The 123,635-nt window shown below is 44.3% G+C and overlaps 3 protein-coding genes across 6 annotated transcripts; 2 read left to right on the top strand and 1 right to left on the bottom strand.

Moving 5' to 3' along the window:
- Positions 1–24,605: 24,605 nt before the first annotated feature.
- LOC105924243 (high mobility group protein B3) lies at positions 24,606–37,274 on the bottom strand. The gene is made up of 5 exons (XM_036131146.1): positions 37,135–37,274; positions 31,245–31,401; positions 30,321–30,472; positions 25,044–25,218; positions 24,606–24,937 (listed from the first exon to the last, which is right to left on the bottom strand). Exons 2-5 carry the CDS (start codon positions 31,392–31,394, stop codon positions 24,812–24,814), a joined length of 603 nt encoding a protein of 200 aa, XP_035987039.1. The 5' UTR covers positions 31,395–31,401; positions 37,135–37,274; the 3' UTR covers positions 24,606–24,811.
- Positions 36,650–111,791, top strand: LOC105923631 (CST complex subunit CTC1). 4 transcript variants are annotated; one of them, XM_036131071.1, is made up of 26 exons: positions 50,556–50,812; positions 57,570–57,669; positions 57,814–57,872; positions 58,488–58,528; positions 59,323–59,545; positions 67,143–67,372; positions 88,049–88,178; positions 88,728–89,147; positions 92,146–92,268; positions 92,413–92,642; positions 92,917–93,091; positions 93,291–93,493; positions 93,729–93,892; positions 96,059–96,173; positions 96,917–97,478; positions 97,573–97,662; positions 103,711–103,851; positions 103,933–103,979; positions 104,051–104,129; positions 104,804–104,946; positions 106,833–106,904; positions 106,977–107,127; positions 109,528–109,580; positions 111,179–111,335; positions 111,407–111,527; positions 111,604–111,791. In XM_036131071.1, the coding sequence occupies exons 1-26, from the start codon at positions 50,762–50,764 to the stop codon at positions 111,693–111,695; spliced, it is 3,972 nt and encodes a 1,323-aa protein (XP_035986964.1). In that variant the 5' UTR covers positions 50,556–50,761; the 3' UTR covers positions 111,696–111,791. The 4 variants fall into 4 exon arrangements, with proteins under 4 accessions (XP_035986965.1, XP_035986964.1, XP_035986962.1 ...); XM_036131069.1 differs by having other exon boundaries at positions 50,557–50,812; positions 104,051–104,136; positions 104,811–104,946; positions 111,604–111,790; XM_036131070.1 differs by lacking the exon at positions 58,488–58,528 and having other exon boundaries at positions 50,557–50,812; positions 57,814–57,913; positions 104,051–104,136; positions 104,811–104,946; positions 111,604–111,790.
- On the top strand, positions 67,733–70,806 carry LOC118560224. Its single transcript, XM_036131111.1, has 4 exons — positions 67,733–68,443; positions 68,784–68,934; positions 69,237–69,393; positions 69,491–70,806. The coding sequence occupies exons 2-4, from the start codon at positions 68,835–68,837 to the stop codon at positions 70,281–70,283; spliced, it is 1,050 nt and encodes a 349-aa protein (XP_035987004.1). The 5' UTR covers positions 67,733–68,443; positions 68,784–68,834; the 3' UTR covers positions 70,284–70,806.
- Positions 111,792–123,635: the final 11,844 nt, after the last annotated feature.

Below are 123,635 nucleotides of genomic sequence, written 5' to 3'. Positions count from 1 at the left end.
GTTGTTCGCCTGGTGTTTTGAACAAAAGGCTAACGATATAGCATTGCTAGCATTTGGTACCATATCACTGTCAAGTGTGTTTTAAGGTTTTAACAGAAAGGTTACCTCCACAAGGGTTTCATACGTTGATGGAACATTAATGTTTACGTTATCCAGCCACTCATGACTAAAAATAAAGCAAAAGCTTTCATTTGCTAATGTCGAACGTCCGCTAGCCAACATGCTATTAGCCTTGCTAACATCCGGTTCCAGACATTTCAAAAGGCAAGGCAAGGCAAGGCAAATTTATTTATATAGCACAATTCAGTACAGAGACAATGCAAAGTGCTTTACATTATTATTATTATTCCTTTATTTAACCAGGAAAAGTCCCATTGAGATTAACAATCTCTTTTTCAAGGGAGTCCTGGCCAAGATAGCGGCAAAAGATTACATTACAATTTACATTACAGTTTACAATAACATCTATCTAAATTAGAATTTCATAAAACAGTTACAAACCATAGATCTCATTTCCAAACCTTTGAGCAATCGTTTAAAATGTCCAATCGGAATCAAATCCTTCAACTTCCAGTCTTTCTGAAGATTGTTCCATGCTGTGGGGGCAGAGTACTGAAAAGCTGTCTTTCCAGCTTCAGTGCGGATACTAGGCACAGACAGAAGCAGAGACTCTTGAGAACGTAGAGAATACAGTCCAGCCGCTCTTGGTTGAATGAACTCACAGAGGTATGAGGGGAGCAGACGCAGAATACCCTTATAAATGATCATGTACCAGTGAGTGAGTCTACGAGTCTCTAATGCTGGCCAGTCCACACGTATATAAAGTTCACAGTGGTGTGTGCGAGGCTTACAATTAGTGATAAATCGTAGAGAGGCATGGTAAATTGAGTCTAACATTTTTAAAACTTGATCTGGGGCATTAATATAGATTAGGTCACCATAGTCCAGAATGGGTAAAAACGTTGCAGCTACCAGTCTCTTCTTCGACTTAAAAGAGAAACAAAGCCTATTCCTGAAGAAGAAGCCAATTTTCAGTCTGAGTTTTTTAAGCAATTGTTCAACATGAGGTTTAAAATTTAGATTTTCATCAATTAAAATTCCTAAATATTTAAAAGATTGAACCCTTTCTATTTCTGATCCATGCAAAGTGATAAGAGGATAGCTATTTTGCAATTTTGTCTTTTTTCTTGAAAATAGCATCATTTTACTTTTATTTGAATTTAAAAGAAGATCTAATTTTAAAAGCCTGTACTGAACCAAATTAAAAGCAATCTGTAACGTAAAGACACACGCACTAGGGTTTTTTCCAAAACTGTAAAAAATCATGTCATCAGCATAAAAATGGTACTTAGTGTCTATAAGATCCTGACCAACATTGTTCACATAGATAGTAAATAGTGGAGGCCCCAAAACGGAGCCTTGGGGCACTCCTTTAGTTAGTGACAATGAATTAGAACAAATTTTATCTGATTTGACACATTGGGATTGATCAGTCAGATAATTACTGAACCATCCAACGGCTTGTTTAGAGAGTCCAATTTTGGTCAATCTCTCTTCAAGTAAATTGTGGTTGACAGTGTCAAACGCTTTTGATAAATCAATGAAAAGTGCAGCATAATGTTGTTTATTGTCAAGAGCTGCCAAGATATCATTCATCACTTTCAAAGTCGCTGTGATAGTACTATGACCTTTTCTAAAACCTGACTGAAATTTACACAACAGATTATTGGAGTACAGATATTCTTTCAACTGTTCATTGATTAAAGATTCTAAAACCTTTGATAGGATGCAGAGCTTTGATATAAGCCGATAGCTATTTAAAATTGCTGGATCGCCATCTTTGAATAATGGGGTAACAAAAGCAGACTTCCAAATTTTGGGAATTTGCGTAGTGCTCAGACTTAAGTTAAAAAAGTAAGTCAAGGGTTGAGTTATGTAGTCTGCTGATATTTTTAAAAAGTAGGGATCAATTAGGTCAGGTCCTTGAGATTTTCGAGCATCTAATGATTTCAATGCATTATAGACCTGACACAACGTAAAAGGCTGAAAACTGAATTTTGACACATCAGAGTCTGGTTCAGGTGTTGTTACAGGCGTAGTTGACACGTTAGAGGGTTTGGAGGATATAAAGTGTTGATTAAAACAATTTAACATTTCGACTTTATCATAAATATTTGTTGAGTTATGAACAATAAAATTTGGCAAAGTCTGTGAGTTATTTTCAACAGTCAAAGTTTTAATTGTTTTCCAAAACTTTTTAGGGTCATTAAGACTTTCAGTTGTGGCTGATAAGTAGAATTTGGACTTTGAATTTTTTATTTGAGATGTACTTTTATTTCTCAGTTTTCTGAAAATATCCCAGTCGCGTTTAAGATGGGTTTTCCTTGCCTTTGTCCATGCTAAATTTCTCTCATGTAAAGCATTAGCCAGTTCTGATGTGAACCAAGGGTTATCTCTTCCTTTAATTCAAATTTTTTTAAAGGGGGCATGCTTATTAACAACAGCCATAAAACACTCATAGAAAAATGACCAAGCTGTTTCAACATCAGGAATTAGGTCAATTCTCTCCCATTGGCACTTGCATAGGTCATGGTAGAAGGCTTGTTCATTGAGATGTTTTAAATCTCTTTTTATCATAATACGTGGTTTCTTCTTGTCCATTTTGGTGTTTCTAACAGTGGCTACAAGACAGTGGTCACTGAGATCATTGCAAAAAACCCCAGTGGAGGAATATTTTCGTGGGGCATTTGTTAATATCAAATCTATCAGTGTGGACTTTGAGGGATACTTGTTGTTTGGGCGGGTGGGGGACTCAATTAATTGTGTTAGGTTGAAATGATCACACAGGGATTTAAAATCTTCTGAAGTTGGACTAAGCCAATCCCAGTTCAGATCTCCAATTAGTATAGTCTCAATTGAGTCAAGCTTAAGCAGGAGATCCTTTAGTGATTGAAGTGCATTTTGGGTGGCTGAAGGTGGCCTATAGCATCCTACAACATTTACATGCAAGCCTTTAGAAATTTCAATGTTAAGTGCTAACAGTTCAAATTGTTTATAGAAAGATTCAGCCTGAAGTAATTTTACATTGAAGGATGAGTTTATATAGATGGCAACCCCACCACGTTTTAGATGGTGGTAGTAGCCAAGCAGTGCAGGCCCAGGATGGAGGAGTAGTCACCAGCCAGGCAGAGCAGGGCCAGACCCAGGCTGGTGAGGCGGCTAGAAGGCTAGCAATAGTATTGTCCCGTGCCAAGAGTCAAAGAAAGAGTCTACAAAGGTTTAGTCTAAACAGCTAAAATTAAACTTTGTCTAAGATCCATCATTAAACTTATTTAAAACAACACATGCTTCTCAGAGCAACACAGCACATGGGTGACCTGCCGCCATCTTGGTTTGGGAGGTTCTTACATGATTAAAATATAGGAATAAAAGCAAGTAGGGATAGAATGTAGAAACAAAAAAAGAACATTAAAAACAGTAAAACAGTTTAACTAGAACATTCAAAGGCAATTTTAAACAAATGTGTTTTTAATCTCGATTTAAAGGAACTCAGGCTTTCCGCACTTTTACAATTTTCTGGAAGTTTGTTCCAGATCAGTGGAGCATAGGAACTAAATGCTGCTTCTCCGTGTTTGGTTCGTGTTCTAGGTATGCAGAGTAGGCTGGAGCCAGAAGACCTGAGTGGTCTGGAGGGTTGATGCCCTGATAACAAGTCTGTGATGTATTTAGGTGCTAAGCCATTTAGAGATTTATAGACTAACAGAAGTATTTTAAAGTCTATTCTCTGAGATACAGGGAGCCATGGAAGGACTTTAGAACTGGGGTGATGTGCTCTACTTTCTTAGTCTTAGGGAGGACTTCAGAACCGGGTCCATATTCTCTACGTTCTTAGTCTTAGTGGAAGGACTTCAGAACCGGGTCCATGTTCTCTACTTTCTTAGTCTTAGTGAGGACGCGGGCAGCAGCGTTCTGGATCAGCTGCAGCTGTCTGACCCACTTTTTAGGCAGACCTGTGAAAACACCGTTGCAGTAATCAATTCGACTAAAAATAAACGCATGGATTAGTTTTTCCAGATCCTTCTGAGACATCAGTCCTTTAATCATGGAAATGTTCCTCAGGTGATAGAAAGCCGACCATGTAATTGTCTTTAGATGAAGGTTCAGGTGTGAGTCCATCACTACACCCAGGTTTCAGGCCTGATTGGTGGTTTTTAGCTGAAGTGACTGAAGCTGTGAGCTAACTTTTGATCTCCCCTCTATTGGTCCAAATATTATTACTTCAGTTTTGTTTTTATTCAACTGAAGAAAATTTTGGTACATCCACGTATTGATTTCTTCTAGGCATTTACTCAGTGCCTGAACTGGTTCATAGTCACCTGGTGACATGGTGATGTAGAGCTGTGTGTCGTCTGCATAGTTATGGTAGCTGATGTTGTTATTTTTTATTATCTGGGCTAGAGGGAGCATGTAGATCTAGAACAGGAGGAACCCAGGATGGACCCTTGGGGAACCCCACATGTTTCTGTCATCTTTGATGTAAAGTTACCTACTGATACAAAAAAATTCCCTGTCCTTTAAGTAGGATTTAAACCAGTGGAGAGCTGTACCAGAGAGGCCGACCCAGTTCTCCAGGCGCTCTAACAGAATGGAGTGATCAACAGTATCAAATGCTGCACTGAGATCCAATAGAACCATCACGGTGGTTCTTCCACAGTCTGTATTTATATGGATGTCATTAAACACCTTGATAAGGGCGGTCTCTGTACTGTGGTGAGCACGAAAGCCAGACTGGAAAACGTCAAAGCGGCTGGTCGTTGTTAAGAAGGTGTTTAATTGTTGAAACTCAGCTTTTTCAATAATCTTACTGATAAAGGGGAGGTTTAAGATGGGCCTGTAGTTCTGGAGTAGAAGTTTGTCTAAATTGCTCTTATTTAACAGTGGTTTGATAATTGCTGTTTTAAGGGACTGGGGGAAAACACCTGACAGAAGGGACGTGTTTATTATCTGAGTCAAATCAGACGCTATGACAGGCAGAATGTTCTTAAAGAAAGCTGTGGGTAGAACATCAAGGCAGCAGGAGGAGGAACTTAGCTGCTGAATGATCTGCGCTAAGCTTTTGGAGTTTATTTGGCTGAATTGGGACATTTTGTCAGGATAAGTCCCAGCTGAATACGGCTTTGGTTCTGGAGCTGGTGTGGATGTACAAACTGATCCTCTAATTTTTAGGATTTTCTCAGTAAAGAAGTTAGCAAATTCATTGCAGGCCCTGGTGGAGTGGAGTTCTGAAGCCACGGACACAGGAGGATTTGTTAACCTGTCGACTGTGGAAAATAAGACACAAGCATTATTAATGTTTTTCTTAATGATCTCAGAGAAGAAAGATTCTCTTGCATTTTTCAATTGTAAGTTATAACTGTAAAGTCTCTCTTTATAGATGTCATAGTGAACCTCCAGTCTGTTCTTTCTCCACCTGCATTCAGCTTTTCCACACTCCATTTTTTCACCTCCAACTGCTGGAGCATTTCTCCAAAGAGATTTATTCTTCCCAGAAACAACTTTCACTTTGACTGGAGCAATGCAGTCAATAATGTCTGAGACTTTAGAATGAAAGTTATCTACTAGCTCATCTACTGAGTGGCAGCCCAAGGTGCAAGTAGCAGAGTAAGCTTGAATAAAAGTTTCTGTGGCATTGTCCTTAAAGGTGCGTTTTCTTACGATGTCCCTTTGGTTAAATGAGTCACTGGAAATTATGCTTTCAAAGGTAACAGAAAAGTGATCAGATAGGGCAACATCAGTTACATTGACCTTAGAGATCTTTAGACCTTTAGTGATGATTAAGTCTAATGTCCCTGTTTGTCTGTTGGTTGTTTAACATGTTGAGTTAAACCAAAGTTTCTAAGTGTGTCACACAGTTCTTTTGCACTTCTGTCTTCAGGGTTGGCAACGTGAAAGTTGAAGTCTCCAACAATAATTAAAAAGTCATAATCAACACATATCACAGACAAGAGGTCACTAAAATCATTAAAAAAGTTTGATGTGGACTTAGGAGGCCTGTAAACATTCAGAAACATAGTTCGTACTGGGCCCTTTACCTGGAGAGCCAAATGTTCAAAAGAGTCGAATTTTCCCAAAAACACCTTTTTACACTTTAGTGAATCAATAAACAATGTTGCTACTCCTCCACCTTTCCTTTGCTGTCTGCTCTCACAAAGAAAATTGTAGTTTGGAGGTGTTGACTCCATCAGTATAGCTGCTTCACTAAATTCATGCAGCCATGTTTCTGTTAAAAACATTACATCAAGATTATTGTCAATAATGAAGTCATTAATTAAAAGGGATTTTCCTGACAGAGATCTAATATTTAATAAACCCAGTTTATATGACTTAGTGGTTGATGATGTCTCTGTGACAGGTTGCATCTGACAGTTTATGATTTTTAAGTATTTGTTCCTGTTTATCCTTTTGTTTTTCTTATTTCTGCCACGTATTATCACAGATATTCCATAATCTCCGGCGAAAGGCCCCGGCTGATGCTGGGAACTCTCATGTCTGATAAACGTGTGGCCAGGGCCCAATCTGTATCACAGCGAAGTAATTTGGAGTTCCTCAGTACCAGAGTGTGTGATACGTGGAGGAGGAGGATCTGAGGCTCTGAGGCCTTTGGAGAATCCTGGTTTATTCACAGCAGAATGGCTATGTGGAGAGGATGTCATCTGTAGGCCAATCTTAAATACTTTGTTCATGTTATGAGAAAATTCCAGAAAAGGAACTTCTGGGCTTTGTGGAGAAGAAGGGGAGGCGGGTCCAGTCTGGACCGGTGTTTGTGAAGATGGAGGTTCTTGGTCCTCTCTTTGTCCTGCTGAGATCTGGGATGAATCCTCCTGTAGCTCTGACGTAGCCTCTTTCTGTGTCATCTTTCTGGCTGTCTTTATCTTGGCTTGTTCGGGCTGCACTGGGCTTATCATTTGTTTTGGCACTGGATGTACTTTGTTTTGGAACAAAGCTGATGGTGCATGGTTCACAGAATAGAAGATGTTTGAAATCAGCCGTTTTGCACCTGACCTATTTAGATGGAAACCATTGTCGCTGAACAGATGTCTCCTCTCCCAAAAGATGTTAAAGTTGTCTATGAAGGTTACAGTTGTTTGTTTGCATGTTTTTTCCAGCCATTTGTTTAGCATCAGAATTCTGGAAAAAATCTCGTCTCCACAAGTAACGGGCGCATGAGGGCCACTGAGAAACACCTTGACATTCAGGCCATCAACAAAGTTCAACAGATGAATGTAATCCTCTTTCAATACTTCTGATTTTCTTATCCGGGTGACGTCGCCCAAGGCTTCAGCTTGTATTATGAGTTTTTCCAGGGTCGGGCGTTCTTTCAAGATCCTTGGAAGGATGTCTGATATATCAGACACCAGGCCATAGTTCGAATCGTTAAAAATCAACACCTCTGTGTTTTTCTTGTTACAGAAATGTTTAATCCCACATACAGATCCACTGCATAAAATCAGGGTCCTTGGCCCCGTGGCATGTCTTTTCTCTGATGTATTAGAGCGAAAGTCGTTGACGTACCTCTGAATGTTGTTTTGATTCTCCTGGGTCACATTTTGGAGCGGAGCGAATCTGTTTAGTAATGGAATTCCAGCATTTCCAGCAGGTTTACTCCTATCCTTTGTTGTGAGAACAGCCCGCTGTTGTTTCCCTTGTCCTGGGACATCTCTCTGTAGTCTCGGCCAGTTTTCTTTGTCTTGGCGTGGGGCTCGTTGATCCTTTGGTCTTGCACCCAGAGTGGTCCAGGGATTCTCATTTTCCTCAGGGAACTTTTGTTCGCTGAGTCGCTGGGCTGGTGGTCACCGCTCGGAATCACAGGCAGGGTTGTTTCATTTCCATGCGCGGCGTTTACATCATAATTCACTTCAAGTCGACAGATTTTCAGTTCCATAAAAGCTATCTTCTGTAAAAGCTTGTCAAAGTCCATTGTGGTGAAGGAAGGCATCTTTTCAAAATCAAAATCAAAAAATAAGTAAAAGAAAATAAATAAAATAACTAAATCCAACTTTCTGTGGCTTTGGTTAAGAGATAAAAAGGAGATAAAAAGTAAAAGGCAGGAAAATGCAAGCAAGCAGGGAGCAGAGAGCAGAGAAAAAAGCGTCCAAACAGGCAGAGAGGCGGAGAATGTAGAAGAGAAGTTTGTTTAAAGCACAAAGCTTAACTGTTCTGCTCTGCCATCCTTCGATGGTGCTATGAGCCTTATCCCCGCATTACTATCGAATATTAATGTTGGTAAAGGCAATTTTAATAACTTTATGTTGTAACCTCTTAGCCACCGACTTGCCACAGCGATCCCATGCGCCTGGAGGGAGAATCGCATTGACAAACTCGGTCGTAAGGGTTTAAATGATTTTACAGGACAAACCGGTCTTCAGAATATTATTTAATCAAATAATGTTTTGTTTAACTTGGGCTTTGCATGGTCAATAGATTGAAATACATGGCAAATGTTTTTAACTCCATTCCATGTTTTTGGGAATCACATCTGCAGTGAACAAGGATTCACCGAATTATTCTGATTATGATCAACCACTTTTGTTTGTCTTTTGTTTGTTTTTGCATGTGAATAGTTCCTTAGCTTAGCTTCTTTTTATTTTCATTTTGCTTAGTAGTTTAGTTAAGTTTCACTTGAGACTGTAGACTGAAACAGGAAACAGGAAGTGACGTCAGCCACTTCCTGTTTGCAGTAAGGCGTATTGCATAGATATCCATAATAAAGGCTAGATGTCTCGTCCGCGCTGCTGGCCAATGGGGGTCGACGTCCGCACGTGGCGGCCATCTTGCCACAGGCAGCTCGCTCATTCGTAACTATTGTGTTTCAATGGCGCATGTACTTAAACAACCATAACTTCCTCAATTGTCTAACGATTCTCAAACTGTTTGGTTTGTTAAACAAAAGTCAGACATGTAGTTATGACACTGCACACTTATGAATAATTATAACCATGGAATTTTATATGAAAAGAACATTGAATAGAACCACTGAGCTATATAATACACTGGAGTGCTAATCACCGTCTGTTTGAACGAGTCGCTTTGAAGCCACCAGCCGCCATATTGGTACTCCCTATTTCCCCTCAGTAACTAGGGAATATGTGCGCTACAGCATCGAATAACGAGGATTTTCTCATGTTCAGGGGGGGCTTAAGACTTTTAAAATGTCAAATGCCATATAGTTTTATGTTATGTTCTAAAAATATCAAGTACCGAGAAAGTCATGTGCTGAAATATTTTGTATTTTATTCATTTAAATATATATGTTTAACATTTATAAATATATAAATGCCAATATACAAAAACTTATATTTACATATGTGTATACATATATATACATATATACATATACACATACTTATATATACATATATATATATTTAATATGAATAACATGTAAAATATTTCAGCACCTAATTTCCTAGTAGTAGATAGTGTTAGTACATCCACTGACTGTAGAATTACCTGTGAAACGTTTTCACACAGCCAGAAAACTGCTTGTTGTTGCAACCAAATCCTATGGGATTCTGTGAGAGTAGGGAGTAGCAAGATGGCGGCTAGTGACTTCAGTTTTTCGGCAAAATCAGCACTCCAGTGTATTATATAGCTCAGTGAATAGAACATACAGGTGCAATAAATATACACATGCACAAGGTATTTATGTTAAATCAATATATGCTATTAAAACTCAGTGTACAGAATGGCAACATGATATATATATATACACACATATATATATATATATATACATATATATATACATATACACATATATATATATATATATATATATATATATATATATATATATACATACACATATATATACATATATATATATATATATACATATATATATATATATACATATATATATACACATATATATATATATATATATATATATATATATATATATACACACATGTATATATACATATATATATATATATATACACATACATATATATATATATATATATATACACACATACATATATATATATATATACACACATACATACATACATACATATATATATATACATATATATATATATATATATATATATACACACATACATATATATATATATATACACACATACATACATACATACATATATATATATATACATACATATATATATATATATATATATATATATATATATATATATATATATATATATATATATATATATACTTTTATTTGGGTGTGATTAATTATTTCACAGTCCTAATTTATTTATATTTACATACATACTTTTATAATTGAATATTACTGTTATAATAAAATATGAAATACTGACAAAAAAGGCTTATTGTGTGGCAACCTCTTGGTGTAGAAGCATAATCCAGGTTTCAAATTAAAGGTAACACTTTGAAGTTTCATGTAGACTATTCGGATTATATATCAGGAGTAATTACACAAAAGTTCCTATTTTTAAACCATTATAAAAGTGACATTATTTGCTATAAAAATTGGTACAATAGTCCCCTTCACAAGTATATATAGATGTAGCATGTTGAAATCCCCACCTACACTACTGTGATGGTATACACATGGAAGACAGAGATTTAAAAAATTACCCAAAAAACATAGCTTGGCTAATGCCCTTTGAAAAGGATGGTTTTATTGAGCTTCTGTTGCATGTTGTTCCTCTGTAAGCTAAGGTTAGTTATTTTGGCAATGTGGTGCAGCCTTAACTTAAAAAAACAAGGACACAACCAACGTTAACAGCGTATGGTGGTGGCTGTCTTTGCCATAGACAGGTCTGACGAATGACCCACTCTGCTGCCCTGACTACCATCACTGTGCCTTCTGATGGAATCACCAGACCTCCAGTGTTTTTTTAACTTCAGCAGGTGGTAGCTCTGGTCCTTGATGGCAGATGCAGCATCTGTTACCAAGCTGGCACGGCAGACATCACAGGACAGCTTCTTCAGAGCCTGTCGCTCAACAAATCCTGAAATAAGAGTTGGTATATTAAAATAATTTATAATAACCATGGGGAAATTAGGGGAACATTTATTTTTTTGGACCATTGTGAGATTGATTTCCCTCAAATTTACACCAAAGATTAATTGTCATACAATCGTTATTGGTGTCAGTAAAACCTATATAATTGACCAGTGGTCTCAGCCTTGATAACTTGCGCAAGTAGCCGTGATGCACAACTATGCTGCATGATTAAGTCATTTTTCAACAAGAAAATCTGCAATTTTGACAAGTTCAAGCGTCAAGAATTATAGCCACGTTCATAACGTTTGTAAGAAACCAAACTGTTTGTAAATCCGTCAAGAATTCAATGAGATAAGAGTATTTGTGTTCGTGCTGATCACTCACCTTACATTAGGTACCACAGAGCACGCCAGAAAGCTTGCCTGAGGCAAGATGGCCGCCGGTGATGACGTTTGAGACTCCGCCGTAAGACATCTAGCCTTTATTATGGATATCTATGGGCGTATTGTATCACTTCCTGCTTTCACTGCGTGAGAAACGGTTTGTTGCTCCAGATTCTCTCGCTTTTATCTTTAATCTCTTTGCTGTAACATCTGTTTCTAACACATAAGCACTTTTAAAAAATTTTCTGTTGCTGCACATCACGCTTGGGAACTCCTCGTGTTTCATGGTTTGCTCTCTTGGCGTGGTAGAAGGGCGCTAGCCTAGCTTTAGCCTAGCCTAGCTTTAGCTCCACAATGGCTTCCTCTCCTACTATTACTTCAGCTTCTCCATCTCTGACTAAGTCTCCCCTTATCTCCTGCTCTCTGTGTCAGATGTTTAGCTATTCCTCTGCCTCCTTTAGTGATAATGGTACTTGTAATAAATGTAGTGTTTTTGTAGCTTTGGAGGCGAGGGTGTCAGAATTAGAGTCCCGGCTCCGTGCTATGGAAAGACCAGCTGATAGCCGCCCCTCTGCTAGCGCGGAGCCACGTAGACCTAGCGTTAGTTCACTTAGTGGTCCTCCAGAAGCACCCGAGCAGCCGGGTAAGCAGGCCGGCTGGGTGACAGTTCGTAGGAAGCATAGCTCTAGATTTCAGCCCCCAGTTCACCACCAACCCGTCTGCGTTTCTAACAAATTTTCCCCACTCAGCGACACACCCGCTGAGAAGCCGACCCTGGTGATTGGTAGCTCAATAGTCAGAAACGTGGCACTAGAGACACCAGGGACCATAGTTAAATGCCTGCCAGGGGCCAGAACGGGCGACATAGAATTTTATCTAAAACTGCTGGCTAAGGATAAGCGTAAATACAGTAAGATTGTTATTCACGCTGGCGGTAATGACACCCAGTCACGCCGATCGGAGGTCACTAAAGTTGGTGTTGCTTCGGTGTGTGAGTTTGCTAAAGCAATGTCGGACCCCGTAATTTTCTCTGGTCCCCTGCCTGATCTGACCAGTGATGACATGTTTAGCCGCATGTCATCATTCAACCGCTGGTTGTCTAGGTGGTGTCCTGAAAACGACGTGGGCTACATTGATAACTGGAGAACTTTCTGGGGAAAACCTGGTCTGATCCGGAGAGACGGCATTCATCCTACTTTGGATGGTGCAGCTCTTCTTTCTAGGAATCTGGCCGGATTTATTAGTCCTCCTAAATGCTGACAACCCAGGGTCCAGACCAGGAAGCAGAGCCGTAGTTTAACACACCTCTCTGCAGCTTCTGTACTGTTACCCATCCATTATCCTATTGAGACGGTGTCTTTCCCACGGCCAAAACTTAACAGATCAAAAACTGATCTAAAAGGAACAAATCATAAAAATCTAATAAAAATCAATATGGTTCACCTTGAACCTAAAAATAAAACAATTAAATGTGGTCTATTAAATATAAGGTCTCTCCCTCCGAAGACTTTGTTAGTTAACGAATTGATTTCTGATAATCAGATTGATTTGTTTTGTCTCACAGAAACCTGGCTACAAGAGGACTAGGTTAGTATAAATGAGTCAACTCCCTCCAATTATTCAAATTTCCACATTCCCAGATCTGTGGGAAGAGGAGGAGGAGTGGCAACCATCTTTCAGTCTGATTTATTAATTAGTCCCAGGCCAACTAATAATTACAATTCTTTTGAACATTTAACCCTCAGTTTCCCTCATCCAAACTGCAAAGCAATAAAACCTCTTCTGTTTGTTGCTTCTGTAATGCATAGGCGGTTTGTTCCCACCTATGCATTACCGGGGACTGTCCCCGTTTTGGACCACCTGTCCCCGGCTAAAGCTGTCCCCGGAAATGTCCCCGATTTTACCGAGGGGGAAATGTTGCGCGTAGACTGTTATTACGGTAGAGCTGTTGCCCTGCTGATAATATAAAGATGAGGAATAGAGCGCACCACTAGATGCCGGTAATGATCCTTTTGGATGTGGTCAGCACCAATTAAAACACGAAGAGGAAGAAGAGGAAGAAGAAGAAGAAGAAGAGCGCACCACTTTTAAAACAGAAGAAGAAGAAGTGGAAGTTTGTTGTCACAACTGTGGTGTTATTGTTACACATGGGTAGAAACTACAAATGGCCACCTGTGATGTCATCATAAGAGCGTCAGGCTCAGGTATTCCAGGTGACACTGATTGCTATCAGGAGGCCATGCTGGAAGTTTGTTGATCTGGGAATAAACCAAGAACGATGACACAGTTTGACTCAGCGCACTCTTTTTAATAATACGACATGGAGTCAGGAGTGCTGTAAGTCATTGTGAGGCTGCAACTCTTTTCGGCTACCGGAGACATGGCTGATGACAACGCACAGAGAGTCGCTTCTGCTGGTCCATGTGCAACGTTCAGCATCCAGCCACCAGAGTCTTTCCACTTCACAAAGCTGCAGGAGTGGGCCAAGTGGATACGAAGATTTAAACGGTTTCGTTTGGTAAGTAAGTTGAACTCTCTGAGGAGAACCAAGTTAACACGCAGCTCATTTATTGCATGGGAGACGAGGCAGATGATGTTCTGCAGGGACTAGTGTTACCAGATGAGCAAAGAAACACTTATCCAGGAGTTCCTGATGGTTTCCAAGCTTTCTTTGTTGTCAAGAAAAATGTTATTTATGAGCGAGCCAGGTTCAACATGCGTAAACAAGAGGAGCATGAAACCGTAGACTCCTTTGTTACTTCACTGCATGCGCTAGCAGAGCATTGCAGTGATGGAGCGCTACAGGATGAACTGATTCGTGACAGACTGGTGGTGGGACTGCAGGATAAAAGATTATCTGAACGCATGCAGCTAGACCCAGATTTGACACTAAAGGACATTAATTCAGCAAGACAAAGTGAAGAGGTGAAACATCTGCGTAGTGATACCAGATCAGAGACAGCAAATGGAAAATCTGTCCACAGGGTGTACAAAAGCTGTGTTTAGCATGCCACAGCTAAATATCGACCTAAGTTGTACACTACGACAACTAATAAAAGGGAGATTTCTCAGTGTTATAAGTGAGGCAGCTCTCCATTCCAAACGTGACTGCCCAGCCAATGGGGGAAAATGTCATCTATGTAGGAAAAAGGGACACTATCAGAGGGTGTGTAGAACGCTAACGAGTGTAGATGCTGTGGAAGAAGATGATTCTTTGTTTTTAGGCAGCATTACGAATGGAGATGAACCTTGGAGGGTGGATGTTGAAATAAATAACAGAAACATCTTATTCAAGATTGACTCTGGTGCTGATGTTACGGTTCTGCCATATGCCGTGTACAAAGACATCTACAGAGACAAGAGTCCCCCCCCCCCCTTCTGGAAAAAGCCACCAGGCAGCTGCTGCTGGTAGCTAGATTAAATGAGATAACTGCTGAAACATTAAAAACTACCTAACTGAAGCTATGCAGTGGTCTGGGAGAGGTGAGACAGCCTTATGCCATCAAACTGAAACCAGGAGCTCAACCGTCTTCATTAAAGACACCCAGAAGGATTCCACTTCCTCTGATGGACAAAGTCAAGCAAGAACTGTCCCGTATGGAAAGTTTGGGTGAGATCAGCAGAATTCATGTCTGTGGTCACACCCACAGACATGAATACGTAGACGCCGCGTCCTCGGTTGTGCTGTTGTCTGTAGATCAGTGTCTGTGTATATATATATATATATATATATATATATATATATATATATATATATATATATATATATATATACACAGTTTGGCATTGACCAGTCAAATTTGATGTCATTAGTTGTGGCAGCATTCCTGAAAATCAGGCATGTATAGATAGAGAGAGAGATGTGTGTATGATTTGTGTTTATTATATTAATATGTAACTGAAAATATATAACTACGTGTATATATCTCATCCCGTTTGACTTCAGCTTAAATAGTTTTGGTTCTGAATAAATGTGTAATCTGACTGAAAGGTCACCAGTATTGTGAACATATGATTAAAATTAAATCTGAGCTGCCTCCTATTCATTCTGACAGCAGATGTCTGATCTGTGGTCTGACCCAAGATGGCCGCCCTGTAGGCACTTCAGCCTAGCGGCCGGCAGCGTCCAATGGGGCGTCTACATGTATATGATGTCTATGGTCACAACCTGAGACATAATAGGCCCGTTTACACTACACTTTTTTAACCGAGCTGAGACCAGTCCCAGCTCGGTAACCAAGATAACTCTTGTGTGTAAACGGTCAGCAGACTGAACCGGACCGCGCTAAATGCAGACCAGTTCCTCAGTAGGTCTCAGCCTGTTTTTTTATCCCGGTTATCTGATAAAGAGCGCATGAGCAGACCGCATCATGCCCTTACAGTCAGCTGACTGTCCGCGGTTTTTCCGGCATCATTCAGACAAATTTCAGACATTCATAAAAATACTAGCTTCCTTACCGTGCTACACGGTTTCCAGAGATGATTCTGTTTAGCAGTGTGATGAACCTCAGTGTCTGTCGTTGTTTCCTGCGTCTGTAAATCCTCATTAGACGTTCGTTTGTTTCATCCACGTCCCAAAAGCCGAGTCTGTCTAACCAGTCTGACGCACAATTTACGCCGCAAAATACAAGAAGCAGTTTGATTTTTGTCCGATGACGAGCGAGCGAGCGAGAACTGGTGAAGCAGCACAGAGTAACAATAACTCTAGCGCTCCATAAAGATGTTATTAATCAGAAAAATCTTTCTGATTGTTTCACAGCGGTTACCTTCAGCAGGTAAACACGCCCACAGCAACACACCTGGGCTCCCCGCGGCCCGTTTCTGTCTGAATATGAGCTAAAACTGCCTCTTTAAAATGAACTGCACGGTGCAGTCTGCGCCTGTCTGAATCGCAATGAGAACTATTACAGATCTGTGCATGAACATAGTCAAGAAATCCCCCCATGAGCTGCGTTTAGTTTTTGTTTTTCCCCCCAGGACCAGCGGTAACGACAGCGGTGTGCGTGTCATGTGTGTCAGAGCCTGTCACTGGTTCAAAGTCACGGCACCATGAGCAGCAGCACGATCCATAGAGACCGAGTCACTCAATTTAATCTCCTAAATAAAACTTTCAGCCTGAATTAAATGTTTCCTCTGCTGACGTAGACGACGTAAAGCCAGGAGAGAGGACGAGACATTTTCTGATTCTGTTGCCTCCAGTTTCTCTCTCACTCTCTTCCTCTCCTCTTTAATGACTAACTTTCACCTTAGATGTCTCACCTGTTCCCCTGATTTCAGCCTATTGAGCATATTTGCGAGAATTATTGAAGCAGAGATCACATATGAGCCTATACAGCACAATGCTGATTTTTCATCTTAAAATTAAGTGTAGAAGAAGATTTCTTCTAAATAAATACATTTTATTAACATTTTCGTGTTAATAATGTATCGTTCTGTTATGACACCCAAGCACCAGACCGAGGTTTTGCTGCTAACACTTTATTTTTAGGACGAACAGGACGAGACAGCTTTCTCTCCGCCGGTCCCCGAATCACGAATCTCCCCGGAAGCCACACGTTTCTTCCGCTTTGACCCCAAAGTAATCGGATTTAAAGGAACAGTAAGTGTGCAACAGCATTTAGCAATAAAGTCTAATAAAGATCATTACAATACATTTTTATTTATGGATTAAATTAACAGTTTTTTGAGCTTTACAAAAGAAATGCTTATTTACACATCTTTATTGTGTGGGGGGAAAAAACACGGTCAGACATTACAGTTTTCGCCTTGCGCCCCCTAGTGGCAGCTCGCGCACCCCAGGTTGCCTCTCTGAGGTAGAGAGATACTGGTCTCGCTGCCTCACGGATTTGCATTGATGAGCCGTTCATTACAGTTCTCAAACATAATCGATGGTGGCATGTCGGTTTATAAGAATCATTTTGCCCAGAAGGAAAAAGAGCGAAACAACAACTACTGATAACTATGTTCTTCTCCTGATAAAAACACACCTGCACCGCGGGCTTTAGAAGAAATAAACGCTACAGAGCAAAGTCAGGATGCAGCGGCTCAGTCAGCAGAGCAGTGAAATACACCTGAGTGAAGTTGCCCCCCCACCCTCTTCAAATCAGACGAAATTGGTGTCAAACGTTTGTGCTACGTTTGTGCTGGTTTGTGCAGCAAAAATTTTCGTTTGTGCCGCTATCATTTTTTTCCAGGTTAAAATTAAATTATTGTTATTCATAGGTTAGCAACTTATAAGTTGTATGAAATTTACATTTTCAGCATGAACAGATGTTTACTGACCTTTGATGACCTCTACAACCTATTAACATCATTAAAATGATATTAGTGCTGAGTACTTGACATGAGGCAGTTTATGACCTCCCTGTCTCCCCATGAACGTTTTAGAACTTTCACCTCTCATGCAGCCCAGCTCTCACTCCACCTCCTCGTCAGTTCCACCTGTCGTTTCTAATTATCCAGGAGTACATCTGCCAACACCTCTACTTAAACCTCCCTCAGTCTGCTCTTCCCTGCCGGTCAAAATCAGAATTCAATCTGCTGAAAGTACTGTAAATATAAGAATATTACATACTGCTCAATAAATGATAAGCTTTTTAATTAAGAGTAATTTTCATTTTACAGTCCTTTTATGGGGGCAGCCATCTTGGTGAAGAACAGTGCTGGCTCCTCCCAGTTTGTGACGTCAGGTCGTGGTATCGGCTGTAGAGCAAGTCCCAATGCCCTATCTGTCCCCTTGTAAATAAATATCCATTTTCATGCCAAACTATATTTTAACCCTTATACAAAGATTGAAATGCTTAATATCATGTCTATTTAAATTAATACTAATTTTACATTTTAGAGACATAAAAAAAGACAACAAATAAGCATTAAATACGGTTTATGGGTTGGGTTCTGCAATGTTATACGATGAGTATAAAACTCATCTTTAGAACCAATCTCTGCTCAAAATGGTGATCTGCACCGCCTAATCTACTTTCAGCAGTTATCATCAGTTATTGCAACTGTAAACTGCAGAAAATACGGTCAGAGCGGCTCATTTATAGTTTACTCTGCTGCTGTCAGGATGAGCTGCAGTGCGTTATGAGGCGGAGGGATATTTCACCGTTACTTAGTTTAGAGCCAAAACAAGCAACTTCATTTTCAGAAACAGGCCCAAAAAAACCTGTAACCCGCAACTTATGAAATTTACAAGCAACTTTAGAAAAATTAGACCAAAGTCACATAAAATAAGAGGGCTTCACAACAGTGAGCATCCTTTCAGAGTGTGTCGTATCACTCCGCCATTATTGCCCATATACAGTGATTGAGACGACAATTTATGCTTTTATTTTCTTATTGATTAACCCTAAATTCATTAAATCACCACGAACGTTTAATTTTAGGTATAGCTAATGATCCCCTGATTTTTCCTCGTTGACCGGACTTCTCCTTTAAAATGAAAGCGGCACAAACGAAAATTTTTGCTGTACAAACCAGCACGAGTTAATTGACACCCATTTCATCTGATTTGAAGAAGGTGGGGGGGCTGGTTGACCTTTGATGACCCCTAAAACATTTGTTTATATCTTTAAAATGATAGCGGCACAAACGAACATTTTTGCTGCACAAACCAGCACAAACGTAGCACAAACATTTGACACCAATTTTGTCTAATTTGAAGAGGGTGGGGGGGCCAACTTCACTCAGGTGTGAAATACACCTGAGTCACTATTTGTCCTGCTGTACTTTCTATTTTTTTTTCATAATCTTCGCCATTTGAAGCCTTCAGTTCATATTGATGTTTAAAATTATTATTTTACAGCACAGTAGTCATTTGTAAAAAAGAAAAAGAAAAGAAAGAAAAAATGTTTATACAGTACTTTTATTTGTTAAACAAATGCTTGGGCCTGTAAAAAGGGTTTGTTCTTTGGTTTCAATGTAAAGGTTACTATTTCACGTATTTCGCCTATTACGGGTTCTTTTTGGAACGTATACATACATGTACATATATGTGTCTACATGTACAAATGTGTTTGTTTGTATAGTAATAAAAAACTTGTATGAGTAGCTGTGTTTTGAAACATACATTCATCTGCAGAGGTTTGGTAAACATCAAATGGGTCATACTGGGTCAGGCTGACCTGCTCTCAGCAAGGGGAGAACAAGCTAGAAGGAAACATCTGGATGGAGAGCGATAACATTGTTTAACTGTAGTGTTCCAAAGATATGTCAACTAGAGGAATTAATCGTCTGTTTTTGTACTTTGAGTTAAGCGTTTACCAGAAGTGACGTCCAGCCCACCAAGAAGCTGGACGTCACTATCTTTCAATACACACCAATGGAGACACACAGACTCTTACTGAAACACACACACATCTGTGACTTATAAAAAGGCCTGTTTACTGTATTGTTTTTTAGAACTCCTGCTTCACCTGTTTGTACGTGCGAAGTTGAATAAAATAAATGAGTTCTCGTTGGCAGGACAGAGAGACGATTTCTCCCCGAGTCTTCTTTCTTTTTAAGGTTCAATAGTTAAATAATCTCCCACACATCCTGTCAGAATATTCTATTATTTTTAACCCCACTAAGATTATTGAAACATACTGGACCATTTGTTATAATAGCTATAGTTTTAAAGTTTTAAGCAAAAAAACGTGAAAATCAGTTCAATTTTCAATGAGTTTACAGTTGAATAAAATTGATTCTGCACCTGGTCAACACATTACTCTGAGCTGAGCTGTCGACCTCCCCAAGATGGCGGCCCTAAATCCCGTCAGCGCACACAGGCGAAAGCGTCGATGCAGGGTCTACTCTTATATTATGTCCCTGGGCTGATGAGGAGCTGCTGAGTTATGGTAAATGTGTTAATAGATTCATTTTATTCAGATTGGGCTGATCATGTGAGAAATGTTTGTTTGTGTCCAGGTTAAAAAATAATAAATAAAAAGTAAGACAAGACCACCAGTTGCTGCTCACATCAGTAAAAGACACTCAGATAAAATGTAACAGAACGATTGAAAACTGTTTGTAAGGCGCTAATCTGGTACGCTGGTTCTCCAGAGATCAACAAGAGTTCATCTAAAGATGTTTTAGAACTGATTGGTGACCTTTAGTTTATATTTCAGATAGTTATAAGTCCAGGCTTAGGTTTGCTTTTCTACTGCTCAGTTTGGATATATAAGATAAGATAGGGCTTTATTGATCTCACACTGGAGAAATTTACACACATTGGCTTAATAAACAAAAAGAAAGGTGCAAAAAGGAGGAAAAGGTGCATAAGGTATAAGATATTTACAGTGTGTCCACATATGTACAGTGTATCAAAAATAAAAATAAAATAAAAAGTACAGGGGAAATAAAGCAGATATTTAGAGTGAAAGTATGAAAGTTCCTCATGAGAAAATATTAGTCAGTAACAGGAGAACTGAATGAGAATATCTGCATGATCTGAGAATGATGGAGGAAGAGATAACCGCCTGTTTAATGTTTATTATGTTGGTTTTTCTTGTAGCTCCTAATATTGTGGTAATTAGATTTTTTTGTATTTAATCAGATGAGATAATAATAATAATAATAATAATAATAATAATAATAGGAAGTTTTCATGTTGTACATTGTAATGTTTTTGGAAGTGATTTTAAATATATAATGTCTCTGTTTTAGACTAATGTAAGATTGATACAAGAGGAGAGAGGAAAAAGATAGGAAGGAGGTTAAATGAGAGTGGAGGAAAATAGGAACACTGATGGAAAAAACGGTTGACAAGAAGGAAGAAAAATTACTTAGAGTATTAATAAAGTTGAAGTGATAAAGCGTTGACATGATCTAAGTGATAAACTAACGTAGTGAGTAATGTAATGTGTGAAGTTTGCTTTGTAAAATAGAGGTTTGAGTTGAGAAGCCTAATTGTCTGAGGATATAACCTCTTTCTAACATGAATTTCACTGCTCTTCCCTAGCTGTGTCAGAATCAAGAGGCAGATTAGTTGTATTTTTTCTTGTGTCTTAAAAATGTCAGTTCTGCCCATAATAAATCCTCTTCTCCTCTTATTTTATCCTCTGGATACCGGGGCTGATGGCTCTTCAGACACAGAAGGCCTTGAAGAAACCAGAGATGATCTCATGTTAGCGACTCACTGACTGGAGTTAACTCACCTTATAGGAGCAAACAATATACTGGCACATCAACTACTACCATAGTTATACACACTTTGTGTAAGTTTATACATGCTCATGCTGCACTACACACTCAGTCACTTGCATTCATGTCAGGAGGATCTCCAAGTCTGTGCCTTTGTTTCACCTCACATCACTAAAACACATTATCTCATCCCAAACAGGCTCTAAGCACAGCTCCACCTCTTCCTGAACCTCAGCAGCTCCTTCGTTTACCTGAGTGAAGTTCCTTTGTTTCCCGTCTTTCATTACTGGACAGACTGATTAATCCAGGTGTGTCTGTCCTCAGTAATCCAGGTGTGTCTGACGTCAGTAACCAGCCACACACACCTGGATTAATCAGGAACCAAAGGAGCTGCTGAGGTTCAGAGGTGGAGCTGTGCTTATAGCTCCTTAGTGGGAGAAATTAATCTGCTTCTTTGAGAAGCTCAGTACCCTGATGCTGTCAGGTGACAGTAAGAAACATTTATCATCCTTTACCTGCAGGCTGGACTGCTACTTCTTTTTAAAATGTTAACGCAGAAAAACCTTTTTCTCATAGGTATGTTAGATGTGAACAGAAACAAAAAGTATTTGTTACACTTCTTTAAAAGCTGGGGGAACTCTGTCTCCACAGACAGCCACAGGCTAAATGTTTGTATTTATTGGTTTTTCTTTTCCTCATGTCACTTTCCTCTTAGGAGGCAGCAGAGCTCTTTGGGTCCCACAAAACTGGAAAGCCCTGCTAACGACCCTTGACCCCTCCACTCCCCCCCCCCACACTACTTTGCCCCAGCCCAGAGACACAGTTCTAGTTTTCTATTAATAACAATATTGATGTATTCACTCTATTAATCTTATATAGATATAGTAAAAGTGTGGAGAGGCACATTCCTGCTTGATTTGTTGTTTAAATATTAATAAATAAATGAAACCATTATTGTCCCCGTTTCCTAATTTCATCTTGATGAGATTTATTGATTTTTATCCACGAGCTAAAAATGTCCCCAGATATGATTTTAGAAATCTGGTCACCTTATCTAATGTTCTTCTCCTCTGTAGCCTCCATCATCAGTTCTAGCGCCTCCTTCCTCTGTTGTCTTCTGCTCTTTAGCTGTAGCAGCACCACAGCGCCCTCACTGGCACACACAGGTACTACACCATATATTACATCATCTATTACAGCTCCACCTTCTCTACCTTTCAGGGGGAAGAGCGTCCAGCTCCTGGTGGATGGGGTCCTGGTTCTGTCAGGAGGAACCGACAGTGGACCGGGTGACCCGGTCCTGACCCAGCAGAACAAAGAACTGACACACAGAACCAGAACCAGCTGCAGTTGGTAGTTTTATTATAAAAGCTGCAGTTTCTACTCTGACAGTGAACAAGGAACAGAAACACTGAGAAAATGAAAAACATCAAGAGGGATCACAGGGGGGGGGGGGGGGGGGTGCAGGGTAACCATGGTAACAGTGAGGGGGGGGGGTCTACTGTCTGACAGTTTAACGTCACACACACACAAACACACACACTGTTCTCACACACTCGGTAACACACTCTCTGAGGTCCCTGTGTGTTTCAGAGCCACCGCTGCCAGTCTGGTCACATGACCACGCCACATGATCACATGGTCACATGACCCAGTCACTACCGAGTCACATGACCCAACCCTAGTCAGAATGACAGGCTACAAGTCAGCCAGCTCTCCTGTTTCAGAGCCACCGCTGCTGGTCAACACCCTCACACATCTGTGCTGACAGGTTCTATGACCACAGGTACGCTGACCACAGGTACGCTGACAGGTACGCTGACACGTTCTATGACCACAGGTGCGCTGACCACAGGTACGCTCACAGGTGCGCTGACCGGAGCTTAATTGTTATAACCGTAAACTCTGTCTCCCACTATAAACTGCTCAGCAGGAGGAAGTCTTCACACCAAACTGTTTTAAACGTGACACTGAGCTGAAACTCTGAGCTGCTCCAACCTGCCAGGAATTGTGGGAAATGTAGGAAAGAGTCAGAGGAAATGTAGGCCATAGCTGCACTCCTCTATGGGGTTAAAGGTCAGCGGAGTCATGGTAGGAGCTGAGCATAGACATCATATAGGTCAGCGTCACCGCCATGTTGTGTGTGGCAGAGAGAAGTTAAGTTCTGTTGTAGTGAACGTGGATCAGAGAAGACGCCTCATTCCTGTGCTGCATGGAAATGTACCAACCGTTTTATTTATGTATATATAAACCGTGTCACATGTGAACCTTTTAAGATCTGCTATAGACACAGATTAGGAACACACGCTTTGGAGGAGGATTAAAGAGAAAGTTACTAATATGAGAAATAAAAGTCCTAGGACAATAAAGTAATATAGTAATAGGGCCAGGTTGGATTATTTTTTATTCTTTACAAGAATAAAGTCAGGAGAATGAAGCCAAAGGGATACGAAAATAAACTCGTAATATTACAAAAATTAAAATATTACGAATACAAAGTATATGCCTAGATTAAAGTCCCTCTGATGCTGTTTAAGTGACTCAGTCTAACTGCAGATTTGCCCCATCCAACATGGCGGACGCTCTGACGCATCGCAGCAGAGGCAGACCCCGCCCACCCAGGTGTCTATGTAGATGATGTCTATGGAGCAGAGTACCAGCCTTCAGTCAGGTCACATGACCTCTGCTGGGTCACATGACGCGTCCTCTGCAGGTTCTCTGGGTCTGGACCAGAACCGGACCAGAACCGGACCAGAACCGGAACAGAACCGGACCAGAGCCGGACCAGAACCGGACCAGTACTGGACCAGAACTCTGAGCTGCTGCTGTGTCTGAACGGACCATCCAGAATGGAAACGCTGATCCTGGATCAGAGAACCGGGTCTGGTTCTGTCAGAACCAGGTCTACAGTGAAGGAGCAGCTGAAACAGTGGAGACCTGCTGAGAGTTCTGGTTCTGGAGTTCTGGTTCTGGATCATCCACACTAAGCTAAACCAGCTGTTCAGTCCATCAGCAGCCAGATGTTCTAGAGAACAAGCTCCAGAACCAGAGACCATCGGGTTCAGAGGAACAGAGGTTCTGATGAAGGTCAATCAGAACATGGTGACCCATTCCAGGCTGATCCAGAACCAGCAGAACCTTCCTCCTCCCTACCTGCTGCAGGACTGGAACCTGACCTTCCTGACTGGACCACGTTCTGACCTCTAGCCTGTCTGACTGGACCTGACCTCTGACCTCCTCCCAGCGGCTCCTCTGAAACACACACCACCTCCTCCTCTTCCTCCTCCTCCTTCTACTCGTCGTCTTCCTCCTCCTCCTCATCCTCCTCTCCCTCTTCATCCTCCTCCTCCTCTCCTCCCTGGGCTGAGGAGTCAGGGTTCCTGGCGAAGGTTCCTCCTCCGCGGTACGCCACCATGTCCTGTCAGGGGGAGAGGTCAGGGTTATGGTTATGGTGGAGGTTCTGGAGGTTCTCAGAGGTTCTGGAGGTTCTCAGAGGTTCTGATGGTTCTGGAGGAGCCACTCACCCGGTCGTACTTCTCCCTGAGCTTCTGGGCCTTCTCCTCGTAGGGCAGCTTCTCAGACTGGCTCAGCTTGCTCCACATCTCTCCCAGCTTCTTGGCGCAGTCGCCTATGGACAGACCCGGGTACTGCTGCTTCACGCTGGGCCGGTACTCGCTGCAGAACACGAAGAACGCCGACCTGCAGAACCAGAACCAGGGTGGAGCGTTAGGAACAGGGTGGTTCTGTCAGAGGACAGGTGAGAAGGTCTCAGGAACACCTGACCAGACTCACAGTCGCTTGCTATAGAGTCAGGGTCAGCAGAGAGACTCTAATCCCTCAGCGCTGTCTTCCAGGACAGGTAGAGAGGTTCTAATCCCTCAGCGCTGTCTTCCAGGACAGGTGAGAGGTTCTAATCCCTCAGCGCTGTCTTCCAGGACAGGTAGAGAGGTTCTAATCCCTCAGCGCTGTCTTCCAGGACAGGTAGAGAGGTTCTAATCCCTCAGCGCTGTCTCCCAGGACAGGTGAGAGGTTCTAATCCCTCAGCGCTGTCTTCCAGGACAGGTAGAGAGGTTCTAATCCCTCAGCGCTGTCTTCCAGGACAGGTAGAGAGGTTCTAATCCCTCAGCGCTGTCTCCCAGGACAGGTGAGAGGTTCTAATCCCTCAGCGCTGTCTTCCAGGACAGGTGAGAGGTTCTAATCCCTCAGCGCTGTCTTCCAGGACAGGTGAGAGGTTCTAATCCCTCAGCGCTGTCTTCCAGGACAGGTGAGAGGTTCTAATCCCTCAGTGCTGTCTCCCAGGACAGGTGAGAGGTTCTAATCCCTCAGCGCTGTCTTCCAGGACAGGTGAGAGGTTCTAATCCCTCAGCGCTGTCTTCCAGGACAGGTGAGAGGTTCTAATCCCTCAGCGCTGTCTTCCAGGACAGGTGAGAGGTTCTAATCCCTCAGCGCTGTCTCCCAGGACAGGTGAGAGGTTCTAATCCCTCAGCGCTGTCTTCCAGGACAGGTGAGAGGTTCTAATCCCTCAGCGCTGTCTTCCAGGACAGGTGAGAGGTTCTAATCCCTCAGCGCTGTCTTCCAGGACAGGTGAGAGGTTCTAATCCCTCAGCGCTGTCTCCCAGGATGATGCATTTATGGTCTCTAGAAACCTACAGAAACGACAGCAGCAGCCAAAGCTCAGGTTCACCAGAGGAACAGTGATTACAGAGCCTGGAGAACCTGCAGCTACCAGCTTTCTTCTATCCAGACACTGACGACAAGCCCTGAACGCACCACTGGGTGTAAGCGGGGGAAGTAGAGGGTTTCAGACGGTCTTTAAATGCACCTTCAGAGCAGTTTACCTATAAGAATCAAAGAAGACGAGCTGCACCGTCCCCAGAGGTGAATAAAGATGAATACCCAGAATGCAGCAGTCAGAACCAGAACCGACAGGGAACCAGCGGTCCAGTCAGCTCCTCTGGTCTCACTGAGGCTGGAATAAAGAACCTGCTGCTGATTGGTGACTAACGAGCTGCTGGACCAGGGGAACTGATCTCTGATTGGCTGAGGCCCGTCTCTCAGAGGACAGGAGGATTATGGGATGCTGGTTGGTCCAAGCTTTCTAGAACCCAGTCAGAGAGAACCCTGAAGGCCTGTAGGTGTGATGGAAGACGTTCTCTGCTGTAGACTCCACTATGGAGACCAGGAGTTCTCTCTGTTTCACCATCTGTCAGCTCCATCTATAGACGTAGCTACACCTGGATGGAGGCGGGGGGGGTTGTTCTGATGATCATCCAGGTGTTCACATCTGTCCACCATGAGGCTGAGGTCTAGGAGGACCTCCTCCTGCTGTCTCCATCACTGGTGCAGGAGTCAGGGTGGAGTCAGAGAGAGGAGGACCTGAGCAGGTGGAGCCATCACCTGTTCCTGCTTTAGTCCTCCTGAGGACCATCAGGTTCTCTGGGTTAGTAAAGGGTTAATCAGCTCTGGTTGGATGTATCAACCACTGCTGCTCCCTGTGGAGAGGATCTCCTCTGGTCTCCATGGTGACTCCCTGATCATCACTGACGGTACCAGCAGGTCTGGTTCTGTTCTGAGGTCCTGAAGAGGTCCTAACAGAGAACCTGCTCCATCTATAACTTTATACCCTCCTCTGGTGCTGGTTGAACTCCTGGAGGACGTCTGGTTCTGTTCTGAGGTCCTCCTGGTACCTCCTGGACCTCCACCCCAGTCACCAGGTATGAAGATGTTCTCATCTCCAGGTGACCCTGACCACACCTGGACCAGTACCGTCGTCCACCTCAGAGAAGCAGGTCTGGACCTGGACCCGTTCTCCTCCACCTCTTTAGTTCTGGGGGTTCTGGTTTCAGCTCCGTCCAGAAACCCTGAGGGTCCGTTTATATCCAGTCCAGGTTCTGTCTGCCAGAACCACCCATCCTCCTTCCAGCAGGTTCTGTTCCTGGATAGAACCTGATGAACGGATCTGATCAGACAGAGGTCACCACTGAACAGAACCGCTGCTGACAGCAGGTCCAGAATCCAGCCAGGGGAACCAGACACATCTTCCCAGAATCCCCTCTGCTCCTGTGGTTCTGGTGGCTAACCCACCATCAGGTTACTGTAGTTTGGGTCAGAACCGCTGCTGGACGACACCTGATCTCGTCCAGCAGCGGTTCTGGTGGTTTAACTATCATCATGTTCCTGCAGCCTGGGCTCTTCCAGGAGCTAACTACCAGTAACTAGCCAACGGACCCGGTCAGAACCAGCTGACCCGGTTCTGGTGAGGTACTCACGGGGGCCTCTTGGGGGCGTTGGGGTCTTCCAGGAGCTAACTACCAGTAACTAGCCAACGGACCCGGTCAGAACCAGCTGACCCGGTTCTGGTGAGGTACTCACGGGGGCCTCTTGGGGGCGTTGGGGTCTTCCAGGAGCTAACTGCCAGTAACTAGCCAATGGACCCGGTCAGAACCAGCTGACCCGGTTCTGGTGAGGTACTCAGGGGGCCTCTTGGGGGCGTTGGGGTCTTCCAGGAGCTAACTACCAGTAACTAACCAACGGACCCGGTCAGAACCAGCTGACCCGGTTCTGGTGAGGTACTCACGGGGGCCTCTTGGGCTCTTCTAGGAGCTAACTACCAGTAATTAACCAACGGACCCGGTCAGAACCAGCTGACCCGGTTCTGGTGAGGTACTCACGGGGGCCTCTTGGGGGCATTGGGGTCTTCTAGGAGCTAACTATCAGTAATTAACCAACGGACCTGGTCAGAACCAGCTGACCCGGTTCTGGTGAGGTACTCACGGGGGCCTCTTGGGGGCGTTGGGGTCTTCTAGGAGCTAACTACCAGTAATTAACCAACGGACCCGGTCAGAACCAGCTGACCCGGTTCTGGTGAGGTACTCACGGGGGCCTCTTGGGGGCGTTGGGGTCTTCCAGGAGCTAACTACCAGTAACTAACCAACGGACCCGGTCAGAACCAGCTGACCCGGTTCTGGTGAGGTACTCACGGGGGCCTCTTGGGCTCTTCTAGGAGCTAACTACCAGTAATTAACCAATGGACCCGGTCAGAACCAGCTGACCCGGTTCTGGTGAGGTACTCACGGGGGCCTCTTGGGCTCTTCTAGGAGCTAACTACCAGTAACTAACCAATGGACCCGGTCAGAACCAGCTGACCCGGTTCTGGTGAGGTACTCATGGGGGCCTCTTGGGGGCATTGGGGTCTTCTAGGAGCTAACTATCAGTAATTAACCAACGGACCTGGTCAGAACCAGCTGACCCGGTTCTGGTGAGGTACTCACGGGGGCCTCTTGGGGGCGTTGGGGTCTTCTAGGAGCTAACTACCAGTAATTAACCAACGGACCCGGTCAGAACCAGCTGACCCGGTTCTGGTGAGGTACTCAGGGGGCCTCTTGGGGGCGTTGGGCTTTTCTAGGAGCTAACTACCAGTAACTAACCAATGGACCTGGTCAGAACCAGCTGACCCGGTTCTGGTGAGGTACTCACGGGGGCCTCTTGGGGGCATTGGGGTCTTCCAGGAGCTAACTACCAGTAATTAACCAACAGACCCAGTCAGAACCAGCTGACCCGGTTCTGGTGAGGTACTCACGGGGGCCTCTTGGGGGCGTTGGGGTCTTCTAGGAGCTAACTACCAGTAACTAACCAATGGACCTGGTCAGAACCAGCTGACCCGGTTCTGGTGAGGTACTCAGGGGGCCTCTTGGGGGCGTTGGGCTCTTCTAGGAGCTAACTACCAGTAACTAACCAACGGACCCGGTCAGAACCAGCTGACCCGGTTCTGGTGAGGTACTCACGGGGGCCTCTTGGGGGCGTTGGGGTCTTCTAGGAGCTAACTACCAGTAACTAAAACCAACGGACCCGGTCAGAACCAGCTGACCCGGTTCTGGTACTCATGGGGGCCTCTTGGGGGCGTTGGGGTCTTCCAGGAGCTAACTACCAGTTACTAACCAATGGACCTGGTCAGAACCAGCTGACCCGGTTCTGGTGAGGTACTCACGGGGGCCTCTTGGGGGCGTTGGGGTCTTCCAGGAGCTAACTACCAGTAATTAACCAACGAACCCGGTCAGAACCAGCTGACCCGGTTCTGGTGAGGTACTCACGGGGGCCTCTTGGGGGCGTTGGGGTCTTCTAGGAGCTAACTACCAGTAATTAACCAACGAACCCGGTCAGAACCTGCTGACCCGGTTCTGGTACTCACGGGGGCCTCTTGGGGGCGTTGGGGTCTTCCAGGAGCTAACTACCAGTAACTAACTAACGAACCCGGTCAGAACCAGCTGACCCGGTTCTGGTACTCACGGGGGCCTCTTGGGGGCGTTGGGGTCTTCCAGGAGCTAACTACCAGTAATTAACCAACGAACCCGGTCAGAACCAGCTGACCCGGTTCTGGTGAGGTACTCACGGGGGCCTCTTGGGGGCGTTGGGGTCTTCCAGGAGCTAACTACCAGTAATTAACCAACGAACCCGGTCAGAACCAGCTGACCCGGTTCTGGTGAGGTACTCACGGGGGCCTCTTGGGGGCGTTGGGGTCTTCTAGGAGCTAACTACCAGTAACTAGCCAACGGACCCGGTCAGAACCAGCTGACCCGGTTCTGGTGAGGTACTCACGGGGGCCTCTTGGGGGCGTTGGGGTCTTCCAGGAGCTAACTGCCAGTAACTAGCCAATGGACCCGGTCAGAACCAGCTGACCCGGTTCTGGTGAGGTACTCACGGGGGCCTCTTGGGGGCGTTGGGGTCTTCCAGGAGCTAACTACCAGTAACTAGCCAACGGACCCGGTCAGAACCAGCTGACCCGGTTCTGGTGAGGTACTCACGGGGGCCTCTTGGGGGCGTTGGGGTCTTTCCTCTTGCGGCCCCTCTTGCCGAAGCCTTTGGGGGGGACGTAGTCCCTCATCTCCCGGTTGTAGCGCACCTTGTCGGCCTTGGCCATGTCCTCGAACCGCTTCTTCTCGCTGGGGGACAGCGCCTGGAACACAGGGAACCGGGTCAGAACCGGACCAGAACCGCGAAGCTGAAGGCTGTCAGGGTCCATCGGACAAGAACAACAGCTGATTAACCAGAGGTTCTGAACCTGAAACTGGAAACGGGTCGGCTGGTACTGACTGACCCTGTACAACCAGCTGATTAACCAGAGGTTCTGAACCCTCACCCAGAATCTTCTGCTTTATTCGGTTAATACAGTTAAATTATTATTATTTGTTATATTAAAGTAAATCCTGGTCAGACCCACTGACCCATCAAGGAACCGGCAGAACTTCTTCCCTCTGGTTCTGGTTCCTGCATTAAAACAGCAAAGAGCTGTTCTAGCTTTCAGTCAACCAGCTTCAGCCCAGTCGGGTCAGAACCACCAGACGGTTCTGTTGTTAACCTGAGCTTCAGAACACCTGAAACTGGTCACAGTCAGAACCCCCAGATATTCTAGCTATGGTCCAATCAGAACCTCCTACCTTCTGATCCCTGTTAGAACCGTAGCTTTGCTTCAGAACCAGCAGTGGTCCAGAAATGGACCATTAATACATGTTCTAATGAGACCAGAACCAGGTCTCTGGTCTGGACCAGGAGGTCCAGCAGGAGGTCCATCACTGATGGTTCTGAAACATCTTCTGGAGAACCCAGGAAGGACAACGGCTCTAATCAGAGGAGAACCCCCAGGATGGGACTAACAAGGTCTCACCAAAGATTCTGACCCGGTTCTACCCCTCTGACCCGTCTCCCCCCCCCCCCCCACCAGGTCTCACCTTCCACCTCTCGGAGCATTTCTTGGAGAACTCGGCGAAGTTGACCGACTGCTCCGGGTTCTTCTTGCGGTGTTCCTCCCGACACGTCTGGACGAAGAAGGCGTAGGCCGACGTCTTCCCCTTCGGCTTGTTCACGTCTTTACGCATCATGATGGCTCTGAGGAGGACAGAACCGGGTCACCACGCAGAACCTGGACCGGTACCGGACTCTCTACTTGTACAGGTACCGACAGAACATGGTATCAGGAACACAGAGTTTAGCTTCCTGACTCAACATGGCAGTAATGCGTCACGTTTACATCAGGGACACATCCTGGGTCTTTTAGCCTCGTTCAGAACAACTGGACCCTGACAGACGTTGATCGGATTATTAGTTCAATTAAATGTTATTCATAAAGCTCCAATTAACATCACGTCATCATCAAGTCTCTTTCCAAAGTCAGCTTCCATCAGATCCTCCAGGTTGGTGAGAAAGTTTCCTCTCTAAGGAAACCCAGCAGGTTGCATCAAGTCTCTCCAAGCAGCATTCACTCCTCCTGAAAGAGCGTAGAGCCACAGTGGACAGTCGTCTGCATTGTTGATGGCTTTGCAGCAATCCCTCATACTGAGCATGCATGAAGCGACAGTGGAGAGGAAAACTCCCCTTTAACAGGGAGGAGAACCTCCAGCAGAACCAGAACCAGGCTCAGTGTGAACGCTCATCTGCCTCCACCCACTGGGGCTTAGAGAAGACAGAGCAGAGACACAGAAAGCTCAGAAGCTCACATTGACCCAGGAGTACTTTCTATGTTAGAGAAGACAGAGCAGAGACACAGAAAGCTCAGAAGCTCACATTGACCCAGGAGTACTTTCTATGGTAGAGAAGACAGAGCAGAGACACAGAAAGCTCAGAAGCTCACATTGACCCAGGAGTACTTTCTATGTTAGAGAAGACAGAGCAGAGACACAGAAAGCTCAGAAGCTCACATTGACCCAGGAGTACTTTCTATGTTAGAGAAGACAGAGTAGAGACACAGAAAGCACAGAAGCTCACATTGACCCAGGAGTACTTTCTATGTTAGAGAAGACAGAGCAGAGACACAGAAAGCTCAGAAGCTCACATTGACCCAGGAGTACTTTCTATGTTAGAGAAGACAGAGCAGATACACAGAAAGCACAGAAGCTCACATTGACCCAGGAGTACTTTCTATGTTAGAGAAGACAGAGCAGAGACACAGAAAGCACAGAAGCTCACATTGACCCAGGAGTACTTTCTATGTTAGAGAAGACAGAGCAGAGACACAGAAAGCTCAGAAGCTCACATTGACCCAGGAGTACTTTCTATGTTAGAGAAGACAGAGCAGAGACACAGAAAGCTCAGAAGCTCACATTGACCCAGGAGTACTTTCTATGTTAGAGAAGACAGAGCAGAGACACAGAAAGCTCAGAAGCTCACATTGACCCAGGAGTACTTTCTATGTTAGAGAAGACAGAGCAGAGACACAGAAAGCACAGAAGCTCACATTGACCCAGGAGTACTTTCTATGTTAGATGGTAATAGAGGATGATCTGCCTTCACCCACTGGGGGTCAGAGAAGAATTATTAATCGGCATAAACAGCGTTCCCCTCAGATTATAATTTATGTCTGTCAGAGTTTAATCCAGGGGTTAAAGCAAAAATAATCAGTTTGACTGAAACATTTTTCTAGTCAGCCCATATATTCCAGGACCGTGGAAATAATGCCACATCAGTTCTCACCTGCTTATTGTGCGAAGTCAACTTTAACCAAATCTGGTAGTGTTAAAATATGCAGTGACCATTTCTATATCTGTCCACCTTTCAGCTTCAGAGCCTTGGTGTCATCCTGGACAGCCTCTCCATCCTCTCCTAAACTTTCTACATCATCACCTGGTTAACTTTCATCTCTGCAGCATCAAGTTCTTCCTTCACACTTTATCCAAACTGGTCCATAGTCCACTTTACAGTTTCCCTCCCTGTCCCCCATAATCTACAACTAGTACAAAGACAGCAGCTTCATCATTACATCATCTACTTCACACCTGAACATTAACTCCACTGGCTCTCTGTCACATTCAGGAGAAATAAAAAGGCATTATTTAGCTTTTTGGAAGTTTAATAAAACTGTTAGATCTTAGCCCAGTGACTGGAGACCAGAGCCCCCCCCCCCGTGTAACGTTGAGCTGCGTTTCTCCATCAGATACGGCTTCATGTCACACCTGTAGGGAAAAGCTGGTATAGATAATCCATGAAGGGTGGGATGTTAAATTAAAGTTTAATACATTTCTCAAAGTTTATCAGAAAAAACATAACTTGCTTTTAAATATGAACATTTGTAATTAGCAAAATGCTCTTAATGTATTTTGTAAAGTTAAATATTGTTGAAGGTAATCTTGGCTGCAGTCTGTCAGGTGTTTTAGGGTCAGAGTAAAAGAACTTCATAAAAGCTCTGAGAATCACCTCTGGTCTCACCCAGTTAGAACCCGCTCTCCATGCTGGAGCTGCAGTTTAGTTTTTGATGTAGTCTCCTTAATAATCAAAATCCTTGTCATTTTATATAGAGTGTCCTGGTGAGCAGCGGCTCATTAGACGGACGTTGCTGCCTATTGACTGATAGCAGCTCTGACTGCAGCTCTGCCTTCTATGGTTCAGAAAAGCACAGGAGAAATTATTTATTCTGTTTTATTACTTTTTCCTAAACGGACCCAGTCAAATGACAGACATTGTTTCACATTCTGACCCTTCCTCAAAAAAAAAAAAAAAGCCTGTCATGCTAAATGAGCCTGAGCTAACGCTTTACTCTTTGAGTTTTAAATAAAACGTAACAGTGAATCATGAGGAGATCCCTGGTCGGTCGTTTATCAGCTAAATTACTGGAAGCCAGAGAATTAACACTGACAGGTGACGTGGCCACAGGTGGAAATAATTCATTAATTAACTGCAGGAGCAGCAACAGACTGCTTACCGATGGAGGTTGTTGTCAGATGGTCAATCCGCTGAACTTTCTGACCTACTGGTTCATAAATCCAAAGAAAATATGTGATAATCGCTACTTTCATTCATGCATCTGTAGTCAGTTTGAGATTCTCTTCCAAAAGTTAGAATGATAAATGATGAGCACCGATGAAGCTCAGATTGGCAGATGTCCACTTCACAAAGACCAGCCCTACTCTCCTTCTGATTGGCTAATGTCCTGGCTCTGCCAGGTTTCATTGGTTGAGAGCAGCTTCTGTTTAAAACCTTGAATAAAAAGTCTAGACGGAACAATTTGCTCTAATTTTCCAAATGACGGACATCTGTCACAGCGACGGAGAACTTTAACCCCTGGTTTAATCACAATAATCAGATTTGTTAACATGACGCGTTTTTATTCAGATCGGCCTTTATTCTTATTACCTACGTCTGTGTAAATCAGGGGTGTCAAACATACGGCCCGCGGGCCAGTTCCTGCACGCGAACAATTTAGTCCGGCCCGGTGGCTAAATGCAGTATCATTATTAAAAAAATAAATAAATAAATCTTTTTTTTCCCCAGTGTCCTGTCTGGCAATGTGGCAATAAGAATTGTTGTCTTAATGGCAAAAAGAGCTCATCAGATTTGACTTTCACAAGTGGAGCAGTACTGCTTTTGCCACAGTGCTCTGCTTGATTTATGAATGTAAATAGTTTTATTATATCTCAATATGGACACTACAATGGGAAAGTAGGAGAGGAAAGGAAGAAGAAGAAGAACAAAAGAAAAGGTGAAAGAAAGAGGAGATAAAAGGAAGAGAATGATAAAACAATTATTGATAAAAAACATGTACATTGTTTAATTGAAAATCTGCAGTTCCTATATTGTCCACGAGGGGCGCTGTGTTTTAATTAGCAGATGGTAGCACTGAGCTTCAGATGTGGAAAATTGATTTTAAATCATTTCTTAATTTTTATCTGTTTGATGTATTTTGTTCACTCAAGTTTATAAGTTCCAAAAAATGTGAATCACTTATCAGTTCTTATGCATAATGCACTTAAGTAAATGTTTAACTGAGTAAAAGTAATTGCACAATTGCAATTTTTAAAAACGCTGAGGTTATTCATAATATATTGTGTAAATGTGAAATTCATTTAATATAAAAATCAATAAAAAGTAAACTTTTATTAGTTCTATTTAATCTTGCAATGAGTTTACTGGTGTGGCCCTCTGGAGATCAGATTAAGCTGAATGCGGCCCCTCAACCAAAATGAGTTTGACACCCCTGGTTTAAATGTAGCTAATGCTGCTAGTTTAGCAACTCTGTTAAAATTGATAAAATATGTTTTTATAGTTTCTTTTCTCTGAAACTGTTTCACTAAAACTATTCCCAGAATTTTATTCCCTCAGTTTCATTTATTTACCTCCTTCACTCTGTTCTCTGATAACTGAGGTTCTGCTAAAATGAGTTTATGTGGATTCTGGTAATCTATTAAAATTAATAAATGATTCATTAAGGTCCATTTATAGATGAAAACCGGTTTATATACTGAGAAGTAAACGAGTTAAATTAAAACATTTAGAGATTTTATCATTAAAATAACATTTATTACTACATAAACACACTAAAGTCCTGCAAACAGGTACCACTGGTACCGGTACCAGTTAAAACGTGAACAGTACCATTCCTAGACCAGATTCTACTGGACCGGACCTTCACCAGAGGAACCAGTCATGTGGAGACTTAATAAACAGAACCTGCTGTAGGGTCCAATTGGATCTGAACCAGAACCACCAGCCAGTTTAAAGGTCCATTTTACTGCCTTACTGACATTTACAGGCCTGAAAGTCAGAACTTCTGATTGGACCCAGCGGTTCTGTTTGGAAATCTGTTGATTTCACACAAACCAGAACTAATATTAGTTCTGGTCCATTAATGGGACCTGATCTGGTATTTCTGTCTGGATTTTAATTATTTTACTGATGTGAAAAACAGAATTTACTGGTTCTGATCCATTAGAACCGGTCCATTAACCTGCTTATCAGAGTTACTGGACCTCTGATTTTAAACAACAGAACTTTAAAGAGGTTCTGGACCATAGGAACCGTCTCCCCGGACATCAGTCCCACATTTATGCGGGTATGGTCCACTCAGGCTCGGTTCTGTTCGGCGGCCTCCCTCCCTTCTCTCTGCGGCTCTCTGTGAACAAAGAACCCCACCGGAGGATCCATTTTCTCCTGCCTGGGACCGGCCTGAAGCCTCCCCTCTGCCCGGTTCCGGTCCAGCAGAGACCCGGTGCTCCTCCCGGGCCTGGTTCTGGTACCGGACCCGGGCCGAACCCCCGCTCCCTTCCTCCCGGGCCGCCGCAGCTAGCCTGGCCGAGCTAGCATGAAGAACAATGGGCCACCATTTCCCGCCCTCTGCGGAGCGGCCCATCCCCCTCCGCGGAGCGGAGAACCGGCCAGAAACGCTCCTTAGTCGGTCTAAATGCTGACGCCTGAGGGCCGGTGGCAATAAATTAATTAAACTTTAAAAAATAAACGGGGTCATTGTGGCCAGCAACGGAAACACCGACACTCTGCAGCTCCTGCGCATTTTGAACGGAGGCTCCGTCTACTTCCCGGAGAGGTCAGTGTTGTATGAAGGGGATCCGGCTATTTCCTGGCATTTATAGTGAGGAAAATGGGCGTTTCGTGTTTACATCTCCACGTTCGGACCGGTTCCCTGGGAGTGAGCACCAGAATAATTCTGGAAGTCTGGGTCTACCAGAACCGGTCCATCTCCCCATGTCTGACAGAAACAGCAGCCATTTTAAAACCGATTCTCTGCTTTTTATCCGGCAGAAAAACACTGAATCCTCCCTGTAAATCAGAGCCCATCTCCAGGAAAAATCTACCCTTAACCGGTTCAGCTGAGGAATGACGGACAGGGGTACTCACACGGTAGGAGGCCCGGGACAGGGGACTCGGACCGGATCTCTGGGCTTTCTGGGTCTAGGTTCGGGCTGTTGTTGTTGTTTTGGGGCTGAAGCTGCGACTGGAGCCGTTGCTTCACTTTCAAACTGGGTCGAACGCAGGCGAAGCCACGCCCACCAGGAACGCCCCCATTCGTTGTTCCCGTTGAGGGGGCGGGGCCTAAGGCGGACCCTTCAACTGCAGTGGAAGGAGAGTTTGTAAATGCTCGCCACTGATTGGTGAAGAGTCACTGTCAGGCCCCGCCCATTAACCGCTGTCAACATCAGGCCAAGCAATGAGCGCTTCCATGTGGGCGGGGCTGGAGCTTTTATCTGCTCTTGATTGGTCGGTGGCTGTGGAACTCGGATTTACTGACCAATTAGAAATTAGAAGGAGGACACCAGCTCTAACAGTAGAAGTGTCTAGCTAAAGACATTTGGTAACTTTAGTGGTGAGCAATGATGCTTTCTGAGTCAGGTGAAGCTGGTATTGAAAAAGAGAGGAGCATTACTATTCAATTCAATTCAATTTTATTTATATAGCGCCAATTCATGAAACATATTGTAATGATGCCCACACTGCAGCCGAACTAACAGAACTGCATGTGTTCAACTTCCGAGCTTGCGGCTAACAACAACACACGCGCACGCACGAACACCACTTCCTGGTCCTAGTCCTCCCGCTCCTGATCTCCCCGCCCACATGGCATCATAAACCTATCACATGTGGTGCGGGAGCCAGCAGCGTCAGACAAGGAAAACCCACGACGCTCACATTCAACAATAAAGGTTGTAATGCAACTCATAACAAATGCATAATGATAAGGAACCCTAGCAGAACTGAAACACAGCATCGTTACACTACCCCCCCACTACAGAGTTCCTCGCCCACGAGGGAACAAACAAAGTCATCAAACTGTCTTGGGGCCCTCCTCGCCCGCCGCGGACGAGCTACTTGAGGTGCCTCAGGCTGTACCGAAGGGACATCATTCGGCAACAGCGGTATGGCCTCTGGGGAGGCTGGTGGAGCCACCGGTGACCCTGGTTGAAGACCTTCCGAGGCCTGTGGTGCAGCCCTGCCTTGATAAGGGGCCAACCTGTCTCTGTGCAGAGCTACTTTTCTCCTGTTCTGAAACATTTGCACCCTGTAAACAACCTCCCCCATGTGCTCCAACACTCTGCAAGGGCCCACCCACTGACTGTCCAGCTTCGGGCAACGGCCCTTCCTTCTCCGGGGGTTGTAAACCCAGACTAACTCCCCCGGTGCAAAGTGTCGGCCCTTAGCTCTTAAATCATAGTTCCGTTTCTGACGCACACCTGCTTGTTCCTGTTGTCTCCGAGCAAATGCATGTGCTGACTCCAACCTGTCCTGAAGTTTTCTAGCATACTCAGGACCGGCTGGGACAGCAGGTGCATCCGGAGGGCGTCCGAAAGACAGTTCAGCTGGTGTCCGCAGCTCCCTCCCCAGCATGAGGAGTGACGGAGTACATGCTGTGGAGTCCTGCACAGCTGAGCGGCAGGCCATTAGCACCAATGGAAGGTGCTCGTCCCAGTCCCTCTGATGCTCAGCTGTGAGAATGGCCAGCTGCTGTCCCAAGGTGCGGTGGAGCCTTTCCACCAGCCCATCGCTCTGGGGATGTAATGGTGTTGTTCTAGTTTTCTGGATGCCAAGGCGGTTGCACATGATAGAAAACACACGTGACTCAAAATGTCTGCCCTGGTCGCTATGAATAATGTCTGGCACCCCAAACCTGCTAATAAACCCACCAACCAAGGCATCTGCCACTGTCTCTGCCTCCTGATCGGGGATCGCGTAGGCTTCTGGCCATTTTGTAAAATAGTCAATGGCTGACAGGACATAACAGTTCCCCCTGTCTGAGCGTGGCAGTGGTCCCATTACATCCACCGCCACTCTTTCCATAGGGGCTCCTACAACAAACTGTTGCAAGTGGGCGTGCGACTGACCTGTCGTCCCCTTCCGTGCAGTACAGGGGTCACAGCGGCGGCAGAAATCCTCCACGTCCCTCCTGCACCGGCCCCAGTAAAACCCCTGCCGGTGGCGGCGGAGTGTTTTTGTGACGCCAAAATGTCCGGAACCAGACGCTCCATGCATGGCCTGCAGGACTACATCTTTCAGGCTTTTGGGCACTACAATCTGCCATCGCTCCTCCCCAGTGGCAGGGTCTTTCCATGCCCTCTGCAGCACCCCAGCTTCCAGACGTAGCGCATCAAATTTGGCCCACAATCCTTTTGTTGCTAGTGAGAGCCCAGCAACCTCCTCCCATGGTGGCTTCAGATGTCTCTCCAACCACAACAACACAGGCTGGATGTCAGGATCCTGCTCCTGTTGGTGCCTCCAGCTGTCTGTGTCGACCGCCTGCAGCTCCCTGCAGATGACTGAGCTTCCCCAACATGCTGCTGGCTGGCTCCGCTGCAGCTGTTCCTCCTCCAACCTCTCCCTCCGGTCGCAGTAACTGCATCCCTCCGCAGCACAAGGGCGACGGGAGAGGGCATTGGCGTTAGCGTGCTTGGCTCCAGCCCGGTGGACCACCGAGAAGTTGTAGGACTGCAGCTCTTCCAGCCACCGGGCTACCTGACCCTCGGGTTCTTTAAAAGACACCAGCCATTGGAGAGCAGAGTGGTCAGTCCTTATAGTGAAAGGCAGGCCACACAGGTAGTACTTAAAATGACGCAGAGAAAGCACCACCGCCAGCAGCTCCCGCCTTGTCACGCAGTAGCGCCTCTCTGCTTTGTTAAAGGCCCTGCTGAAATACCCCACCACTCTCTCCCCTTCTTTCCCCAACTGGGAAAGGACACCCCCGACCCCCACGTTACTTGCATCCGTGTCAAGAATGAAGGGAAGAGAGGGGTCAGCAGGGGCGAGCACCGGGGCCTCAGTCAGACTTTGCCGCAGACAGTCAAATGCTCCCTGGCACTGTTCAGTCCACACATAGTCCCGGTTCTTCTGGAGGAGCTGGAACAGGGGAGCCGCTATACTCGCAAACCCCCGCACAAACCTCCTGTAGTAGGAAGCCAGGCCCAGGAAACTTTTAAGATCCCTCTGGGTTGTGGGGACTGGCCACTCTGCCACCATCTTTACTTTGTCCTCCATTGTGCTGATTCCCTCCCTTCCAACCCGGTGACCCAGAAATGTCACCTCTTGCTGCATGAAATGACATTTATCTGGGTGGAGTCTCAAGCCCGCTGCTCTAATCCTCTCCAACACCCGACGGAGTGAGGCCAGGGCTGTAGCAAAGGAGGCGCCATGGACCAGTATGTCATCCAGATACACCAGACACTCTTGGCGAGGGACGTCAGCCAGCACTCGGTCCATCAGCCTGGAAAAGGTGGCGGGTGCATTGCACAGCCCAAATGAGAGCACTTTAAACTGCCAGAGTCCCCGCCCTGTGCAAAACGCAGACTTTGGCCTGGCACTTGTTGTTAGGGGAACCTGGTAATAACCGCTGCGAAGATCCAGGGACGAGAACCAGTTAGAGCCTGACACCAGGTCCAATGACTCGTCAACCCGAGGCAGCGGGTATGAATCCTTTTCCGTCACCCCATTCAGCGGCCTGTAATCAACACACAGGCGCCATTCTCCATTCTTTTTGGGCACCATAACAACAGCAGCTGCCCAGGGACTGTCTGAAGGTTCAATAATGCCTGCTTGCAACATGTCCGACACTGCCCTGTCGCATGCTTCCTGGCGGGCCAGGGGAAGCCGGCGTGGCCGACATTTTATCGGGGGTGCATCTCCAGTCAGAATGTCGTGCTCCACCAACTGAGTCTGCCCCACCTGGTCTTCGCTCAGAGCAAAGCTGTCCTTAAAGTCCACGAGCAGCTGCCACAGTTGTTCTTGCTGCTGGGTGTCCAAACCCCTACAGTTCTCTGCCCAGATCTTCTGCACCAAGGTCACTGATGCATCTTGTGCCACATGAGGTGCCCAAACCGGGGGCATCGGGTATGTGGGCGCAGCGGCTGTCGTGGAGGCCATCTGGTCAGCCTTGGGTGAGATCTGCTCAATATCTGCAGTCTGAGGTTCAGTGAGGCAGACCACAGGCCCTAACAGCACTGGATCAGAAACTGTGGGCAGCAGTGGGATGAGAGGACCTTCCTTAAAACTCCATGTCCCCCCTCCCAAATCCAACTGGCACCCCGCAGCCCTTAAAAAGTCCAATCCCATTATGCACATGTCCTGCACCTCTGCTACCCACACAGGGTGAGTGATAGACCGGCCACCTACATTAACAGTCATTGTACCCCTCCCCTTCATAGGTGCAATGTCCCCTGTGACCGTGCGCAGCTGCACTGTAGTGGGCTGAATCCGAGTCCAATCTGGCACCACATCAGGCCTCACGAGTGTTACTGTGGAACCAGTGTCAATCAGGGCTGTGCAGGGGATCCCTTCCACTGTGACAGGGATGTAACAAAAATCCCCAACACAGGTGCGGCCAACAACCGCAACCACTGTCGCTTGGTCTTGGCATGAGTCCACTTCTGGAGAAGGCTGAGACAGGGCCCCCTGTCGGCGCTGGCGGGACCCGACTGCTGTCGATGAAGGTGTGGAGGCTACGGCAAGGGCCTGCGCTGCCTCCTCCATGCAGGCCCCATCTCGTTTCCCTGTTTCTTGACTGCTGTAGGACACCGCCTGAGGAGATGCCCTGGTTGGCCACAGCCCCAACAAAGGGCAGGGGAAGCAGAGGAGTCTCGCGTTGACTGCAGTGACGCCGCCCGAACCATTTCTGCCAACTCTGAGATCCAAGCAGGTTTCTCCTGGTCCAGCTCGATCTCCTCCGCAGATCTGCATGCCAGCGGTTGTCCTCTCTGATCATCTCCAGCTGCTACTCCGACCAAACACTCCCTCTCCACCGCCAGATCCAAAGCATCCTGGAGGGATTTTGGATGCATCAGCTGGACCTGCAGGGGTAGCTCCGGGGGTGACAGAGCTCTGATGAACTGATCCTTCGCCAATTCATTCTGCACACCTGACTGCATGTGTGCATACGCTCTGCGTGTGAGGCTCTCAATGTCATTAGCCAAAACACGCAAAGGTTCACCCGGCAACCTGCTCCTGCTACTGAGCTTATTTTTAAAGATGTCTGGCTGCACACATTGTCCATACCGCCTCTTTAGCACTCCGACTAAGGCATCATAGTCTTTTCTGTCTTCTGGACCGAGCAGCAGCAGGCAGTCCAAAGCATCATCTTGTAGGCAAAGAGCTAGGTCAATGTGAGCTTCTGAGCTTTCTGTGTCTCTGCTCTGTCTTCTCTAACATAGAAAGTACTCCTGGGTCAATGTGAGCTTCTGAGCTTTCTGTGTCTCTGCTCTGTCTTCTCTACCATAGAAAGTACTCCTGGGTCAATGTGAGCTTCTGTGCTTTCTGTGTCTCTGCTCTGTCTTCTCTAACATAGAAAGTACTCCTGGGTCAATGTGAGCTTCTGAGCTTTCTGTGTCTCTGCTCTGTCTTCTCTAACATAGAAAGTACTCCTGGGTCAATGTGAGCTTCTGAGCTTTCTGTGTCTCTGCTCTGTCTTCTCTACCATAGAAAGTACTCCTGGGTCAATGTGAGCTTCTGTGCTTTCTGTGTCTCTGCTCTGTCTTCTCTAACATAGAAAGTACTCCTGGGTCAATGTGAGCTTCTGTGCTTTCTGTGTCTCTGCTCTGTCTTCTCTAACATAGAAAGTACTCCTGGGTCAATGTGAGCTTCTGTGCTTTCTGTGTCTCTGCTCTGTCTTCTCTAACATAGAAAGTACTCCTGGGTCAATGTGAGCTTCTGTGCTTTCTGTGTCTCTGCTCTGTCTTCTCTGACATAGAAAGTACTCCTGGGTCAATGTGAGCTTCTGAGCTTTCTGTGTCTCTGCTCTGTCTTCTCTAAGCCCCAGTGGGTGGAGGCAGATGAGCGTTCACACTGAGCCTGGTTCTGGTTCTGCTGGAGGTTCTCCTCCCTGTTAAAGGGGAGTTTTCCTCTCCACTGTCGCTTCATGCATGCTCAGTATGAGGGATTGCTGCAAAGCCATCAACAATGCAGACGACTGTCCACTGTGGCTCTACGCTCTTTCAGGAGGAGTGAATGCTGCTTGGAGAGACTTGAAGCAATCAAGTGGCTGGCGCGGATCCAGGCGGGGTCGCGGGGTTTCGCGCACCCCTCTTTTGGAGACCAAAAGTATTTTTTTAGAGACAGAAATTTTAAACATCCTTTATAGAATTAAGATTAATTCATCACTCTCTGCCGCACCGGTCGTCGCCATCTTCGATTCTTCTTCTTGTTGTTCTTCTTCTCTTTTTTTTGGTGGTTGGCAAACAACTTTTAGGTGCATTACCGCCACCTTCCAGATTGGAGTATGGATCAACCTTAATTACACAACTGTCTCAGAAAATTAGAATATTGTGATAAAGTTCTTTATTTTCTGTAATGCAATTAAAAACCATGAAATGTGATACATTCTGGATTCATTACAAATCAACTGAAATATCGCAAGCTATTTATTGTTTTAATATGGCTGATTATGGCGTACAGCTGAAGAAAGCTCAAAAATCCTATCTCAAAATATTAGAATATTTCCTCAGACCAAGTAAAAAACAAAAATTATAACAGCAAAACAAAATCAAACATTTGAAAATGTCCATTAATGCACTCAGTACTTGGTTGCACAGATTAGTGCATCAATGCGGCGTGGCATGGAGGCAATCAGCCTGTGGCATTGCTGAGGTGTTATGGATGCCCAGGATGCTTCAATAGCGGCCTTTAGCTCATTTGCATTGTTGGCTCTGGTGTCTTTCAGCTTCTTCTTCACAATAGCCCACAAATTCTCTATGGGGTTCAGGTCAGGGGAATTGGCAGGCCAATCAAGGACAGTAATGCCATGGTCAGTACACCAGTTACTGTGAGAATCTGATGTCGTCTCTTAACCACTACCATACTTGTGATTTAGTTTACTGAACCAAGCTGAGTGTTTTTCAAGGCTCAGGAAACCCTGCAGTGTTTCCAGTTAATTAGACGATTCAAGTGATTAGTTGAATAGCCTACTAGTATACTTTTTCACCATATTCTAATATTTTGAGATAGGATATTTGGGTTTCTTAAGCTGTAAGCCATAATCAGCGATATTAAAACAATAAAAGGCTTGCGATATTTCAGTTGATTTGTAATGAATCCAGAATGTATGACATTTCATGTTTTTTAATTGCATTACAGAAAATAAAGAACTTTATCACAATATTCTAATTTTCTGAGACAGTCCTGTATATTCTCCCCACACTGGAAAACCACTTCGGCACCTTAAAACGCCTATATTGTCCTAAATTTTTTTGAGAACTAACGTCTCATTGTTGTTGTTTTATTTTATTTTATTTATATGTTTGTTATTTGTCTTTTCTGTTTGCTTTTGTCATTTCTGATTTATTGTTATCTTCTAATATGCGTGCCTTAAGATTGTAAGACTTCATTTCTTTATATTTGTACATGCCATGTGATATTGTACATTTGTTCAAATCTTTAATAAAAAATTTAAATAAAAAATATTCTCCCCACAGAAAAAAAGGTATGATAATCGCTAGAAAATGTTGATAATAAGAAAACATGGGGTTCGCACAAGTTGTGTAAAGTTGTAAATTAATCCAATTTTAGGGAAACTATTTCAAGTAACGGGAAAGTTATGAAAATTTTATTTTTGTTGCACAGTTTTTGAAAAATAATGAAAAAAAGAGTGTAAAGTTAAAAAAAATAGTGGACATTGACACGCATACAATAGTTATTGTGTAGTGTGTATTGTCTGGTCTAAACCTGTTGGTGCCACATGTGTTTTATTATTAAAACTAAGAATGGTCTCCTTTATGAAAACAAACTAGGCTTAAAACTATTGCATCCTGGTGTCCTCTGAAGTGCTAATACGTTGTTCTACCTCTGTGGTTCTCTTTTCAAGTTTGGTAATTTCTCCTTTGAGTTCTTGTATGGAGGATTCAAGTTTAGTCAGCGACTGCCTGGTCTGCTTGTGTCCGTCCTGATTTTCTTCCCTTAGTTTCTCCAGTTCAGCTAGTATTTTAGACTCGTGGTTGCTAGGGCTATCACTCCAGGTCTGCCTTAAAGGTAGTTGCCTCAAGTTTTCGTTTTTGTCACCCGTGAGATCCTGTTTTGAGCCTTTGCCTCCCGAAGAACCTGCCATATTGAGTTTGTTTAAATTTGCCGAGTTTTTAAGTAGTTTTGTTAGGAAATTAGCAATTAGCTGGCGGAGCCTTGTTTTATGCTACTGTCTGCAGCATGGCGTCACCGGAAGTTCTTTCCCTGAAATTCTAAGGATAACAAATATGAAGGTCTACCCAAACATTTCTATGATTCTTCACCTTCTGTCAGTTCTACCTGTTAGCAGTGCTTCTGTGGAACGTCCTAACTCGTCCTAACTCGGGCCTTAAAGCAGTAAAAACTTTGCTGAGGTCGACTATGGGACAGGAAAGGTTTGTGGCTTTGCTACTTATGTATGTCCACCAGGACATTCATTTAGACATCAACAAAATCATTGACATATTTGTCCAGAAGCATCCCAGAAGGTTGACAGTCATAAACCCATTATCATCATCATCATAAAGTTGAAGGTGTTGTAGAAGAGAACAATATTATTTGTCAAGTCTTACTGTTCTATTATAGGCTTATGGCTTAACTTTACCATACATGTTCATTGGTTTAACTTACTTTAAAGTATTTTTTTTCTCTCAGCATGGTTTATCTTATTAAAATATACTCAAAACTCCTTTATCATTTGAACCATAACAAACTGTTCTAAGTCCTTGGGTCTTTTTATTTCATTTTACTATATAAATATCATTTCTGGAAATAAAGAAAATCTTTGTTTGATTAATTAAGAGTAAAGATGGCATTTTTTGGTCATTTAGCCTCACATTGTCTTGACATGAACCTTAGGGACCCACCCCCCTTTCAAACATCCTGGATCCGCCCCTGACTGGTTCCCTTATATAGGATATTTTTGACCAATCTGTATAATCTGATTGATTTGATTTTGTAAAGTGCCTCGAGATGACATGTTTCATGAATTGGCGCTATATAAATAAAACTGAATTGAATTGAATTAGCCTACCTTCCATAAGATCACTGCTGCGTTACTGAAGGATTTCACCAGCAGCACCAGAGACTCCAGTAGAGCCGGTTGATGCAGTCAGGATCCAGCAGAGAGAACGTCAGACTTGCTTAGGCCTGAATGGCCATCAGCCTCCATGAATACCAGGTCATCCATGTTGCTCTTTATTAACTAACTTTTCCACTGCGGAGGTTAGCCTTGGTAAAGTCGCATAGCAGAACCATCCACACCAAGTGACTGGTTAAAATGTCCTCGTTTGTTATGAGGCACTTCTTCATGTCATCCTCTCAGTCATGAATAGTTTGAAGCTCTGGCTCTGACCTGCCACTTCCATCGCTCTGCTACTTTTGACAATGTTTCCGCTACAGTTTATCATTTCAGTCAAGCTAATGTTATTTTACCGAGGGAAGCACTGAAAAGGAAGTACCGCTGAAAAGAGACAGAAGTGTGACCCATAGTTACTTCTGCCTTCACACATAAGGTGGACAATCAGGACCTATTGGAAGAGGAAGATCTGGGCCTGAATGGGGCTAAAAATGCTGCGGTGTATACCAGCCTTTAAATGCAGAGTGGGTGGCAGAATGGAAATGATATTATTCAGACACCAGAGTGGAGGAGGAGCACCGTGAGGTGAAGCTGTAACTCAAAAATTATAAGTTTTCAAGGCAAGGTCCTCTGTTAGTGTTATATGCTCACTGTCCATGTATGGATGCAGTGAGGAGAAGCCCAGAAAGTCCTCCTGACATGTTGACCCATGCCCTGTTTGGGTCTCAGCCGGTTCTGAGTGGTCTGTGGATGTCTGAACAGGAGAAAGAATGACTGCAGGTCCAGCAGCAGTAGGTTTATATGTCTGATGAAGTTCAGCCTGTGGAGGCTTTTGATGGACCCTGAATTAACGTCAGAGCTCTGGCTCAGTGGTGTTTAAAAGGTGAAGACACCTTTGGCTCACCAGATTTTAAACCGGATTGTAGGGCTGTGGTTGAAGCAACAGATTGTAAAAGCTTCAGCCATAGTCCATGGAAGCAAGAGGAGAAAGAATTCTAATGAGTCGAGTTATACTGACAGTTATGAGTTTGTGTGACTCTCATGGAGGCTAGCAGTAGCTTAGCTACTAGCCGTAGCTAGTTGCTAACGGTCCTAGGAGTTCTGACACAGAGGCTAGCAGTAGCTTAGCTACTAGCCGGAGCTAGATGCTAACTGATGGAAGAGGATCAAACAGGTCTTGGTTCTGGTGGGGGGGGGGGGGGTCAGTGGCAGGGTTTCCCGCAGCGCTATCTTGGCGAGGCGGCCGCCTCGCCAAACTCACGCTACCGCCTCGCCAACATTCCAAAAAAAAAAAAAAAAGTGACGCTAACACGCGGTTTTTTGTTGCTTTCGCGCGTGCGTGAATGGCAGGGAAAAAACCCAGGGATACCCCCCCCCCCCGCTCCGCAAGCCGGTCCGCGGAAAACGTGTCGTCCACAGTCCCCCCCCCCCCCGCACCGCGAGCCGGTACGCGGAAAACGTGTCGTCCACCAACCCCCCCCCCCCCCCCCCCGCTCCGCGAGTCGGTCCGCCTCGCATAAGCAAATTACTGCGGGAAACACTGAGTGGTGATACGTCTGGATCGGTTCTGGACTCCTGCTGCATAATCTGAGATCTGGGAGACCGTATCCCACAATCCCCTGCACTGACCTCACCACTGTGGCTGTGGCGTTACATTTAATCAGCTTATTCATGTTTCTTTCCCAATAAATTAGTAAATACTATAACATTAACTTTAATTATATATGAAAATATAAAACCCATGCCATTAAAAGGCAGTACAGTCAAAGAACCCAGTCTGGATGGTTTAAAATGAAGGACTTTGTTTAACAGGAAAACTAAAATTAAACTGGTTCAGGACCTGGATCAACATCATGACTCCTGGTTCTGGTTCTGGTTCCCTGGAAACTATCGGGTCAACCTGCTGGTTTAAAACTGCTGCTGCTCTGTGACTTAATGCTGAGTAGTTCCCCATCACTTTATTAGAATTACGCTAAATCCTATATATATGTATACAGATATATACAGATATACAGAATTTGTCCCCAGCTAACTCTGGAGCAACAGGTTTATCACCAAACACACAAACAGATCCTATGATATTATGATTTTATGCTGATCAGGTAGAGAAGAATAAATTATTATTTTACATTAAAGTGTTTCTGATTCTGATCCATCATTTATATAATGACAGCTCCCTGAGGCATGGCTTAAATGTAGAAGACAAATATCATTGGAATGTACAACTGGAACGAGAAATAAATATTTCTTCTTGCTTATTAAATTATAAACAACCAGCTTCAACTCACAGAAATCCTAATTTAATCAACTGTGTGAAAAAAATAATGATTTTTTTTTACCTAAATATTTCAGACATTCAAAGGTTTCTGGCACCAACTTTAAAAGTTGATGAAGAGCATAAATGACGAGGAGCTTTAAAACTTCAGCAACTCTTGAAGGTTCAGGAATAGACTTTATCTGAGTCCATTTCAACTAATTAGATTTAACGTAATAATTCCAGATATGAAGGCAGAGCTCTGCTGAACTGAGTTTAGTGAAAGTCTATAAAGACTCCAACCTTTCTGAAGCCATGGTGGAGACCTCTGGTCTGTTTATTCCTGGTCTGGAGGGTTCACACAGTTTCACATCATGAAATATTAGGAGAGATTTAATGTAATAATTCCAGAAATGAAGGCAGAGCTCTGCTGCTACAGTTTAATAAAAGTTTATAAAGACTCTGAGGTTTCACACAGTTTCACATCATGAAATATTAGGAGAGATTTAATGTAATAATTCCAGATATGAAGGCAGAACTCTGCTGAACTGAGTTTAGTGAAAGTTTATAAAGACTCTGAGGTTTCTGAATCCATGGTGGAGACCCCTGGTCTGTTTATTCCTGGTCTGGAGGGTTCACACAGTTTCACATCGTGAAATATTAGGAGAGATTTAACGTAATAATTCCAGATATGAAGGCAGAGCTCTGCTGAACTGAGTTTAGTGAAAGTCTATAAAGACTCCAACCTTTCTGAAGCCATGGTGGAGACCTCTGGTCTGTTTATTCCTGGTCTGGAGGGTTCACACAGTTTCACATCATGAAATATTAGGAGAGATTTAATGTAATAATTCCAGAAATGAAGGCAGAGCTCTGCTGCTACAGTTTAATAAAAGTTTATAAAGACTCTGAGGTTTCACACAGTTTCACATCATGAAATATTAGGAGAGATTTAATGTAATAATTCCAGATATGAAGGCAGAACTCTGCTGAACTGAGTTTAGTGAAAGTTTATAAAGACTCTGAGGTTTCTGAATCCATGGTGGAGACCCCTGGTCTGTTTATTCCTGGTCTGGAGGGTTCACACAGTTTCACATCGTGAAATATTAGGAGAGATTTAATGTAATAATTCCAGATATGAAGGCAGAGCTCTGCTGCTACAGTTTAATCAAAGTTTATAAAGACTCTGAGGTTTCACACAGTTTCACATTCATGATTTAAATTATGGAATAAATCCTTCAAATGTTAGAATAATAAAATCACTTTAATTTTATTCCACATGTTCCTCTGATGAAAAGATTTGATATAAATAATTATTGTCTTTGTTCTGGTTTTCACTTTTTCTGTCCTGTAACTTTAACTTTGACTCTATTCTGTTTATTTTTTACTGATTTTTATTAATGTGTTCCAGAACTGCAGGTTCTGGTCCAATAAAGTTCTGTTTCACTGATTTTTTATTAATTTGTTCCAGAACTGCAGGTTCTGGTCCAATAAAGTTCTGTTTTTCTGATTTTTATTAATTTGTTCCAGAACTGCAGGTTCTGGTCCAATAAAGTTCTGTTTCACTGATTTTTTATTAATTTGTTCCAGAACTGCAGGTTCTGGTCCATTGAGGTTCTGTCGTCAGACTCCAGGTCCAGTTAATAAATAATTATGAGTTCTCCTTTCAGTTCTGTTCTGCCAGGATCGTGTAGCAAATAAAGGTTCTGGTTCTGGTTCTTGCTGCTCCACCAGCGGGTCCACAGAACCAGCACCAGGACAGTTTATCTGAGAACTTTAATTGCTTCAGGTCAGAACCCGTCCAGAACCTTTCCAGAACCACATGGAGTTTATATATATGGGTCCAGGTTTATATAACTGGGTCCATTCTAATCAGAACCGGGTCACTGAGCAGCACCGTTGTAGAAAGTTTCTGTCAGAGGGAACCCAGCAGACTGGACCGGGTCACTGGTATCACTGGAGGCTTTGGGTCCTGTCTGGACTCCCGTCCAGCAGGTGGCGGTACCGAACCCAGTAGCTGGTCCACCAGCCGCCATTACAGCCAGAAGAAGAGGAAGTTTTAGCGGCTTGTTCAGGTCCAACACCAGAGTTCTGCAGAAACCCAGATACTGTGACCCGGTTCGGTTCGCAGGGAGAGAGACCGGGACCGGTTCTGCACAGACCCAGATCCTCCAGGCCGGTTCGGACCCAGATCCTCCAGGCCGGTTCGGCGGGTCCTGGAGGCGGAGATGGACTCCCTGCAGGAGTTCCTGGACCGGTTCGGACCCAGCAGCGAGGCGGTCAGTACCACCATAGACATTATACATGTGTGTGAGCATAGACATATATACGTAGACGCGTCATAGGGCGCAGGTTCGCACGTCAACGTCACCGCCATATTGTGTGTGGCAGAAAAAAGTTGAGTTCTGTTATTGTGAACGTGGATCAGAGAAGATGCCTCATTCCTGTGCTGCATGGAAATGTATTCAGGCTGATTTCACTACTTGTATCTGCCTTCTATAAACTAAGGCTGCACCATGTTGCAAAACTGGACACACTAAAGCTGCAGAGTGGCAACACAGGCTATATATATATATATATATATATATATATATATATATATATATATATATATATATATATATATATATATATATATAGTCTATGGTCAGTGAGGTAGTCCATGGTCCAGGCAGCCAGATGTTTGCAGCAGGTCCAGGGTGGGGCTCACCACGGTGCGCAGGTGTGCTAGGATGAGGCGCTCCATGGTCTTCATCAGAGGATGAGGCGCTCCATGGTCTTCATCAGAGGATGAGGCGCTCCATGGTCTTCATCAGAGGATGAGGCGCTCCATGGTCTTCATCAGAGGATGAGGCGCTCCATGGTCTTCATCAGAGGATGAGGCACTCCATGGTCTTCATCAGAGGATGAGACGCTCCATTGTCTTCATCAGAGGATGAGGCGCTCCATGGTCTTCATCATGTGGGAGGTAACTGGTCTGAAGTGGGCCGGTTCCCTGGCATGCGGCGTTTTGGGAACCGGTACTACACAGGAGGTCTTCCACAGGGTGGGCACCACCCCCAGGCTGAGGCTCAGGTTGTAGATGTAGCTGAGGACTTCACAGAGCTCCTCTGCACAGGTCCTCAGCAGCCTGGGGGGGATGCCGTCCGGTCCAGAGGCTTTCCTCTGTTTCAGCCTCGTCAGCTGACCTCTCACCTGCATTGGTGTGACTGTGAGGGGGGAGGAAGGTAGGGCTGAAGGTGTGGATGGGTCGGGGGTTGATGATCAGAACCTCAGTCAGAACCGGTGTGGATCAGAATAAATATTTAAAACAACATTAATGTGACGTAAATTCATTTAATGCAGAAAATAACCTGCTGGTTTAATCCTGATTGTCTCTGAATTCACTGGTTCTGGAAATCAGGGAAGAGACTAAAACAGTTCTATAATAGAACCGTTTGCAGGGGCGGATCCAGGATGTTTCAAAGGGGGGTGGGCCCCTAAGGTTCATGTCAAGACAATGTGAGGCTAAATGACCAAAAAATGCCATCTTTACTCTTTCACACTACCATAATTATTCATTTAAGGGTTTTTTAATTGATAATCATTTTAATGGATGAACATAAGTTTTATTAGCATGATTACATTATTGTAATTAAAAAAGGATTTTAAGCCAAAATCTCTCGGTTTTTACAGCATGCACAAGGTTAAAAAGTAGTTTGAAGAAAAAATTATCCTTATCAACAATCAGATAGATAGATAGATAGATAGATAGATAGATAGATAGATAGATAGATAGATATCTTTATTGTCATTTTGTATGCACAGTGTGCGTACAGAACGAAATTTTGTTTACATACAGCTTGAAAAGAATCACTCTAGAAATCACTCTAAAAATCACAGTAGATTGCACTAATTTTCAGGATAAAGATGCAGCAGCGATTTATGTAAACAATTGAAATGAAAAACAAAGTAGACAATGCAGGGGAAATAGACAGTGTGCTATTCCCGTGCAGAGTTCATTTTGGGTTTCAGCAGTTCACAGTCAATTTAGTCGCTTCAGCAGTCCAGCATCAATCAATCAAACAAAGATTTACTTTATTTCCAGAAATTATATTTATTTAGTAAAATGGAATAAAAAGACCCAAGGACTTAAGAACAGTTTGGTATGGTTCAAATGACAAATTATTTTTTAATATACATGTATTTTAACAATATATTTTACCCAGATAAACTATATTGAGGAAAAAAGACTTAAAAAGACCCAAGGACTTAGAACAGTTTGTTATGGTTCAAGTGTGTTAGGATATCAACGAGGTCAAGTGGAACGAGCTGTTTATCCCAGAACTGCATGGCACACTTAGATGGCACCGACCCAAAAGATTGGCACATATCTATCAGATACCACCCCGGAGGTGACACAGCTTCCCTGCTGATGTCACAGTTTGGATGTGTACCGCCCTGCATGGGTGTGTACCTGGATCCCTTTATAATGTTTGTGTGATGAGCACTCGAGGCCTCCTGCCGATCAGGGGCCCATCAGCGCTGGTGTGACTGTAACTATTTCTCTGTCTTTACTTAGATAAAATATAACTAAAAGCATACTTGTCTGTTTTATGCGTCCTACATTCAAGGTAAAAAGTAAGTGGGGGTCGCCTGACTGGGTAAAACGAACTGGGTCCACCGAGGGTGCTTCACCGTAGACGGGACACGGTGAAACAATAACAAGTGATAAAGGAGTTTTGAATATATTTTAACGAGATAAACTATGTTGAGATAAAAAATACTTTAAAGTAAGTTAAACCGATTAACATGTATGGTGAAGTTAAGTCATAAGCCTATAATAGAACAGTAAGACTTTTATTACTGAAGTCTTACTATTCTATTATAGTAAGGGGGGGGGGGCATTGAAAAAAAAAAAGCATTTTATATGCTTCAGGCTGAACAGTGGCTCTGTGACAACTCCTACAGTGCTAAGTAACAAACTCTCAATAAAATCCCAAAATCTAAAAGATCACAAACAAAAAGTGTATGTGATTTTCAGTGTTACCAAATTAGGCGGGTTTCCACCCAATTAGGCTTCTTTTGAACACAATGAGCTGGAACTAAAATGGCTTATGGGCAGGATGTAAAAATTTGGGAAGCTTTTCATGACATTTGTTGGGCTTTTAGAAAGAATTAATAACAAAATATATATCTAAATAGTTGTCTATGTCTGGAAGAAAACTAAAACCCTTCTAATAAAATGCCATCTCATTGAACTAATTTTACTGGTCAATTTATTTTTTAAACGAGTCGAATCTGACATCATCAATGAATAGTAGTTATAATCAATAATATTGATTGTTATAATAAAACAAGAAAAGAATAATAGTTAATCAAGTGTCACTATGAAATTGTATTGGTCAATGTAAACGCCCCTAGAGGGTTTGAGTTCTACTGATCAACTTAAAACATTTCATGGCTGTGAAAGACAAATGTTTGATTGAGCTATATTCTGTAAGAGAAATTACGTTTATATTAAGGTAGATTTACAACTCATGTAAATCTACCTTAATATAAAGCTTTTATCAATAGCTTCTGGGAAGCTATTGATAAAAGCTTTTGTTTTGTTTCTGGTGTTAAAAGTTGTGTTTTTTTGATATATCATGATTGTTAAAGTGATCTTGTGTGTTATTTGGTTGCCTGATTGTACATTTTGTGTAATAATAGTAGTAGTAATATCATCTTTATTGTCATTGAAACATACATTATAATGAAATGTGTTCTCTGCATCTTAACCCATCCCCTAGGGGAGCAGTGGGCTGCCATGTGCGGCGCCTGGGGAGCAATCAGGGGTTAAGGGTCTTGCTCAGGGACCCAGAGTGCAGGCAGTGGGGATCGAACCGGGTACTAGCATCCTTCTCTGAGTGCAAGCGCGCTTCTCTAACCACTAGGCTAACACTCCCCATACACAGAGACGCAGCTCGGTAGGCAATTTGGGGTTAAGAGCCTTGCCCAGGGGCACATCGAAATGTGGCAAGGGGAAGCTGGAATCGAACCCACAACCTTCTGATTGCCAGACGACTACTCACTCAACCCATCAAGCCACAGTCGCCCACAGTCATTGTGTAATAATAAATAATATATGAATAATAATAATAATATAATAAGTAATATTAATAACAATACATATAATAATATTTATACTTATAATAAATAAGTAATAATAATATAATATATTACTATATTATATTATTATTACATTTTGTGTACATTGTGGCATGTTCTGATGTGTTTAATATTTCTGTGCTTTTAACAACAGAGAGTTTTAGATTTGGGCTTGTTTTTTTTCTTTTTAGTTGGGCAGGTTTTATGCTGGTTTGGTCTGGAAACTAACAGTGAGATACAGCAACCTGTAGAGCTGACTCAAAAGTCAAGCATTAGCATACATAAACATGAGCGCTGGTGTCAGGCTGAACACTGACTGAAATAAAAATTCATACTAGAAGAGGTTCTGTAATTACAGCAGCTAGGAGAACAAGAATCAGAACAAAGCAGAGTTCCTTCTGCCTACAGTAACCCACGTTTCTTCAGTTTGGCAGTTTTCCTGCTTGGTTCTGCTCCTCTAGCTAACCCTCCTAACTGTCTAGCTAACCCTCCTAGCTGTTTAGCTAGCTAACCCTCCTAGCTGTCTAGCTAACCCTCCTAGCTGTCTAGCTAACCCTTCTAGCTGTCTAGCTAGCTAACCCTCCTAGCTGTCTAGATAACCCTCCTAGCTGTCTAGCTAACCCTCCTAGCTGTCTAGATAACCCTCCTAGCTGTCTAGCTAACCCTCCTAGCTGTCTAGCTAATCCTCCTAGCTGTCTAGCTAACCCTCCTAGCTGTCTAGCTAACCCTTCTAGCTGTCTAGCTAACCCTTCTAGCTGTCTAGCTAGCTAACCCTCCTAGCTGTCCTAGCTAACCGGGTTAGCTGTCCTAGCTAACCCTCCTAGCTGTTTAGCTAGCTAACCCTCCTAGCTGTCTAGCTAATCCTCCTAGTTGTACTAGCTAACCCTCCTAGCTGTCCTAGCTAACCCTCCTAGCTCTCTAGCTAACCCTCCTAGTGTGAATGTTTACTCCAGTGTTGACTTCAATGCTGACGTTTCAAACAGAAATTAATAGTGCTGTTTCCAGATCACTCTCCTTTGCTTCTTTGTTACTTCTTGTAATTATTTGGTAATAAGACTGAATATTCATCCCGGACCACCGACACCGACGGTGACTACAGCGGAGCCGCAGCTTCTCTCTGAAGGCTATTTCTATGACCAAGCGACCCGCCCCTCTCCAGCTGTAATTGGCTAGCATGTTGTCTCAGTCGTTGGTTTGATTGGTTGAATTGTATGATTGACACATCAAATATAGTACTAACAGAGCGATGGCCACTCCAAAGTTAAAAAAGAAAAGAAAGTACAGCTTCTCCCCAATGCCTGCCCATGCCGGCGGGTCTGCTCAGATATCAGGAGTCTGGACCACCGTGCCGGCGTCAGCGCGTTGTAGATGACAGGTACTGGCTATTAATTCTATGAAGGATGTTTAAAATTTCAGGCTCTAAAAAATACTTTGGTTTCCAAAGGGTGGTGCGCGCCCCCGCCTGTATCCACCACTGGTTTTATTCTGTATCATGGTTCTGTTATGGAACAACGTGGTTCTGTTGTAGAACAACTAGAGACTCAATCAGAGGTCAGCATATAATCTTTATAGCCCCATTTACACTACTCTTGTTAAACCGATCCAGGTTCCTGTAGGTGCTGACCAGCTTCCTTCTCAGTCCTACCAGGAGGACTGAGTTATTTTACTGATAGTCCATCAGCATCTTTAGTTTATTCACAAGTAGAAAGGAAGAGCTGCTCTACTACAGGACCAGTCAGATTATACAGATTGGGTCAGATTATACAGATTGGTCAAAAATGTCCTATATAAGGAAACCAGTTGATTGCTTCAAAGTCCCGACAATCAGCATTCACTCTTGGGGAACCGTAGAGCTACAGGGAGAGTCATCTGCATTGTACATGGCTTTGCTGCAATCCCTCATACTGAGCATGCATGAAGCGACAGTGGGAAGAAAAAACACCCGTTAGGGGGAAGGAGAACCTCCAGCAGAACCAGAACCAGGCTCAGTGTGAACGCTCATCTGCCTCCACCCACTGGGGCTTAGAGAAGACAGAGCAGAGACACAGAAAGCTCAGAAGCTCACATTGACCCAGGAGTACTTTCTATGTTAGAGAAGACAGAGCAGAGACACAGAAAGCTCAGAAGCTCACATTGACCCAGGAGTACTTTCTATGTTAGATGGTAATAGAGGATGATCTGCCTCCCCTGATGATGTCACAGTTAACAGAATGTCAGACCAGGTGTACCTTCTATGAAGATAAAAGAGAGAGCAAAAAGTTAAAAGCTGAAATGACGACAGTCATTTCAATGTAATACAATGCAAAACTGGAGAACAGTAGACTGAAGAACAGTAGAAATCAGTAGAGAGAGAGAAATAGACCCTGATGTCCTCCAGCAGCCTAAGCCTATAGCAGCATAACTATAGAGGTAGCTCAGGGTAACATGAGCCACTCTGACTAGAAGCTTTGTCACAAAGGAAAGTTTTAAGATTAGTCTTAAAAGTAGACGGGGTGTCTGCCTCACGGACCAAAACTGGGAGTTGGTCCGTAAAAAGCAGTCTGAACCGGGCCTGGCTCTACAGAACCGGTCTGAACCGGGCCTGGCTCCATAGAACCGGTCTGAACCGGGCCTGGCTCCATAGAACCGGTCTGAACCGGGCCTGGCTCTACAGAACCGGTCTGAACCGAGCCTGGCTCCACAGAACCGGTCTGAACCGAGCCTGGCTCCACAGAACCGGTCTGAACCGGGCCTGGCTCCACAGAACCGGTCTCCACCTCATGACAGAAGTTCTACAGGACATGAGGTCTTCCTCCAGGCAGCAGGAAACTCTGACTGGATCTTAGCTGACTGGTTCCGCCTCATCCTGGTATTGGATCAGAACCAGCTGACCCAGTCTGTTCTGACCCGTCTGCTGTGTGTCTGCAGGAGTCCATATGGCTGAAGAACTTCTTCACCTTTGTCCAGGAACACCTGAGTGCTGCTGCCTGTGGCTCCGCCCCCTCTGCTGCTCACCAATCACCAGCAGGTAAACGGTTCTGTTCTGGTTCTGCTAGTCCAGGTCCACAGAGTCCAACGGGTCCAATGATGGGATTTCAACCCTCAGTTTTGGGTCAGGTTCTGGACGGCTCAGGTGTTTGGTACCATGGTAACGGGGTCTGCTGTGCTGCAGGTGCATCATGTGACCACAGGGTGGAGCAGCTGAGCGTGAGCGCGGTGGAGAAGATCCAGGAGAAGAGCTCCCTCACCTGCAGCCTACCTGTCAGCTACAGGTGAGTCCCCAGTGGACCTCCAGAACCAGTCAGAACCTCCAGAACCACTTAGATCCTCCAGAACCAGGAGAAGTTAGAACCCCCAGAACCAGTTAGAACCTCCAGAACCAGGAGAAGAGCTGCCTCACCTGCAGCCTACCTGTCAGCTACAGGTGAGTTCTCAGTGGACCTCCAGAACCAGTCAGAACCTCCAGAACCAGTCAGAACCTCCAGAACCAGTTAGAACCTTCAGAACTAGTTAGAACCTCCAGAACCAGGAGAAGAGCTGCCTCACCTGGGGCCTACCTGTCAGCTACAGGTGAGTCCTCAATGGACCTCCAGAACCAGTCAGAACCTCCAGAACCAGTTAGAACCCACAGAACCAGTTAGAACCTCCAGAACCAGTTAGAACCTCCAGAACCAGGAGAAGTTAGAACATCCAGAACCAGGAGAAGAGCTGCCTCACCTGTGGCCTACATGTCAGCTACAGGTGAGTCCTCAGTGGACCTCCAGAACCAGTCAGAACCTCCAGAACCAGTTAGAAGCCACAGAACCAGTTAGAACCTCCAGAACCAGTTAGAACCTCCAGAACCAGGAGAAGAGCTGCCTCACCTGTGGCCTACCTGTCAGCTACAGGTGAGTCCCCAGTGGACCTCCAGAACCAGTCAGAACCTCCAGAACCAGGAGAAGAGCTGCCTCACCTGCAGCCTACCTGTCAGCTACAGGTGAGTCCTCAGTGGACCTCCAGAACCAGTCAGAACCTCCAGAGCCACTTAGATCCTCCAGAACCAGGAGAAGTTAGAACATCCGGAACCAGGAGAAGTTAGAACCTCCAAAACCAGTTAGGACCTCCAGACCAATTACGGCCCTCCAGAACCAGGAGTAATTAGAACTTCCAGGAGCAAGGAGAACCTCCAGAACCAGTTAGGCCCTCCAGAACAAGTTAGGACCTCCAGAACCAGTTAGGACCTCCAGAACCAGTTAGGACCTGACAGGTGTTCTCTCTGCCTCCAGACCTGTAGGCCCCGCCCACCTGCTGACATCAGGTCACATGACCCTGACAGGTGTTCTCTCTGCCTCCAGACCTGTAGGCCCCGCCCACCTGCTGACATCAGGTCACATGACCCTGACAGGTGTTCCTTCCGCCTCCAGACCTGTAGGCCCCGCCCACCTGCTGACATCAGGTCACATGACCCTGACAGGTGTTCTTTCTGCATCCAGACCTGTAGGCCCCGCCCACCTGCTGACATCAGGTCACATGACCCTGACAGGTGTTCTTTCTGCATCCAGACCTGTAGGCCCCGCCCACCTGCTGACATCAGGTCACATGACCCTGACAGGTGTTCTTTCTGCATCCAGACCTGTAGGCCCCGCCCACCTGCTGACATCAGGTCACATGACCCTGACAGGTGTTCTCTCTCTGCCTCCAGACCTCTGAGCGTCTCTGAGCTGCTCTCCCAGCAGCACCTGGCCTGTGTCAGCAACCTGTCCTGGAGCACCAATCAGCATCGAGCCTGGCTCAGGGAGGCGGAGCTTAGTCTGCCGGGTCAAAGGGCGCTGCCCAGGGTCAACCTGCTGCTGATTGGCTGGCTTAGAGAGGGGCGGGGCGGAGAGTGGAGGTTGATGGATGACAGCGGCAACGTCAGATGTGAGGTAAGCAGGAGGGGGCGGAGCCTTACCCATCTGTCCTCCATCTGTCCCTCAGCGATATTATAATAATAATAATTAATAATAACTTTTAAAGTCCTCCCTTGTTTTATTGCCTTAAAAAATAAAGATTAGCTGCAGTGGTTTTCATTTAAATGTTAAATCTTTCTGCTAACAGAACTTTTGGGTTCGTTGATCCGTTCTTTATGAGGACGGGTTGAATTCTACTGATTTTATTGGCAACCAGAGTCCCAGAATCCAGGTTGGGTCCTGAAGGGATGAAGCCTTCTCCGTCCACTGATTCAATTCAATTTAATTCAATTCAATTTTATTTATATAGCGCCAATTCATGAAACATGTCATCTCGAGGCACTTTACAAAGTCAAGTTCAATCATATTATACAGATTGGGTCAGATTATACAGATTGGTCAAAAATGTCCTATATAAGGAAACCAGTTGATTGCATCAAAGTCCCGACAAGCAGCATTCACTCCTGGAGAAGCGTAGAGTCACAGGGAGAGTCGTCTGCATTCTTGATGGCTTTGCAGCGATCCCTCATACTGAGCAAGCATGAAGCGACAGTGGGAAGAAAAACTCCCATTAGCGGGAAGGAAAAACCTCCAGCAGAACCAGAACCAGGCTCAGTTCATGGCGTCATCGGCCATTTTTTTCTGTTTGTAGTCACCGTCCAGGAATCGGTATAAATTGTCCGGCCCGCCGAACAATTTAGTCCGGCCCGGTGGCCAAATGCATTATCATTATCCAACGGCTGTATCTCCTCGCTGCATCGACCGATCTGCACCAGATTTTTTGCGAGTCATGGGGGAGCGCTGCCGAACGCGTTCGCGTGAATCGCCCGTTGGACGGGCGAGGAAAATGCGTGACAGCATCTGCGGTGGGGGGCGGCCGGCGGTGCGCAAACCCCGCCCGCCACCCGGAGCCGCAGCGGTGCACGAACTTGGATCAATAGTGACTCGACTTGGGCTTGACTCGGACTTGAACACTGGAGACTCGAACCTGGACTCGGACTCGAGGCATAGTGACTTGACTACAACACTGCATCCGCATAACAGTGGAAATTAATCCCATGCTGTCTGATAATTTTTCCGATCGGAAGCATATATAAAGTAAAGAGAATTGGTCCAAGGACTGAACCCTGTGGTACTCCACAAGTGACCCTAGAGTTTGAGGAAGATTTATTATTAACATGAACAAATTGGAATCTGTCTGACAGATAAGATTTAAACCAGCCTAATGCTTTCCCCTTAATCCCTACAGTATGTTCAAGTCTTTGTAGGAGAATATTGTGATCAACTGTATCAAATGCAGCACTGAGATCTAACAGGACAAGTATAGACACAAGTCCATTATCTGAGGCCATGAGAATATCATTAGTGACCTTCACCAGAGCTGCTTCAGTGCTATGATGAGCTCTGAAGCCTGACTGAAACTCCTCAAGTAGGTCATTACTTTGTAAATGTTCACAAAGTTGATTAGCAACTACTTTCTCAAGAATTTTAGATAAGAAAAGAAGATTAGATATAGGTCTGTAATTTACTAACTCATCCTGATCAAGAGAAGGTTTCTTAAGTAAAGGTTTAATAACAGCTACTTTAAAAACCTGTGGTACATATCCATTTACTAAGGATAGATTAATCATGTCTAAAATAGGACCACTGATCAGAGGGAATACCTCCTTAAACAACTTGGTTGGGATTGGGTCTAACATACAGGTAGAAGGTTTAGATGAAGCTAAAATTTTAGATAGCTCAGAAAGCTCTACTGCTTTTAAACAGTTCAGACACTGCGCAGGTTCTAAAGATTCCTCCAATGCTGCCTCACTTACTGAGGACGAGGTAATCATGTTTGGGAGGATGCCAATTATTTTATTTTAAATGGAATCAATTTTATTTATGAAGAATCCCATAAAATCATTACTGCTAGGAGCTAAAGGAATGGATGGATCAACAGAGCTGTGGCTGTGGCTGATGGATGTTTAAATGATTAAATGTTTATTCTCTGTGTTACTGAATAAACTTAATAAACTCAGTAACTATGTTTAAATGCACAGAATTCCCTGATCAGACTGAAACAGAGAAATAATCTGAAAACATTGTTTATTTCAGCATAAAATCAGTTAATCGTGGTAAAACTTTACACCGACCAGGCTTTATTCAGAATAAATTAACTCTGACCCTTAAAACCACAGAAGAAGACGTTGCTGCTGCCCGTTGTGAGAAAAGTTAAAACAACAAAACTTTATTGAATAGTGGAATACAAACAACCACAGAAAACAAAGAGTACCAAGAGTGTTGGTAGTAGGAATGGGTCGGTGTTAGGTTCTGATGGTATGATAACCTTAGAAAAAGCACCATGGTTTATGATCAGAGCTCCAGATGTGTTATTTAGAAATGTTGCATTTAAAAACAATGAAAGTCATTTTAAAAACTGTAAAGCATGGAACATAATAAACATATCTAAAATAATGATAACTGGATCATTAAATAAATACATAAACAAATTAAAGAAATAAATTAAAATTATTACCGTCATGGTGCTAAAGTTTCACTGTAGGGTCTCGCTCCTCTTTAGCTGAGAGCAGGCTTCACTGCAGTGCTGAAACTTAAAGGGGAAGTCTGGTCAACAAGGAAAAATCAGGGTATCATTAGCTATAACTAAAACTAATACGTTTGTGGTTATTTAAAGAACTTATCTTTAATCAATAAGAAAATAAAAACATAAATTGTCGCCTGAATCACTGTGTATGGGGGCAGACATTACTGCCCATATTTGGGCAGTAAGGGGCCTTTGACATCACATCCTGGGGCGTGGAAAAGCGGAAGCGGCGACAGCATTTCTCTCCGCTTTCCATGCAAAGTCAATAGGAGCCGTTCTACACAGCTGCGATCATCAATAATTTTTTCGGATTTCCAGAGGACTTCACCACTGACATTCCCAAGACCTATTGTTACAGCAACAATGCCCACGTGCATGGCCATCGGATGTTCCAACACAACTGGTAAAAGTGGAAAAAACATTGCTTATTTCAACTTCCTGATTCATGAGCCACCGGGCTCGGTGCTGGATTGCCAACTTGAACAGAGCGGATTTGCCATCTAACTTCTGGCCAGAGAGAAAACACGTCATATGCAGCAACCATTTTGAAGAAGAATGTTTTGAACATGACATGAGAGCGAGGATTTTCTGTAAGTTATTTTTTATTTTAGAATTTTTTATTTAGAATTTGCGGGGATGGTCACCGAGCAGAGGGGCGGAGGGATACCACATGTGATGTGGTATCCCTCCGCCCCAGCATGTGCTGGAACGCTCTTATATTTTAATATTTATACAATAATGACCACCTGCCCTTTTTACTAGAGGCCAAATATATAACTTAAGTCACTTCAGCGATCTCTCCTCCGCTGTGTGTGTGTGTGCGCGCACTCCGCTGCAGCGCCGGAAAAGCCGTGCTGCGGTGGAGTGCGCGCACACACACACACACACACACACACATACACACACGCGCGTGTATACATATATATTGTAGGACCCAACTGAGTTTGCACTGGAAATAGGTACGCTGGATTCCGTCAAAAGTCCGGTTTCTGTCAAGAAACTCTTCTAAAAAAATCCATATTGCTATCAGATGATGATAGCTCCACGGAGCTCCCATCACTGTCACTTAGTACTTCATCACTCTCTGCTTCGTACAGAGCACCAGTCGTCGCCATGTTGGAAAATAGTGCGCCGTGACAAACAGAGCGTTGAAACTTGCTCAACTGCGGGTCCGCCGAGTGACGTCAAAAAATGGGAGGTGACAGTACTATTCTTGACCAAGATGGATTCCTCCACATAAACATGATAAAATGAAAATTATTCTGAATTAAAAAAACGTATATTTTTTTGCACAGTATGTAGTAGTTTTATATTTAAAGTACTTTCAGCAGTTTGAATTCTGATTTTGACCGGACTTCTCCTTTAAGATAAAAAGTAAATGAATAAATTAAAGTGCCTCATATAATGGTCTTTACAGTGATTTAACAATAAATGTTGCTAAAACGTCTAGTCAGCGTTTCTGCTGTTCTCTTCATGGAGGAACAATGAGTTAATTGGCTAAATAAAATCCTGATTTTCCTTAAAACTGTCACATTGAATTAATCAATTAAACCCATTTATGGCCCTGGCTGATAGGAATTCCTCCTGTAAACAGTCTGACTGCTGAGATCAGACTCAGAGAAAATATATTCTGACTGAGACCAGAGGTTCATGCTGAACTTTTTATATTTATACAGATCTTTAATCTGGGTCCATCTAACACAGCAGTCAGGGCAGTGTGGCCCGATCAGAATGACAGAACCAGAACCAGCGTGGCCTCCAGTGGTTCTGTGAGGCAGAAAGATCATCAGCCTGTGCTGCTGAGGCTGCAGCTTTATCACAGAGTTCTTAGAACCTGGTTCTGGTCCGTTCTGGCAGCTCAGAAGACAGAACCAATAGGAATGGGTCACTGGTTTCACCATGTGAAAAAGTCCTGGGTTCTGTTGTACGTTCCTCAACTGGACAATAAATCCGTTTAATAGAGTAAAGGTAGAGTTTCTGAATACCTGCTGCAGAACGTCTTACCTGTTTTTCTGCTGCTCAGGTAAAAAAAACCTCCCCCATCCTCTCTGGTCTGCTTTCTGCTTTCACCCAGAAAACAAAAGGTGTTTCTGATCAGGATTACCATCTACAGCTTTAATTCACGTTTACAATTTTAAAGATTTACTTTTGAAAATCAGGATTTATTTAGCCAGTCATTGTTCCTCCATGAAGAGAACAGCAGGAACGCTGAATAGATGTTTAGGAACATTTATTGTTCCTATAAAGACCGTAGTATGAGGCACTTTACTCTGGTTACTTTTGTCCATGTAAACGCAGCTATGCCTCACCTGTCTCTGTCTCACCTGTCTCTGCCTCACCTGTCTGTCTCACCTGTCTCTGCCTAACATGTCTCTGTCTCACCTGGTGGACCTGTCTCTGTCTCTCCTGGTGCACCTGTCTCTGCCTCACCTGTCTCTGCCTCACCTGTCTGTCTCACCTGTCTCTGCCTAACATGTCTCTGTCTCTCCTGGTGCACTTGTCTCTGCCTCACCTGTCTCTGCCTCACCTGTCTCTGCCTCACCTGTCTGTCTCACCTGTCTCTGCCTAACATGTCTCTGTCTCTCCTGGTGCACTTGTCTCTGCCTCACCTGTCTCTGCCTCACCTGTCTCTGCCTCACCTGTCTGTCTCACCTGTCTCTGCCTAACATGTCTCTGCCTCACCTGTCTCTGCCTCACCTGTCTGTCTCACCTGTCTCTGCCTAACATGTCTCTGTCTCACCTGGTGGACCTGTCTCTGTCTCTCCTGGTGCACCTGTCTCTGCCTCACCTGTCTCTGCCTCACCTGTCTGTCTCACCTGTCTCTGCCTAACATGTCTCTGTCTCTCCTGGTGCACTTGTCTCTGCCTCACCTGTCTCTGCCTCACCTGTCTGTCTCACCTGTCTCTGCCTAACATGTCTCTGTCTCTCCTGGTGCACTTGTCTCTGCCTCACCTGTCTCTGCCTCACCTGTCTGTCTCACCTGTCTCTGCCTCACCTGTCTCTGTCTCACCTGTCTGTCTCACCTGTCTGTCTCACCTGTCTCTGCCTCACATGTCTCTGTCTCACCTGGTGGACCTGTCTCTGTCTCACCTGTCTGTCTCACCTAGTGGACCTGTCTCTGTCTCACCTGTCTGTCTCACCTAGTGGACCTGTCTCTGTCTCACCTGTCTGTCTCACCTAGTGGACCTGTCTCTGCCTCACATGTCTCTGTCTCACCTGGTGGACCTGTCTCTGTCTCACCTGTCTCTGCCTCACCTGTCTGTCTCACCTGTCTCTGCCTAACATGTCTCTGTCTCACCTGGTGGACCTGTCTCTGTCTCACCTGTCTGTCTCACCTAGTGGACCTGTCTCTGCCTCACATGTCTGTCTCACCTAGTGGACCTGTCTGCCTCACATGTCTCTGTCTCATCTGGTGGACCTGTCTCTGTCTCACCTGTCTGTCTCACCTAGTGGACCTGTCTCTGCCTCACATGTCTCTGTCTCACCTGGTGGACCTGTCTCTGTCTCACCTGTCTCTGCCTCACCTGTCTGTCTCACCTGTCTCTGCCTAACATGTCTCTGTCTCACCTGGTGGACCTGTCTCTGTCTCACCTGTCTGTCTCACCTAGTGGACCTGTCTCTGCCTCACATGTCTGTCTCACCTAGTGGACCTGTCTCTGCCTCACGTGTCTCTGTCTCATCTGGTGGACCTGTCTCTGCCTCACATGTCTCTGTCTCATCTGGTGGACCTGTCTCTGTCTCACCTGATGGACCTGTCTCTGTCTCACCTGCCAGTCTCACCTAATGGACAAGTCTCTGTCTCTGCCTCACCTGACTCTGCCTCACATGTCTCTTTCTCACCTGGTGGACCTGTCTCTGTCTCACATGTCTCTGCTTCACCTGTCTGTCTCACTTGTCTCTGTCTCACCTTGTGAACCTGTCTCTGTTTCACCTGTCTCTGTCTCACCTATCTCTGTCTCACCTAATGGACCTGTCTCTGTCTCTGTCTCACCTGTCTCTGCCTCACCTGTCTCTGTCTCACCTGTCCCTGTCTCACCTATCTCTGCCTCAGCTGTCCCTGTCTCACCTATCTCTGCCTCGCCTGTCTCTATCTCACCTGTCTCTGTTTCACCTGTCTCTTCCTCACCTCTCTACCTCACCTGACTCTGCCTCACCTGTCTCAGCCTCACCTGTCTCAGCCTCACCTGTCTCTGTCTCACCTATCTCTGTCTCACCTAATGGACCTGTCTCTGTCTCACCTGTCTCTGCCTCACCTGTCTCTGTCTCACCTGTCCCTGTCTCACCTATCTCTGCCTCAGCTGTCCCTGTCTCACCTATCTCTGCCTCGCCTGTCTCTATCTCACCTGTCTCTGTTTCACCTGTCTCTTCCTCACCTCTCTACCTCACCTGACTCTGCCTCACCTGTCTCAGCCTCACCTGTCTCTGTCTCACCTGTCCCTGTCTCACCTATCTCTGCCTCAGCTGTCCCTGTCTCACCTATCTCTGCCTCGCCTGTCTCTGTCTCACCTGTCTCTTCCTCACCTCTCTACCTCACCTGACTCTGCCTCACCTGTCTCAGCCTCACCTGTCTCTGTCTCACCTGATGGACCTGTCTCTGTCTCACCTGGTGCACCTGTGTCTGTCTCAGCTGTCTCTGCCTCACCTGTGTCTGTCTCAGCTGTCTCTCCCTCAGCTGTCTCCGTCTCACCTGGTGGACCTGTCAGTTCCTCACCTGTCTCTGCCTCACCTGTCTCTGTCTCACCTGGTGGACCTGTCTCTGCCTCACCTGTCTGCCTCACCTGTCTCTGTCTTACCTGTCTCTACCTCACCTGTCTCTGTGTCACCTGTCTCTGTGTCACCTGTCTCTGTCTCACCTATCTCTGTCTCACCTGTCTCTGCCTCATCTGTCTCTGTCTCACCTGGTGGACCTGTCTCTGTCTTACCTGTTTCCGTCTCACCTGTCTCCGTCTCACCTGGTGGACCTGTCTCTGTCTCACCTGTCTCCAGATGGTCTGTCCGTCTCCCCTGTGGATGAACAGACCAGTCTTCCTGCCTCACTGGAACTACATCCCCCATGATGCCTTGGGGCAGGACCAGGACAGAGGATACTTGGAGGTGATTGGTTCTCCGGTCCTGCTGTGTCCTAGAGCTGAGCAGGGATTGGCTGCAAGTGTAGGAGGGGCGGGGCTTGATGGAGCGGTGAGCGTCCGAGAGGCTGCAGGTGTGCTGAGGAACAGGTAGGTCACATGACCTCCTATTGGAGACCAGGAGGAGAACCAGAACCTCCACCTGATACTATCTGAGCTTTTCAAAATAAGAGTCTAACAAACAGGACAACATGCCAGGTTTTCTTGGTTCTGTGATAATTGACAAGAACCTCATGTAGGCCATAGGCTGAAGCCTGTATCGTTCAGGTTCGCTCCACCTATTTAGGGACTACTAAATGATACCTACAATAAAATCCTAAGTGAATTTTGAGCCCATAACCAAAAGTTCTCCAATCGCTTTGCGCCAGTATTTTTACAGTAATTACTTAAAAGTGTAACTATATCGGTAGCCTGATCACACCGTAATCACACCGCTAATCTACACTCGAATCAAGCCGCCTAGCCGTTAGCCAATCAGAGCGCGTCATTCAGGTACGCTCTCGCACTTCGAGCGGAAAGAAAACAACAACAACAAACATGGCCTCTCCCGTGGAGCAGCGTATTCCCGTTGGGTCAGACAAAAAACGCCAGAAAAATGAGGATTATACATGCATCACACACACATATCATCAGTGGACAAAGAACGGACACAGCCACTAACAGTTGTTCGTTGGAAGAAGCTGGTTGTATGTGCCCGTAAGTGGCTAGAAATTGACAGAATCGACCGCACGTTGGCGGAGGCTGTATGTGTACACGATGACGAATTCGCCAAAAATAACAATGATGATGATTCCACGTCAACCCTGGCTTGTCCAGACGAAACTCTTCCTGGCTTCTTGGAGGTACACAAACTTGGTTTTCATCCAACTTGTTATAGACGTTTCATCCATAAGAAACGAATTGCCAGTGCTGAAAAACTAGCAGAAAAACGGGGAGCATGTGGTGGTGACAACAATGATTCTGATCACGAATCTTCCACAACCACGTCCACGACTAGCCGGCCACCATCTCCAAAACGGTTGAGATCCACGACTAAATCATCGAGGTCTGGCAATGTACTTCCTGCTATCTGTATAATTTGCAAGAGGCTTGACCGCTTTGTGAAAGAAGGACACATGACAAAGAAAGATAAATTGGTCCAAGCAGAAACTATAAATGCTGGTGAGTAGATAATTTGCAGACTGCATCTTTGTTTGTGGCTCATAACCAAAAGCAAAAGTAATAAAAAAAAATGCACGTGTAATTGGTGCCAGCCCAAGCCTGAATATATCATTAAGAAAAAGGCGTATGAAGGCTATGTGTAGGGCCTCAATAATAATAAAAGGCATTATTATGAACTTGAAGTGATGATAGGCAATTCATTCATTTGTCAAATAATGGTTAGATTTTAAATTTGTCACCCAACTACCAGTTCAGTCTCATAAAACAGAGAAAAGGTATTTTATATTATTTGTTGGCAGCTGGTTTATGATTGAACTTTTTTTAACTCTCTCTTTGCTAGGGAGTTTGGTTAAAGCAGCTGAACTGAAAATGGACGAATCCATCCTCAAGGATGTACGTGGAAAAGATTGTGTCGCAATTGAAGTGCGGTACCACAAACGGTGCTACAAAGAATATACAAGATTTCTGGTGGCTACAACAAGTGATGAAAGGTGAATTTCAGATAATTCAAGTAGAATATATGTGAAATACAAATACTTGAGAGTGAACCTTATATTGATGGTAGGGTTACATTCTGGGGTTAAACGTTTTTGAAAGTTGATTATTCTTACAAATGAAGCCCAGTTTATAGAGAAATTATATTGTAGTAAATAATGTAGAATAAACATTTGGATGCAGTTTTACATAAAACATTTTAACCATAAAATTTTATTGAATGAGATATTCTATCATTGTTAATTTTAAGATTGAGTAAGCATTTTAACTAATCTGTATTTTGCATTGTTTCATACAGGCTGCCAAAAGCCTGGGAGTATGCCACTGTACACAGAATTTTGTGACAAAATAATTCGGGCACAGTTGATTAAAAAACAGGAAATCTTCAGGATGAAAAAGCTCTCTTCCCTGTTCCAGAAAATGATACGAGAACACCATGGTCATGGAAGTTACAGGTAATTATGATTCATTAATAGAATTATGATTCATTAATAGATTTTTGATATTATTCACATCAGCATATATTTATTATTCCTTGTAACTTTTTCACAGATCAGATCTTCTGAAGAAAAGACTGAGGCAAGACTTTCCCCAACTAAATTTCTACAAGCCTCTGAGGAAAAACCTGAGTGAAATGGTTTTTACAGAAGCTACAGGACTTCTCAACAAGGGTTCATCAACTGAAACTGAGTCATCAGGATCGCAAGATACTTTGTCGAGTGGTGGAGAGACAGTTCAGGAAGGTCGTACATATGCAGCACAACGAGACCATACCAGAACCATTTATAGTGCAGGTATAATTCTTAAACAAGCAGTTAAGAGTGCCCCTAAAATGAGTGCCAATTGGCCTCCTACATCTGAGGATCTAAATATTTCCTCAGCTAGAAAGATTGTGCCAATTGAACTGTATAATTTACTTGCTTGGTGCATAGGTGTAAGTGATGAATTGACATTATCTAACATGGTTAATGTATCGGAGGAGGTTGATCTTCGTTTACTGTCAATCTGCCAAGATATTATTTATTTATCCTCAAAAGGTAGAAATCAAACCCCAAAATCTCTAACACTTGGTTTAACTCTGCACCACTTGACAGGGTCATTTCAGGTTGTACATATGGTGAGTAAACTTGGTCACTGTGTATCTTGGGAATCTGTTGTAGGTTTTGAGACAAGTCTTGCTCAGCTTCAGTTGTCCAGAGGTTTGGATCTCCCACAAGGGTTTGCCAGTAATAACTTTACTGTTCTAGTGTGGGACAATGTAGATTTTGGAGAGGAAACATCGTCAGGGAAGGGTACCACCCATCACACTATTTTCTATTGTAATTCTGAAGTCGTAACAACCTGAAGTGATCCTAAAAAGTTTAACATCTCTTGCTGGGTCCAACAAAAGTCATTGTTTAAAAACAGAAATGTCTTTGTGCCTAGTTTTCACTGTTCAAATTTTAGCTGTGTAAAGTTTTGCTTCCAATATTGTAACTGGTCTGCTAGGTCAGTGGTTCCCAACCTTTATTTCTTAAAGCCCCCCCTGCTGAAGTCCAAGACAAGCCAAGCACACCCAAGCCTTACACAGGCCCGCACAAACGTATCAAAAGATTAAAGTGATTTGTAATGAACATTTATTTATTTGAAAAATAAAGAATAAATGGCAGCTATGTCATTTTGTTCTTATTATTTTTGATTAATAATGTATTTTTTATGTCAACGGGTGTACAGTGCACAGAAATTAACTACAAACTCCAAAAAAGAGAGCTAACATATAAACTTCAAACCTAAGCTTAACTTTCATGAGCATGTCCACATTTTCAATATATTTTCCAGTTCTAATTTACAAACATGCATAAAGTATAAACTAAAAAAAAAAAAAAAAACAGTCCCATGTGATTATACACACTCAACTACTGGCTTAAAAAATAAAATTATACAACAGTTTCAGAAACCAGTACTAAACTTACAACTTTTTTTACTTCTTATTTGTTCAGTTACTAATGGGTACCTTGAGCTTGCATATTTTTGACCAGGGATGCGATGTCAGGTTTGATTGTTGTGATAGCCAGTCTAAAGTCCTAGTGAACATCGAGTCTGTTTCTGACTTTAGTTTTTATTGTTAATAGCGCGCTGAAAGCTGCTTCAGACAGGCATGTAGTGCTAAATGGGAGAATAACCCTGGTTGTTGCGTGTTTGGCCAGTGTGGGAGCGACAGCGTGTCCTTTGGCAATCCAGAACTTTTTAAATCTGTTTTCCTGGAAATATCTTTTGGACACGGAATCAGCTTGAAGGTCACAAAGCTCGTCTTCACAGCCGATGTATTCTACGTCCTTCGGGGTGGAAACGTAGGGGTCCAACACCCACGATTCTCTGGATAAATACTGGTCCATGTCGGCAAAGCGGCTCTGAATCTCATCGCAGAGAAGGTTCATGTGCCGCGTAAACTCCGTGCGCAAAGACGCACGCACGGCGCCACCAGACTGTTTCAGCAGCAGCGGGAAATGCTGCAAGTCCCCCTTTGACATTTTAGTGACTCTGTATTCCAGTTTGCGCACAAAAGCGTCCAGGGCGTTTTTGCAAAGCATGATGTTCGATTCTGGCCCCTGCATCCGCTTGTTTGTTTCGTTGAACAAAGTGAATGTGTCTGCCAGATAAGCCGCTTTGATCCAAAACGCGTCAGTCAGTTGTTCAAAGAGTGGCCGATTGTGATCTTGGATGAATTCTTTTATTTTTTCTTGTAGCTCAATAAAACGCACAAGCACGAGTCCACGCGACAACCACCTCACCTCAGTGTGTAGCAGCAGTGTTTGATGCGCTTCGTCCTCGCACAGCTGGGCAAAAAGTATTTTGTTAGAAGGGCGAGCTTTGATGAAGTTTACAACTTTAACTACAGTTGATAGTGTGTCGCTGACGAGTTCTCCACGTATTTTTTCTTCTTTAGATAACGTATCACAAGATGGTTTTAAGAGTAAGTTGATGGTTGATGGTATCAGATTGCCAGATCCACACAGCAAAAGCCTGAAGGGACGGAGTGAGTCTGTGCAATGCTGGCCAAGTGTTCCGTATCGCGACATATACAAAAGATTATTTTGGTGTTTTTGTCTTGTTAAAATGGGTGAGGTGTTGGCGACATTGCAGCGTAAACACAGCGTAAACACAGACGTACTAGCGCGCGTGAACGGGGCGTGAACGGGGCGTGAACGGGGCGTATCGCTGCGCATCGACTCCGCTTCTCCCGGCCCCGTCTACCGATCGCCACCTCCCCTCCGCCGCTATTTAAGTAGAACAATGACTAGAGCAGAATTAAGTTGTATTTACCGGAGATGAAGTGTAGACTGCAAATTCTGTCGTGGTATGATGGCTCCCACAGTCCATTGGGAGTGTGTGCCTGCGCTCTTTTCATTGAAAATATCCATTTCTTTCTTCGTCCTTCCTCCTTCGGTAAACGACAGAAACGTACATCCAACAATTTGGAATGCCTCTGTGTGCAACCGGGAGCACAACAAGTCGTAGGCATTGTTTAGATTCCAAAAATAAACGAAGTAAAAGTACGCTCTAAATCACCCGTTTTGTGATGTAGTAGACGAGAACAGTACTGTTTTTGCCTATCCGCGGGACCCGGATGTTGCACTGACACGCGTGAACCAAAAATTATTCAACCTTGGACCAAAATATTTAATACAATTTATAAATATTGTAAAATCGATTTGGGTGTGCAGATTTTTTAATTATGATCACAACCATAATTTTCTTTTCTTTTTTTTAACCATAATTTTCATCACCTCAAAGCAGAGAAAGCTCTGCGCCCCCCCTGTGATCTCTGGCGCCCCCCCTAGGGGGGCGCGGACCCCAGGTTGGGAATCACTGTGCTAGGTGATAAAATTCACACCACTTTTCATAGTTATTAGTTAACCAGACACAAAAGGAGATCTTGCTATTAGAGTTTTTCAATTGAAAATTCAAAGAATTGCAGTTTTCATGTGCAATAAAGATATATTATGGGCAATTGTGAAATTGTTAAAAAGTGTATTTTTTCATTTAGAATAACTCCTTACTTAAAGCACGCAGAACATTGCCGCTTTATAAGCTCTGAGTAAGTATGAATGTCTGTAGGAATCATAATTTTGAGTCCGATCGCCTGAATAATAAAAAAGTTACAAGGGTTTGAAAATGGTAGAAGACCCAAATTTGTCACTTTTTTGGGTAAACTGCCACCTTTGGCACCCATTTTCTCAAATACTGGCAGGAATCCCATGGAGAACTTTTTTCCCCAGCTCGAGTACATATTTAAGATTGGAAAACTGCTGTCGAAAAGTAGTCCCCAGGTTAGTGGAGCGAAATCCTATTTCTAGCCTCATTTTGAGCTTCAGCCTATGGCCTAATGTGGTTGAAACCATCAGAACGTCTTCTGACCTTTTATAAATGTACTATTACTGAACTATTACTGTTTTATCTGTGTGGAACATTAATAGGAAATATATTTAGTTTGATTCTGGGTAGCTGAGGGTCAGTCACTGATAAAACTATTAAAATATAATTATTCAGTAATAATAAACCATCAGAACCTCTTCTGACCTTTATAAATGTACTATTACTGAACTATTACTGTTTTATCTGTGTGGAACATTAATAGGAAATATATTTAGTTTGATTCTGGGTAGCTGAGGGTCAGTCACTGATAAAACTATTAAAATATAATTATTCAGTAATAATAAACCATCAGAACCTCTTCTGACCCTTCTATATATATACTATTACTGATCTATTACTGTTTTATGTGTGTGGAACATTAATATGAAAAATATATTTAGTTTGATTCTGAGCCGCTGAGGGTCAGTCACTGATAAAACTATTAAAATATAATTATTCAGTAATAATAAACCATCAGAACCTCTTCTGGACCCAAAGAGGAACTCCATCAGACCTCCTTCCAGTAACATCTCCTCCCATCATCCATCAGACACCCAGATACTCTGAAGTACACGTCCATCGTTGTATAAAAGTGTCCATAGTTAGCTGTAGGCTGCAGTCATTCTCTCCATTGTGTAAACATATTTCAGTCTCTTGGACCACTGACTTATAGTTGGTGGTTTTACTTCTCTCCAGTGCACAGTAATCATTTCCTCTGCTACCAATAAAAGAACCCTCAGTATATTTATCTCTGATCTGTGTTATATCTGCTTTTAGGTATGGCTCCCTACAAAAACACCACAGGTTCAGGCAGCAGCTTTACTTCAATATTCCCTCTATTTACTTTTTAATATTGTCCTAAAAACCTCATATCACTGGACAATCCCAAACAATGTGTGTGGTGTCTCCAGTATTTCCACAATTTCGCCAACATAATACTACACTGGGGTTTTTCACAGATGAGGAGATGATAAAGGGAGAATTAAAGTATCTGATCTTCACTTTCTAGTCAAACTCTTTCCATAGTTGGCTGCTAATTCCCCCATGAGAGTGGGTACATATGTCCACCCATGTAATGTCCTCAATTATACCATTTATTCCCATTTCCTTGATATTGTTCATGTTTTGTAATGTGTTAATTACCAACCTTCTTCTCAGCCTGTTTTGGAGTTTCTCACACTTTGCCCAAAGTTAAATATCACGGTGCAGCAGGTACCTTAGCGCCCTCTGGTGGTGCAGCTTTGTATTTCCCGCTGTACCGAGTCTCTCCTCAAATCTCCCCGTTCGTTCTTCGTGCTCCACCAGCTGGTCGTTTATGTCTGAAACAGATTGTTCCACGTGACTAAGAACCATCTTAGTGTGGTTATGTCTGTCTTTTTTTTTTTTTTTTTTTTTTTTTTTTTTTTATGCTTGTAAATAGCTTTATTATGATTCCTGCAAGGAGAATTTCAAATTATATGGACATGACAATGGGAGAGTAAAGGAAGAACAAAAAGTGAAAGAAAAGAAAAGAAAGAGTAGAGGTGAAAGAAAGAGGAGATAAAAGGAAGAGAATGATAAAACGTCCTCTGTCTGCTCCATCACCTGGAAAGACACACAAAAAGAACAGCACAACCAACAGACATAAAGCAACAGATACACTCGAATAACACATAGATGCCATTGCTAAATCATATATATTATTATGTAAGCTGACATGTGTAATGTGATATTTGAAAAAAGAAAGTGAAAAAACATAAATAAATAAATAAATAAATTATAAGATTACTGTATATAAGTGAACACTTAATACCTGGGACCCAGCACCTGTGGGAGATGTGAAAGTGCACTAGTTTAGGTGAAGATTATCCAGAAATAGCTTGATAGTGATTGTGGAAAACCGAAGACCCACCTTCCCCGAGCACAGAGGCAGGGGTCAGGGGACCCGTAGCCCCGGACTCCCAAAGGGGTCCCTAAAGCAGGTCGCCCAGGAGGGGCCGACACAGGATATCTGCAACCCCCCCCCCCCCCAAGGAAGGAGCAGAGACGACCCCGAGGAAATCCCCCAGCCACCGCAATGCCGACGCCCTCAAGAGCCGCGGAGACGAGCCCGTGGGCTCCGCCGGCAGCCAGCCCCGCTGAAGTGGTCCCGGCCATGGGCCCTGAGGGCCAGAGGCCCCAGGGGCGCCCCGCCCCCGCGACGAGGGCCCCGGCCGCCCCCCGGGGGGCCAGGCCCCGCGAAGAGGCCGCCGGGAGTGGGCCGGCGCACGCCCGGGAACCCGCCCCAAACCCGAAGCCAACCAATGCGCCAGGGGGCCAAGGCGCCCGCCAACGAAGTGGAGGAGGGCAGGACGTGGGGGGATGGGCTCCGCACCTATCGGAGACTTGAGATGTTCTTGGGAGAGGGAGCGGACCACACCTATACCTGGAAAAAAAAAAAAGAACTCATTCACCCCATCCCTCCCTTGTGCCCCACTCACCACACACAGAGAAAAAAAAAAAAAAAGACGCTGTACACACATTCCCACATAACACTCACATCCAACACTGACCAAAGGGGGGGGGGGGGGGGTCACCCCAAATCTACTATACGACTGCTTGTGCCCGACCCCCGGCCCCAGACCAGACGCCCCCCGGACCGGGCCCCCCCAAGAGGGCGGGCCAACACGACCCGCACGAGCCACCCGGCCAGAGCCCCCCCCTCCCCCTAAATACCTAATAAACCCCCTCGCTCCCCCCACCTTACCCTTGCCATCCCTGCCCCCCGCCCCCTGGGGGGAGCGGAGGCATCAGCCCCAGACCTGGTAGGCCGCTGACTGCACACCGCAGCCCCCCGCCAAGACCCCGGACACAGTGGCCCGCACCTCCTCCAGGCCCCAGACTCCTTGCCGCCATCGGAGAACGGGGGTGTGCAGAAGACCCCGACCCTCCCTACGCCTGCTCAGATGTTGTGTTGTTGCATGTTGTTCTCAAGTGCGTTTAAAAACTGGGAGCGCCGAAGGGGATGCACGGCACAGCCCACCCCCCTTCCGGAAGTTAGCTGTTGCCAGCGCACCCCCTCCGTGTGACTGCCCAGAACCCTCAATGTCTAAGTGGGAGAGGAGGTGAAGGGAGCCGTCCGAGGTGAGGCCCACACAACATAAGCCCCCCCCCCCCAGACGTCTTCCCCCCACCCCCCCCTACCATGGCCTATATGAGTGTGCGATGTGAAAAATGTTTGAAGTGAAAGTGTCTAAGATGCATGATAAAATTGGGGAGAGGGGCGTCACCAGAAAGTGGCAACCTCCAGTAACGCCCCCTCCCTCATGACCTACATGTGTGGCGGCGTGATGGAGCAGGCAGAGGGAGGAGTCCGGGGATGGGGAGCAAATGACTGGGAAGCCAACCCAGGGAGCCAGCTCCCCTACTGACTCCAATAGGCACCCCCGCTCCCCGAAAGCCCCGCCTAGAGAAGGGGGCCTCGCCAGCGGCACCACCGTAGCCCGGGGGCCGGGGAGATGCCGCAGGGCCCGCCAGCCAACCACCCACCAGGACCAACACCTCAGCCCCCCCAGCCCACCCACCAAGCCTACTTAAACTAAATAAATACATAAATAATAAATAAATAAATAATAATAATAATAATAATAATAATAATAATAATAAGAGGGGGGGACCCTGGCCAGCCGGCCCGCACGAGCCACCCCAAACCCCACCCCCCAGGTGAAACCCGCACCGGAAGAAGACACGGACCAGGACCGGGACAGGGGGCCGGACACAAGCCCACCAGAACGTCAACCCCCCCCCACCCCCCCCCCCCCCCCCCCCCCCCCCCCACCCGTGGATTTAATCCCTCCCCAACACTAACGTTCAAACAACTCACCATACATTCGACAGTAGACATCCAGGCTGGGTAGATCCCTACTCCCCCTCCTTTCCCCCTCCCCCCACTGGCAGAGTGCCTATCCAATGAAGGAGAAGAGCATCTGCCCAGAGGTGTTAATGACCATGCCCCCCTACCAGCTCAACGGGCCCCGAGGCCCCCCAGCGCACCAGAGGCCCCGTGCAGGGGCGGACACCCGGGCGCGCGCCGGCCCACACCAAAAGCGGCACACCCCCCGGAACCGGAACCCCCGAGGCCCCGCCGGGGCCCGCGCCCGAGGGCGGCGCGCCCCAGGGACCCCAGACCCCCAGACCCCCCCCCGGCCCCACCCAGCGGCAGCACAGCTACCAGGTCAGTAACCCACGTCCGTCAACACGCAGCTCCCAAAGAGCGCCGCAAGCGGCTGCTGTAGGCCACCCGTAGGCCTCCCAAACTCCTCCCAGATGGGGGCAACAGACCCCGGAGCCGGATCCACCAGGCGCCCTACTCCAAGTGCCCCCAGGGCCCCAGGAACCCCTCCATCCAGCCACTGCGCCCTGCAGGAAGCAACCCACCGCCCCCTATTCCACTAAGTGATGGTGTTGATCAGAGGAGCCCAAAGAGACCAATCAGATGTGGAATCAGATGCTGTCTCTAGATTAATATGATCCAACAAAAGATCTCTATACTGATTGATACTGAGATTTTGTTTACTTTTCCAATTCATGAGGATAGTTTTCTTTGCGATGCATAAAGCAGTAAAAACCATGTAAACTATTTCTTTTTTCAGAGGACTTTCCTCAAAATTTCCGAGCAGGCAAACTGATGGGGAAGGTGTAATCTTACAGCTCAAGCACCTTGATAAGTCCTTACATATCTGTGTCCAGAACCTCTGGACTGGTGTGCATAACCATAACGCATGAAAATAATTATCAGGATGATTGCCTATGCAGTGTGGGCAGATATTAGATTGTACCAAACCCATCTTGAATAATCTTTGTCCTGTGTAGTGTACTCTGTGAAGGATTTTGTATTGTATTAGTTGTAAGTTGGTGTTTCTAGTCAATTTGAAAGTTCTTAGACATGTCTGAGCCCAGAAGTCTTGTTCAAAGCTGACTGATAGATCCTCTTCCCATTTCATTATAGGAAGAGATATCGAATCATCTATTTTAGTCAGTGTCCTGTATGATTTAGACAGTAGTTTGGGGGGGGGTTAAATCTAAGAACTCTATTATATTAGTTGGGACTTGTAAACCACCATTAATATGCTTATATTTTTTTCTAATTATAGATTTAAGTTGTTCATATTCCAAGAATTTATTTTTACTAATGCCATATTGCATATTTAATTTAGCAAAATTGATGAACTCTGTTCCGTCAAGTAGATGTTCCAGATATTTAATACCTTTATTCTTCCAGTATGTAAAGTTTATCATTTTATTATTTTGTAGGATATCAGGGTTATTCCAGATAGGTGTACGACTGCATGGGATAAGGGATGACTTTGTCATTTTGAGGAACTCCCACCATGCTGTCAGAGTAGAACTAATGTTGATATATTTGAAGCATGTATGCCGTTTTATATTTGAGCTTATAAACGGCAGATCTGAAATCATGATATTATTGCACATTTCCTGTTCTATATCTAACCAAGGCTCATCTAAAAGACTATTTTTTATCCATTTAGAGATGTATTGTAGCCTATTAGTTATGGAAGTTAGGCAAATCTAATCCTCCTCTGTCTTTAGTCTTCTGTATTGTCTTTAAGCTAATACGTGGGGGTTTATCTTTCCAAAGAAATCTAGAAATGGCAGAGTCTAGAGATTTAAACCAGTCAGATGATGGTTTATTGGGGACCATTGAAAATAAATAATTAATTCTAGGTAGGACCATCATTTTTATTGAAGCTACCCTACCCATAAGTGTGATTGGAAGCGATTTCCATCTTTCAAGGTCCTCTTCTATCCTGTTTAAAAGTGGGGCATGGTTAAGTTTAAGTAAATCTGTTAATTTATTCGACACAGTAATACCTAAATATTTAATATTTCCTGATTGCATTTGTAAATCTAGGGAGTTTTCGAGAGAGCAATTAATTGACAGTACCGTAGATTTAGACCAGTTTAACGAGTAATCTGATACTTTAGAGAAAGATTCTAGTATTCTAATTACTTGTAAAAGAGAATTATTTGAATGCTGGAGATAAATTAATACATCATCCGCGTACAGACTAATCTTATGCTCTATTTTCATGCATTTTATACCTTTTACAGCTTTTGTTTGTCTGATTGTTGCTGCTAGAGGTTCTATAAAGATGGCAAAAAGTGATGGAGAAAGAGGGCATCCTTGCCTGGTGCCCCTCTGTAGACAAAAGCTGGAAGATATTTGATTATTTGTCCTGACACAGGCTGTTGGAGAATTGTATAGAATTTTTAACCAGTTTATGAATAAATCGCCAAAACCGAATTTATGAAGAGTAGCGAATAAAAATTTCCAATTTACTCTATCAAATGCTTTTTCTGCGTCTAAAGACAATATATTGGTTTTAATGTTTTTACTGTAGGAATAATCAATTAAATTAAGTAATCGGCGTGTATTTGTGGATGACTGCCTTCCTCTGATGAAACCAGTTTGATCTGGATGTATTATGAGAGGAGTTACTTTGTCTAATCTTTTTGCAAAAGCTTTACAGATTATCTTAATATCCACATTAATTAAGGATATGGGACGATAACTAGTGGGCAACACAGGATCTTTGTCTGGCTTGAGCAGAAGGCTGATGGTGGCAGAGTTCATATTAGCTGGAAATCTACCTTTTTCCTGTATTTCCTGCAACATTCTGTGGAACGTTGGGGCTAGAATATTCCAGAACTCTTTATAAAACTCAGTGGGGAATCCATCTGGACCTGGGGCCTTTTTATTAGGCATGCTTGTTAAAGCTTCCTGAACTTCAACTGTTGTCAGCGGTGAGTCCAGTGTCATTCTTTGGTTATCTGATAATTTAGGAAGTGTAATTTTATCCAGAAATTGCTTAATATCTTTCTCTGATGGATTTATCTGTGGTGTGTATAAAGATTTGTAGAAATCGCGGAAGGTATTATTTATACACTCTGGTTCACTTACTGTATTACCAGTTGAATCTGTAACTGCAAATATAGTAGTTTTCTCCTTATTTATTTTAAGCTGATTAGCTAGAAAGCTTCCTGACTTATTGCCATGTTCAAAATTTTCTATTCGGAGTCTTTGTATTAGAAATCTATTTTGCTTTTCAATATAGTGGTTTAGTTCTAATTTTACTTCACGGATTTTACCTAACTTCCCTTCTTCTTGAGATAATTCTAGTAACTTAAGTTTTCCTTCTAATTCCTGAATCGTTTTGTTTTCTTTTTTCTTTTTATGAGATGAGAAAGAAATTATTTTACCTCTCATCACTGCTTTTCCAGCTTCCCACAATATCGATGCCGATGTACCTGGTTGATCATTGTATTCTAAGTATGAAGCCCACTGTTCTTTAATGAATTTTATAAGTTCTTCATCTTTAAGCAGTGATGTATTAAATCTCCAGCTTTTGTTTTGTGTGGTTATTTTTTTATTACTTAAGGTGAGAGTAACAGGAGCGTGATCACTGATAGCAATAGGATGAATTACCGTCTCTGAAACAACCGACAGCAGTGAGCTACTTATTAGAAAGTAGTCCAGACGAGAGTACGAATGGTGAACATTTGAGAAAAAAGTGTATTCTTTACTAATAGGATGAAGAGAACGCCATGCATCGCAAAGACCAAAATCACTCATGTATTGTTTGACTACATTTACTGACTGCCAACTACGCTGAGTCCCTGTTTTATTCAACCTGTCTATATCGTTATTTAAACCAAAGTTGAAGTCACCTCCTATAATTAGTAAACAATCCCCGTGTTTTGAAAGTGCAAGGAAGAATTGGTGGAAAAAAGAGGGGTCATCAACATTTGGACCATATATACTGACAATACATAGCTTCTGGTTATGGATAGCTATTTTAATTATTATGTATCTACCTTCAGGATCTATAGTTTTATCTAATATTTTAAAACTAACGCTTTTGTGGATTAAGATTGCTACACCTCTCTGTCTAGAGTTATAGCAGGCCGCAAACACATTAGGGAACTCAGGTGAGTTAAGATCACTTGCATTTGTAGCTGATTTGTGGGTTTCTTGCAATAATACAACATCTGCCTTTAATCTAGTAAGCTGGTTAATGATCTTCATTTTTTTCTCTCTGGTGCCAGCCCCATGCACATTCCATGTCCCAAACTTTACATTCGCCATAGATGTGAGTGAGAAGTTAGAAGGTGCATGCCCTTGAGAAAATAGTCATACATAGACCCAGGTAGCATCATATGATGTGCTTGTGATTGACTGATGTTCAGGAAAGAAGCAGACAGATAAGATAGAAATACACAAAAAAATAAAAAAGTGCAAAGAGTAAGAGAGTGTGAAAAGGGATAAACCATAGCCCGTGCCTTCTGTACCCAACCGTGAACACCAACCGTACCAACGTGCTCTTTAGCTGTGCGTGTATTTAATTTATCACCGTGTACCGATCTGTGCGTCTTATTTATTTATTTATTTTATTTATTTATTTTAAATCATTGAAACATGCTTTAAGTCCACCTGTGGTGTAACTAATAAAGCCAAGGGGTGATCTTCTGATCCCTGAACAACTGTCCATTAATATAAAGTCTGTCAACCGATATGGTGGCTTTAACGCCGTCCATCATGTATTTCTTCCTGATTGGGAACAGCACTCGCCTGCGATCTAGGATTTCCTTAGGAAACTGATCATTAACACTAAAGTCTGTCCCTCTCAGTTCCCTGCCGCAACTTCTAACAAATTCTTTTTGTTTATAATGCGCAAATTTAGCTATGATCGGGCGAGGACGGGTTTTGTCGGGTTTCTTACCTCCGAGCCGGTGGACTCGATGAAAAGTGATGTTTTTTACCTGATCCGCCGGGATTTTTAGCTTCTGCTGGAGAAAGTTCCGGACCGTTTCTTCTGCTATCTCTCCCTGCTGCTCCTGGATGCCTGCAAAGACGAGATTATCTCTCATACTTCGCGACTGTATGTCCAGAATGGATTCCTTCATTTTCTTATTTTCGCCGGAAAGCTGGATAATCCCTTCGGTCAGCTCCGTAACCTTCCCCCTCAGCGCGTCGTTCTCCGCGGGCATAGCTGTTAGCTGGGCTTGGCTAAACTCCACCGACTCCCTTAGAGACTGAAACTCCTTGTGTAGAACCTCTACCAAGGCGAGACGCGCATCAAGGCTGGTAAGCTTCTTGTCGATGGATTCCAAGATGTCGCTGAAGTTCCTGTCTGGGGACAAAGTGGAAGAAGAAGACGCACTGGTGGAATTAGAACGAGTGCGCTTAAGTGACGGTGTGCTAGCAGCTGTAGGCTTCTGGGCCTTCCCCATCACGATGCTATCAAAACACTCGTCCAGGTAGCACTCCAGGCTTGTCACGGTCTCTTCGTCCAGTTTGTTCCCTCGTAGAAAATAAGACAGTTGTAAATGTTTGGGCTTTAACTTTGTATTATTTTTAGTTATTGGTTCGTTCTTACCTTAGCTTGTTTGATTTGAATTACATGAACGCCTCCATTTTACTTACCCACAGCTCTCGCGAGATCTCAGCCGCTCATCTCCGATCTGCCGATGTCTGTCTTTTCTGAGTTTTCTCAGTTCTTCCAGCACCGTTCAGTCTGATTGACACGTGTTGCTACTAAACGTGTGTTTGCTAGTCGGGCTCGGTGGATTCAGCCTATTATCGTGTTTTCCTCTCCAGGGGTCCACTTCATTTTGTTTTCTTTGTCCAGCGGAGGAACTCATGTTTCGTGAATGTATGTTTTATGTTTCAGCGTCGAGTTATTTTAGTTGTCACTCTTATTTTAAATGACACCCAGCGGAGTTCAATTAAAGGCATACTATGCAACATTTTTCAGTAATTAATGTGTTCCATACCGTTTTGGATGATTAAATGAGTCATTTCAGGTTGAACTAAGGTTTTCTCGGCCGCCCTGGTGGTCTGTGGGGGAAATACCGCACTTGCAATGGCAGGAGCAGTCGGCCCGCAGTCACAGGCTCAGAAGTCTCGTGTGCATCGCGAGAGTCGGTCTCGCTTTACGGCGAGAACTGCTATACGCCCGCAGTGAAAGGCATGCTCGTTGCTAGCGCAGTGGCGATATTTGTGCAGTTATCATGGCGGAACCAGCGAGAAAACAGTGAAAGCCCATGTTGGAGCAGGCAAGAAAGAGGAAAAGGGTTCTGGACAGAGAGAGGAGTCGTACACGGGTGAACATCGGGCAAGCTTTTTCAGAATGGCGAGAGCTAAAAGAAAAAGTCATTGTTTGTTCTGCCGTTTTTTCCACTTTTCGTTGCATAGTATACCTTTAACACACTGCAAGCGCATGCATGACGTCACTGGAAGTATCTGTTGTAGATGATTAAAGTAATTTAACATCAGCAGATGGCTGATCACAGGCCTGCTTACATCCAGAGGGATGCATGCTGGGCACCTGGATGTCACCATGTTGGTTTTTCTTAGTAACTGGTGGGGTTCTCAGCTGACATTAGCATTATCTGCTGCTTACAACGTTGTAATGCCAGTTCAGAGATGACGAATGGCATTAATTCGGGACGTGACAGACTGCATTTCCCATGATGCAATGTGGTCAAAATGGCCACCAACTCCCATCATGCAACACAGCCCAAAAATGGCCGCCGCCCTAACAATAGAGCGGAGAAATAACGTTACAAGGGAAAATGTATTTATTGCAGTCACGCACGACAATCTCCCTTCTTCCCTGGCACACCGCCAACCTGAGAAGACACACAGCTGTTACTCCAAACCCCCCCCCCCCCCCCCCCCCCCCACGCCACGTGCTCGAGTTTCTCGCTGGACCGAGACTTTTCGAAGCTAACTTTATTCCCTGCTTTGCTTAGCAGGAGGTCAACTTAAAAAGAACTTTTTAATTCCCTCTGGTCAAAGACTGAGAGCCGCCTTATCTCCCAGTGATCTAAAGTGGTGTTAAACAACCGTGAGCTGGACTTAGATTTGCTAACCGCTCATTTTAATCCATTGTTTAACAGTGGATTGATGATAAGGAATAAGGATTTAAACAAGGGGTGTCAAACTCATTTTGGTTTAGGGGCCGCATTCAGCTTAATCTGATCTCAAGAGGGCCACACGAGTAAACTCATTACAAGATTAAATAGAACTAATAAAAGTGGACTTGTTGTTGATTTTTATATTAAATTAATTTCACTTTTACACAATATATCATGAATAACATCAGCGTTTTTAAGAAAAGTATGTGCAATTTCAACAATACTTTTACTCAGTTAAACATTTACTTGTGCATTATGCATAAGAACTGATCACAGTGATTATACAATGTTGAAAAACATTTATTCACATTTTTTGGAACTTAAAAACACTGTCCTACATGACAAAATACATCAAACAGATAAGAATAAAGAAATTATTTGAATTTTTCCACACCTGAAGCTTTAAATCTGCTAATTAAAACACAGCGCCCCTTGTGGACAATATAGGAACTGCATATTTTCAATTAAACAAAGTACGTGTTTTTTTTCAATAATTGTTTTATCATTCTCTTCCTTTTATCTCCTCTTTCTTTCACCTTTTCTTTTGTTCTTCTTGTTCCTTTCCTCTCCTACTTTCCCATTGTAGTGTCCATATCATTTGAGATATTCCCCGCATGAATCATAATAAAACTATTCACATTCATAAATCAAGCGAAGCACTGTGGCAAAAGCAGTACTGCTCCACTTGTGAAAGTCAAATCTGATGAGCTCTTTTTGGCATTAAGACAACAATTATTATTGCCACATTGCCAGAGAGGACACTGAAAAAAAAAAAACATTTTTTTAATAATGGTAATGCATTTAGCCACTGGGCCGGACTAAATTGTTCGGCGGGCCGTATGTTTGATACCCCTGATTTAAACTCTGATTGCAGTTACATTGGGGTTCTCACAGTCTGCCGGATAAACCTTGTCGGTTAAAATCCGACCAGATCATTTATTCCAGCATAAATGAGTTCATAACAGCTAAATAATGAATGCATTAGTGGTATAAATACTTACAAGCTTCTAGCTAACATCATTACCATTTGAACTATATTTTGTTATAGCAGAATTTTGAGTTGAATGACTTATAATCTAAATTATAATACCAAATTATAATAAATAATAATAATCATATTCAATCAGCTTCTGGCATACCACTGTTGTAGATCTTTAAAGTAATTTAACATCAGCTGATGGCTGATCACAGGCCTGTTTACATTCAGAGGGATGTGTGCTGGGTAGCTGGATGTCAGCATGTTGGTTTTCCTTAGTAACTGGTGAACTGGTGGTGTCCTCAGCTGACATTAGCATTATCTGCTGCTTACAACGTAACATGGCTATGATTGTTGGTTTTCCTTAGTAACTGGTAAACTAATGTCCTCAGCTGACATTAGCATTATCTGCTGCTTACGCTGTGACATGGTTAGTCTCTAATGCTCCAGACAGTTTATCAGAGCTGGATGCCATGAGCAGCATACTGTCTCTCCTCCAGACGGACGCAGATCATCCAGAGTATGATCTTTGGTCCTAAAACCTTCAATCTGATCATTTCAGCCTTAGTCCTCCTGACCTATTTACAGCATTAGAGTCCTGAACCAAAGCTCTGTTTAGCTAAAGTCAGTCAGTGCTGTTGTAGCTGGGCCTGTTTAACAGTCTGATAAACATACCTGTCTCACTGCGTCACTGTCTCACTGTCTGCAGTAGATCTACCATAAAATAAGCTATAAAGTCTCCAGCTACGATCACAGCTGCCTCTGGATCAGTGTTCCTCTGCCTGGTGATGCTAGCTTAGCGTTAGCTTCATGCTGAATGAAGGCTGCAGTAATAATGTTGTAGAGGATTTAACTAAACTCTCACAGTAATCTATTTAACTAAATTTAACTAAACTCTCACAGTAATCTATTTAACTAGATTTAACTAAACTCTCACAGTAATCTATTTAACTAAACTCTCACAGTAATCTATTTAACTAAATTTAACTAAACTCTCACAGTAACCTATTTAACTAAATTTAACTAAACTCTCACAGTAATCTATTTAACTAAATTTACCTAAACTCTCACAGTAATCTATTTAACTAAACTTAACTAAACTCTCACAGTAATCTATTTAACTAAATTTAACTAAACTCTCACAGTAACCACAGACCTCTAGTTTAAATGGTCTGAGCTGCCAGATATTCCTGGTCAGGGAGCTGAAGGTTCTGGTTGTTTCTGCAGATGTTCACCAGGAGTGATGAATGTAGATCTCCAGGTATGATCTTTGCTCAGATCCATCAGGACTACAGCTGCAGGGAGGAACCTGCTAGCTCCACCACAGCGTCAGGGATGTTGGTCTTCCTCGTCTCTGTGAAGATCGCTACACAGCGGTCCATCTAAGGAGATGAAACCCTCAGATCTGACGTTAGCGAGGAGGAGACTGGGCAGAGCTGGTCTGTGTGGGTTAGCCTTCATCCTGGTTGTAGTCCTCCACGGCTGCTTCGTCTGTTCCTGTGGGTCTGTTATTGTCCAGACCTCAGAGGAAGATTGATCTCAGCCTCTGGTGCTGCTGTTCTTGCAGAACAGTGGTCAGTAGGATCCTTTAAACTCCAGGTTCCCCCAGTAGGTTTAGCGTTGGGGTTGGCTCTAAACCTCAACCTGATTCTAGACCTCAGAGGAAGGTTGATCTCAGCCTCTAGAGTAAATTCTGGTTTTAGTGGTTGGTAGGATCCCTCAGACTCCAGGGTTCCTCCAGTTCTAGCAGCTCAGCTCTTCTCTGCTGCATTAATGCCTGTAGTGGTGAACACATGAACAAAAACACAAGGACACACCTAAAGGTCCTCTGGTGCTGCCATCTTGGAAAGAGGAAGCAGAAGATGATGGATGGATATTTTTACTAAAGCAGGAGAACACCTCAGCCCAGAAGTATTCATACTCTGCAGGTTCTGGGTCACCTCCACACCACTCTGAAGACAACGTTCTGGACCTGACCAGAGCTCCCAGGTAACCTAACCAGTCAGGGTTAGCCTCCTTCTGGCTGCTGAGCAGCTTTCTGGTCGTCTCCTCTGGTCTCTGGCCGATTATCTGGATGGTGATCTTCTACAGCTCCTCCTCTCTGGGGGTGGAGGGCCTCCATACCATCACCCTAATCTTTTGTCCACAGATCCATCAGGTTCAGGATGAAGTCAGAACTCTGGTCAGGTCCAGATGTTGCCTTCAGAGTGGTGTGGAGGTAACCCAGAACCTGCAGGGTATGAATACTTCTGGGCTCAGGTAACCCAGAACCTGCAGGGTATGAATACTTCTGGGCTCAGGTAACCCAGACCTGCTTCACTCAGTCACAGCTTCACCTGCAGAACTTCATGAGTGCTGAGGAACATCTGGATCACCACTGGAGTCCTTGCTGGTAGAGATGTTGGTTCATGTTTAAAGGTCCATTAATCTGACCCGTCAGACCCTCATGGCTCTAAAACCTGTCTAACCCTAACCCTGATTACTCTGTGGTCTCTGGTTCTGGTTCTGATGGGTTCTATCTGGACCTCAGATGGTTTAAAGGGGAGGTTCTGGTGGAGGTGGTCCAAGAGTTAAAGAACCGAAGACATGGAAACACAAACAGCCTCTGCTGTAACTCTGTTAATTAGCCTGATTACTCTCTGGTCTCTGGTTCTGGTTCTGGTTCTGATGGGTTCTATCTGGACCTCAGATAGTTTAAAGTGGAGGTTCTGGTGCAGGTTCTGGTTCCTGTCTGTGCTGACTGCTGTGTGACCTCTGGATAACCCCTCTCTCTGGACCAGGGTCAGAGGTCAGCGGGTGTCGGTGTGGGGTCAGGTGGACTCAGTCTGCCCCCTGCTGGACGTGTCAGGAAGTTCCTTCTTCTTCTTCTCTCTGAGGGACGACGACCACACGGTTCCTGTTCTGGTGAAGGTAGGAGAACCGGGCCTGATGGGTCACTGCTGGTAATGTGGGGGAGATCAGAACCACCCAGAATCATTCAGAACATCAGTCAGTTTGTGTTTGAGTCTGTGTGGTTTATATCTGTGTGTGTGTGTGTGTGTGTGTGTGTGTGTGGTTTACATGGTTTTTATGGTTTACATGTGTCTGTGTTGTTTATGTGGTCTATCTATGTATATATATGTGTGTGTGTGTATGTGTGGTTTATATCTCTGTGTCTCTCTGTGTCAGCAGGACAGCAGGCTGTGGTGGTCCAGGTGTGTTTCTTTGTGTGTGTGGTTTATGTGGTTTATCTATGTGTGTTTGTGTGGTTTATATCTGTGTGTGTGGTTTATATGCGTGTGGTTTACATGTATCTATGTGTGTCTCTGTATGCAGGACAGCATGGTGTGGTGGTCCAGGTGTGTGTGTGTGGGTCTCAGCGTGTGTGTCTTTGTATGTGTTGTTTATGTGGTCTATCTATGTATATGTGTGTGTGTGTGTGGTTTACATGTATATCTCTGTGTCTCTGTGTGTCAGCAGGACATCAGGCTGTGGTGGTCCAGGTGTGTGTGTGTGGGTCTCAGCGTGTGTGTTACGGCTCTCAGAGTGTGTTCACTCAGAGGATGGAGAGGAAACAACGTGCTGACTGTTACCCACCGCTCTCAGTTACACACCGGATACACACAGCAACACAATATACAGCTACACAACACACACACACACCCTGACAACACACAGCCTGACAACACACAGCAACACACAGAGCAACACTCTGACAGCACACATGAAGCAGAGCCAGTCCCACTCACTCCTGCTGACCACGCCCACTCTGACCACCACCTGCTGATGGACCATGAGGGGGCGGAGCCTGAGGAGGCGGGGCCTGAGGGGGCGGAGCATGAGGAGGATCCTGTCCAACCAGCAGTGAGGATCAAACAGTCCAGAGTCATCAGTTACCAGGTAGGAGGATTCTGATTGGCTGGTACCTGCTAGCTGCACAATTAATTAATCGCATTTTCAATATAGTCGCGATTTGAAGAAACACAATTTCCAAATCGCAGAGGTCAGCGATTTTTAGCTGTGTAACAATTAGTGAATCAGACGTGTCCTTTAGGTGTTAGTAATATGTTTAAAGTGGGTTTGCCTCCACAGTGGGTTTCTAAATGCATTCCTGCACTAATGTCCTTTGCACAATCACTTCTGCACATACAAATGTTTTTTTAGAAATACTCACCTGTACACTGTGATCGCACACTGCCTCACCTGCACTGTTTACATTTTAATTGTTCACTGTTAAATCACTGCTGCACTTTATCCTGTAATCATCCTGCAATTTACTGTCATTTACTGTAATTTATTGTCATTTTCAAGATGTATGCAAAAACGAAATGTTGTTCTGTACGCACTCTGTGCATACAGAATGACAAATAAAGTTGTCTCAGTCTAACATGGAAGGAAAGACAGCTGCAGTAGTGAGATTATCAAATTTTATTACTTGTTTTAGAGTTTATATAATCATACATAGCATTAAGTTCATGTCAATCAGTTTAATACATAGACTTGTTTGTTGGTTGCACTTTGTCCTTTATGTTCAACTTTATGCTGTTTGTGGTTAATGCAGAAAAGTCAAAATTGAAATATATCGTAGGCAGAATGCCATCATTTCTGCACAGAGTTTAGATTCTGTGTGTCTTTTAGCAACTATTTCACATAGCCAGGAAACAGCTTGATTTGTTCTTTGTACACGTTTAAAAAGACATGATAAATTAAACTGGGGAAAAAATTGCATTAAATCACAATATCAAGATAAAAAAAAATCGCAATTAGGTGATTTTCCTAAATCGTTCAGCCCTAAACTGCTAGCAGGCCTCTGATTGGCTGTTACCTGCTAGCAGGCCTCTGATTGGCTGTTACCTGCTAGCAGGCCTCTGATTGGCTGTTACCTGTTAGCAGGCCTCTGATTGGCTGTTACCTGCTAGCAGGCCTCTGATTGACTGTTACCTGTTGGCAGGCCTCTGATTGGCTGTTACCTGCTAGCAGGCCTCTGATTGGCTGTTACCTGTTAGCAGGCCTCTGATTGGCTGTTACCTGCTAGCAGGCCTCTGATTGGCTGTTTCCTGCTAGCAGGCCTCTGATTGGCTGTTACCTGCTGGCAGGCTTCTGATTGGCTGTTACCTGCTAGCAGGCCTCTGATTGGCTGTTACCTGCTAGCAGGCCTCTGATTGGCTGTTACCTGCTAGCAGGCCTCTGACTGGCTGTTACCTGCTAGCAGGCCTCTGATTGGCTGTTACCTGCTAGCAGGCCTCTGATTGGCTGTTACCTGCTAGCAGGGCTCTGATTGGCTGTTACCTGCTAGCAGGCCTCTGATTGGCTGTTACCTGCTAGCAGGCCTCTGATTGGCTGGTACCTGCTAGCAGGCCTCTGATTGGCTGTTACCTGCTGGCAGGCTTCTGATTGGCTGTTACCTGCTAGCAAGCCTCTGATTAGCCGTTACCTGCTAGCAGGCCTCTGATTGGTTGGTTGTGGATGTAAACCTGTGTTCAGCTGATCTCTGAATGTCCACCAGCTGGGTGTGTTTCCACTGGGGGAAGATCCACTGGGCTGTTGGTGGAGAGAACTCCTGGACCTGGAACCGACCCGCTGGTTCTTAGAACCACCAAGACCTCTCTATAGTAGACCTGAGCATTTCACGGCCCGCGGGCCACATCTGGCCCACTGGCTACCTCTGACCGGCCCACATTAGTTTGTAGTAAAACTATAAATTCTGTTTGTAGTGGTAAAGTTGTTGTTTCAATTTGTTTGTTTTTACCATTTGTTTGTTTCTTTGTTTGTTTTCCTTAACAACCTTTCCCACCTTGGGTGTCCAATACTGTGGTCTGACGCGTGAAATTAAATCCGGGAGATGATTATTGTGTGTCCTTTGATGGTTTATTGTAACAAATTAAACTTGAGTATAACAAAAGATCAGTCCAAGTTTGCAGTGCCAATCACTGTCAATGACTGTCTCAGCTTGTATCAGACACAGCTGCTGTCCTGCATCACAGCCTTTTAAAGGCGCAGTTCCCGCCTTCACCTATAGATGGAAACATGGAAACAAACTGGCATAGAAATTAAGATATATAGAAATTAAGAAAGTATGTTGTCAAATAATTAAAATAAACAAATGGCTCCTACACTGTTACTTTGTTAGAGCTGCAGGGTGCTTTTATTTTGAAGGTCTGCAAAAAAGGAGCAGTAAGTAAAACTTTGCACCGATCTGATACCTGGATCAGATATCGGCTCAGATATTGAGTAATTAGCTCGATCAATCATCAGTATGTGATGACTGATGCTGATTCAGCAGTCTGATCCAGTTATTTGTTTATTATTAATATCACACAGCAGTACATTTACAGCGGTTTAGTCTCTTCTATGTTAGTAACAGCGGTCACACAGAGAACCCACAGCAGCTAGCGGTGAGCTAACAGAGAAACATGGAGCCAGACTGAGCCAAGGCTGCTGCGTGGAAACATTTCAAACTTTATACGCTAACAAGTCCAACATGCAGCATGTGTGAAAGGAGAGAATTGGTGATGAAGGTGGTAAATTCAGCACCACAGACTTAAACAAGCTTGTCCAGAAGCTCCATGCTGAAGAACACACTGACCTTATTTAAATGTTTATGTGAATAAACTTCACTCACATGACAAAGTAAAGGTTTATTCCTTCAACAGTATCAGAACTCTATCGGGTATCAGCTGGTACGCTAAGTCCAGGTATCAGACGAGCTAAAAACTAAACTAACAGGTAAAACTGGATCAGTGCATCTCTACTGGAACCACACAGGAGGTACCGGTGAGGGGGGTGGTCAATCCTCAAAGTGCTGATTCAGTGTTTCCACCACCTCACATCACCTGCAGCCTGGTGGTTCTGCTGGTTCTCAGGTCCAAACATCTCTGCTGTCTCTCTCCTCTGATAGGGCGTAGTGACGGAGGTGGTGAGTGAGGGGGCGGGGCTCTACCTGATGGACAGGAAGGTGGGTCTGTGTCTGGCCTATCAGCCGCCAGAGAGGAGGAGGCTGAGAGCAGGAGACCAGGTGGAGGTGAGTACAGGTGCTGAGATCTGATTGGTCCTCTACATGAGCTCTGATTGGTTCCTGAGCTCTGATTGGTTCCTGAGCTCAGCTCTGATTGGTTCTCTGCCTGAGCTCTGATTGGTTCCTGATCAGCTGTTCTTGACCCTGCAGCTGCACCACGTCCACTTCCTGTACCGGCCGTGTCCAGACCTGCCTCCCAGCATGCTTTGCTGCTGTCTTCGCTCCTCCCTCAGGGTGACGGCGTTCAGCAGGGTGGGCGGAGCCTCTGAAGACCCCAGGTGTCCTGCAGACGGCGTGTTGCCACGGTTACTGCTGCAGCACATCAGAGGGATGGACCAGTACCTGTGGACCTGCCACCTGACCTCCCAGCTGGCCCACAGGTGATGGTTCTGATCCGTCCTGATTGAACAGTTCTGACCCGGTCTTTATCTGTGATCCGGATCTGCTGGTGGTCTGGATCAGCAGTTCTCCAGGGTTCCTGTAGGTCCTTATTTGGACCTTTTCAGTCCGGTACCGTAGGGAGAGGTTCTGTTCAGGTTCTTCAGGGACTGACACCGCTCAGAGCGGATGTGTCACATGACATCCTCTGATCTGCTGACTTTAACTCCAACGTGTCTCTGTCCTCTCTGTCCTCTCTGTCCTTCTGGGTCCCAGTCTGGTCCCTGTGGAGCTACACCACCATCCTCCTCCTCCTCCTCCTCCTCTTCCTCAGTGTGTGTGCTTGCTGTCCTGGAAGCTGTCAGAGACTCTGTGGACAAGGAGACAACCTGGACCCAGAGACATCTACTCAGAGATGCTGGACCACCCTCACCGCTGTCCTCTGAACCAGGTACATGTCCTCCAGAAGCTGTCTGTCTCAGAGTCTTCAGCCTGATGAAGGTAGACCTGAAGGTTCTCCATCTGGGGATAATTTACTGAGAGGATGAAGATGAGGTCATCATCATCATGACCCTGCAGTCCTCCTCACTGCTTCCATGTCTTCATCTGGACCCAGAGGAATGGACTAACCCTCCTGTCTCTGTCCTCAGTACCAGGTGGACCCCTCTGTCCCTCAGCTCCTCAGTGTCTCAGACCTTCTCCAGTCCCTCAGGTCCTCCTGCTGGTCCTCAGTCTCCCTGAGGTCTCTGCTGCCCCAGGACGGATCCAGTCTCAGCAGGTCTGAGGTGAACTCGTCTCTGTCCTGGTCCTGCAGGACGCTGTCCTCTGATCCTCAGACAGGAGACAGCCTCAGGTAAACCCGGCTACATCTTGGTGGGAGGGTCTCATGTTGTTCCTGTTAGGCTTCACCACCTCACAGTGATCGTGTCTCATGTTGAAGTTCCTGTTAGGCCACGCCTCCTCACAGTGGGCGTGTCTCATGTTACTATTCCTCTTAGGCCCCGCCCCCTCACAGTGGGCGTGTCTCATGTTATTCCTGTTAGGCCCCGCCCCCTCACAGTGGGCGTGTCTCATGTTGTTCCTCTTAGGCCCCGCCCCCTGCTCCTGGTGGGAGTCCTCCAGCTGCCCTCTGAGAGGTCAGAGTTCAGACAGACTCTGCAGCTCAGAGACGCTACAGCAGCCGTGGGCTGCGTCGTCACGGAAACCACGGAGGATGGAGGTCAGAGGGCGTCCTTCAACACGGCCTGGATCGGTAGGTGACCGAACACACAGCCTGGGGGGATTCCAGGAAACTCTGAGGAGAAACCATTAGATCCAGAACCTCTGAGATCATCTGGGTCCAGTTAGTGTTCACCAGCCAGTCTGATGTTATTAAGTTTTAAAATCTCACAGCCTGTCTTCATGTAAATGTTCTAAATCTGTGCACAGTACCATAGTTCCTTTAAAAGTATTCACCCCCTTGGGTTGTGATGTTCACTGGAACAGCCTCAGTGTCTGCTGCTGACTCAGGAAGAGGTTCTGTTTCAGTTGCGCTAGACCTCAGTATTCTACCATCAGCCGGTCCTGATAACCAGATAGAAGGAACCAGTTATTGGCGGGTTCTGTTTCATCCCTCCTGACCACCAGAGGGCGGTGATGAAACCACTCAATGTTCCCTTTGGGCATGCTCACTTCCAGTAATTATACCAACAGAGTCACACCTGTGAGGCCGGAGGACCTCTCAGAGGCTACGTAACAGCTTGGTGCTGTTTTTGGTGAGAACTGGTGTTGGTAGCAGTTTTCCCCCCAGACTCCCAATATCAGCCTCTTAGCTTCTTCTGCTATAATTGGTGACGGCTGCGTTTTCGCCCCGACTCCCAGTGTGACCAACGTCACTTACTAAAGTTTGGATACAGCTAACGTTGTTAGCTCCTTTGGTTTATTGGTTTATGTACCTGGTGACAGCTGCGTTCACGCCCCTCTCCTGATTTTAGCTAATTTTTATGTCTTAATAGGGCTGAGTCTTGTCGACCTTCAACATGGATGGCTCCCACTGCTGCATGGATGTGGGGCTGCCATCCAATCAGAGGAGGACCTGTACCTTACCTGCCTTGGACATGAGCACCTGGTGGAGGTGCTGTCTGAGAACTTCTGCATGAACTGTAGTTTTATGCCCCAGGCAGTGAGGGGGGCTCGGTTGGCCCAGTTGTTTCCCCAGGAGGGTTCTAACCTTCCCCCCTCTGGACAGGTGGATCCCTCCAGGAGTTCTGTTGTTATGGTGGGACCGCGGTCTGGGCAAACCCCCCCCCTCTCCCCCTCCCTCGGAGGAAACGGGCCAAACTTGACCAGGGCCTGGCCACAAGGTGGAGCAGTTGTTGGCAGAGATGAAGTCTTTGTTGCAGACACGTCAGCCTGATGCCTCTGTTCCAGTGGCTGGGCTCTCTTCTCCACCCATACCTGAACTAGTTATGGAGGAGGACATCATATATCTCTGGCTGCTTCTGCTTCTCCTTTTAGAGATGAGGAGGAGGCAGGGTCCTCTCAGGCCTCTGACAATGGGTCATTTTCATCCCAGAGTGCAGCAAAGAGTTGTCTGGTTCCATCTCAGATATCCACCTTTCTGGACTCCACCACCATGAAGGCCCGTCCATCTGTCCACAGGGTGGAGGACATACTCCAGCTTGTCCGTTCAGGCTGGGCAGATAGTTTCTCTACATCATCTTCCTGCAGATGCTGGACTGACATCAGTCCTTCGTGTCCTTGGGTTTCCTCCTTCTGAGCCTTAGCAGTGGAGGCTCAGCAGCTTCTCCTAGAATCCAGGCTGCACAGGCGTCCCAGGCTCATAGTGATGATGCCTTGGTGCCCTAGCTCCTTGGTGGGACAGGACCCTTGTGTCCAGTGGTGTTCCAGTGGGGTTAGTGGTGTGTGGAAGAGAAGTGGTCACCACGGATCAAAGCCCCATGGGCGCTGTGTGGCGACTCAGAGCGGTTCAGGGTCTCTGGGATCCAGGAGAACCCACCGAGTACATGAGTGGCGTGGAAGGGAATTAGTCACCATAGATACCAGCCTCATGGACGCCGTGTGGCGACACAGAGGGGTTCAGGGTCTCTGGGGTCCAGGAGAACCCACCGAGTACATGAACCTGCTGGAGCTGCTGGCTGTGCTCATGGCCCTCAGGGTTCTTCTGCTCCACCTAGAGGGAAGGTGTTGGTAAATAACAACATCTCATCAGGGTTCTCTACCATCACGTCTGATGATCTCCAGACTGATGTGTCCCACAGAGTAACAGGTTATGGTGACCAGCTGTGAGGCAGTTAGTCGCTGTAAACAAACACTCTCTGATGTAAACGGTGGATTTACAGGCACTGACAGCGATCGGTGTGTTACAGGAACCAGATATTTCCAGATAGAACCTCCTGCAGCCTCATGTGTGTTTCAGGTTGTCTGGTGTGTGTGCGCCGGTTCTCCATGGTAACAGAGAGGTTCCTCCAATCAGAGTTCCCCTCCTACCAACACCTGGACCAGGACCGCTTCATCACCCACAGAACCTGCAGGTACCCCCCCCCCCCCCATACACACACACAGATCCAGCTGGTTGGTTCTGGTTAGTTAGTAGTTCAGAACCAGAACCAGCCGTGGCAGCACTAAACTGCAGGGGAATCTAACTGCCAACCTCAGAGGACCTGTGAGCTGCAGAGAGACCGACTCGGCTCAGAGGTCCAGAGACCGACCTGCTGGACCTGATGGTCAGTAGGGTTGGGAATTGATAAGATTTTCACGATTCCGATTCTCTTATTGAAAAACATTTTATTTAGACAATCTGACAACAGCCTCACATTCACCTACTGAAACTCAGGGGCCTGTACTGTAGGAAACGAGTGCAAACCCTTAACAATGAACTTGGTAAGTGCACGGTGACATTCGTCTACCTTATTCTGGGACCCAGTAGGTTAAACAAACATTGTTCACTACGGATTATTTTGGTGACTTTGTTTTATTAATCCTTTTCTCAGACTCATGCCAGACGGATTGCATACATTGTACACGTACGTATATTATTACGAAACGAACGTTTACGTCTCAATCTTCTGTAGAAGGAAGGTGTTTCACCATGAAGGTCCACATTGATGATTTTCAGACCGTGGTGGATCAGCAGATCAGGTTCTGCAGGAACCAGAGTCATCACTAAATGGTTCCTGCAGGTTCTGACCTGCTTCCACCGCTCTGAGGACATTCAGTCCCTGATGGAAGGAGAAATGGTTCTGATGGACCTGACTGTGTCTCCTGGTTCTGACAGGGTTTACCTGCAGTTCTGCCTGGACCACCTGGTCATCCTGAGCCCCTCTGCTACCATGGCTGCACACCTGAGGAGGCAGGGGGAGGAGTCAGGAGAAGAGGCTCAGAGAGGAGAGGAGGAGGAGGAGGATGATGATGATGATGATGGTGATGATGATGGGATGAAGAAAAGAAGACGGGATGAAGAGGTCTCCTCCTCTGTTACCATTGCTACACATCTGAGGAGGCAGGGGGAGGAGTCAGGAGGAGAGGAGGAGGAGGATGATGATGATGGGATGAAGAAAAGAAGAAGGGATGAAGATGTCTTCTCCTGTGTTACCATGACAACGGTACCTGGGGGCGGGGCCTCCCATGCCTGTGTCTCCATGGTGATTAAAGTGAGGAGTAAAGGAGGCGTGGCCTGGAGTAATGCTGGGATTAGGACCAATGATGGCAGGGAGGCGGGGCTAGAGCTGGGTTTCTCCGTCACAGCTCTTGTGATTGGCCCAGTGTTCAGCTGGGGGCGGGACCCGAAGAACCAGCCAATGACAGAGAAAGAGGCAGAGCCAGAGAGGGAAGTGGAGGTGAGGAATAATTTACCTTCTAGACAACTGAACCAGAGTTCTCCCACAGAACCCGTTTGTTCACCTGGTGTTTACCTGGTGTTCACCTGTCCAGGTGCTGCTGCTGTTCTCAGGTGGTTCTGCTCGCTGGTTCCCCGTCCTCCAGCCTGGATGTTTCTACAGAGTCACAGCAGCCAACGCTCAGGTAGAACACATGTGATGACCTCACTAAATCACCTTTCCACCAAAGCGGTTCCAGTGCTACCTGGTCTAGAACCACTGAGACCCGGTTCTAGTGGTTCTGGTAAAGAGCAGCTATAGAACCGTCTTCTATCATTGATTTAAAAACTGTTGAGATTCCTTATCAGGAATCAAGAGGCTTTAATCTCTTGATCCAAAAGGAACAAATCATAAAAATCTAATAAAAATCAATACGCCTCACTTTGACCCAAAAATAAAACTATTAAATGTGGTCTATTAAATATAAGGTCTCTCCCTCCAAAGACTTTGTTAGTTAAATTGATTTCTGATAATCAGATTGATTTGTTTTGTCTCACAGAAACCTGGCTACAAGAGGACTACGTTAGTATAATTGAGTCAACTCCCTCCAGTTATTCAAATTTCCACATTCCCAGATCTGTGGGAAGAGGAGGAGGAGTGGCAACTATCTTTCAGTCTGATTTATTAATTAGTCCCAGGCAAACTAATAATTACAGTTCTTTTGAACATTTAACCCTCAGTTTCCCTCATCCAAACTGCAAAGCAATAAAACCTCTTCTGTTTGTTGTTTTGTATCGTCCACCAGGCCCTTACACTCAGTTTTTGGATGAGTTGTCAGATTTCTTATCTGATTTGGTGATAATCACTGACAAGGTTATTATAGTGGGTGATTTTAACATCCATGTTGACACAGAATGTGATAACCTTAGTGTAGCCTTTAAAACTATCCTAGATTCAATTGGTTTTGCTCAAAATGTGCATAAACCGACGCACTCTTGGCTCCATACTTTAGACCTTGTGCTGACATATGGCATTGATTGTGAAGAATTAACAGTATTCTCTCACAACCCTGTCCTATCTGATCATTTTTTAATAACATTTGAGTTTAATCTAACTGAGTTCTCCACCCCCAAAAGAGGGTTCCATTATAGTAGATTTTTATCGGATAATGCTGTATCAAAACTTAAAGAGTCTGTCCCCCTTTTAATATCCTCTGTATTGCAGAAATACCCTGCAGATAGCAGCAATGTTGTTTCTTCCCATTCACAAATGGATGTCTTTGTAAACGGTATGACTTCATCATTGCGTTCTGCATTAGACAATGTAGCTCCCTTGAAAAAGAAGGTGATTATTCACAGGAAGCTGGCTCCCTGGTTTAATTCAGAGCTGCGTTCCTTGAAGCACAATGTTAGGAAATTGGAGAGAAAATGGCGCTCTACACACCAAGAGGAATCCTACCTAATCTGGAAGGACAGTCTGTTGTTGTATAACAAGACTCTTCGCAGAGTTAGAGCAGCATATGTTTCATCATTAATTGAGGAGAATAAAATAATCCTAGATTTCTCTTTAGTACAGTTGCCAAACTTACCCAGAGCCACAGCTCTGTTGATCCATCCATTCCCTTAGCTCTTAGCAGTAATGACTTTTTGGGATTCTTCATAAATAAAATTGATGCCATTAAAAATAAAATAATTGGCATCCTCCCAAACATGATTACCTCGTCCTCAGTAAGTGAGGCAGCATTGGAGGAATCTTTAGAACCTGCGCAGTGTCTGAACTGTTTAGAAGCAGTAGAGCTTTCTGAGCTATCTAAAATTTTAGCTTCATCTAAACCTTCTACCTGTATGTTAGACCCAATCCCAACCAAGTTGTTTAAGGAGATATTCCCTTTGATCAGTGGTCCTATTTTAGACATGATTAATCTATCCTTGGTAAATGGATATGTACCACAGGCTTTTAAAGTAGCTGTTATTAAACCTTTACTTAAGAAACTATCTCTTGATCAAGATGAGTTAGTAAATTACAGACCTATATCTAATCTTCTTTTCTTATCTAAAATTCTTGAGAAAGTAGTTGCTAATCAACTTTGTGAACATTTACAAAGTAATGACCTACTTGAGGAGTTTCAGTCAGGCTTCAGAGCTCATCATAGCACTGAAACAGCTCTGGTGAAGGTCACTAATGATATTCTCATGGCCTCAGATAATGGACTTGTGTCTATACTTGTCCTGTTAGATCTCAGTGCTGCGTTTGATACAGTTGATCACAATATTCTCCTACAAAGACTTGAGCATACTGTAGGGATTAAGGGGCGACGTGGCACAGAGCTTAGGGAGTTCGTCTTGCAATTGGCAGTTTGCCGGTTCGATCCCCTGCACTGACTGTCTCTGTCGTTGTGTCCTTCACCCGCATTGCCTGCTGTCGGTGGTCAGAGGGCCCGGTGGCGCCAGTGCATGGCAGCCTCGCTTCTATCAGTCTGTCCCAGGGCAGCTGTAGCTACTAACATAGCTCACCACCGTCAGGGTGTGAATGTGTGCGTGAATGGGTGAATGACTGAATGTAGTGTGAAGCGCTTTGGAGGTCGTCAAGACTAGTTAAAAGCGCTATACAAGTACAAGCCATTTACCATATTTAGGGAAAAGCATTAGGCTGGTTTAAATCTGATCTGTCGGACAGATTCCAGTTTGTTCATGTTAATAATAAATCTTCCTCAAACTCTAGAGTCACTTGTGGAGTACCACAGAGTTCAGTCCTTGGACCAATTCTATTTACTATATATATGCTTCCGATTGGCAAAATTATCAGACAGCATGGGATTAATTTCCACTGTTATGCTGATGACACTCAGCTATATTTATCCATAAATCCTGATGAATCCAATCAGTTACTTCGACTGCAGTCATGTCTTGATGACATCAAAAGCTAAATGACTTTCCAGAGTTTCCTTTTTTCACCTCCGGAATATCGCCAAAATTAGAAACATTCTGTCCAGGAGTGATGCTGAAAAACTAGTCCATGCATTTGTTACTTCAAGGCTGGACTATTGTAATTCTTTACTATCAGGAAGTCCACAAAATGCAGTTCAAAGCCTTCAGCTGATCCAAAATGCTGCGGCAAGAGTTCTGATGAAAATCAACCAGAGGGATCATATTTCTCCAATTTTAGCTTCCCTTCATTGGCTTCCTGTTAAATCAAGAATAGAATTTAAAATTCTCCTTCTAACGTATAAAGCCCTTAATAATCAAGCTCCATCATATATCAGAGCCCTGATTACCCCGTATGTTCCTAACAGAGCACTTCGCTCTCAGACTGCAGGTCTGCTGGTGGTTCCTAGAGTCTCTAAAAGTAGAATGGGAGGCAGATCCTTTAGCTATCAGGCTCCTCTCCTGTGGAACCAACTCCCAGTTTTGGTCCGTGAGGCAGACACCCCGTCTACTTTTAAGACTAATCTCAAAACTTTCCTTTTTGACAAAGCTTCTAGTTAGAGTGGCTCATGTTACCCTGAGCTACCTCTATAGTTATGCTGCTATAGGCTTAGGCTGCTGGAGGACATCAGGGTCTATTTCTCTCACTCTACTGATTTCTACTGTTCTTCAGTTTTGCATTGTATTACATTGAAATGACTGTCGTCATTTCAGCTTTTAACTTTTTGTTCTCTCTCTTTTTCTTCATAGTAGGTACACCTGGTCTGGCGTTCTGTTAACTGTGACATCATCCAGAGAAGACGGATCACCCGCTACTACCATCTAATGTAGAACAGATTACTAGATCAATGTGTGCTTCTGTGCTTTTTTGTTTCTCTTGTTGTGTCTCTGCTCTGTCTTCTGTAACCCCAGTCGGTCGAGGCAGATGACCGTTCATACTGAGCCCGGTTCTGCCGGAGGTTTTTTTTCCCGTTAATGGGTGGTTTTTCTTTCCACTGTCGCTTCATGCTTGCTCAGTATGAGGGATTGCAGCAAAGCCATGTACAATGCAGACGACTCTTCCTGTGGCTCTACGGTTCCCCAGGAGTGAATGCTGCTTGTCGGGACTTTGATGCAATCAACTGGTTCCCTTATATAGGACATTTTTGACCAATCTGTATAATCTGACCCAATCTGTACAATATGATTGAACTTGATTTTGTAAAGTGCCTCGAGATGCCATGTTTCATGATTTGGCGCTATATAAATAAAACTGAATTGAATTGAATTTATTATCATGAGGTTTTACCTTAGTGAGATGTTGACGAGGCCGACAGCGGCTAGAATGATCTCGATGACACATGACAGCAGATATAAACTTTAATCTCAAGAGCCCTGATACCAGGATTAATAATAATTGAACTTTATTGATCTCACAATGGACAAATTCACTTCTGCATCTTAACTCATCACCCTTGGGGAGCAGTGGGCTGCCATGTGCGGCGCCTGGGGAATAATGTGGGGTTAAGGGTCTTGCTCACGGACCCAGAATGGCAGCCTGTGGGAGTTGAACTCAGAACCTCTGGGACTAAAGCTCTGTGCTCTAACCACTAGGCCACCACTTGGTTGGTCAGAGAACGGTTGGTTCTCTGACCAACTGTTACGTCCCAGAAAGGGGCCAACATATTTAAGGACACGTAGACAGAAATGAGGGTTAACAACAATATTTTATTTTCAAAAAACCTCTCTTGGACTTCTTTTTCAGGTGCTTTTCTTCTCTGTGGAGGGAGAGGGGAAAAAAAGAGAGTGAGTTTAAATACCCTCAGTTTCTCTGTGTCCAAAATAAAGGGAGAGTGAAAATGGGAAAAAAACATATCTCTCCAAAGTATTAACAGAATGTTGGACCTGGTGAGCCGATCAAAAGAACAAAATGCTATAGTAGAGGGCCAACCCTATACAGGGCCGTCGAAGCCTCTACTATAAGCAGACTAAAGCAAAACAAAAAAACTATTGCAAAGTAAAAAACCGAAAACAGAACAACCGGTCCCACCAGGCCAAAATCATCAAAACAGCAAACAAACAAAAAGCTAACAAAAATACCACATGGCCGGCTGGAGTTGTCAGCTGTCACCATCAGCTGTGTCACACAGCTCCAGAAGACGTCCGAGCACCGCAATCAGGACACATCCTTGGTGGTGGTGACAAGTGGAAGGGCGGGGCTCAATATGTTGAGACCCAGCCTATTTATAGGCGGACCAATAGCACCACAACTAATGTAATCCAATTACCAAACAAAAAAAAATGATCTAATGCTAAAATCTCTCAACAAAACCACTCAACTAAAGTCCAATACAAAACAATCTAAAAAAAACAAATAAACAAAATTGTGTGCCCAAAGCACATAACACCAACATATGACCGTTAATAACCCTTAATCACCATAAACCTGATACCTTTACGCTTTATTTTATTAAACGGTTGGTTCTCTGACTTTCTAACATATAACCCGTAATCACCTTTAATCACTAGAACCCTGATACCTTTACACTTTATTTTAAATGGTTAATTTTATTAAACGGTTGGTTCTCTAGCCATTGTCCCTTCCTGAGGGACCTAAGGATCCATATAGTCCTCAGCTGCTAATGGACTCATCTTTAGATCAGAAGGCAGAGCTGGTGCTGCAGTTTGGGCCGGTTCTGTTCTGATGATGACCCAAACGACCACAGGACAGTCGTTAGACAACATCTAAGTATATCTAGCCATACCTGGTTCCCACCGACACAAACTCTGGTTCTAGTGTAGAAAAACTGGATCAGCCCAGGTTCTGCTGGGTCAGGACCCGGTCCATCTGCTTTCTTCAGCAGGTGGACCGGGTCGTGTAGCAGCACCAGCGAGTCAGATTGTTGACTGGGCCATAATTTAAACTCTGGATTTGATCAGATTTTCCATAATGGTGGACCTTTAGTATCTCCAGGTGGTTTAATCAGCAGGACTCTAAATTTCTGGTCCAGCTGCTGCTGATCTGGGATCAGCGGTTCAGGACTGTGAGGCGTTCTGAAGCAGAGCTGCTGGTTTAAAACCGAGGTAATAAACTATGGTGGTGATTTTAGAGCTGCAGGTCACAGAGATCCTGGGAGAACTGATACAGGTCCACCTGGTTCCATGAAACCAGTTCCATGAAGCGGCGCTAGTAGAACTGGAACAGGTTTGGTGGAAAAGCTCCATGAGATGTTGGGTTTTGGATCAAAGTGACTCCAGAACTTACCTGGACTCACCTGGTCCAGGTTCTGTCTCTGATGGACAGGTTGGTGCCGCTGCAGCTGATTGGTCCTCTGCTGTTTGTCCAACAGGATCCCAGCGTTCTGATTGGTTGTAGAGTCCGTGGGCAGAGTGGGGTGGAGGTCCACTCTGACTCCACCATTCAGGTTGGATCTGATTGGAGGTTTCACACTCTGACACGCCCCCTGCTGCTGCGCCACACCTGGACTCAGGTAACAAGACGTTGGACCAGAACCGGACTGGTTCTGATCAGGAAGCCTGATTTCTACTGATCTGTGTCTCTGACTTCTCAGACTCCTCCCCCTTCAGTCCTGTCTGTGTCTCAGGTGTTGGACTGCAGGTAATCAGAGCTCTGCTGCCCCCTGTGGCGGTCAGAGGAACTGCAGCTGATCTCTGAATGATGTGTTTCAGCTCAGAGGTGGTGACCTTCCAGGGCCTGATCTCTGAGAGACGCTCTTTGATGGACGGGAAGGGTCAGAGTAAAGACAGACACTCAGGTAGATCCATTCAAACACACCTGTGCAGGTAAAACACAGAGGTGTACCTGTGCAGGTAAAACACAGACAGAGGTTTACCTGTTCATGTAGAACACAGACAGAGGTGTACCTGTTCAGGTAAAACATGGAAGGAGGTCTACCTGTTCAGGTAAAACACAGACAGAGGTGTACCTGTTCATGTAGAACACAGACAGAGGTGTACCTGTTCAGGTGTGCAGGTAAAACACAGACAGAGGTGTACCTGTTCATGTAGAACACAGACAGAGGTGTACCTGTTCAGGTGTGCAGGTAAAACACAGACAGAGGTGTACCTGTTCAGGTAAAACACAGACAGAGGTCTACCTGTTCAGGTAAAACACCAACAGAGGTCTACCTGTTCAGGTAAAACACAGAGAGAGGTTTACCTGTTCAGGTAAAACACAGAGAGAGGTCTACCTGTTCAGGTGTGCAGGTAAAACACAGACAGAGGTTTACCTGTTCAGGTAAAACACCAACAGAGGTCTACCTGTTCAGGTAAAACACAGACAGAGGTGTACCTGTTCAGGTAAAACATGGAAGGAGGTCTACCTGTTCAGATAAAACACAGAGAGAGGTCTACCTGTTCAGGTGTGCAGGTAAAACACAGAGGTGTAAACCATGCAGGCATCCGGAGCTAACCAAGTTTCTTTATTCAGGTGTTCGTCTGACTGTGTGTGACCAAAGTGGGCGGAGTCTATGTGTCTACCTGGATTTAAGTCACGCCCCCTACCCACCTGGTCTGTTGCCAGGTAACCAGGTGCTGCTGTCAGGCTTGCTCAGAAAACTGTCCAGGTAGGTGATGATGTCAGCGTTTTTCCAGCTGATTTATTCTCTCAGATGGGGAAAGGTTTGGGGCGCTCGCCTCCTTCAGCCGTCACACACCTGTAGAGGTGGGTGGGGTTATGGTCGTGATGCTGCAGCTGAACACAACCTGAGGGTTCTGATCACTTTCTGTCTGATGAGGTTATAAAAATGCTTTCACTGCTGGAACAGTGTGACGGAGAACTTTAGAGGTTATGAAGCTGAGATCTTTTCACACTGTGGTAAAACATGAAACTGGTGACCTGTCCACACCTGAACTCACCCTAACTCACCCACCTGTAACTTCCACAAAGGTGTTCTGGAAATCTCCCCGTAAGTCACTTGTAACACTTGTAATTAATGTGTAATACAGCTGCAATTTACCTGTAATTGACCAATAGCACACCTGTCAGCTTAAGTTCAGCTGATATATGTAGAGCTGATAAAAACTATCGTCAGCTCCAGAATCTTAGCAGAAAACTATTCAGATTGTTGGAAGTAAAAGGACTTTAGTCGTATTACCTGCATTACAATTACATCCTACTTTAATCTCTGAGATTTCTAAATAAATAGATTTTATTTCAAATACTGGTTTCTGGTATCACCAGGATGCTATGGACCAAGTTTTACGGAGGAAAACAGATATTTTATTGAAGTTTTCAACAACAGCAACAAATAAAACAATAACATTTTATTTCTATAGCTCCAATTCACAACATCATATCATCTGAAGGCTCTTTCTAAAGTCAGACTCCATCAGATCCTCCAGGTTGGTGAGAAAGTTTGCTCTCTAAGGAAACCCAGCAGGTTGCATCAAGTCTCTCCAAGCAGCATTCACTCCTCCTGAAAGAGCGTAGAGCCACAGTGGACAGTCGTCTGCATTGTTGATGGCTTTGCAGCAATCCCTCATACTGAGCATGCATGAAGCCACAGTGGAGAGGAAAACTCCCCTTTAACAGGGAGGAGAACCTCCAGCAGAACCAGAACCAGGCTCAGTGTGAACGCTCATCTGCCTCCACCCACTGGGGCTTAGAGAAGACAGAGCAGAGACACAGAAAGCTCAGAAGCTCACATTGACCCAGGAGTACTTTCTATGTTAGAGAAGACAGAGCAGAGACACAGAAAGCACAGAAGCTCACATTGACCCAGGAGTACTTTCTATGTTAGAGAAGACAGAGCAGAGACACAGAAAGCACAGAAGCTCACATTGACCCAGGAGTACTTTCTATGTTAGAGAAGACAGAGCAGAGACACAGAAAGCTCAGAAGCTCACATTGACCCAGGAGTACTTTCTATGTTAGAGAAGACAGAGCAGAGACACAGAAAGCACAGAAGCTCACACTGACCCAGGAGTACTTTCTATGTTAGAGAAGACAGAGCAGAGACACAGAAAGCACAGAAGCTCACATTGACCCAGGAGTACTTTCTATGTTAGAGAAGACAGAGCAGAGACACAGAAAGCACAGAAGCTCACACTGACCCAGGAGTACTTTCTATGGTAGAGAAGACAGAGCAGAGACACAGAAAGCTCAGAAGCTCACATTGACCCAGGAGTACTTTCTATGGTAGAGAAGACAGAGCAGAGACACAGAAAGCACAGAAGCTCACATTGACCCAGGAGTACTTTCTATGTTAGAGAAGACAGAGCAGAGACACAGAAAGCTCAGAAGCTCACATTGACCCAGGAGTACTTTCTATGTTAGAGAAGACAGAGCAGAGACACAGAAAGCACAGAAGCTCACATTGATCCAGGAGTACTTTCTATGTTAGAGAAGACAGAGCAGAGAGGCGGGGTTCACCTGGACAGGTCACCAGTCTGTAGCAGATTTTTGATATTATTATTATTTTAATTACTCTGTAACTCACCTGTGTTTCAGGTCAGGAGGCGTGTACTGCTCCCTCTCACCTGTCAGCTGTGTCACGGTGACAGCACTGGGTGACTCCTGCAGGTAAACCTGGAAACACCTGCTGTGCTGCTTCATGCTGCTGCTGCTGTTACTGCATGTTGTTCCTGTTTACAGGTTGTCCCCGCCCCCTCCATCTCCCAGCATGCACCTGGCTCAATGGGCTGCCAGCAGGTGTGTTCAGGGTCAGGTCAGAGGTCACGTGGTGGGCTTCCTGTTCCTGCAGCTGCAGTGGAGCTGCTCCCTCTGTGGGAGTGTCTACAGACAGGTACTACACAGTACTATAGAGTACTACAGAGTACTTCACAGTACTACAGAGTACTACACGGTACTACAAAGGGGGGAACAGGGTACTACACAGAACTATAGAGGGAATAAAGGGTACTACACAATACTACAGAGAGTAAAGGGTACTACAGATGTTTTCTGCTTACTCTTAACTACCAGGAATGTTTCATCGCCACGTTCTGTGTATGAAGGTTTGAGAACATTACTCAGGTTTTACTACAGGCTTGAATGCGTCATCAAAGAAGCTCTGAGCGTCTGGTTCATGCAGCACAAAGGATCGTGTTCAGGTGGGTCTGACTGTCAGAAGTCGGTGTGAGTCCCAGCAGACCCAGAGACGCCCTGCAGGCTGCGTTCCTTGAAGCACAATGTTAGGAAATTGGAGAGAAAATGGCGCTCTACACACCAAGAGGAATCCTACCTAATCTGGAGGGACAGACTATTGTTGTATAACAAGACCCTTCGCAGAGTTAGAGCAGCATATTTTTCATCATTAATTGAGGAGAATAAAAATAATCCTAGATTTCTCTTTAGTACAGTTGCCAAACTTACCCAGAGCCACAGCTCTGTTGATCCATCCATTCCCTTAGCTCTTAGTAGTAATGATTTTATGGGATTCTTCATAAATAAAATTGATGCCATTAAAAATAAAATAATTGGCATCCTCCCAAACATGATTACCTCGTCCTCAGTAAGTGAGGCAGCGTTGGAGGAATCTTTAGAACCTGCGCAGTGTCTGAACTGTTTAGAAGCAGTAGAGCTTTCTGAGCTATCTAAAATTTTAGCTTCATCTAAACCTTCTACCTGTATGTTAGACCCAATCCCAACCAAGTTGTTTAAGGAGATATTCCCTTTGATCAGTGGTCCTATTTTAGACATGATTAATCTATCCTTGGTAAATGGATATGTACCACAGGCTTTTAAAGTAGCTGTTATTAAACCTTTACTTAAGAAACCTTCTCTTGATCAAGATGAGTTAGTAAATTACAGACCTATATCTAATCTTCTTTTCTTATCTAAAATTCTTGAGAAAGTAGTTGCTAATACACTATGTGAACATTTACAAAGTAATGACCTACTTGAGGAGTTTCAGTCAGGCTTCAGAGCTCATCATAGCACTGAAACAGCTCTGGTGAAGGTCACTAATGATATTCTCATGGCCTCAGATAATGGACTTGTGTCTATACTTGTCCTGTTAGATCTCAGTGCTGCGTTTGATACAGTTGATCACAATATTCTCCTACAAAGACTTGAACATACTGTAGGGATTAAGGGGAAAGCATTAGGCTGGTTTAAATCTTATCTGTCTGACAGATTCCAGTTTGTTCATGTTAATAATAAATCTTCCTCAAACTCTAGGGTCACTTGTGGAGTACCTCAGGGTTCAGTCCTTGGACCAATTCTCTTTACTATATATATGCTTCTGATTGGCAAAATTATCAGACAGCATGGGATTAATTTCCACTGTTATGCTGATGATACTCAGCTATATTTATCCATAAATCCTGATGAATCCAATCAATTACTTCGACTGCAGTCATGTCTTGATGACATCAAAAGCTGGATGACTTTAAATTTCCTGCATTTAAATTCTGACAAGACAGAAGTTGTAATCTTTGGAGGATTAGATTTGCCTAACGTCCATAACTATTACTTAGCAAATAGGCTACAATACATCTCTAAATGGATAAAAAATAGTCATCTAGATGAGCCTTGGTTAGATATAGAACAGGAAATGTGCAATAATATCATGATTTCAGATTTGCCGTTTATTAGCTCAAATATAAAACGTCATACATGCTTTAAAAATATCAACATTAGTTTTACTCTGACAGCATGGTGGGAGTTCCTTAAAATGACAAAGTCATCCCTAACAAATCAGACTGAAAGATGGTTGCCACTCCTCCTCCTCTTCCCACAGATCTGGGAATGTGGAAATTTGAATAATTGGAGGGAGTTGACTCATTTATACTAACGTAGTCCTCTTGTAGCCAGGTTTCTGTGAGACAAAACAAATCAATCTGATTATCAGAAATCAATTCATTAACTAACAAAGTCTTTGGAGGGAGAGACCTTATATTTAATAAACCACATTTAATTGTTTTATTTTTTGGTTCAAGGTGAACCGTATGGATTAATGTTTATAAGGTTTAAACATCGTATGGTTAACGTTGTTAGATCTGGACCCAGATGAAGACCACAGAACATGTTCTGTTAATAGCGTCTCTGGACCTCAGCTGGTTCTGGAGTCTTCACCTGCTCAGGTGTTCACCTGGTGGTCAGCAGCACCACCTGGAGCTGCAGCGCCCCCTGCTGTCCTGCTGATATAACTGCTGGTTCCACCATCTGCTGTCTAACTGGTTCTGGTTCTGTTCTCCTCCAGGTCTGCAGCTCTCAGTGTGGATCCTCCTCAGCTGTGTTCCAGTCCTCAGCAAAGTAAGAACAGAACCACTGATTAGAACCTGCTCTGCTGGTACTGACCAGCTCCTGTTAGAACCTGGTACCTCCCGAGCTGGGGTTCTTATTAGAATCTGGTACCTCCTGACCCGTGGTTCCTATTAGAACCCAGAACCTCCTGACCCGGTTTTCCTGTTAGAACCTCGTGCCTCCTGAACCTTAGTACCTGGTACATTCTGACCTGTGCTTCCTATTAGAACCCAGAACCTCCTGCCCCATGGTTCCTATTAGAACCCAGAACCTCCTGACCCGGTTCCTATTAGAACCTAGAACTTCCTGACCCATGGTTCCTGTTAGAATCTAGAACCTCCTGACCCGTGTTTCTTGTTAGAACTCAGAACCTCCTGCCCCATAGTTCCTATTAGAACCCAGAACCTCCTGACCCGGTTTTCCTGTTAGAACCTCGTGCCTCCTGAACCTTAGTACCTGGTACATTCTGACCTGTGCTTCCTATTAGAACCCAGAACCTCCTGACCCGTGGTTCCTATTAGAACCCAGAACCTCCTGACCCGTGGTTCCTATTAGAACCCAGAACCTCCTGCCCCATGGTTCCTATTAGAACCCAGAACCTCCTGACCCGGTTCCTATTAGAACCTAGAACTTCCTGACCCATGGTTCCTGTTAGAATCTAGAACCTCCTGACCCGTGTTTCTTGTTAGAACTCAGAACCTCCTGACCCGTGGTTCCTATTAGATCCCAGAACCTCCTGACCAGGTTTTCCGGTTAGAACCTCTTACCTCCTGACCTGTGCTTCCTATTAGAACCCAGTACTTCTTGACCCATGAAAAAACAAAAAAAAAACAAGGGAAAAAAAAAACAAGGGGTGCTTTAGGCTTAGAATTTGGCTACAATTCAATGTTATTCATAAAGCTCCAATTCACATCCCATCATCTCATCAAGGTTCTTTCCAAAGTCAGACTCCATCAGATCCTCCAGGTTGGTGAGAAAGTTTCCTCTCTAAGGAAACCCAGCAGGTTGCATCAAGTCTCTCCAAGCAGCATTCACTCCTCCTGAAAGAGCGTAGAGCCACAGTGGACAGTCGTCTGCATTGTTGATGGCTTTGCAGCAATCCCTCATACTGAGCATGCATGAAGCGACAGTGGAGAGGAAAACTCCCCTTTAACAGGGAGGAGAACCTCCAGCAGAACCAGAACCAGGCTCAGTGTGAACGCTCATCTGCCTCCACCCACTGGGAGGTTAGAACCTTGTACCTCCTGAACCATAGTACCTGGTACATTCTGACCTGTGCTTCCTATTAGAACCCAGTACTTCTTGACCCGTAGTTCCAGTTAGAACCCAGAACCTCCTGGCCCATGGTTCCTGTTAGAACCCAGTACTTCTTGACCCATGGTTACTTTTAGAACCCAGTACCTCCTGACCCATAGTTCCTGTTAGAATCTAGAACCTCCTGACCCGTGTTTCTTGTTAGAACTCAGAACCTCCTGACCCATGGTTCCTGTTAGAACCCAGTACTTCTTGACCAATGGTTCCTATTAGAACCCAGAACCTCCTGACCTATGGTTCCCATTAGAACCCAGAACCTCCTGAACTGGTTCCTGGTACTTTGTCTCCATCAGGCTGGTGATTGACGACGCCACGGCGGAGGCTCACGTCTGGTTGTCAGGGAAACCGGTTCAGACTGTGCTGGGATTGGCTGATTCTCAGTGGGAGGGGCTCCAGAGAGCACTGAGGGTCAGAGGTCACATCAGGGTGTTCCCTCGGGGGCGGAGCCTGGTCGGTACCTGTCTCAGTGTCAGCTTCAGGTGTTCCAGGTGAGTTTGTTAACCTGGTGGTGTCTCTATCAGGGGACTGAAGGAGACTCTGAGGACGTCCTCCTCCACTTCCTGTTGTCCCTCTGCAGCAGTGATGTCATCAGTCAGCAGGTCTCCCTCACCTGCAGGAAGCTGGCCAATCAGAGCTCAGAAGGTAGTAGACCATCAGCAGAACCTGTCGGATCTGGATCACGGTGTGACTGACCCGGTTCTGTCTGTGTTTCTGTCAGAGGTGAGACGCTTCAGCCGAGGAGACAGAGACTTCCTGACCAGAATGCCCCGCCCACTGCAGCTCACCTGTGTTTACCTGGAGACCCCCTGAAGACTCATGATAACAGCTGTTAAACCTCCTGTTCGCTGTCTTTGAAACATAATAAATGTTATCATTGAATAAATGTTAATGACCCAGATTTCAGTATGATTCATTGATCTCTGGTCCAGTCTGTCAGAATTTAGCTCACCTGTGACACCTGGACCAGGTAAGTTCACTGCAGCTCACCTGTGTTTACCTGGACCCCCTGAAGACTCATGATAACAGCTGTTAAACTTCCTGTTCACTGTCTTTGACTGAATAAATGTTATTGACCCAGATCTCAGTCTGATTCATTGATCTCTGGCTCAGTCTGTCAGAGTTTAGCTCACCTGTGACTCCTGGACCAGGTGAGTTCAGAACTAATGGATCAGAACTCAGAACCAGTCAGGTGGTTCCTGGAGACCATCAGTTGTGGATGAATGGCAGCGTTGGTGGAAGAGGGTGAAGGGAGTGGGTTCTCAGAGGTTCTGCTGGAACATGATGATGAGGACCTGATCAGCATCTCCAGACAGCGTGTCAACAGAGGGAAGCATGAAATGATCAGAAAAGTCCTGGTAGACCACAGCTTTGACTGTGGACTTCAGAAAATTCATTGGACCAGAACCAGCAGATGACATGGTGACCCAAATCACTGATCGTGGTAACGTCACTCTGGACAACATGGATTCTGAGCCTCTCTTCTCTGCCTCTTGACTGTGATTTCCAAATTAAATGCAGAATTTACCTTTACCTGAAAAAATGGACCTCAGATCAGCGGTCTGGTTTAGTTTTTCCTTTGCCTAGGTTATGATGTCTCTGAGTGGATTAACACCAGGATTATGAAAGTTGTAGCCTAGTAGGTCCTCAATATGGTGATTTCTGCCATATTTTCCTTCCAGCCAATTTTCCGCTAATCTGCTTGGATCCAGAATTTTGCGAACAACCACTTTCTTCAGCAATGTCCTTCTGGTTCTGATCCTGCTGGTGAATGGTTAGGTTCAACATCTTCATTAAACTTATTTTAGTTTATTAGCCTAATGTATGATAAACTGAATGTTGGCTCTTTTATTCTCAAAAATCTGTTTATTGTCTTTTACAATTCAAAAAGACATATAGACAAATAACTCACAAGTGCACAGAACACCTAACAAAATAAAAAGGAAAAAAAGAAAACACATTAACAATTTAAACATTCAAGGTGACCATCAGACTGTTGAACTGCTGAAGTATAAAAACGGACTGTGTACCACACTCGACTCGCTGATTTGCACATTTGTATGTATCCTTCAATATCGCTGCTGCACTTTTTCCGGAAACGTACTGCAAAACTGTTTACAATGCAACTGTCTATTGTTAAATCACTGCTGCACCTTACTGCATAATTGTTTACATTGCTTACATTGTTTTTACATTTAAATCTGCCTACTGCTCACTGCTGCACCTTATCCGAAAGTTAAATTGAAAGTTATCCTGTATTTGACTGTGATTTACCACTGCATTTTTCTTATCCTGTACTGTAAATTCACTGCAAGGTATCCTGTAGAGTTACTGCAATCTTTCTGAGCTGTATGAAAAACGAAATTTCGTTCTGTATGCACTCTGTGCTACAAAATGACAATAAAGTAAGTCTAAGTCTAACAGTGAGACAAAATATTTTAAGATTGATATCTCAGGGGAGTATGTTGAGACTTAGTCCAAGAGATTTAATCACAGTCCACAGGATGGGTATGAGGTGAAGGCACTGTCCTCCCTGGTTCTATGCATCCCAACGTCAGTGTTTAAGTTTCATACATTTTTGAGCAAGTGGGTACAATTGGAATTAACATGAATATAACATGCTTACAGCCTCTATAAGAATGAATACATAATCAAAATTAGCTAGAGAACATTCAGTCAATCCTCATTATGGGTGTTTAAATTTTCCAAGAATAGCAAAAACTTTTTCCATATCTTTTGGAACACATAGTATTTACCTTTAATCATAAAGGTGAGTTTCTCCAAGGCAAGAGAGCTTGATAATGTAGACATCCAAGTTTTTAGCTGGGGTCTGGTTACAGATTTCCAGGACCTGGCTATACTATATTTAGCCTGCACCAAACAATAAATTATGGACTTTTGATCGACCTTGCTTATTTGAGTTTGAGTGGGGAAAATTCCTAGGACACACAACCTAGGACACAGATTGAGATCAATACCAATGATAAGTGAAAGTTTATCCAAAACCTCCTTCCAAAATTTCAGAATCTCAGGACATTCCCAAAGGCAGTGAATCAAATTCCCTTTATCTCCACAGTTAGCACATGTATCCAGGATGTTGGAATTAAATTTATTTAGTAATGTTGGAGTAACGTATGTTCTCATCAACCATTTGTATTGGATTAACTTAAACTGAGTGTTAACAGATTGTGTCTGTGCCTTTAGACAGGCCCTCTGCCATTCCTCTACTGATATGTTACATTTCAAGTCTTCACACCATGCCAATCGTTTGTGCTCTGAGGATGTCTGGGAGCTGTCTTTGATGGTGTTATAAAAGCAGGATATTAGGCCCTTCTTCAAATGGTCATTTGTTGCCAGTTCTTCTATAGAAGTAAGAGTAGGCAATGTTAGAGACTTTTGAGTACCAAAGACGAAACTTCTGATTTGCAGAAACTTAAAAAAATGTTTAGTTGGAATGTCAAATTTTTGTTTCAAATCTTCAAACCTCATCATAATCCCATTATCAAATAAATCTGAGATTTTGCATAAACCTTTAGCAAACCATGTTTTAAAGCCCATGTCTTTCCTACCTGGTTCAAATGACATATTGCCCCAGATCGGGGAGAATTGGGATAGTGTTGGTGTTTCATTTTTGAATTTATGTACATCATACCATACTCGGATAGTATTTTTAATAAATGGGTTGGAAGTATTTTTTAATAAGTCTTTGCATTTCCTTGAGTATAGATATGAATTTAGGGATAAAGGAGTGGCATTTATATTTTCTATTTTTACCCACGACATATCAATTGCTGAAAACCAGCAAGAAGCACTAGAGAGCTGAGCAGCCCAATAATACCACTTGAAATTTGGCACACCCAGCCCTCCTCTGTCATATGGAAGATATAGTAAGGATAACCGTAATCTGGCTCGTCTGTTGTTCCAAATGAAGTTATTTAGGATTGTTTGAATTTTTGCAAAAAAACCGTCAGGAGGATTAAGGGGGATAGCCTGGAAAAGATATAAGAATTTAGGAAGAACGTTCATTTTGAGAATATTTATACGGCCAATCATAGATATAGGTAAGGTCGACCATCTATCAAGCGATTCCATTATTGAATTAACCACCGGCGTGTAATTTGCCCGAACCAGGTCATCTATGTTTGGAGTAATCTTTATGCCTAAGTAAGTGAGGCTCTCTTTTGCCACCTGAAATGTTGTATGAATTGGAGGGTTATTTCTTTCAGCCTGTTTTAAAAATAGGATGGCGGATTTAGATTCGTTAAGTTTATAACCGGAAATATAACTAAACTCATTGATAGTTTTAAGAAGTTGGGGGATTGAGCAATTAAGATTGGACAACATTAAAATAATATCATCGGCAAATAGTCCAATTTTAGATTCAATATTTTTTATCCTGACGCCATGTATGTTTTGATTATTCCTTATGGCAATAGCCAAAGGCTCAATTCCCAGCACAAAGAGGAGGGGTGAGAGGGGACAACCTTGACGCGTGCCCCTACCGAGATTAAATGATTTAGATACAATGTTATTAGTTATAACTGAGGCAGAGGGTTTATTATAAAGTATTTTAATCCAGTTTATGAAATAACTACCAAAGCCAAATTGAGAGAGAACTTTGTAGAGATAATTATGTTCCACTCTATCGAATGCTTTTTCTGCATCAAGTGAAAGCAAAGCTGTATCCGAGTGTTCATATTTAGCATGAATTATATTCTGCACACGACGGATGCCGTGGTGCGCTTGCCGCCCTTTTATAAATCCTTTCTGATCAGGGTCAGAAAGGGATGGTAAAAATTTCTCAAGCCTGATTGCTAGAACTTTAGATATTATTTTGGCATCTGAGTTTATAAGTGAGATTGGGCGGAAGGATTCGCATCTAGTGGGAGATTTCCCCGGTTTAGGTAGAACTGTTATGATTGCATTACGTAGGGAAGGAGGCAATTCTTTAATGGTATAACTTTCCAATAGCATATTATAGAGGGGTTGCAGTAATTTGTTTTTAAATATTTTATATAGGTCCAAAGGAATCCCATCTGGACCAGGGGATTTTCCTGATTTTAGTTTGTCTATTGCATTTGAGAGTTCACCTATAGATATTGGCATATCCAGATCCGATTTAGCTATTTCACTAAGTGTGGGGAAGTTTACAGAATTCAGAAAGGAGTCAAGTGATGCTTGTGGAATGTCCCCTTTAGAAGTATATAATTTTGAGTAATAATCTTTAAAGAAATCATTTATTTTTTGAGGATCAGTAGTATTTTCATTTTCAGATATAATTTCATTTATTGCCCTCTCATTCTGCAAAGCTTTAATGCGCCACGCTAGAAGTTTTCCTGCCTTCTCTCCCTGATCGTAGTAGGATTGCTTCAATCTGAATATCTCTGATGAAGCTTTGTTAGTGGATAGTTTGTCATATTTTGCTCTCAGTATTAGCAGTTCTTGTTGCTTTTCTTTAGAGCCCTTTAGATTTAACTCAAGCTCAGTCTCTTTTATTTGTTCTTCAAGTTTAAGCATTTCCATGACAGTTTTGTTGGTTTTATTTTTTGTGTAGCTTATCATCTGACCCCGTATAAAAGCCTTAAAGGCTTCCCATCTAATAGATGCTGTAGTCTCAGATTTATTAAGGCTGAAATAATCATCAATATTTGTCTCAATAAATTTCAGAAATTTGGGCATTTGCAACCAGTGGGGTTTTAATCGCCAAATAGGATTACGATTAAACGCAATTATGGGTGAAAATTTAAGCATGCATAGTGAGTGGTCGGAGATCAAAATGCTTTTGTAGACACAACTCTTAGTTCTGGTAACCAAGGAATTTGAAATTAGGAAGTAATCTATACGGCTATAGCTATTATGAGTGGTTGAGTGGCAAGAGAATTCTTTCTTTGTTGGATTCTGTACTCTCCAGATATCTCTTAAGTTTAGTTCAGACATAAAATGTTGAATAACCCGTCTACTTTTAGGGTGGGACAAATCTAAACCTGATGATCGGTCGAGATTCGGATCTAAAGTACAATTAAAATCTCCACCAAAGATCACATCACCGTGAAAAGCTGTAATAGAGAGAAACAAAGTATTGTAGAAGTCAGGGTCATCTATATTAGGACCATACAGGTTAGCCAAAATCAAGTTTTGGTTCATCAGCGAGGCTTGGATTATTATGAATCTCCCAGCAGGGTCTATGATAGTCTTTTTTATACAAATAGGTAAAGATTTATGAATAAGAATTGCCACGCCCCTAGAGTGTGAAGAAAATGAGCTAGAAAATATTTGACCAGGCCATCTTCTTCTTAGTCGTGCAACTTCGCTTGTAAGCAAGTGTGTTTCTTGGATAAAAACCACTTTTGGATGGTATTGTTTAAGTCTATTCATTACTTTTTTGAGTTTGATCAATTTTCTAAGGCCTCTTACATTCCAGGAGATCACATCAACAACGGACTCAGTACTCATTTGCTTAATGTCAATATATCATCTCTTTCTGTTTTTTGTCTCAACTGTAGGAACTTGCACTTTACAACCTGAAGAACATTGCACCTTGAAAACATTGAACATTTATAAACACAAAAGACTTTCCTGAGATTTCCCACCAGTGGGAATCTCTCTCTCCCTTTCCCCTCTATTCTGTGACTTGGCTATGCTACTGATCCTAGAAAAACAGGAGCAGAAAAAACGTCTGCCTAAACAACCCGCACCACAACATTAAACTGCGAACCCCGACCATAGTATCCAAGAATTATTCCCCACCGCTATGAGGGGGAGACTTAGTCGAAATGCGTATTGTCCAGGATCACCGATCAAATGTAATATTGATCCTTATTAAACCTTGCTGACGCCATCTAGCGTGTAAGTGTGGTTACCCGTCAGTTTGTTGTCTTGCTTTCTGTATAAATTCCTCCACCTCCGTTGGCGTGTGGAAAAGGAAGCGATTACCGCGCTGGAAAATCCTCATCTTTGCTGGGAATATCAGCCCAAAGTTTATATTCAGATTACGGAGTTGTTGTTTCACCTGGTCGTATTGTTTCCGTTGTTTCACCACATCCGCGGATAGGTCAGGGAAGAACATCACATGGCGGCCGTTGTACATCACCTTTCCTTTCAGACGGGCTGCAGTCATCACCCTCATCTTGTCTTGATAGTTTAAGAATTTCATGATGATCACGCGTGGCGGGCCACCTGGAACACCCTGTCCCTGCAGCCTGTGGGCCCGCTCGATAATGGGGGGGATGGAAACGCGTCCTGTCCCAGGACCTCTATCAGCCAGGTTTGCAGAAAAGCAGCGATGTCCCCTTGTTCTGTCTTCTCGGGTAAACCCACGAGTCTCAGGTTGGATCTCCGGCTTCTGTTTTCAAGCTCGTCCACCTTAAAAGCGAGATCCTGGATTTTCTTTTGTATGGATGTTTCCTTGCCTGTTAACGAGGCGACGCCGTCCTCCAGGTTGCTAATGCGGGATTCTGCAGAGGTAAGCCTCTCGAGGAATACTCCAATTGTGTCTTTAATTTCTTGATTCGAAGTTATAATTTCCCGTAGTTGCGTGGTAAAATGAGTTTTCAAGGCTTGAATTGCTTCCAGGAGGTTAGCTTCAGAAGTCTGGGAGCTAGCGTTAGCCTCCTCCATGTGCTCGGTTTCCACTTCGCTGCTAGCCTCGCCTTCGGATCCCTCTTTGCTGGTAGTTTTCGTTTTTAATTTGTGTTTACTCGGCATCTTGGCAGATCCCAGAGAGTTTGCTCGAACAAAAAATATTTTAGCAGTGGTCTAGATATCTAAATGTAGAGTATATTGGTCGGAGCTCAGAGCCCTGCAGCCGCTCAGTCAGACGCCATAACCGGAAGTCAATGTTGGCTCTTTTAGCTGCAAGTCAGAATAATCAGAAATAATAATAATAATCTTTATTATTAATAATCATCTTTATATTCATCCTCTGCACCAGCAGGCCACCACTCCTGATAAACTAACATAAACACTTTAATATTTCAGCGTGGGAGGTTCTACGCTATCCATGGGTTCAGCTATTTGAGCTGATTTATTGAAATAAGTTCACTTTGTGGTAACTTCTGGTTCATTGGAGAGTTGCTTCAGTCTCCATGAATAAGCTTGGAAATCTTTTTCTTTCCTTGATAAAAAGGCTAAACTCTAGTGTTATGTTGATAAAACCACTCAAAATCTAAATGATCCCAACTGACAGTTTGCACAGGCATCATTGATCCCAGGCATTTCTGCAGAGTGATTAAATCTTCATATGGAGAAGAACAATAAACAACCTTCTTTTACTGTCAAGGATGCACAGAAAACAGAAAACCTCCTCAGGACAGGACTCAGCTGGCCTCCTGCACCTCAGGGACAATGGACACTCTTTGGACACATTTTGGACAAAGAAGACAGATGGTTTGAGAGAGGGTGAAGGAAGACATTTATGTAAACAACTTTAAACAGAGGAGGACGACTCAGGTTTCAACTTTCAGAAACTTACAGCACAGCTGTAGGTTTGATTCCTGCCAGGTTTCATCCCAGTTCTCACCGCCACACATGTGACAACAACGTTCCTCCTGGGAGCCAGGCTAACGAGGAGCCTGACGAGGAGCCTAACGCGGAGCCTGACGAGGAGCCTGACGAGGAGCCTGACGAGGAGCCTAACGAGGAGCCTAACGCGGAGCCTGACGAGGAGCCTAACGAGGAGCTTAACGAAGAGCTTAACGAGGAGCCTAACGAGGAGCCTGACGAGGAGCCTAACGAGGAGCCTGACGAGGAGCCTGACGAGGAGCCTAACGAGGAGCCTAACGAGGAGGCTGACGAGGAGCCTAACGCGGAGCCTGACGAGGAGCCTAACGAGGAGCTTAACGAAGAGCTTAACGAGGAGCCTAACGAGGAGCCTGACGAGGAGCCTAACGAGGAGCCTGACGAGGAGCCTGACGAGGAGCCTAACGAGGAGCCTAACGAGGAGCCTAACGAGGAGCCTAACGAGGAGCCTGACGAGGAGCCTGACGAGGAGCCTAATGACTCTCTATTGTTGGAGCGCTCAGCTCCAGGTGAGTCTACAGGTGAATCTCCAGGTGAGTCTCCAGGTGAGTCTAAGCTCTAAGGAGGCCTGCAGGTCTATAAAGCTGGAACTCCTCACTGCTGCAGACATTTAGACCTGAGAAGCCTCCTGGATGGAAGAGAAACGTCTTCATTTTATTGTCCCCCTATAATGAAATAGTATTTGCCCCCTCGTGTGAACAGAATAGTAGCGTCATGGTTGTAAAGACCAGGGAGGATCAGAAATTGGTGTTTCCTGACTGACTTCTTTTATCTGACGCTGCCGACTCATAATACTGACATTAGGGGCCGTAACAGTTTCTTACCTGGAGGTCAAGGACTCTGACTATCAGGACAAATAGAACGCAGCATGATTATCTCACTTAATCAGATGTTTTCTATTAATTCAATATTTGGTGAAGATGTCCTCTTAGTTGCTGACCTCCAGTCTTCATGTGAAGGAAGCAGGAGGAATATTAGGTTCTGGTCCAAACCCCACGTTTTACTTCCACCTGCAGTAGACTCTGCATTTCAGCTCCTCAGAAGATCCTGTCAGTGGTCCTCCTGCTGTTCTTCTACAAATGATCGGCTGCTGAGGGACACCTGAAGATAACGGAGGTGTCTCACGCTGAGTAGATCTATGATGTCCTGCACAGAGGGGCGGGACATAATGTCCCCTGGTACCTGAAGCAGATCATCAGTCCGTCTCCAGCAGGGGGCGTCTTACTTCTGTCCTTGCTGAACCGTGAGCAGTTTCTCCTGGAAACAGGTGATGCGTGAGCTGCTGGCTCTCTCATTGGCTGCTGAGTGAAGAGGAAGTTTGCTCATCGATGGTGGACCAACTGCAAGCTGAACAAGAGAGAATGAGTTCAGGTGTCACTGCTGGACCCAGTAAAATGTTCTGATGGTTCTGGAGGAGGAAGATTAACCACTGAGATGTTTTCTCTCCTGACACAGCAACATCAGAATCAGACATACTTTAATAATCCCAGAGGGAAATTATTTAACACACCCACAAACTGGGCTTTATCAGGCTCTGAACACAAATAACACCTGAAATGACTCTGATAACCTAACCGTCTGAAATCATTTAGTGGATTATGAAAATCTCCAGAATTTTTATAAAGCAGGGGGAAAATACTGACAGTGAACATCCAATAAAGCTTTGAAAAAAAGAGAAAGTCACAACAATCTGAAAGGAACAGATATAAAAAAAACAGGTTTAAAACCAAAATCCTATAATGAACCGTCACAGTAAAAGGCATTAATATGTGGAGTGGGCTTTATCCAGAAATTATAGAGTCGAGAAGGATAATGACATGAAAAACATAAAATACAATATTTACAGAAATGATGAAATATTTATGATGGTATTAAGTTTTGAATAATTGTTTAATACTGTAAAATGTAATTGCAGTAAGTGTGAAAAGCTGAGGAAAGATGGATGTAAATATTGTTGAAAAATGAGTAAAGGAACTGATGTAGAGTTGCAAAATGAATTGAGCAGATAGAAGATTGTTCTTCTCTCTGCTCCTTTTTATTCAGGATACATTGATTTGTGCAGGGGCGGATTTACCATTAGGCGAAACTAGGCAGTTGCTTAGGGCCCCCTGAGTTCCTGGGGGCCGATTATCCAGCCAGGCTTTGATAATGATGATGTTCCACCAGACTGAGAGAGAACAGCATTATCCACTCTGCTGGTAGCAGTCAGCACAGTGGATTTCCTGAAGATGACTCAGCTCTGGCCAATCAGCTGTTTGACCGTCCACGCTGCTTTATAGCACGGAGAGGACCGCACCAGAGGTCCGTTTTTCGTACGTCGCTAACTCAGTTAGCAGGATTTCATTGTTGACAGTTTGGCATGATCTTGGATCGTTTGGTTCTTCAAAACTCATAATGCACTTGTTGTCATAGCAACATGTGCGCCAGCTTAAACCTGCTCGCTCTCAGGCTTATGTCATGTAAACAGGATTAGATCACGGCTTTATAAGCGGATGAGATAGGGAAGTCTGTCCAGCCAGCGCACTGGGACCACCTAGTGGCAGAGGATGGGACAGAATTGTGGAACACCGTTTTTTAATGTTTAATAAAAGACGAAACAAATAATGCTTAGTTCCTGTCGTTTTATTTAAACAATTATTTATAAAGAAAAGTCAGCAAGTCATCTTTTGTCTGCAATAAGAGATAGTTATGTAAAGTCAGCAATACTACTGTCACATGGTGTATTAGAACTTACTCTGAAGGTCGTTTTGAAGCAACTCGATCTCTAGTGCAATTTTTCAAGTTGTGGAGTTAAATTTCTCCTCTTAATTTGTGTTTTTTCAGGTCAAAATACTATTTTTGTTGTTGAATATGCTGTTTATATAGGAAACGGATGACACCCTGTGTCATTTAGTGAAAGAAAAAGAAAGGGTGAAACATGCCTCATGCAACAAAAGTAAAAATAACCCGTTTTTTTCAGCCTTCTTATTGGTGGCTGTTATAAACAGACAAACATCATTTAACAGTGGCTTTTAAAAAAGAAGAAGAAGTTGCTATTTAAAATACAGTATAATAATTAAAGGCTACCATTTTGTAGAATATTCTTGTATTTCACTTTTACTTGTCCCCATGTTCTAGTGGCTCCCGTGGAGGCTCTGATATAAAAGAACAAAGTAAATATGAGATTATTAAAATGCAAAAATTCATACTGTAGAAAGTGATAGAAACATCTACCATGGACAGTATTTACGCATTAATTTGTCTGCTGCTTTTTGCAGCCCTCTCTCCTGGCTTTAACAGACTTTGAGGTGTTCCTGTCATTTTAATTAATGACTCAAATTCAGCATAACCTTCCATTAAAAGCTCCTGTTCTGCTTGGGAGAAAAACTGTGGGCGTTCTTTGGCCATGCTGAACAGCCAATAGCAGCGCTGCTGATCATTGTTTCTGCTATCGATACATTTCCCCTTTTAAACAAACGCATGAACACGCAGTTATCTCAGATAACTCAATCCAGCCATACTAATCAGAAACAACAGGTGTGTTAGAAGAACCCAATTAGCCGGATCAGGATTAGCCGGATGAAATCATCTTGGATGTTAGACTTAGACTTAGACTTTCTTTATTGTCATTTTGTATACACTTTGTGCATACAGAACGAAATTTCGTTCTGTATGCACAAAGTGCATGCAGTGAATTTACAGTACAGGATAAGAAAAATGCAGTGGTAAATCACAGTCAAATACAGGATAACTTTCAATTTAACTTTCGGATAAGGTGCAGCAGTGAGCAGTAGGCAGATTTAAATGTAAAGACAATGTAAGCAATGTAAACAATTATGCAGTAAGGTGCAGCAGTGATTTAACAGTAGACAGTTGCATTGTAAACAGTTTTGCAGTACGTTTCTGGATAAAGTGCAGCAGCGATTTTTCAGGATACGATACAAATGTGCAAATGTGCAAATCAGCGAGTCAAGTGTGGTACACAGTCCGTTTTTATACTTCAGCAGTTCAACAGTCTGATGGCAGCAGGGAAAAAGCTTCTGCAGAACCTGGTGGACCTGCAGCGGATGCTGCGGAACCTCTTCCCAGAGGGCAGCAGGGAGAACAGTCCATGGTGGGGGGGGGGTGTGAGGGGTCCCTGATGATGTTACGGGCTCGAGACACACAGCGCTGAGATGAAATGTCCTTAATGGAGGGAAGAGGAGCCCCGATGATCCCTTCTGCTGTCCTCACCACTCTCCTCACGTTCTTCCAGTC

This window comes from Fundulus heteroclitus, unplaced genomic scaffold (genome assembly GCF_011125445.2).
Source record: "Fundulus heteroclitus isolate FHET01 unplaced genomic scaffold, MU-UCD_Fhet_4.1 scaffold_41, whole genome shotgun sequence".
NCBI lineage: Eukaryota > Metazoa > Chordata > Actinopteri > Cyprinodontiformes > Fundulidae > Fundulus > Fundulus heteroclitus.
This window is presented reverse-complemented; position numbering and strand designations above follow the sequence as displayed.

Coding starts and splice junctions, on each gene's coding strand:
- LOC118560224 (XM_036131111.1), top strand. CDS start 68,835: ATGTACGTGGAAAAGATTGTGTCGCAATTGAAGTGCGGTACCACAAAC. Junction 68,935..69,236: donor GCTACAACAAGTGATGAAAG/GTGAATTTCAGA, acceptor TGTTTCATACAG/GCTGCCAAAAGCCTGGGAGT. Junction 69,394..69,490: donor CATGGTCATGGAAGTTACAG/GTAATTATGATT, acceptor ACTTTTTCACAG/ATCAGATCTTCTGAAGAAAA.
- LOC105924243 (XM_036131146.1), bottom strand. CDS start 31,394: ATGATGCGTAAAGACGTGAACAAGCCGAAGGGGAAGACGTCGGCCTAC. Junction 25,219..30,320: donor AACGCCCCCAAGAGGCCCCC/GTGAGTACCTCA, acceptor CTGGTTCTGCAG/GTCGGCGTTCTTCGTGTTCT. Junction 24,938..25,043: donor TCAGGGAGAAGTACGACCGG/GTGAGTGGCTCC, acceptor TCCCCCTGACAG/GACATGGTGGCGTACCGCGG.
- LOC105923631 (XM_036131071.1), top strand. CDS start 50,762: ATGGACTCCCTGCAGGAGTTCCTGGACCGGTTCGGACCCAGCAGCGAG. Junction 58,529..59,322: donor GGCCTACCTGTCAGCTACAG/GTGAGTCCCCAG, acceptor CTCTGCCTCCAG/ACCTCTGAGCGTCTCTGAGC. Junction 88,179..88,727: donor CGGTTCCTGTTCTGGTGAAG/GTAGGAGAACCG, acceptor GTGTGTCAGCAG/GACATCAGGCTGTGGTGGTC.